Source organism: Varanus komodoensis, unplaced genomic scaffold (assembly GCF_004798865.1).
Source record: "Varanus komodoensis strain SLA01 unplaced genomic scaffold, ASM479886v1 scaffold32, whole genome shotgun sequence".
Taxonomy (NCBI): domain Eukaryota; kingdom Metazoa; phylum Chordata; class Lepidosauria; order Squamata; family Varanidae; genus Varanus; species Varanus komodoensis.
In genome coordinates, this window is record NW_025335798.1 from 701,393 (window position 1) to 822,826 (window position 121,434).

Genomic DNA, 121,434 nt, shown 5'->3' on the forward strand with positions numbered 1-121,434 from the left:
TGGGCTATGAGCTTGCTATTCATGACCTCCTTCTCTGGCCCTGGCAATCAGAGTAGCAGCTGAAGTGACCTGACCCTCTGCTGGTTGACGGGTCCTGTGCTGCACACCAACTCTGTGCCTTGGTGCTGGTGGTGGTGAACCCTTTGGCAACCTGAGTGGAAAGGTCGGGGTGGAAGCTGCTGCGGTTAGCATGGCGGTGTGATAGGTGGGGTTCCTCTGCGAATGCATGGGCACCGGGGCGCTGAGCCAGACGGACTATGGCAGGGATGGGGAATGTTTTTCTACCAAAGAATATAAACCAACAGAGAGAAGGAAACAACTGGGAAGCCATGCACAAGGATTAAGCAAAAATATATCCATTAGCTAAACCATATGTCCTTGGCGATATTATAAATACCATAAATAAACACAAAGTACCATCATGTCTAGGAAGTCAGTGCTGCATGAAACCATCTTTTGAATCTCTGGTTACTTTAACTGGGACCCACTCCCTAGAGGGAGTGACAGGAAAACTATTTCCTCAGGGGGTAGATGAAGATTATTATTATTATTATTATTATTATTATTATTATTATTATTATTATTATAACATTTCTATGCCGCCCCTTGCCGAAACCTCGGGGCGGCTTACAACATTGAGCTCTTCCTGGGAAATGTTTTTGCCAGGACAGGAAAAGGCAGAGGAGGGGAGGGTGCCGGGAGTGCAGCAACATCCGCTCTGCTCACCTGCACTTGTTTGGGCTGCAGCCTTATGGGATAATTCACTTGAACATCATAGGACTTCTACCTTCTATCTTCTTCCCAAAGCAATGCTTCATTGGCACTAGATGGAACAAGGAAGGGAGACGTTTTGTCATACGTTTGTGTGCAAAGAAAAAAAAGAGAAGAAAGTCTGCAGCAGCAGAAGCTTGTGGGAGAATATCAGCAGGGCAGAATATCCACTCCAGGCTTTAGTCCAGGGGTCCTCAAACTTTTTAACCAGGGGGCCAGTTGAAAGCTGCCGGAGCTGGAAAGGTGGTGACAGCAGTGGTGGGTCAAAATGGGCATGACAAGCCAGATAAATGGGCATGGTGAGTCGGATCTGGCCCCCGGGCCGTAGTTTGAGGACCCATGCTTTAGTCTGTGCTTTTAAGGAGCTGTCCATGGTACTGAAGCCAGGAAACAATGTAGGTTCAGCACCATGGACAGCTCTGTAGAGTTCAAAAGCCGCTTGCAGGAAGCACGCCACCACTCCTGCATGTAGGGTTGGATCCAGATTTGGCTGCATGCAATTGGGCTGGCCGGAGCAGATCTGCCTATCCACACTGCAGCAGTGTTTCCAGCCCCCGGGACATACTACACAGAGAGGCAGAGGAGCCTGGTGGGTGTGGGGAGCTATGGTGTGAGGTAAACAGGATATCCTGAAATTGGGTGGCGGCACCTGCCAGGCATGGAGCTCTTCCTATCCATATTCAGATAAGCCAAGAAGAAGAGAGATCACTGTCAGACCCCTAGTTTCTTCAAAGAGTTTTGTTTGATTATGTTGCCTTCTGCATTATCAAGTGGAAAGGACCTGAGGTTTGGAAATGAGGGTTTTTAGGCATGTCCCCTGCCCTGATTATAGCAAGGATTCAGAATAAGAAACATGGGAAAGGAAGAGGATCAAGAGTCAAGGATAAGTAGAATTAGCTGGGATTAGCATCTTGCTCCATTTCAAGAAGCTGTATATGCACTGATGAACCCAGACTTGGAAATGGTGCTCTAGTAGATGCTGGAGATTAAAATTTTGCTCACTCCATTCCAGTGGCAAACTGCAGCGGTGACCTAAAAAGGCCAATCTTGGCTTTAAATCTGGTCTTCTTAGGTCCCCGTTCTGGTTTTTCTCTGCTTCTGCCACAACAGTCCCTGCAGTAGAATTATAGCTGAGAAGATCAGCACTGTGGTTACTTAGTGGGATCCAGATCCTCTACTGAATGGCTCTTAATGACTGTCTTTAGCTCAACCATCCCCTCTCCCAGTACTTCCTGCCCGAGCTGGAAAAAGTATTGAGTTTAGGCTGGGTTGATCCTTAGCTCTTCCCTGACATCCCCCAGATTGTACTCTACTTTGACTTTACTTAACTTTCCACCAGCCTAACTAAAGGGAACTCCTAAAATTCCCAGCTGTATATCCTAAAGATTAAGAAAGAGAAAGCAAAACCTTATAGCTACCAAGTCCATAACAGAGATCCAAAGAATAGACAGTGCTCCGAACACCGATGAAATCTGGTCCATCCAAGCTTCAAGATATAGCATTTAGGAAGGTCCAAAGGGAAAATTAATCCAGATGGTGGTTGGAAAAAATGTTTAAAAATAAAGCAGTGAAGTCTGAGCTACACCAAGATGTGAACAGCATCAAAATGTAAAATAAAATGACCTTGTAAAAGGAAAAAAAAAAACTTAGCAGACTGAAGAAAAGCTGGATCTGTTCTAAGCTGTTCATGATGCCAAACATCTAGCCCTGAAAAGCTAGTTCAGGAAAAATGGCCAAGAATACTGAAGGAGAGGCATGCTCAAAGGAAGGGAAAGCAAAAAGCAAGCTGGGCTCCAAAAGAACCCCAAATAAGCAAAAGGTTACTGGCAAAATTTGAGCTATGCAAAGTGAAATTAAATAAAGTAGGAACAGAGAGCTCCGGTACCAAGATGGCTTTTCTGCTTTCTGCTTTGTCCTTTCACTGGTTCCCAGTCTTTTCGCTAAACATTCAATTCTGTCTTAGTAAATGTACAACAAGTGGGAGGAACAAAAACCTGTAAACACTTTCCCTTTCTTTTAGTGGGGGTGACGGGGAGATACTGGCAGAATGAAATTTTCACCCACAAGAAAGACAGGCTTGCTTGGTGAATTAAAGTTTGTTCCCTCTGTAATCCGTGGCACTTTTGTAAGCCCTCTGTCCCCAACGTAACTGGTTCCCCAAAGGTACCCTGAGCTAGAGGAGCACTGCTAGGTCTGGGCCAAGCTTCCTGGCTCAGTTTATTTTGTAAGCTTCTTAATCTAATAAATGCAATACAAAAGGAAAAAGAAATGCAGAGAAAAGCAAGTCCCAGAGCAGCAGCTCCTTCTCTGGCTAATATTGGGGCCAGCATTGTTTCCTCTTCACACTGATATGCAGCCTTGGAAGCAAGTGGCGCAAATTTTCCTGACCCCAAGCCACTAGCAAACTTCTTTTATAATCAGTTTTTTTCATCGTCCTTTGAAAAGGTGGCATGATAATAATTTGGAGAAAGACCTTTTACTGCTCTCTGTTATATATGAGTGCATGCATGGAAAAGGTGTCAGCCTGGAGAGAGTCCGAGGTAGCTCTGTACAGATTCCAGAGGCATGGAATCAGCCAGCTGTGCCTATAGGACTCCGAAGGATGAAAAGTGAAATCCCTATTTCATTCTGCAAAGTTTCTTTACAAGGGGTTGGTAGTACCTCACTCTCTTTTCCCCAGTTATTTCATGCTGTACAGCGAGGGGCCCTATTATATGTTATATTCCTCTGATACAAAAGAAGCCAACATTAAATTCATTTGAGACCATGCTGGGCTTGCAGGTTCAGAATGTGTCATCGATCTCCTCCGGCTGCAAGGCCTTTCTCCTAATCCCATGCATTCAAATTCGCTGCTTCGGGAATGCTGATCCTACCTGGGGACTGATGAGTCAAGTTCTTCTCTCCTTCCATAGCATTCATTGCCACAAGCCTGAGTGTGCTGACATCCGATGGCTGCCCGTTCTCACCCAGCCCAGTGGGAGCGCCCTGTCTGTTGGGGACGACGCCAGAGTACGAACAGTACGAAGTGGAGGGGGAAGTGAGGCAAGGAGGCAACTCCCAGCTGGCCAAGAAAAACCAGTGTGTGTCCGGGGTCACCGTGCAACTGGAGATGAGGAGCCTCTGGGAGGAATTCAACAGCCTCGGCACGGAGATGATCGTCACCAAAGCAGGGCGGTAGGTCCGGTGTTCTTTGGCCCATAAGCAGACAAGAAGGCCCAAAAGGTCAGTGCATTGACAGTGACTGAACAGGAAGCACAGCAAGTGCCTCCCAGCCTAACAAGCTCTGCCAAGATTAGGGATTAGCGTCACATTGCAAGGCTCCTGTTGAATGAGGCCTTGAGGTAACAACCAGCATGAACAACTCCCATAGACAGCCTTCCCCAGTGTGATGCTTTTCAAAGGTTTTGGACTACACCTCCCACCAGTCCCAGCCAGCATGGCCAATGACTGGGGAAGATAGGTTTTGTAGTCCAAGACATCTCGTGGGCCCCACGCTGGGGATGGATGTGGCTGTGTACCTTGCCTGCCTGGTGAAACTCTGCCTTGGACACCTCAGCAGCCATTGCATGGTGTGTCCGAGAGAACGCAAGGCTCTTTGAAGGGACCAGGCTGTGTCTTAGACTACAAGTCCCACACTAGAGGCCTCTGTTGCATTGATGCACGCTACAGGGAAAATGTTTTGGGGGAGTTTGTGGTCCCTGGGGCAAGACACTCAATAGGTGCCACAGTAGGCAAGAGACCTGCCTCTGCCCAGCCAAGAATGTCGTTCCATGATCCTTAATCCGCTTGCAGTGCAGGTCTTCTGAGCACTGGAGGCTGGTGAAGGGGGTGTTTGAGGCCAGTCCGGCATTCAGCTTGGCAAACTCTTTCAGCATGCTCAGGACAACTTGCCTGAGCCTACTGATTGCCTGTGCCTGCCATGAGCCGTTCTTCCAGTAGTGGCTGCTCGTCCCCTTCCTTGCCCAGGTAAGTTCCTGTAGCTTCCTGGAGAAAGCCCCAAGTCCTTTTCCCATGTAATACGGAGTCCATAAGAAAGGCAATCAGTGGAGGAGACTATCATGCTAGGGAAAATCATAGGCGGATAAAGACAAATATCATCTCCATGAAGGAAGACACAGCCTTGAACTTAGAAGAGCAGAGCAGGGCTATCAGGGGCAGGACATCCTGTTCTGGAGGGTTTTCATTCATAGGATTGACCTAAGTGCGGAACTGGACAGCACATAACAACAGCAAGAAAGGTGAAGCACCTCACAAGCTTCTTTCTCCCTGTGGCAGGAGGATGTTCCCCACCTTCCAGGTAAAGATATCAGGCATGGACCCCTTGGCTGATTATGTGCTGCTCATGGACTTTGTGCCTTTGGATGACAAGAGATACAGGTATGGGCATCTCTGGGAAAGTAACTTTGGAGCTGTTTCTGCTGCCCTTCAGGTGGCTGGTGAGAGTGAGCAAGGCCCCAGCAAGACTCAGGCTGAGGGTCACTAGGTGCCCTACCATATAGAGGACTGTCCTTGATATTGTAGGTGTCTCTGTCTTGAAGAACTGTCCTGTCAAAATTCAGGTTAAAGATAAAGAACCATCAGAAGGGAGAGGTGGGGTCTTGATGTTGCCCATTCACACCGAGCACCTGGAGAGCCAACTCTGGCGGTCCTCAGCCAACCTGGCAACAGTGTTTCCCACTATGGTGTCATGCATTTTCATTTAAATTATCATTTCTCAGTTTGCATCTACAGTATCTGCATTCATTAGCAAAGGGAAATGTTATGCAAATTTGTGTCCTCTGCTGGGCCCATATGTAAGTGGCCACCTTCCTCAGAAGGAAAGGCATTTGTCAGGGTGGAAGGGAAGCCAGGTCTGCTACTGGGCGTTAGTGGAAGTCTGTGGGTGCTTCACAATGAGGCTCTCGTGCATCATTTGCCCTGCCCCAACCACAGAAGTTTACTGGGAGTGTGTCGCCAGGTGATGTCATCTTCCATTTATAAATCTCTCTCAGGCTTTCCCACTGCTTCTGCTGTCTTTTCTCTTTCCGAAGAAAATTCATTATGGATGAAAAACTGGAATAACTTTGCAATGTCTTTTAATTCATAGCATTAAAAGCCCTCTCTTTGGAAATACCCAAACTGCTCAGAGATCACAAGCTGGAAATGTTGCCACATGGACTTCTCCTGCTCAGGATTCCAGCCACTCTGTTGCATCCTCTTTTTGTTTTGTCTTTTTCTCCCTGTCCCACATTAATATTTTGCAGCCAGTGAGTAGTTTCATGCTTTTGGAGCTGATTAATAGCATTTCTGTACAGCCCATTAGATAAAATTCTCTGGGCAGTTTAAAAAAAACACCTAAAATCATTAAATGCAATAATACTTTAAAACATAAAACCTTAAGCAGAAACTATAATAGAACCCAAGTGAAAAAGCAAGATAAAAGGCAGCAATGCTGTAAATATCTTTCTGCAAAGCCCAGGTCCTTCTGACACAGATAATGCCTCCCCTCTTGTGTATATTTGGCCCTGATTGAACTACAGAAAAAATGACACTGGGAGAAGTACGAGATCACTGTTACTATACATGGTTCTATGTCCCCCTGCATACCAGTTCTTGGAATGGCTGAGAACTCTTGACCTGGAGATTTTCTTTGCTCAGGGTTTGGGTTTGTTGGAAGTAAGTCACTGGAGATTGATAATATTTCTGTGACATAAGGTTTATTTACACATATATGTACATGCTGAGCATAAAATTGGGGTTCACAGCATGAACGCCCCAACAAGTATTTGTTCCCCATCAGACTTCATGGCGAATACGTAGTTCCATAGGATTTTTTCACAGGGCAGGTTAGACCCAAGTAGGATTAAAGGATGAGTCATCTCTATTCTGGTAACTCTCATAAGATACAGAGGTTTCCCAATGAAACCCTGAATTTCTTTGAAATTAGAGGTACTAGGCTGTCAGGGATCCCTAAAAGTTTCTGAGACTAGCCACAAAAGTATAACAATGTAATGAAGGTGAACCGAAGCACCTTGAAAATCTGTACCCACTGCCAAAGAGCTATTTTGACAACCCTGAATTTGAGCTGTGATGCTATATCAGAAATTCATTTTAGTTCTCAGCTGTGGGAGGCAGAATATAAAAACAAAGGGCAAAAAAAACAGCCTCTTTGAACTTGAATTGAAATCATGGCCTTCAGCACTAAGCAACAGCATCCCAGCCCCTGAGATCAGGCATCTCTGTTACAGGGAGCAGCTTCCCAGTCTCTGTGAGCTCAAGCATCTCTTATAGTACAAATTTAACCATTATGAGAGAGGAAAGTAACAAATGAGGGGAAACAGCCCAGGGAATTCCCACTCTACCCATATATTCTAAGGATAAAAACAACACAGCCGTTTTTGTCATTGTTTAGGACTATAGGGGGCACAGGAAACAAAGTGCACACAGAAAATACCGGCAAGCTAGTAATATGTGTTGGATCTCTGAAGTGGTGTACAGCACAGGGTCAGCAACCAGTCATCCCTGGCCCAAATCTGGGTGGCCTCTAGTTGCTAGCCCCAGAAGGAAAACATGTGTGGAAGAGCTGCAAATGTAACATTGGGATTTGGCATCAAGACATTCTGGGTGACACCCGTTTTTGTGTCAATTGTGTTTGCTGGCCATGAATCCCTGCCTCTGATTTTGTCTTGTTGATAGCCCTATAACATAACCTCAAAGTCTATATATAAAAGAATGCCAAGGACAGTTTCCCAAATAACTCATTAATGTATTTAGAAGTTCTCTACTGAACTCTTTCAATGAAATTATTCTCAGCATGGCTTGGAATTGATTTTAATAATACACACTTCTGCAAACCCAGAACCCACACAAATCAGCATCACTTGGCCTGTGGCTGATGGTGGAGAGAGACTGTGCTAGTCCTCCCTTCTAGTAGCTGGGAGTTGAGTTGAATATTCCTTCTGGCAAGGAGAGGAGAAGCAAGCTTGCTGCAGCTGCAGCTTTTGTAGTCTTCCACTTGCTCAGAGAATGCTGCAGAGCCCATAAATAAGGAGGGGGACTGTAAAGCAAAGGAAGCATAATCGATTTTCTCAAAATCCATCCTCTCACAGGCCCACTATCAAGCAAGAATCGGAAAGGTCTCAGCTCAAAGTAGTACTTCTCCCCCACAGATATGCCTTCCATAGCTCAGCTTGGCTGGTAGCTGGCAAAGCAGATCCTGCGACACCTGGCCGGGTTCACTTCCACCCGGACTCCCCAGCCAAGGGAGGCCAATGGATGAGGCAAATCGTCTCCTTTGACAAGCTCAAGCTCACCAACAACTTGATGGATGACAATGGCCACGTAAGTTACTACGGCACGGCAACGTGGCTGGTGTCATTACACAGTATAGCCACTAGGTGGCACTGGACCTTTATCTATCTGATGGGAGTCAGGCGTCTCCTATTACCGTAATTCTGTTTTTGTTTAAGAGACAATAAAGTTCTTGTCTAGAAGGTTTCCAAGGCAATTGCCAATAAGAGCTGATGTTATGGAAAAATAAGGAGCCTGGAAAGCTTAAACTATGCAAATGCAGCCATTTTCAGCCCAAATCCCAAGCGTCTTTCAAACTTCAATGTTCACATGCAATTCTGCCATCTTATTGGCAGACTCAGTTCTTCAGTGGAGTGGCACTTTCTGTTAAGATCCCCCATTTTTATTGGCTAAAGAGGATTGAGTAAAGTTGAAATTCTGTGCATTTTTTAGACTGGATGAAAAAATCTTACAACCAATCCCCACATTCTTAAGCCAAAATGGTTGGCTGGAGGGATGCTGGGAGTTGAAGGACCTTTTTCTTGCCTAAATGAGCATAAGATTGTGGCTTATCAGTGCTTTTCAACCACCAGTCTGTGGACGGGCCCTGGTCTGTGGGGGGACCACATCCCACTCACCACAGGCTGGCTGTGCTCCACCACCTCTTCCTCAGTTGGCATCATGTTTGTGAAGGGGTGCACCTGTGCTGCCAGGGGAGCTGGAGAGGGGAAAGACAGTTTGGTGGGAGCTGGTTGAGAGCCACGCCATACCAATTTTTGGTATATTGTTCTTTTGTTGGCATTTTTTGCTGCTGGGTTTCTGGTTGTTTTGGAGACTTTTCTTTTTCCTTCCTTCCTTCCTTCCTTCCTTCCTTCCTTCCTTCCTTCCTTCCTTCTCCTTTTGGTATTTTGCTTGGAAACTAATACACAGAATACTGTATCATGTGTATGGTGCTTTTTGTTTCTGCCTCAGTGTTCCCTGAGGTGATTTTCCTGTTTTTGCTGGTCCCCAGCTGTGGAAAGGTTGAAAACCACTGGCTTGTATAACTAGAAGGGTAGACAGACAACAAAGGCCTGAGCCTGGAGGCCAGTCTTTAATACCCATAGACAGCATATGGAGAGAGCAGTCTGAAGAGTATTAAAGAGACTACTAAAAGATTCAGCTTTTAGGAAACATAGCATGTGGATCGTGGTGGTATTTATGCAAATCCCTTTTTCACATGGAGTCAAATAATAAACACAGTGAAGTATATTCATGGGGTCCCACTGATCTGTCGGACCAGGATTGTGAACCCCCGTCAGCAATGGGTGGGATGGGGGCTCAGTGCTGCAGGGTGAGCATGGGAGCCAGTGCACTTACCTCCAGCTGAAAGCTCTCTTCTCCTGATTGACTAGATCATCCTGAACTCCATGCACAGATACCAGCCCCGCTTCCATGTGGTGGTGGTCGATCCACGTCCTGACAGTGAGCGTTATGCTCAGGAGAATTTCAAATCGTTTATCTTCGCCGAAACCCAGTTCATGGCAGTGACCGCCTATCAGAACCACCGGGTGAGAGCAACGCACTCTAAGCGTGCTGGGCAATTTCGCTCAGGAGGGCTGACCTAAGCAGGGGTTGGGATGGGTGCAGCACGGGGCACTCCTGGAGACTGGCAGATTGGTCCATGCCGTCACATCCTCTGCTACAACAAGCCAAGCACTGCAGCCTTTCTAATGCATTTCTCAAGGTGCTTAGCTAATTATAGCAGCACAACAAAAACCATACCAATTACCACAGGGTTAGCTTTTATTTTGAATCTCTTGCATTGAAGAAATCCACGTGAGGTGGGCATGAGTGCAAGTCACTGACCAGGTTCACGCAACATGGTAAGCCATGGTGGTTTATATGCCAGCAGCGACTTATCCCTTTGTCTGGATCCAGCCCAAGTGGCTTAGGCATGGTTAAACAAGCAAACAGGCCACTGAGCTCAGGCCATACAACAAGCCACCAGTCACATTCACTTCTTGTTTTCTGTGAGTCCTTGTGCCCTAAGCTGACCTATTTCACAAAGCTCACTGCAAGGGGAACATGGGACGACACTGATGCATTCCACCCTAAGGGCCCTGGAGAAAAAGTAAGATCCATGCATTCTAAACAGCTGTTGAGCAGGGGCCTTGTTCTTCTGCCAAAGTGCTTGGAGCATTGCTGTGTTAGCTTCCCAGTGCTGGTGATTGGGTGCTCCAGAGCTGGTGTCACTTTCTCAGGGAGTAGCAAAAGCAACCTGTCCAGCACAACAAGGACGGGGCCAGTGGGGAAGATGCTGTTTCCCTGACAGATCCCTTGCTCTCTTTGGCAGATCACACAGCTGAAAATTGCTAGCAACCCATTTGCAAAAGGGTTCCGGGAATGTGAGCCAGATGACTGGTAAGTCTCAAATGTGGGTCAAAGCATAAGCCTCTTCTGTGATATGGCTGCAAAGAGGACAGGCACAGTTCTCACCGTGTAATCCTGTGCATGTCGATGCAGAAGTAAACACCACTGATTTGAAGGGTTAAGCATGAATGTAGGGTTGTACCTTTGCATGTACTGAAGGACAGAGAAGTCATATTCCAGGCACTGCTAATGCTGCACCTGAGCAAGTCAAATTCTTTTGCTTTATCCAAATGGTAGAAACATCTTGCATCCTGCTCTGCTCTAAGCCAGGACTCCCAAGAGTCCAGCTCACCTATAACTTGAGAGTTGTCTATGTCCCTGTTCCTTCTGTCCCAGTAACACCAAAAATGGGATACTCATTACATTGCCCATCCACCCTCTGGCAACCTCATCTTTGTAAGTTTTTAATGCTATGAAGTTTTGTTTTGTCCACAGTGTTGGGAAGGAAAGGGGACTGTCAGTAACCCAAGCTAAGCAGAAAGAAAAGACTCAGAATCAAGAATGTTTTTAACAGGTCCAGAAGCAGCAATTTGGGGCTGCTCTCCGTGGCTTCTCATGAGCAGCGGTGGACAGAATATAGCTCTCCAATGTTTTAGACATCAACTCCCCAGAAGCCCCTCCCAATAAAGCTAATAATCAGGAATGTTGGAGGTCCAAAACATCTGCAGAGCTATGTTTTTCCCAGCCCTGTTTTACAGCAGGGTTGGTCAGTTTGTAGCCCCCAGAAGTCATGACTTAAAACTCTGACCATCCCTCACCATTGGCTTTGCTGGCTGTGGCTGAAGCACACTGTAGGCCAAAACATGTGGAGGACCATAAGTTGTTTTGCAGCTCTGCCTGAGAAATCCCTAGTTTTAATTCCCATAAACCTAGAATCTAAACAGTTTCTTTTGTATGTGTGTGTAGGCCAGGGTCACCTGGGCAACTATTAGGCTGCTTATCTCGGACTGGGGGTGCCACTACCTTATCCCAACTGCAGGAGATCCCAGAGAAAGGTAAGACGGGAGGGACAATGATCAGCCTTGCAGCCACACAACTCCTGGGGAAGACAGACTTCCTACCACAATGCCTGATGGAAGAACTGTCAGCCTGGTGTGATCAAGAGACTGTTGGTTGAACTGTTATCTGAACAGGGACTTGAAATAATCAACAGGTTATTATTGTGGGGTTTTGCTGCTGTGCTACATGTTTACAGCACCTTATTCTTTCTCTCCATGTTGCACTAGACATAAGCTGATGTCTGTCACTAGACTCTCGCTTACCTCCAGTGCAGTTAGGTTTGGTCATGAACAGGGCTGTGTGTATTCCAGATATTTGCCCAAGCACAACCATTTAGTCTTGCATGCAGAATTCAGCTGAGAAGTGTTCATGTTTCATTACGTATGGGAGAAAAAAATCAGTCTCGAAGCATAAGGATAGTGCTAATCAGGTGAACTATTAGAAGCCAGAGGAGATATGACTAAGAAAGGGCTCCTACAACTTCCAGGAGCAGTATCTACATGCCCTATTTTTATCTTGTTAGCCCACTTTACGATTTGCAAAGTAGCATAATTTGGCTTTTCTTGAGATACAGTTTGACTTTTCATTTTTTCAAAGTGCAGTGGATCAACAACCCCTGGTTCATCAATGTGCTACTTATGAAGGGTGCATATGAGTTGTAGCCCAATGCATGCTTATTTTATTTTTTATTTATCTCAGTATTTATATAGTGCACCATTCCCACAGCCTTTGGGCAATTTACAAGAAATTAAACCAACAGTGAGTGATTTTGACTAATGCAATATATTAAACCGAACCAACGTGTGAACAAATATGGCAGCTGCCACTGTGATCCATGCTGGTCTGCGGGGCACCGTAGCAAAGCACACCACTAGCAATGAGGTACTTTGCCCTGAGTCTGTCCCGCCCCAAAGCTGCATCTCCCACTGAGGGAACCATTTGTACGATCAGGTCAAAGCACATGACAGGTGCATGTACAGGCGACCCCAGAAAGGTGGCGCTGCGGCCACCCGGAAGCCTATCTTCAGCAGCCCGCGTGGTAAAGCGCGGGTCATGGCCTTTAAAGATCCTGGTGCCCAGTGAGAGCAGAAGGAAGTTCTTCCCGGAGAGAAAGTTTGGGATGAATTCCTCAGGGGTGGTGGGGCTTGCTCCTTCCCCCATCCCCCGGCTCAGTATAATTACATTGCGTTTCTATTCCACTTTTCCCCCTCTTGTGGGCGGCCCAAGCAGCTGACAGAGCACCATGTTAACCTCACAACAACCCTGAGGTGCATTAGGTGACTGACTGCCCCGTCCCACCTTAGCCCCCAGGCGATGCTGGCTCCCCACTGGCCAAGAGGGCAATTGTCTAGGGAAGACTAGGCAGGATCAAAAAGCAGAGTGAGAGAGAGGCTGACGTTTTCCAGAGGAAGCCATGGCGCAGGGGGTGGCTCGGGCGGGCAGGCAAGGCCTCGGTTCCTCACAGCGACTTCCATCTTCACAGGGTTTCCCAGCAGCCACCACCTGCCTCCTTCCCTCCTCAAAGACGCTGCCCAGCTCCAGCACCTGCCGCTGGTGGCGCCCGCCAGCCTCCCGGAGATGTGCCTCGCTCGACGGCCCTTGAGCGACACACCGGGTGCCCTGCCCTACAAGCACCTCTCCTACCACAGCATCTACGTGGGCGCCCGCTCCCGGGCAGCACCGTACGCCCTCCCCAGCAGCCGGGGCACCAGCTTCCATGCGCTCAACATCTATGCGGCTGGTGGCTACGAACAGTGAAGGACGGCGCTCTGAGCCCGGCCTCTCCACCCTTCCCCTTTCTCAAGGAGCCGCACCTGCTCAGCTGTGGTGCCCCACTTCCCTCACACCCCCCTTTAAAATGGCCCACGTTTTCCACAGGTTGCCCTCAGTGGAAGGGATCTTCAAGCCAACCTGACACTGCCCCTGTCCCTCCCAAGACAAGCACTGGCATTCTCACACCATTGTTCCCCTGCCTATGGACATTAAATAACGTACAGGGCCTGGCACTGAATCAGTCTCATTTCTGAGGCATGGGAAGCTTGCTGGGAACTGCTCGTTCTCTCTTTGGAACACCCCACAGCAGTGCTGGGTGATGTTTAGCAATCTGAAAACCTATCCTGGGCACCGCCACACAATGGCTGCCCCAGGAGGTGGGGCAGAGTTCATCCAAAAGCTGAGTACAAGGTGGAGTGGAGCCTGTGGCTCAAGACACTAAACAACCCCCCTCCCCGTGACCCTTCAGTTAGTCACGCCAGCAAAAACCAAAGTCAAGTAACCTCTGTTAGTGGTAAGAAAACTTCTTTCCAAAAAGTGGGAGAGCAGGGCACCTTGGCGGACACCAGGAAACAGACCTGGGGCTGCATTCATGACACAGACACCGTGTTGTCTGCCTCTTCTCTACACATTCCTTAAAAGGAATTCAACCATGTTCCTGAGGCTCGTCCCAAATGTATGTATGTGATTCCCAAACCACCCACCCTAAACCCAATTCTGCAAAGCAGGCATCCCAAGCAAACTTTGCAACCGAAATAAACTTGAGAGGCAAATATAACAATGCAGCAAGAGTTATGTTTTTATTGCAGAACTGAATGGCTATGTTAAGAGCTTGACTTGGTGGTTTTTAGCACAGTATTCTGAACAACCTGCTTAAAACACAGGACTTGGCAAGGTGAGCGGAGGTGCTATGTCCACCTTGCCCTTGATAGGAAGCTTGTGCAATTCAGAGCAGAGGTGCCCCTTTTGTGCTGGCCAAGCTTTACCTGTCCAGGACGGTTGCTGCTGTCGGGTGTTCCTCCCCACAACTGGGGACCAGGGAAAGGGCGGGCACAGCCACAGTGACCCCCTTCCAAGGTGTCAGCCACTTTGCTAGAGGCTGCCATCCCTTAAATGAGGCCTGGGCAGAGGCCTGGAGCTAACCTGCGGCTCCACAGCATGCCTTGGCCCATGCAGTGTCTCCAGCCAGGCAGCTTACCAGGGAAACAAACAAGGCTCTTCAAGGCAGGCTGCCATGTGGAAATGAACATCCATCAAAATCTGGAGCAGGGTTCCAAAAAGCAGGCAGCAGCCTCCCTCAGCATAAGACGTGCCTCGATGGGTCTCTGTCTCGTTGTCTGAGAATAAACAAAGCTGCGCTGGCAAGCAAGCAGGACAAGCAAGGCAGACAGACGGTGCCACATGCCAGCCCTGCGGACTCCTGGCTACACTGCTGCCCACATTCCAGCACTCCTCAAGATCGCTTTTCATTTCTTCCCAGCAGCAGCTCTGAGGTGACAGAAAAAGGCGCAAGGCTGGCTGGCTCAGCTCCGAGTCATGCACATTCAGGGCGGAAATACCATGGCACGGTGCAGGTCACAAATCCTGCAGACCTTTTCCTTGATTCCAGAATGTCGCTGTAAATACTGATATTCCAGCAACACGCCTTTGTACAACCTCTCTTGTACGGTAAGAGGAAAGTGGCAGGTGGTTCCGATGGGATGGGATGGGATGGGGATGCAGAAGCTTTGTCCCACCTTCTGGAGGGACAGGAGGCACTAGTGGCGGAAAGAGGAAGCAGGAGTCAGCAGCCTGAGTGCAAAATGTTGCACGAGTCAGTCCATTCCTGGCAGGGGCACACGGCATATCTGCTCTCAGGAGAGGAGGAGGAGTCCTCTTATTCCCAGATGCTGGCTGTGAAAGTAAATGGGTTGAACCGGTATCCTGCGCCTCCGTAGAACTTGTTCTGAAATTCCACCCTGCAAGATACAAGAGGGGTTGGTCCAGGCCTTGCAGGACCAGCTCTCACCTGGCCACGCTCTACTTTCCCTGCCTCGGTTGTCCCACAGCTCCTGAAACAGGCATGTCCCAACCCAGCTGGCAGCCAGAGGGCCACGCTCTCCCATGAAAGCCCCCTCCCCTGGGAGAGCGGTCCTGCCAAGGCTCCAGTCCACAGGGTGGAAGCCATCAGCCATGCAAGACAAGTGGGGCAGGTGCTCTCACACACAAGAGGGGTGTGCTTCGCCCACATAAAGGGTGCCTCACCAGTGCAGACGCAGGGCGTGCAGAAAAGCTGAGAGGCCCTCCATCACAAGCAGGATTGCCACTGTCAAGACTGCAAAGAAGGCGAAGACGGGCACCAGGAACACCCCGCCCTGGTAGCCTGTCATGTGGAAGCCATTCCTCATCACCATGGTCCACAGCACCTCTGAGAGCTCTGCAGGAGGGACAGAGGGATGAAAGGCCAGGAAGAAATCCAGAAAGAAAAAACTGGGAGTGGTCATTTTTAATTCTGAGGACTGCTTGTGTTTTTTGCTGAAAAACTGGGAAAATTAACAGCTCTAGGTGATGTCATAAGTTATTTTAGAATTGAATACAAGATATTTATATATTGGCACTCAACTTTCACAGCCTCACAAATGATTTCTATGAATTATGTAACAAGACTTTCATAGAAAGACTAGAGATGTAAAATGTCAGGGAAAAAACATAAGAGGATTTTTAAAATCCTCTTTGAAAGATTCCCAGCCTAGTTATTTTTCATTCCTTATTAAAAGATCGTTGATCCAACATATCTTTCTACTGATAGACAGGGATGCTTCAGTTTTCCAACATGTCAATAAAGTCATGATGTCATAATATGGAAGAAAATGTACATTCCTGAAGCTCTGGGATTTGTTTTAGAGAGTGCTGTGTTTCTGGATGATGCTGTAGCAATCAATTAGCACAGTTCTAATCTAGGACCCAAATACAGGTTGAAAATAAATCACTCTAAGTTATCCCGCCAATGTCACCAGATTTGATGGAATGGCACATGCAACTTGGATCTATAAAACTCACTGCCACAGTTTTTAATAAAGTTCTCAATTAGACATCACTGTTAGGGAATGCTGCCTTGGCTATAAAACTATCTACCGCTGTCACAGAAACAGGTTTTAAAACTTCTCTAACTTTCTCTCTAACAAGAACAGATGCAATACACCAATGTTTTTTGCAATACGCTAATCTTTTTTGCTTCCTGTTCTTCCAGCTTCCTCTGGCTTTTAGGATGATTAGGAAGCTTCGGGAACTTCTTGCTGAAGTACTCTATGGTCAGCCATAAAATTGGAACCTCATATATATTACGTATAACTTGGTTTGCACATTATTGTGCTTGGTATATTAAATTTTAAAATATGGTTTAGTCAGACCATAATTACAAATTTACTGAGCTTACTTTTTAAAGCTTTCTAAATATAATGAGCAAGCCAAGTTATATATAATTCCACCTTAGGAACATCTGGTATGCTCCAGATGTTTTGGACTACGCTGCCCAGCTTTCCTGACCATTGGCCATGCTGCCTGAGGTTGATGAGAAAGTATTCGGAGGATAGTGGGTTGAGCAAGGGTGTCCTGGAGCAAAAATAAATGTTGCTTATTCTTCAATTTCCCCTCAAATTAGATTTGTTTCCTTTGGGGGGAAAATTGCATGCACACACAAAAATACTGATTTTTCCCATGACTATAAAATTTCTGGAATACATCTCCAGGTGGTAATGAGTGTATGGGGTTATTAGGAACCAGCAGAGTGGCTGGGCAGCTTTTCAGCTTCCCAACCGCACACCAGAGACCTCTGGGGGGCAGAAACAACAGTCAGAGACTTACCACTGACGCTAAGGGTGCAACCCTGTGCATATTTAGACAGAAAACTGTCTCACTGCTTCCAGCATTCCCCAGTCCGTTACTCTAGCTCAGGTAGGCCATTTTTCTATCTAAACATGCACTGGATTGCATACGAAGGCACATAATCACCCTTTCCCAAAGGCTTCAGAGACAAAACATCTGCTCTGCTTCCCACTTGGCTCACAGAGGCATGTGGCCAAAGCTCTCTCCATGCCTCTTATTCTCCACCTTCTCCCCTCCCAGCTCCAGAAACTCAAACTCACGTGCATGGGCCAGGCTGAGAGCCCAGAGACGCAGATAAGAGGCTGTGTTTGAGATGCAGCCCAGGCAGAACTCAATGGTGTGGATTGCTTGATGCATGAAGACATCAGAGAAGTCAAACTGAAGGAGAGATGGGCAAGAAACAGAGATTAGTTTCACACTCTTGGGGGGAAACAGTCAGGAGACCCAAAGGACCCAAAGTCCCTTGGAGCTGCTACTAGAATTTAAGCTTAAGGAAAAAACAAGCAGGGAACTTAGGGCTGTAAGAAAAGGAGAGAAATCTTCCAGCCCAAATGCATTTGCATAGAAGAAAAAAAACCACGCCAAAGACCAAGCCAAAATCACTACTCAGATCCTGAGGCTGTCCTTGTCATGATAATCTTGTTTTGTTTTTAACGGCAGTCTCTGTCATCTTGTGCCTTCTCTATACATGCAAAAGAGCCTGGAAACAGCTCCCCACATGGGAGTCTTTCCATTTTTATTGTGGGGGAATCTCCCAAGTCAAGAGAAGTGCTCCTGAATGTAAAGCACTTCGGACCTACTGGCATCTCCAGTGCAATGCGATCCACTTCAGTGGTTCTTGCAGCGGTTCAGTATTTAGCATCTTAAAAACAGCAAGGGGGCAGTTCTTGCAGCATCCTCCATATGGCTTGACCCATTTATTCAGTGCTCCACCAATAGTCTTATCCTCCAGTGACTTTCTCAGTGCACTGCGGCTAAGCAACTTCCAGGCAATTTTTATTTCTTCCACAGTCGCTCTTCAAAAGGCATGGAACAATTAAAAAGGAGAGAAGGGCTCCTGATCCTATGAAGAATAAATTTCCTTCATCACCTGATAATTCCAGCCTTCTCTCATATATCTGGGAGACAGGGAGCAGGTTTTCATGTCAGAGGGTGCAGCCTTCAGGCACTGTTAAAACCCTGAGCCTTTCTTTTTAGAAATCAAAGGCAGGGCTCCGGGCCAGAGTCATTCTGTACATTTTGGCCAGCCTTCCATGCTCATGCCAGTTCTTAACAAATGGTTCAAAACAAAGCAAAAATGAAGCAATTGAATGGGCATAATATATTTTAATTGTCCTGTCAATTAAGGGAAGGCTTGGAAGTATGCCAGCATTTGGAGCAAGACCACTGTTCCTGAGCCAAGACGTTACCTCTGCCTCTTGCTTGGGTTTTGCACAATCCACATCATCCACAGTAATGTTCACAGATCTGCTTGGCTCTTGTGAGTTCAGCAAAGATTGGCGGTCTTCTGTACTAGAAGGGTTGTGCTGCAAGCATCCCAGGACATATCAGGGAGAAAGAAACCACACACACACACACACACACACACACACACACACACACACACACACGGTGAGTCCACAGCACGCCACACGAAAGAACAAATCATGAAATGTAGTTTGCTTGTCCGTGGGCTGCCATGTGCCCAAAGGATGGCTGGATGTATCATGGCTCAGTGGCCAGTCCCCACCTCTCTTCCCCCACATGGGCTTCTTGCAGGTATTTCAGGAGACCGAGGGACACCAAGGTGTCCGCTCTTCCCTTCAGCCTCCACAAGCAGTTTCAGGATCACCACAGCTGGTGTTTTGTTTGTAAACAGTTCATTTGTTTGAGTTAGCAAAAGCTGGCTGTTGAACCCTCCTTTGTGACCCCAAAAGGGCATTCACAAAGTGCTCTTTCAAGGATCCCAATGGTATCTCTGTGGTTACCCCATTTTACACAACTGTTTTTACATCAATTATATAGACAAATTATTGTACTCATATTTTATCTTGGAGAGGTTACTTGAAAAGCCCCGTTTGTACAGACTTAAAAAGGGGAACGCTGCAGCAGGTACGGGCTGTGAGGAAGGGGCTGCCTACTGGCCTGCTTTCACAAGTTTCTCCAGTGCTGTTGCAAGGGGGGGGGGGGAACCTGAAAAACCGGGGCAACTACTCACATCGGCTAAAATCAGGAGATTATACTACGGAGAGGGTAGGAAAAGCCCATTTCTGCAAAGCCCAATCTTGCTTCACAATGAGCTTCTCCAGGAAGGTGGTTGAGGCCCATTGCTGAGGATGTTCAAGGATAGGCTGGACATGCATGAGGTAGGCATGTCATGAGCTGGGGGTCAGACTAGATAGCCTGGGAGGTCCCTTCTGAATCACTCTCTTTCTATGTTTCTGATCCCATCCTGTCAAATCTGAAAGGTCCGTGCAAATGCTTACCTGCAGCCTGCCCCAGACACCACAGAGGATGGGTGCCTGGATTCGGCCAGTGGACACGGCCCCAGTCAATACTCAGGGTCCTCTTTTTTAAACCCCATTTGTGCAAACAGGGCATGTGGGTAACGAACGCAATCATTGCACACAAAATCGGTACAGTTTTGCTTTAAAAAAAGGAGGGACCACAAGAAGCCAGTCCAAGATATCACTAGGGGTCCTTCAAGGGGATCATGAAAGGCAGCTTGGAAGTCCACTTGTGTGATCTCAAAAAGATAAAAGGGAGAGAAAGTCATGGCATGGCAAAGCCAGGACAGTGGCTGGCAGCTGCAGTGGGGGATGATGCCTTGGCCAGAGGTCTCCGAGTGCCACTGGGGCACTTTGGGGTAGGTGGCGACGCAATCACCAGGTGGCCCTTTGGCAGGAGTGGAAAGCTTTCCTGCTGATTTAACCAAGTGACTCCGTAGGGTGTTGGGCTTCACCTGGGCTTGCTGAGCCATCAGGATGTGAATGATATAGCAAACCCAGGGATGGCTCCAACACCCTACAACAAGCCACGCAGCCACAAACAAGCCACCCTGCGGGAAGCAACACACTAAGTCACCATGGCTTTGAAGACACAGTGGCTTAGCGTGTTGCGCAAACCCAGTCCCTGGCCCTGCTCCATCTTCTTCAATCTTCTGGGGCTTCCTGGATGTTGTGCAATTTCCCCCTCTATTCTGAAATGCCTTTGCTAAGGCTGTCACTGGTGACTGGAGCTTTAAGCTACAATCTGCTGGTATGCTTTGCATTTTTGCCCCCCACCCCCCCCCTCTCCCCAACCTTCTCTGAATTTGAATTCAGCCCTTGGGCTGAAAGAAGTTCCTCCGCCCTGACAACATGCCTCCCCTTTGGATCCCTCATGGCCACCAGAGGCCACTCGCGGACTCAGTCGCAAGAGCTCCCCACCAGCACATCCACAGAACTGCACTGACCCCATCGTGCCAAGGAAATGGGGTAGAAACCAAGGTTGGATGGCAGCCTCAAGCTCAGGCAGAGGATCGGGGTCTTACCCTGGACTGAGAGGCCCGACGTGGACGCTGGCACCAGAGGTACAAAGGTGTTCCCAGCAGCAGGACAGGTACGGAGGCCAGGGCCACCACCACCAACACCTTCTGCACTATGTCCTGCAGTGAGAAAGGGGGGGCGGGGGGGGAGAGATGCAATCCTTTCAGTCCCAAGTCACAACAACCAAAACCAAGGCGAGATGGAATGGCTTGCTGCTGCTGGGGAAGAAAGGAAATAATGACAACCGGGCCAAGGAGTAAATACAGTGTCCTCTGCTCCCTACATTTTCTGCTCTGCCTCAGGCTCAGCCCATAGGCGTGGTTAGAGGGGTACCTGGACATCCTTTGCAGTTTACTCCAGTCCAGCCCTCTGGGGTTCCGCAGGACACCTTGCCATGTCCCCTGCTCCCAAGAAGCCGAGCAGATAGAACGCAAGGCCACAAGCAGTTACCTGGTATTTGAAGAGCGAGGGGTTGCTGGCATTCTGTGCGAACAGGAACATGTCGATGAAATGGATGAGGATGCTGGGCGCCCGCTGGGAACTCGCAGCATTGTACGTCACCCATTTGTAAAAGATCAAGACCACGAGGTAGCCAAAGAGAGCCAGCAGGAAAGTGACCTCCGGAAGGAAAACCAGCAGAAGCTTGTATCTCTGCTTGAAATGGCTGCAAGCCAGACAGGAGAGGAGAGCCATCAGCAATGAGAAGGTCTAGCATACCACCAGAAAAAAAAGGAGTCCTGATACTGGGTCTAACCAAAGGCCCCTAGTGCAGCATCTGATTCTGCACAATGTTCAACCAAGTGCCCCCTGGAAAGCAATCGCCCCTCGGACTGTTGCTCCCGAGCATTTGGTATTGAGATCCTCTGATCCTGAAGGTCACAGACAACCAACTAGCAGCTATTAATAGCTTTATCCTCAGTGAATTGATCCAATTCCCTTTCAAAGTCCCCTGTGCAGACTCTGAGGCAGATGGGATTTTCACAGTAGCATATAACCTGACCGAAGTGGAGCCTTTGGGTGCCCTACCTCACCTCCACTTCGTAGAAGTAGCAGGCAGCAGACCAGCCAGACACTCACATGTAGTTGAAGATGCCAAGGAACACCCCAAAGCTCATGTGCACGATGCCCAGGATCACAGACATCTTCATCTTGAAGGAGTTTAAGAAGGTGAGATGGTTGACCGCCAAACTCCAAATCTGACTCACAAAAGTGGAGAAGAAACACACATATCAAACAAATACATCGTGTAAAACGCTTTGGGCATGGAAGGAAGAACAGAACAGAAGGGGGTGGGGCAAAATGTAAACTCATTTACTTCAATCCTGACCCTTCTGAACTATGAGCACACATTTAAGCCAGCCGTCCCCAAGCTGGTAATCTTCAGGTGTGTTGGGCAAGAACTCCCATAAACCCCTGGAGGCCTCCAGGTTGGAATAAGCTGTTTTAAATGGTGATATGAGGCAGATGATTTTCAAAATTAGATTTCTTCTCCAGAGTTTTTTCATTTCTAAAAAACTAATGTTTCATAAAATTTGTTTGCACTAGCAAATTGGACACCAATACAACATTAGGAAGTTCACAATTTTTCAGGTGATTATCCTATGTGTATGTTTTTTTGGTGGGACAAAAATAGAACCACAAGTACACCTAAAAGCAAGTTATGCACTTGGCTGTGCAGGGCGAGTCAAAACTAATGCTCTGTTGTTGTTACATGATGCCAAGTCATCCCTAACCTGTGATGACCCCATAAACAAACGCTCTCCAGACTTCTTATCCTTGACACCCCTTCCTTTTCTTCCTTTGCTTTTGACTTTCCCTAGCATTACTCTCTTCTCCCGTGAGTCTTGCCTTCTCATAATGTGCCCAAAGTAAAACAGCCTCAGTCTTGTCATTTTTACTTCCAGGGAAAGTTCTGGTTTGATCTGATCTAAGTTTGCCTTTCTATCAGTCCAGGGCATTCTTACATCTCTCCTCCAACACCATGATTCAAATGTATCCATTTACTTCCTGCCAGTCCTGCTTTCATACCCATATAAAGTGATTGGGAATACAATAGTGTGGATGGCCTTGGCCTTGGTCTCCAGCAAAATGCCCTTACACTGGGTGATCCTTTCTAGTTCCATCACTGCTGCCTTCCAAGTCTCAGTCTGCTTTGAATTTTTTGGCTGCAGTCTCTGTCTGAATTGATCACTGAGGCAATCTGTGCAAAATCTTTCACAATTTCAATTTCTTCATCGCTGACATTTGTGTAATGCTTCTGCAATCATGATTTTTGTTTTCTTAATGTTCAGCTGCAGTCCTGCTTTTGCAATTTCTTCCTTCACTTTTGCAAAGAGTCATTTCAATTCATTGCAGCTTTCTGCCAATAATAATGGTAACATCTGCAAATAAATTACAGGTGCATCTTCCACCAAAAACCAAAGCTAATGTTCTTTATTTCATCTCAATTCTGCAAGCAAAAGCAAAGCCAAAACTAAAATGGGCAGTTATCTTTGATTCTTTCTTAGCAGATACACATAGCAGCATCTTGTTTCTTGAGCCAGGAAATACTTGCATAGTAATACCTGTTGTTTTTCAGACAAAGACATCATTTGGTGGGCAGCAGAACATTATTTCCTGTAGAAGGAGCACTGTCTGAAACTTGCTCAGTATTGCCCTAAGGATCCCAAGCATCCTGCCAAAAACTGCAACTTAGAAATGGAGCAGAAAAGTTTTCTGCTCAGACCATACCAGTCTTCCCCCACCTCGCAATTCTAGAAGTCTTGGATAGCAACCTACAACATCTCTAGCCAGTGTGGCCACTAGACCTGCTGAAGGGGAATGATGGAAGGTGAAATAAAATTGTTAAATTTGGGCTTTGATTTGTCTTGCACAGCCAACTATCCACTGGAGAGCGCTGGAATAGAGAAATGAATGAATGCACCACTATGTCTTAAAACCTCTTGCTTCCAGAGCACACATGTGCAACTCGTGGCTCTCCGGATGATTATGGGTCTATGACTCCCAAGATTCCTCGCCACTGGCTATGTTGGCTAGAGCTGATGGGAATGGATAGGCCAAAACATCTGGAAGGCTGCAAGCTGCCCACCTCATTCTAAAAAAACAGTTGGAGGCATAATAGTAAAAAAGGCAGGTCCTAAGTTGCCGCTGGCCACTGACGTATTGATGAGGCAATCCTTTAGCCAAAAGGGACTGGGTTTTCAAGCAGTTGGGAACAGTTGCCATCTCGGTACCCTAGGCAAGGTGGTATTTTGGCACCCTGGTACATTTAAACCACCTACAGTTTGCTTTGTTTAATACTTTCTCTAAGCAAATATTTCAGTTCAGGCTATTGGGACATAAAAGTAAAGTGGAGTACCTGCTTTTTGCTTTCATTTTTGTTTACTCAATTTAAGCTTAAAATAAAATAATAAACAAGGGCGCCAATTTAGCATTTTCCAGTTTACCATTCTCCAGGAAAGTCACATCACTGTTTTTAAGCTAGCTGAAAGGTAATGGTTTTCCACCAACCCCCCACCCCCACCCCAAGAATTGCGATTTTGCTGAGCATGAATACAGATGGCTAAAGGGGTGCCCCATGTGCACTCACAGCTCATCCTTATATGACACTCACATATTTAACCACAACAACCGAGGCTCCAGGACTATCAAAACTCCCAGCATCAGTTTGCTCCTTCAGTACTTACCGGATCTATCCCAAAAGGGTAAGGGCCGTTAAAGACTCCTGTGATATTGGGGTTCATGGTGAGAACAGGGTTTGTAGTGATATCCTTCAAGCTGTAAAGAGGAGGAGGGCTTTGGTATATGAGAGCGGCAGAAAAAGGCAGCAGATGGAAGGAGAGGCCATTCCTGGCTTGGGCCATGGGATGGTTCATACCTCCACTCTGAGGAGTTGGCCATGGCAGCAACGCTCCAGGCAGATGGGAAGATGGTTGTTGCCTTGCTGAAGCATTCGTTGTAGATGAAGCCAGTGTAGATCGAGAAAGCCCCCATCAGGAGGATGAGGTAGCGGCCCGCAAAGAACATCTGCCAAATCTGGGGGAAAGGTAGAAAGCAGGAAGGAAGACAAAGGCTGAATATGCCTGTGTGCATATGTAAGTTCTCTGAGAGTCAGCAAGGAATAAGAACAGCAGTTAAAGCATCCAACTTGAACCTGGAAGGCTCAGATTCAGCTCTCCACTCAGTCATGAAGTAAACGTGGACCTTTTTTTAAACTGCAGCCTAAGCTACTTCCCAGATTGATCATCAGGATGAAACAGGGAAAAAACACGTTTGCTTCCCTGATCTCCTTGGAGGAATGGAGGGATATATATATAGGAGGCAAAGCGTCCTTCGGATGCTGTTGGACACCCACTCCCATCACCCCTCTCCATTGGCCATGTTGTGGGGAGGCTGCAGAAGCATCAGATCCTCCTTTCCTACTTCCCTGGAAGGGACCCCTCCTCCTCTTGGGGCTCACCTCATTTTCCACCTTCTTCATGCCGGGACGGTTCTCACCCAGCACCATCCAAAGGGCGAAGAGGAACATCAGCAGCCCATGGCCAACATCCCCAAACATGACAGCAAAGAGGAATGGGAAGGTGATGATGGTGTAAGGAGCTGCAAAACAGAGCCCACCTTAGACAGGGAGCCCAAGGAAGCTTCCTCTCTGCCCCAAACCCTCAGCCAGCTGCCTTTCATCTCACCAAGCTACACAGCGTCCCCACCTGTTCCCTAGCTTGGAACTGTAAAGCACCGGGAGAGGATCTGATCAGGCAGGGCACACATTCAGTGGAGAATCGCGCCACACCTCCTGTCCACCTGGCTCACTGTGGACATACGAACACCTGAAACGGCCTTCCCAGTTCCCCCTCCCCCACCCCCCTCCCTCCCCCCCACCCCAGAACCAGCCTCCCCCAAAAATGCATAGCCCTCCCTCCTTGAGGAAAATGCCATTCAGTTCCAGTGGCCAATGCCCAGGAAAGAGAGAAAGCACTGCCAAACCAGACCAAGGGCCTAACTAGTCCCAGCATTCTGTTCTCAAGCAGCTGGACTCAGACCTTGAGCCGAAGTCCAGAAGCTGGCAGCCAAGCGGTCCCCCAAATTATCAAGCAGGAGCGGCAGCTGGTGAGGGCAGCTGGGTAGCAGAAGCAACCCCCATTTTGCTCTGCTGGTCATTATGATCTGTAGTGAGTCAAAAGTGCAACACTGCACACGCGCAAGCATTTCCTTCTTTGTTCTCGGCGGCTCGGCGGGGCCGTCATTATTCTAATGTATCAGGAATGCAGAAGCATTCCTAACGCTTTGGATAGTCAGTGAAATGGTGGTAAAGGGGAGAGAAATGTGGGTACTTCACAACTGATCTAATACACATGGCCATCTGAAGGCGCGCCCCATGAAGTCCAGGAATTAACTTGACCTTACTGCACTGCTGCCTGAGCCGGCCAGTCAGATGCTCATAGGAAGCTCACGTGTGGGACGGGAGCATAACAGCACCCTCCTACTCGTGTTCTCCAGAAACTGGTCCTGAGAGATGCACCATCCCTGAGACTGCTGGGGGCAATATAGAGCCAACACGGCCCGGAGCCACTGATGGCCTCATCCTCCAAGCATTCCCTTCATTGCTAAAAGGATGCTCCTCTGAGGGGGAAAGACAAGCTGGACGCTGTAATTCTCCTCACCTGGGTTCACCTCTTGGTAGCTGGCTACCCCATAGGCATCGACAATGTTCTGGAAGCCAGCCGTGAACTTGTTGGTGCGGATGAGGGTGGGTGGGGGCTCGGTGCAGGAGATCCGCTGGGCAAAGCACTCCACCCCAGAACCACTGCGGTGCTGCAAGGACAAGAGAGGATGGGCAGGGGAGCTTCAAGTCCATTTCTAAGCACAGCTGCCCTTAAAAAGACAGACAGACAGACAGACAGACAGAGTCGCATGCAGCTGGACCTGGCACAAGCCAACTTTCTCTCCTGCACTCTCTAGCAGTGCATGGCAAGCTACCTGCGCATTTCACCTCCCAGGATGCAGCACAGGTTGCTGTTAACAAGCTCAGCCATGGACAAATGCTACCCACCGCAGGCACATAGGTGAGTAGCAAGATTGCCATGAGATCATATAAGCCCGGCTTTTAGAAGTTTCTAGTCCTCATGATTAAAGAGGGAAATGGCTAGGATGGACCTACTGAAGTCTCAGATCCCCCCACCCCCCCCAAAATAAATAAATAAATAAAATCCATTTGTCCAGAGTGGCATTCCAGTGCCTTACACTGTCTACCCATCTTCTATTATTTTTGCTGCATCCAGGGCTGTATATATGCTAACTAAGAAGCCTGAAATTCTGTACCAGAAAATCTGGACCCTGCCAGCTATGAACAGGATCTTTCCCACTGCAACATTCTGTTACAGGGCCCACTTGACAATGCACGGACCTTTAGCAGGCAACAGTATGGGGCCAACTATATGGGATCCCCATCATCTCCAAAATGGGAACTGGACTGAAGGGTATATCAGACAACAAGCAGAAAGCTGCTGCATCGCTGGCAGTGCAGAATGAGGAGGGGCAGGGAAGTGGGAAAGCCTTTATGGCACTTACTGATCCCTCCCGCAGGGCCTGCTGCACAGCAGGAAGATCGCGGACGGGGCACCAAACTTCCCCAATGAGGCACTTGTCTGTGATGTTGAAGCTGCACTGGTTGAGGATGAAGTAGATGGCCTTCATCTTCTGTATCTGCACTCGCCAAGCAGGCAAGACCATCAGCACCTTTTGTAGCACCTGGTCCAGGTACTGCTCCGTTTGGCCTAGTACCTGTTGGCAGAAGGAGTTTGCTGCAGAATGCAAAACATTTCTTGCTTTAAAGAAAACAGTTTGGCAATGGAATGAGTTGTTCAGAACAGCAGTTCTCAAATAATTCCATAAATGTGGCTGTGCCTGGGGCTACAGAAGATGCACAGCAGTTGCACTTGTGAAATTTTATTTTTCAGCATAATTACAATAAAAAAGTATCATGGGAAGAAGGAAAAACCTGTTGACCACACAATCAGTGAGAGATTTTTTTCTCATTGGCACTTCCTCTTTCTCTGCTGCAGAAGTCAAAAACAGAGTGTAACTGGGTAGGTAAATGTACCCATTGAAAATATCCTGACTGCATTCTCTGCAAGTCAAAATAACACACAGAGTCCACCGAGCAAGGCTGAGAGAGACACATATAGGAAATTCTCTGAGGAAACTGGGGGACACCAGCCTCTCCAGCCCAGACCCTGGGTCATGCAAGATCTGGAGTAGGTGGGAGAGAAATTTGCAAATCAAGATATTCAACACACCAAAAATTCAGTGTTAGGGGTTGTAAAATAATAATTGTAATAATAATAGCAACAGCTACTACTGAAAAAAACATACTTTACAAGCATAATGATATACAATCCTTACAAGAGGAAAAAGGCAGGGTAAAAATGTAATAACCAGTTTTAAGAAATCTTAATCTCTACTCATGGGAATGGTTCTTCTTATTTTTCTCCCTCCCTCCCCTGGAACTCTCTCTCTCCTCCAGCTCCCCTCCCCTCCTTGGGAAGGCAGGTTCAGGAGCACTAGAAGCACAGGGAGGCTCATCACTTACATGGGTTACCACCAACCTTCCCCCACCTGGGGCCCTCCAGGTGTGTCAGGCTGCCAGTCCCATAATTCCAATGGCTGGTCGGCTGGGAATAAATTGAGTTGCAGGCCAACACATCTGGAAGGCCTGAGATTGAGGAGGGGCTGAGCTATTCTTTCTTCCAAGCTTCTACAGGTCACCACCCCAAACAGCTCTTCCTCCCTTACCGTGACCAGATCTTCGATTTGGGTGCTCAGCTTATGTAGTGCCTCCCCACGCTCGGCCTCCGAATCAGCATATGGATACAGGTGACAGTGAAAGCTGGGGAGAGACACAACACGGCATGAGCAGGAGAGAGCACACAAGAAGTGACAGCAGGGTGGGAGAAGGCGGAGCTTCTTGGCCAGTTGTGTAAAGAAGGGCAGAGATGAGCTGAGACTTATGGAAGGCAGTCGATGTCGCACTGCTACCCCGGTTTCATGGCCTGCCATACACCAGTGGTGTAGAGAACTTGCCGCAGAAATTGCTCCAAAGTGGGGCCCTGGAGTAAGCAAGGCAGGCAAAGGTGAAAGACCCATGAGCAGGTAAGGGAGGGGAGCTGTTGTGGAACAGGTGCCGCACCTGAGAAGAAGCACCTGACCCAAACTGAAAAGGAGCAGAAAGAGATCGCAGCGGAGGGGGGGGCACATGCACCATCCTTGGTGGTCTTCTGCGGAAGATGCATCTTCTAAGGAAGGAGCAGCCCCTGCAGTACTCACCAGTTGGCGATCTTGCAGATTTTCTGCCCAATCTGTTCACCCCAGTAGGAGATGAGAAAGATGACCCAGGTGACAGTCTCGCCCTGCACGTGAGAGGAGAGGTTGCCAGAAGTCTCGGCGCTAAGAGGCACAGGAGAAGCAGCTCGGGAGCCTTCCTCCCGAGGCAGGCCACAGAAAATGCCCGCAGCCTCCCGAAGTCACAAGCCACCCTGCGACTTCTACACGCCCTCTTGAACCTCACCCACAGCCGAGCCCACCGCATGGCCTGCCCCTCCTGACTCCGCAACCCCTCAACAGCCAGCCAGCTCACCTCCCCACCCTGGCCTGGTTTCTTTGGCGTGACTCACCGTGGCTGGGTTTTCCATCGGCTCCGGCACCTCTGTGAAGTGGGCCACCAGGTAGCCACGGCACGCCCGCCACAGCAGCCGCTCAAAGGAGCTCACCCGCCACGGGTGAATCACCCCTGCCACAAAGCTTGGGGAGGGGGGAAGGGGGGAACAACATGCACGTTGAGACTGCACAAGCAATGCCCAGCATGTGGACGCCTACAGCAACACAACCAGCGCTTTGTACATATACAGCCCATGATAAGTGTACACACAGCCTTCAAGTACGTGAGCCCAGTAATCCTCATGGCGACCCTAAATGGTAATCAAGCATATGGCAGAATGGGGCTGGGGGAATGGGGCTTGTTTAACACCAGGCAGAGTCCGTGGCTGGAGAAAACTGCAGATTCCTCTCCTCACACACTGAGCCACTAGGTGGGACCAGCTTCCACCCAGGAGCAAAGGGTTTGGTTTTCCCTGCAAGCTTTAGATCTCTCACAGAAGCGTTAACCAAGCAGACACCAGTGAGAGTTTCTTCCCAACTTACTTTACTTTGAGATCAAGTCGCTGTGCCGTGAATGGATCCAACAGAGGATCTCTCTCAGAGAAGGCGCGGGGGCGGGCGGGCGATCCTAAAGGCACCTGCTGGCAGGGAAAGAGTCTGTGAGAGAAGGGCTATTTACCAATCCAAAAACTCAAGACTTCTCTTCTCTTCCCTTCCCTTCCCTGGACACCAAACGCAACATAACATGCTTACAGATGGCAGCCTGCAGTAGTGAAAATGCAGTGTGAAATAATTTCCTGCAGCCAAAACAGATGCAAGAGGGCCTGTGTGAGGAATGGCAACGTATCTAAATCATGTTGCACTTTGAATCATCACTGCCCAGGAGCAGCTTGTCATGCTGTCTGAACCAGGGTAGCATGGCTCGTTGGAGGAGGAAGCAACCCTCCAATAACCCAAGGCTGTGGGGTTATTAGAGGGCTGTTCCCCCTGCATCAAGCCATGCCACTTGGGTTTGGATGACACAACAAGCCAAACCTGGGTGGTGATTATTTAAGTAATATCCTGCATGTGCCAGGATTGCAAAGTGATTTAAATTAGCTCTGGTGGCTTCTTTTGCTTGTGCTAACTGGTCCAGCATGTGACTAAAACTAATAAAGACAAAGTTCAGGGCCTCAAGCTGATTGCCTACAATACTGAACCCACTTTGAAACGGAGGACAGCTGTGCTCACGTTGCTGTGACTGCAGGTATCTTCCAGGCCTGCTCCTACACCTTGCCTTGGAAAGGAGCATTTGCCACTGGCCTAAAGTTCCTCAGATCTTCCAGGCCCAGAGAGGATTTCTTCCAGAGCAGTCTGACCATTGTTTCTTTCAGGTAACATGGGACCACCCTCTCTCTCAAGCAGATATTGATCCCCTCCCTGGCCCAGCCAGCTGTTCCTTTCCTGCTGGTTTTTATAAGGCAAGAGGGGTGAAGTTCCAGTACAGATGGGGCTGCATGAACCTGTCCAAGCACCCTGCCAACAGGCCATACCAACTGAAGCTCCTCTAAGAAAATCTGACCATGCTATACTCTGGGTACCTCACCTGATTCCGCTGGGACAACATGGGAGTCTAAGTGTTGGAGGAGGCATAACATTTTGCCCTAGAAACGCTCAGCAAATATATTAGAGCAAGCCTCAGGTGGTTCTAGGATGTCCATGGGTCTAGCACATAATAGGCCCCACAGGGCTGTGAAGATCAGGCCAGAGTCCAGCTCTCTTACACACACTGAGTTTCTTTCCTTTGCTTGGCACTGGCCAGGAAGCAAACTGAACCAAGATCAAGTCTGGAAATGTTGGGGAACATTCACAGCATTTGAGTACAGCATGGTGTTAGGTCCATGTGGGCGACAAAGGGCATTGTCTTTTAAGAAAAATGGACATATTGGATGCCTCCTTCTTGCAGCACTACATTCCCCAACACGGTCCAAAGTAGCCTTCCCCAATGTGGTACCCTTCAGATTTGTTATATTACAACCCCCAAAATCCCCTAGCCAGCATGCTAGCTGGGCATAATGGGAGTTGCAGCCCAATACATCTGGAGGACACCAGGTTGGGGGAAGCTGTTCTAAAGGGTATCTATAGATTAAGTGCCCTAAAATATGGTTCTCCTCCATGGTGCTGCTACCCTCCCCCCTTTGCTGCCCTCTCCAGTGACTTCTTCCATCAGGTTACCACTTCCTCTCTTCACCCAGTCTCCCCGGGTGCAGAGGGCATGCCACCCTCAAAGCTTTCAGTATCCCTTTCTGAAAGAGATGCTTCTGCATTACCCAAACAGCCACCATCTTCCAAGAAAAATGCTAGCTCCTGAGAGTCAGAGAGTGGGGTGGGAGGGGATCACTTACCAGTTGCCCAGTGAAGCGCTGCCCCTCCTGCAGCACATGAATATGTTCCCGCATCTCCTGTAGCCGACCAAACAGCTTCTCCCGGTTGTAGCTCACCTCCCGCAGCTCCTGAGCCAGTGTCTCTGACTGCTCCTGGATGCGCAGGGCATCGCGGAATGATGGTGCCGGCAAATTCTCCTCAGGGGATGTCAGCGACAACCCGGCTTTCTGCACTTCCTGTGCCAAAAAGGCTGGTGAGGGAGAAAGGACGCATGAGAGGCACCTGAGATGGTTGTCTCCTTTGAGGGTCACAGAAGATCAGGATCATACCACTGAGATCCAACAAGATCACCAGACTCATGCACATGGTAGGCACGTCATGAGTGGAGCCAGCTGGAGCTGTGGGTCAGACTAGATGGGCAAGCCCTTTGACTCATTTTGTTTCTATGTATAGCAGCCCCACAGGGGTTCTGCAAACCTCCCATTCCTGCTGACTGCTGGGAACTGCACAAATAAGGGATCCAGCATGATAAACTGCATGGATAGGTGTGGACTATGTGATGAACGAATATGTATAATTTTCGTGCAATCAAAATGACACTCTGCACTGGGATTCTACGAGGATCAATTTTAAACTGTTTGAAAGCTAAATTGGTCTGCTTTAATTCTCTGTAGTTTACAGAGAGTTAAAAGGGTCAAATTTAGTTTGCAATCAAGCAACTGAGTACTACAAACCAGTTTGCCACTGAATTTTGGCAGCAATGTATTTAATCATGTTCTTCACCTAGTGCAGCCTGCAGGAGGCAAAAATGGTCCCTGGAACTCCTGTAGTTGCCCCTCCCTACCCGCCCCATAGATAGTGGACTGCACTTGGCTTGGAGACTCTAAAGTTAGTCGGCCTGTCAAGAACACCACCACAGCAATTCCCAGACTTTTGCAATGATGCTTGTGAAAGTTAGGACTTTTCTAAAGGCATGTGCTTCTAAACATTCTGTATTACATGATTAGTAAGTTATGAGAGCTTCCCCTTACAAGAAAGCAATACATTTCTAGATCTCCCAAGTTCAATAGCAAAGATCAAACAGAATCATTACTCCCTCTGTAGGTTGCAACTGAGTCTAGGAATCCCTACAGGATGCCAGAGCATCTACTCTTAACAAAACTGTAAACTAGCACAGAATACTGTACCCCGTCATATGGGGCCAAGCATTTTTCTAAATGACTCTTTCCTCCACTAGCAGATTTTCATTGCTGAAAATAGAATGCCAAAAATAATTAGTAACAGAATGAACAGATCATACTCTAGCAGGCCAAATTGCCCATTTCAAAAGCTGTAATTAAAGTAATGGTCCATAAAAAAAACCTTTATTCATAAGTTTCATCACCTTCAACTTTCCCCCCACTTAACATTTAGGACAATATAAAGGAAGTATGTACTATTAACTTCTCATGTCTTAATACATTTACAGGTATTCTGATAAAAATAATTCAGTTGTGGCAGAGGTTGTGGTGTTAGTTTGTTGTAGCAAAATAAAACAAAACAGAACAAACAAAAAAGACCTTGGCAGTCCTTAAATACCAACACATATTAAAAATATACAATGTTGTGCACTAGAATCAAGTTCATCAGATTTCAGAGAGGTTGCTACACTGGTCTATTTTCAAAAACAACAAAGCATCTTGCAACAATTTGAAGATTAACAAATTATGGTGTGAGGTTTTATGGAGATTCATGAAGGTTTTACTTCTGCGTTTCATAAACGTTTATGCCATAATAAATGTGTTTGTCTTTAAGGCAGAGGTGAACATAAGATAGCTCTCCAGCTGTTTTGGATTTCAGCTCCCAGAAGCCCTTGGCCAATCATCAAGATTGCTGGGAGCCTAAGTCCCAGACATTTGAAGATTCACCTTCTACCTACCCCTGCAATGAGGTGCTATAAGAATCTTGTGTTTCAATAACATAGTTTCCAGGCAAAGCTTTAATTTTTTTAATTACATTGAAGTTCACGTAGCAGTGGGAGTAGCATACAGGCAAACAAACTGAGCTCCAAAGCAGAAAGTTCCCAATGTGAATCGTGTCTCTGTTATGAACTCACTAGCGACCTTAGCCAAGCTACTTTCTTTCAGTTTCAGTTCCTCCATCTGCAATATAGAGGAATAATACTCTGATTTATCAGAAAAGGTTGTTGTAACTACAAGATGCAATTGCAATGCTTTGGACACTTGAAAGTGCCAAATAAGATGAGGAGGAGGACGATGACAACAGACATACTTGAGCAAGTGCTTCCTCTAACTCAGCTTCCCTGACCTGATGTCCTCCATATGTTTTGGACTTCAGCTTGATCCATCCCAGCCCACATGCCTAGGGGTTCGGATTAATAGAAACTATAGTCAAAAATATCTGAAGGGAAACAGATAGGCAAAGAGTCCCCCAGTCAAAAGTTTCGTGTCATCTCCTTTTAGCTACTAGAAACCTTTTGAGATATCACGGAAAGGTTAAAATGGTGCTGTTGTTTCTGAAAAGTTGTGATTATCAAATACATGTTAAACATATTCCAAGAGGGCTGCATGAGATCAGATCAACTCAAGGCACTAGAATTTCCCTCCACCCACCCCAGAAAATAGGCACAGTAATGGCATCTTTAAAAACTCTGGTCTTCTGGTAAACGAAGAGGAAACAAGAAACTATAACAGTTCAGGAAGTACTAATTATAACAGTCTGCAACTTCCATGGCTGATGTACCAAAATTGCCTAATCCCTACCACATCTTTGGAGAAGCTTCAAAGGCAGGCAATAATAAGTGACCCATGTGTGGAAGTGCAACTATCATTAGCCATAAACCAGAAAGTATATGAAGACTCTAAAATGTGGCTTTGTTCATGTAAAAAGTGTCTCATGATTTACTCATCCAATTTGGTTATAACGGAGGGTCTCCCTCAAAATCTCGAGCAGCCAAAGCCTTGATGGTGCACCGACAGCTCTTGGATTTGCAAAGCAGGTGAGAGAGCAGGGCTGGCTTGTGGCATTCAGGAGGGTTCATTCCCAACCCCACGGGAATCCCACCATGACTGATGACCGCCCCCCCCCACCACATCCCCCCATGCATGAATGCTACTCACTGAAGGTTTTCTCCATATCTTCACATCGCCGCACTTCCCCCACAAAACGTCGCTGGAAGGCACTGACATGGGGGTTCAGCTGAAAGTAAAGAAGCACACAGCTAGCAAGAAGCCCAGGGAAGGGCTAGACAAGGCAGCCCCACCTTCACCTTGGAACCTGGCGGCCAAAGTCCCCACTGCTTGCTCACCCCATTCCCTTTTCCCTTAAGGATAGCTCAACATCAAGAGCCATTTCACAGCTGCTTCTGCACTCCACCCAGTGCCATCCTCTACTCAGATCTCCCTTATCCATTTAGCCAAATTGCACCAGAAATGGGCTATCAGTCTGCCACATCTGACTTTCTTCAAAACCTGGGAGGCGGAATGATCTGTATAGAATCATAATTATTCTTTGCATTCAGGTACATGAAAATATCTATGGGGGAAAAGCAGACAATAACCATCAAATTGAAGATGGGCACTCATCAAACTTTAAACTCCTACAGAAATGCTATTACTTGCCTTTTCTATGTCAAAATCAGCACAGGCAATCCTCAAAGCCACCTTTCCTACATGGCCAAGTGTCCTATCAGCCCATTGAGCCATTATCTTTGCTTAAGCCATGGAACCTACTGCCCCCACCACCTGGAATTCCAGCTGTACAGGGAAATGCAATTCAGGTGACTCACCCTTAACAATGGGCCACCCTTTTCTGGCCCTGCATGCAGACATCTCTGTGCAATGCACTACACAAATTTTAAGTTGTTAGCCCTCATTGTTGTAGTGAAAAGATATTCTTAACCTCAATTGCAGGAGATACTATTATAAGGAAGAGGGCAGCTACATTCATGAGCTATAGCCACCCACCCACCAAATCTCTCACAGATGTAAAATCATATGTTTGGAGTAGCTGTGGGCAAACTCTCGCTCTGCGCGAAGAGCACAGCCACAGCGTTGCTCCCCGAGACCTCCTGCACATACATCACGGAACTCCACAAGCGCACGCTCGCCTAATTCGCTGACACAAGCGTAGGCTGCAGCCGACTGCATGAAGAGTTGGGCCAGGCAGATCTCTTCACTGCGGAACAAGGTCCCCATGTCCCTAGGGGAGGCAAAGAGAGGGAGAATCTGTGAGCAAGAAAGGACTAAGTATGCACCAACTCACTGACAGGCTAGCAGTAATTCAAACTGGCATAATGTGGGTGCTTGAAGTTCTCTTCTGGCAGCTGTCCTGATGAGACATCAGGAAGGAGGAGATGAAAGGTGGACGATTTCTCTGGAATATGCAGAGAAAAGAACAAGGAAACAAGAACAGGCGTGGGGGGGGGCAGCTATTAGAGGGGCAGTAATTGGCAGAAAGAAAAGGTTCAGGAAGGAGGAAGGCTCTGTCTGTCTCTGCCAGCCATGGGAGGGCCATGGCTACGAAGGTTTCCTGGACAGAGAAGAATGGAACTTCCCCAAAACAGGGATGGCTAAGCATCACTGTACTGTTGCATCTGCTTGAGTTTTCCTAACTGCAGAGGGCCTTTAGGTCCAGCTAACAAAGAGGATTCACACTTACCTCTGGGTGCTTCACAAAGTGCAAAGAAGCAAAAACAGGGCTTCTCCTGCAGGCGTTGGCCAAGAAGCTGTCCCAAGATAGTCCTTCCTGCTCTAACAGCTCGCTGTAACTGGCACTCAGCCTCTGCTGATTCACTTGGGGCTTTTTGTCTCAGCTCAGGGATTGCAACACAGTTTCCAAGCTGAGGCAGGACCACCCGCTTCAGAGCGAGTGCCTGACTCAGAGCTCCATGTTGCTCACCGTGGGGTTGAAAAAATGTCCTGAGGCGGCAGATCATAGGACTCAAGCCAGACGAACAGTAGAGATGGTTGGAGCCATTAACTCGACATTTTAGGAGGTGGCAAATAGTGGAGAGAGACACAGGCAAGGCCCAATGACCTGTCAAAGGCAGAAAACAAATTCTTAGATCTACTGCCTCTTTCAAATCACTCCTCTCCATAATGCAAAAGGTGCCTTACTTGAAACTCTGTGGTCGATCTGGGAGCAGAGATATGAATAGGCGAAAAGGAACCCCTCCCACAACTCTGCTAGATTCAGAAAACCTCAACAGGCTAGAAACTAGGCACACATTGCAGGCATATAGACATGCAGATGGACCGAGTGGACATTGCTACAAGGTGACTCTTATGGGGAAATTCGATATTCCAGATTACCATGGCTCATCAGGCCATTTTCTGTTGCAGAAGTTACACACAAGGAGGGCACTTGTTAGACATGGGCAGGCCTAACACACAGCGCTTTGCCAGGAACACCCCGACTACAAACTGTTTCCTGGGGAGATGGTGCTGAAGCGAATTCACCATATTAGAGCTTGCCATATTCCCTTCAAACCAGGCCTTCTGTTCCTTTACAGAGACTGGACACAGTGGAAGCACCCTAAGCATGCCTTCTCCTGTTACAATTCTGCAGTGACAAGACAGAATATTCCTTGCTTCAGAGCTCCCAAAATGACAGAACTTCTGTCCCCACGGAGATCCAATAATCTGAGTGGAGCAGCTGAATGCTCCCGCTCTGTCGATCAGGCCTTGTGAGCGGTCTCGCACTGAATAGCAGAAATGCAACACTGCAGTACAGATTAAAGAATAATAATAATAATCTGATTTTAGACCACAAAAGTCAAACAGCCTGGCTAAAACCCTAACATTAGGTCTCAGAGTGGTGACTTTTTCCTTGACATCAATACACTTTTGTTTATTGACAGGCATCAACTGAGCAACACTCTAGTTATCCCTGTTGAAATGCACAAACCCCAAAATTTTCAGTGAGCAAAACAGAACAAAGTTCTCTAATAATACAAATCCTGGGCATGCTGTGTAGACACAAAGTACTGAGGTCACTGTACAATGTGCCCTCTACAACTCACACTGTTTCCAGTCACTGGGAAGTGAGTGACAAAGAGCCACCCAACGCCCATAATGTTACCAATAACTTCTTGCCTCAGCCCAAAACACTTCTTCTTTTCTCTTCTTTTTTTAGGAAGCAATGAATGGACAAATAAATATGTGTTTATTAGATTTATAGCCTGTCCTTTTTTTTTACAGAATTTTTCTTTTTATACTCATAGAACAGAAAACAGCCTGCATCATTCTCCTCCTCCTGCTCTCCATCTTATCCTTACAAAAACAACCTTGTGAAGTAGGTTGGGTTGAGAGTCTGTTACTGCCTAAAAGTCCCTCAGTTCCTGGCTGAGAAACGACTAGAAGCTAGATTGCTTGTGTCCCAGTCCCATGCTTTTAACCACTACACCACACTGGCTTATGTATTATGAATGCAAGACATGCATTTTTAAAAATTAAAAAGCATCCAGGCTGTCAAGCAATGCAGGGAGAGAAGGATGTCTGATGACAGAACCAAGATTTGGTTTCCTGTTGGTAGGTATCTCAGCCATATTAATGGGGGAATTCCAATCAAGCAAGGCTAATGCTGTGGCAGAGGGGCCTACCATGAATTATCTTTATATATTACATTGGATTTCAGTTTTAAGAAATTATGTCTTAGGTAGGTGTTTTTCCATGATACTGATCTGTGACTTACAAAGTAGGAAACTATAAAGTGCCCGGAGAACCTTTGGGCTATTGGGCGGTATAAAAATGAAATAATAATAAACAAGAAATCCAAGTGATCCCACCCTCAGATAGCAGTACTTTTTAAATACTAAAAAACTTTTGCCTCATTGTCATGAGGATGAGAAAGCAAACAACTTGCTCTGGCACCGCAGCATTGTAACAGTTAAGTGCATGTCGCACACAGACAGGCCAACATACACGGGTGTCCTAGCAGGCAGGAATCTCCAGCCATAACCCCAATTGGTTTCTTGCCAGTTTTGTGCCATGCAATGTGATTAGACAGGAAAAAGGGCTAGGACTCCCAATGTAGCTACTTCTGAAAAGGGTGGGAAGGTGAGAAATAGAGCAGGAAATTTGAATGAGCTGGGCGGGTGGGGGGGGGGGAGGCGCTGTGCTCCTTGCTCTCGAGCACCACTGGGCCGTGCTTCTAATTTCTCCTAAACTGATCTAGCTACACAATGTAATTCCGGGTACTCAAGAGAGTCTGGACGCTCTACATTCAAGCGAACTGAGGGAAGGCAGACCTGAAATCTCCTCAAAACCCTTTCATTTAAAAGTAAGTGGGAGGGGGGAATCTTGCGCTGCTCACGTGAACGGCAGCCCCCCTCTCCACACCTTTAACGCGGGCTCTTAAGACTAGTCACTCTTCCGAAGGCAAGATGGCATTCGCGGGAAAGCACGTGGGGGTGGCCGGGAAAACAAACAGCGCGGCCGGCCCCGCGCAAAATGGGGCCAGGGCTGCGCTGCCCCCGAACTCGTTCCACGAAAAGCGAGGCGGCCAAAAGTTCGTCTTCAGAAGCAGCCATACGCTCGCTCTCCAGCCGCCGCCACCTCCGCTTCCGTAGCGTCAATTGCAGCCCTTTGCGTGCACCCCTTCCGAGCGGCAACCCGCCCCGCAGTCACTGCAGCGCCATTGTCTCCGGATCCGAGCTCAGGGCACACAGGGCTGATCCGTGCAGGGATTCCCCGAAAGCGCGTGGCCGCCCGCTCTCCCGTAACGGGGGAAGGAGGCGCAGCTGCCAACGCAGAGGAGAGGAGAGGAGAGGAGTGGAGAGGACCCCGACCGTCCCTTCCAAAGCGCGTTGCAGCGGAGGCAACATGGAGCACGGCTTCGAAGAGAAAGCCAAAGACTTAAAGAGCCAAGCCCCAAGGCAAAGAACAGAACCCCGCCGGAAAGGAAAGAAGAAAGGGCTGGCGATCTCGAGAGGAACTAGCGCCAGAGCTGGAGGGCAACGAGGCTGGCACTCGGATGAAGAGGAATGACGCGTGAATTAGGGAGCGGCCCGCGGGGGGTGGGTGGGTTAAACAGGGACCGACCTTGCGATGCCGGCGCAGGATCTGCAGTATCCGCGCCGGGGCCGTAGCGTGGCTTTCGGGCGCACAGGAGGCGCTTCCTCTTTGCCAGGAAGAGCCCAGCCGAAAGGAGGGATGATCCGCCCGCCCCGGGAGAATCCCTGCACGCCGCGCCGAGGCACTTCCTGCTTGAGCCGGCGACGGGGAGAGGCCGGCTGGTGCCTCGCACCCTGCTCCGAGACTGGCGGGAAGGCTTCCCCTTGCATTCAGCGCTGGCCTAGCTGAAGCCCTATTTATTCAGAGAGTCTACTCTGTTGTTGTTTTTGTTGTAGTTGTTCAGTTGCAAAGTCGTGCTCGATTCTTCGCGACCCCATGGACAACATTCCTCCAGGCCTTCCTGTCCTCCACCATCCCCCCGAGTCCATCCAACCCCACACCGACCTCCCCAGTGACCCCATCCAGCCACCTCAACCTCTGCCGTCCCCTCCTTTTGCCTTCAATCGTTCCCAGCATCAGGCTCTTTTCCAATGAGTCCATCCTTCTCATTAGGTGGCCAAAGTATTTGAGCTTCGGGGTCTACTCTAAGTGGAATTAATATTGGATGCAACCCATGTGCTGCCCTTCCACACAGCAGAAGCTGGTCTTTCCTCCCCATTCCCATGTCCCACACACAGCTCAAGCCTCTGCATATTAGGTTGGAAAGAAGCCCCGTTTTACTCAGGCTGATTCCCAAGTAAGCTTGCACGTTGGATCCCAGTGGATCATGAGCTTTTCTTAGTTGAACAAGGGGTACTCCATCCTTATCATACTGCATAAGGATAAAGTATAAGAAAGTATGGGGTTTACTGATTATATTTATATCCCACCTTTTTTTCTTTAAAGGAACTCAAGGTGCTTTCTATAATTCTTCTCAGTCTTATCCTCACAACAACCTGTGAAGCAGGTTGGTCTGAGACTCAGTGACTCGCTCAGATTCCCCCACAGTTGCTCCATGGCCGAGTGGGGACTAGAAACGAGGTCTGCTGAGCCCCAGTCTTGCACCCTATACCACCATTGTTGGAGAGGGGTCTGAAAAGGATGTGTAGTGAGAGCCAGTGTGGCGTAGTGGTTAAGAGCGTGGGACTGGGACTCGGGCAATCTGGGTTCTAGTCCCCGCTCAGCCATGGAGCCAACTGGGTGACTTTGGGTCAGTCACAGACTCTTAGCCCAACCTACCTCACAGGGTTGTTGTTGTGGGGATAAGATGGAGGAGGAGAATGATGTAAGCTGCCTTGAGCCCTTTGTAGGAAAAAGGCAGGATATAAATCGCAATATAAATAAATAAATGCTGCCGGTCCACCCATGAGATTAATGGCACCATCGTGGGCGGATGTCAACTCGTGGTCACAGATTTGCTTAAGTTACTCCTGAGGGCTGGGCAGTCCACAGCACTGCTGCCACTAGAGACAGAGAGGAGCAGGAATGCACGGCTGGCAGGAGCAGAGTGCCACAGACTTGTTTGTGGCATCAAGGGATGCCTGCCTCTTTCCTCCCTGCCTAGCAGCTACTGTAAAACACTGAAAAGGCTACACGAGTGCCTGCCCTAATGAATTCGGGAGTGGCACTTGCACAACTAGAACCTGATGTATGGGTCACACTTGCCTCAGCAGTTCTGGCTCAGCTACTTAATGCCAGGTCAGCTCATCCTTAATTGCAGATGGAGAACATGGTATTCCTGAGAACTCGTTGGCACTGGGGTACTACAAGTGCTCGCATTCCTGACCACTGCCCAGGTAGGGCTGGACTGATGGGGGCTGAGGTCCAAAACATCTGGAGGGTACCAGATTGGGGAAGGTGGCTCCAGAGAGCACCAGTCAAGTCTGCAAGGAACAGTGGTAGATGTTTGATCAGGGTTTCAAGTTCCCAGGAGATTGGATTTTGGACCAGGCGGAGTTTACATGCAGGTAACTGCAAATTTTGCATGGTTTGAATTGTGACTAGAACACAGATGTGAAGCCCATCAAACTCAAGTAAGAGTGCACAAATGAACCTTTGTTGTGGCAATCAGGGCAGCAAAATAAACTTATTTTGCCTCATCCATCATGTCTTTGAATAGTATCCATCAAAGCTATTGCAGGTATTTGTGGGGGGGGATCAATAATTATCTATTGAATGGTATGTTATATCTTAACTCTGAGGGTTGCTGTCACAATTTTGCAAAGTTCTCCAAGAAGTACATCACCTATTTTCATAACCATTTAAATGCTGCTACTATAACAGCTTCTAGTAAGCTGTCGAATGCTCCATCTTGTCCAATTTTCTGGGATCAGTTCCAACTGTCGCTGGAAAATGTATTGACCAGAAACATTTGGAGGGGGATAGTACCTACAGGTGTTCCTATGCTGATGCCAGAAGCCTCTGAAACAAGATGGGGGAATTGGCTTGCTTGGTGTTAATGTAGCTACATAGCACATTTACAATGGGCATGGTGGAATGCAGAGAACTAGTGGCATAAATGTGCCCCTGGATACAAACTGATAAGTAGCCCATCAAAGTGCTTTGACAGAAGTATCATTCTCTAGATTGAAAAGACAGACACATGCACAAAAATCATAGTGAGTGACAATACCTCTAAATAACTTAACACTGGGGGCACACTTTCACTTCCCTGACCAAAAATGATTGGGGTGACCTTGATAAAAAATGTAATCAGGGAGGCATCCAAAGGAGAAAGTTTAGTAATAGGTTCAGTTATTCTTACATATGTGGGATGAATGCATATTCCAGCCATAAAGAAGAGGTAAAATTGATAGAAACCCTAACGATTATTCCATAAAACACCTGGTCATGGGCCTGAGCAGAAAGGAGGTGACCCAAGAGTTAATCTTAAGTGGCACCCTGGAAATAGTGAGCACAGTCCTGCCAAACCTATGACTGGACAATTGCCAAGCAGGCCCAGCACGGTACCATTAGTCCTCAAACTACTCAAGCTTAGAGGGGAGTGGTAAAAGGGTGAAAGAGAAACTCCAGAGGGTCAAATCTTTCCAGAAGGCTTGTGGGTTGTTCAAGAACACACAACCATAGCTCAGCTAGGATATATAATCATGTATCAGGGAAGCCACAACGAAGTCCAAGAGCCTGCTAGCCAAGTTAAACAAGCAGAGTCAAGAAGACTTCCTTCAAAACATGGAAGATTTGTCCAAATGAGAACTACCCCCCCCCTCCACACACAGGCTATGGCAAGAGAAATGGAAGCAGAGAAGATGAGGGCACACCAAAAAATAAAAATAGGGACATATGACACAAAGTGATCACCCAATCAAAGTCTTTCATGCTTAGAATTGCTCTCACCCAGAAAAGGGAGCAGCCTAGATAGCTTGGGCAACACGTACACACTCACCGCAGCCCTTCTGCAACAGTGTGGATGTAAGTTGTTCTGCCATAATTGGATGCCTTGTGTTGCCTATAAAGCAGTGTGCCCAAAGAAACCACATGCTCCAGTGAATGGGAATAGCCTTTTTCCTCCTTAATAACATTTTATGCATGTTAAGCCACAGTAGTTCATTTAGACTGCACTCAAAAATTATACATATGACAAGAGTGATCTGAACAACAACGCGCAAAAACAGTTTGGGAGAACTATTCAGAAAATAACCAGTTCAATGTCATTTGCACCTCACAGAAGACGCTTGACACACTTTTACTTGCTTTTTCCACATCTCAGATACTATTTTAGTAGGCTGATTACACTGATTCATTCTCAGTGAGGGAATATATGTGTAATGGTTGTGGCTAATCAGAGGGCTTCCCATATTTCAAAAGTTATATGACCTTCATCTTATCTGCTGCTGCCTACCCCATTCTGTCAGGAATGTATGTCAAGTACACTTTTCAATCCTCTGCCTTCCAGCCTTGTCCCTTGCCACCTTCAGTTGTGCGATTTCTCTCCAGTGAAGCCTCCTGTTATGTATGAGACAGAAGTGCATACTGAGGAGAACCAGCATATAGAGGATGAATCCAAGTTTTGCAGTTAACCACAGTTCACCAGTTAACAGTTCATAAAGATTTAGGTAGAGAACAGAATTGACTGAAACCCCTGTGAAAACTATATGAAGATAAAAAGCCATAATCCCTCCTGCTTGTTACCCATTTATCAGCAAAACCCAGTATTCTGAAAGAAATCCCTACTGTAAACTTACCTTTATTTTTTCAGTACGAACTTAACTGATAAAGATTTAAAGTCAAAGCACATTAAGATACGCATATTTTCTACTTGTTCTCTTTAAACCCATACTGCTTTATTCTAACCTTTCTCATGCTCTCTCTGTAGATCTTAGAAACCATCTGCATTTAGGAAAAGGCTACCGATAAAAAAGAATTACAGATGCTGTAGACCTACAGGGTCAATTGATCTGAGTAGGGGCTGGAACCTCTGAACTTCCAAGTAGATGCTTCACTAGAAAGAAAAGATACTTGACACAAGCAGAACCTTTTTACTACAACTAGGTCAAATCATGCCAATCTCAAAATGATGCTGAGTGGCAGAAAAAAAGATGAGCAGCAGAAAAAAATAGCTTTGTCTCATTCTTAATGGGGGTGGGGGTGGAGGAGGAAGACCATTCCTGAGAAGCCCATTCATACACACTAGAATCAGAAGCTGGGATTCTTTTCCTTCATACAAGAGCTAGATTTTCTTAACCATAGGACAGAATATAGTTTGTGAGATGCAGATCTCACTTTCATAGTCCTTGAGTGGATAAACAGCTGAAGAAGACCTGCGCCCATTTCTCAAACAAGACTCTTATATAAACTAACTTTTTATAAATATACACAGAGCGCACATGCACAAAAAGACAACTGCAGAGTACAAAGAATTCTTATCATAGTTCTATAGAATTTTTATATAAAGCAGCACTGTCAATTCTATTCAAAGACAATTTAAACACTCTTTAAAAACCATGTAGCATTGGCTTCTCACAACTGCTTTCACTTAGCTTGCAGCTGGCATGTATGTGTCTGTGGGAGAAAGAGGTTGCCTGATCCAATTCTCTTTTACATCTAAAATATGCAGTATGAGGAAATTTATATCATCTGCAGTGTTTTTCTGACCTGATGGCACTTTCTGAACAATACTACTAGTAGTCCCAAGAAGACTTGAAACCTTTTCCTGAATCCTTGAATTGGCTCCCTAGAAGACAGCAAAGGGAATCCTTTCCAGTAAAATAATCAAAAAGCTGTTGACCAGCAATCCCTCTACTTGTTCCTCAATTCACTATCACCTCTTTTCAGACCAACATTCTTATGTAATCCCTTAGGCTTCCTCAATGATATAACAATCAGAAATCCCAAATTCAAAGAAAAGACGGGTAGTGGGACTTGCCGTCTCCCACAACCTGTGAGCAAGATTGTGCATTCTAGAATATCCTCAGAAGGTTTGCCTACAACTTCTCTCTCATCCTCAAGACAAAGGGAAACAAACAATGGGCACATGTCCTTTATTAAAGGCTTGATTTCGGTTGAGCTGGCTGGTTAGGATGTGTGTGGTGGGTTCAGATAAATGCTCCATCACCGGTACAAGTAGTCTGCTTGAATGTTAGCAGCAATCTCAGCTTCCCATTTGTCACCGTTGTTGAGTAGCTTCTCTTTGTTGTACAGAAGCTCTTCATGTGTCTCAGTAGAGAATTCAAAGTTGGGGCCCTGCAGAATGAAGAACAGAGTCAAATCCATTCACACATACATAGGCAGCGTCCAACAGCAAAGCTAGGCAATTGCTTACTCTCTGAGTAGCTCCACTTTCCAGATACAATCCAGAGTGGGCAGATGAAACAGTATTATTTTACTTAGCCTGAAAACATGCCCCCTAACCTAGGTCACTTACCTCCACAATGGCATCCACAGGACAGGCTTCCTGGCAGAATCCACAGTAGATGCACTTGGTCATGTCAATGTCATAGCGAGTAGTCCTGCGGCTTCCATCAGCCCGGGGCTCTGCCTCAATAGTGATTGCCTGCAAGAGAGAAAGAGGCATACATCCCTTAGTGCATGGCATTCCACAAACCTCAAGTCTATCAGCCTGGATCCTCCACTCAGAAGTGGAGGAATGGCAGCAATTTTACCTGTGCTGTACCAAAAGCAAGAAACAGGGAGGGCCAAGGAAGCTGCGTGTTTAACAGGACTGCAGACTGGATGAAGCTGCATGTTTGCCAAAGAGCAGAATGGCCTCAGGCCTAGCATAACAAAGTAGTGTGAATGTTGGACGGGGGCTTAGAAGATCCAGATTCATGTCCCCATGAGGGCATGAAGCTGCCTTAGGTTCCTTGCAAAAGGGGAAACACAGGTTGTAATAGATAGGTGGGATGCCATAAAGAACAGAACTCGGGCAGCGGAAGAGCTGCTCAACAAACACCTGCCCCAAAGGAAGTGCACCATTTCAAGCACAAGCTCAGCAGGGAGCACAATTAAATCACCTACCACACAATGATAGATTTAATTAGTGCAGGAGCTCAGCACTAAGCAGAGAAAACATATTTCACCTTGTCACTAGCTGCATGCAACTGGAAACGTGCTGATGAACTGGGACAGATACAACCAAGCCACCCCCGCACCTGCACCCAATAAAGCAAGTCTCACTGTGGTGTGGGAGCTACCCTCCAGTAGGTTTGCATAAGACAGGTTCCAAGCCCTACTGACCTCAGTGGAATTTATCTGACCCCAAATATGGCACACAAGAATGTGTTTGCTGGGAAGCTTGCAAGATTCCATACCCTTACAACTTCCCTTTGCATGATGTAACCAGTAGCCAGAGTTGTTTGTTTTTTGTTTGCGTTCAAACACCTGGCACTGTTTGAAAAAAAATCCACACCATGATGACATAAAGAAAGGAACAGGAGACATTGGGGGCCTCACCTGAGCAGGGCATACGGCCTCACAGAGCTTGCAAGCAATGCACCTCTCCTCTCCAGATGGATATCTGCGCAGGGCGTGTTCCCCACGGAAACGGGGGCTTAAGGGGCCCTTCTCAAAGGGATAGTTGATAGTGGCAGGTTCCCTGAACAAATAGCTCAGGGTCATACCTAAGCCTGAGGGGGAGGTCAAGCAAAATATATTATTCATTTAAATACACAATTTCACTTCATTGTCCAAGCAGGCCAACAATAGATTTAAATCAAAATTTCTCTAGCTAATAATTAAACAAAACAGCTAGAACAATTAGATTACAACTGTTTACTACAGTGTTACAATCTGTCATGTGCCTGCTAACCCAGGAACAGACAGCTGCCAGCAAGCAATCAGTTTAGTGGTAAACTATACATACATATTTCCTTCCTACTCATCACTAACATGAGCAGTGGCAGGGAGAGAAATATCAGTGCAGAACTTCAACAGTTGCCCTCACAACTCTCCACCTCCTAAATATGAAAAAACAAAATTCTGAGAACACACACAGCATAGCCAGTTGCCAGCTCAAGTCTTTTTGGGCAGAAACCAAAGAAGGAGCCACGCCATGGCCACTACAAAGCTGCACTGTATTTCCTTTGCTGCAGAAATACTTTCCAGTGCTAAAACATGCCTGGTTTTGAAAGACACGTACAGACAACTAGAACAATGCCATGTGGACAGAGGAGGAACAAGAGTAGCAGCAGCGCTAGCGGAACAGGGAAGTGCTGCAGCACAGGGGAACAGAGCTTGCAAGAAAGTACTAGTGGCCTTATTTCCAAGGTTACCATGCCACTTTGAATTCAGTCCTGCAGTGGCACTGATGAAGTACTAGCTGCAGTCTGCCATGGCAAGGACACAATCCTATTGCCATCCACTGCCATGCTTAGAGATAGGACTGCTGGTGGGAGGGGAATGTACACGCACAGAAATTGCCAGCTTTCTCTGGGTAATCCGTTCCATGACAGTACATTAAACTCCTCCCCTTTATGCCCACTGTGTCAATCTATCCAATAGTGATGTGTGAGCAACCCAGTTTGGGGTATTCCCGGCTAGGCTCCCCAGACTCTGGCCCACTTTCTCTTTTCCCTAAGCCTGATTTGCGCTGAACGTTTGCAGTGCGTGTCCAGCGGGAAGAGAGCCCCAGTGAGTTCGCAAGGCCAGCTCGCACACAAGCTCCCTGGCACTAATTTGCTGTGCAAGTGGAGTTCGGCTTCTGCACACGTCACTTGTGGGCTTAGCATACTTTGCACAGGAAGAGTTCAGCACAGAGAAGGGGTCTGCTAGTGTTCCTGATTTCAGCTCAGTGTGCTTCGTAAGTCAAGGTCGACCACAGGACAGAAGTCCTCCAGGTGCAAATGAACCAGATTCCAGCCAGATCTTCTCATCCCTGCTACCCAATGCCAGACAGCTAGAGTCTTTCTTCACCCATGTCTTTCCAACCATTACTCTGATCCCACTTATTTAAAACTTTTGTATACTGTCCCTTATGCATGGCATCTCAGGATGACTTACAATCATTAAAACAACCACAATAAAACAGCAATAAATAACCATTAACCAAAAAATACAAATTAAATAAGTTAAATAAAAGTGACTGTTAAACATTACAATTTAAATTAGTTTTTAAAATAATAGTTAAATAAAAAGGTTTTAACCTGGCGCCAAAAAGAATATAAACTTGGCACCAGGCGAACCTCTCCAGGGAGCAAATTCCACAATCTGGGCGCCACTGCAGAGAAGGCCCTCCTCTGAGTAGATATCCTTTTTAATGCTTTCATAGAGGGTTCTCGGAGCAGGGCCTCTCCCGCAGATCTTAAGGGGCATGAGAACATATAAGGAAGGAGATGTTCCTTCAGGTATCCTGGACTCAAGCCGTTCAGGGCTTTATTGGTCAAAACCTCACCTCGGATAAGTTCTGTCCACAGCAGGGTCTGTGCAGCCTTGTCAGTGACTGATTTCATGTCTGTTGCCTCCTCCTTCACATTCACATATTCTGCAGCCACATACAAAAAAGAAAGGTCTGAGCTGTTGCTGTCCAAAAGTCTCAAGGTCTTCATCATACACCAGGTTTCAGTGCAAAATACTTTCTTGCACAAACAGTGCAGACAAGGGCATATTAGTCATATTAGCACATATTAATTTTCCTAGAAAGATCAATGCCTTTTAATGCAAACAGTGTGTATGTCCAAGAGGACTGGTAGGGAGTTCCACTGGCTGTATGATTCCCAGAGGAATCCAAGACTTTTCACAAGAATGATTCCCTAATGGGTTAATACAGGCACAGTGATACTTCTGTCATTAAGAGAGCATTGAGAGTTGGGGGGGGGGGGGTCCAGACTGATTTGTGTCCCTCCCAGAAGAACTTGAAGAAGCAGCTCTTTTTATATTTGGAGTAAAAGAGGGCCCGTTGATTCAAACCGTTTGCTGTGAGAGCAGCTGCTATGTTCCTTGAGAGATCCTTGCTGAGTTCAGCAAAACAGATGAACTCTGTTATGTACTCACTGTATGATGCTCTTGCAGCTGTGATGCTCAGATGCCGGGTAAGACTCAAGCATACTGGAATCCCTGAGAAATAACAGAACAATTGGGCAACATGCCAGGGAGAAGCAGATACTCCAGTCCCAGTCACTCAGGACAGCACAATCAGTAGGGGGACTGTCCAACCAGTGACTCTCCTGGAATAGCTTCTTTGAGCCTTGGGCTAAGCTGTTTCTAGAGCAACCCTGTATTTAAGTACTGACCAGGCAGCAGTAGGTAATATGACAATTTTTGCATCCAACCAAGCAATTTGCCAGGTAACTGCTCCTAGCACTGAAACACACTGGAAAACCAATGCAACTTTTCCAACCTCCTTTTGCCAGCTCCACAAGGACCAGTATTTTATTGCTGCTGCTGCTATTCTCATTCTTATTACTGATAAAATTGTTGTAAAATCTCATTCTTAAACAATTAATACCAAAAATGGCTATTCACCATAAAACTTCTCAGGATAATCTTTGAAAGATGATCAGTCAACAGAATCAGGCAACAGAAACTGTAGCATAGCCTTGAGTGGGATACTAACAATATGGAGGAAATGTATGTGCATGCCTCTTGTTTTTAACAAGGACAAACAGCAGCCAGATAAAGCCAAATTTCTGTACAAATCAGACTTCCATTGAAGAAGATGCCAAAGATAGTTTCCTCTATGCAAAGCATGAGCTTTACCAGCAATCTATGCCTCCTCCATTTCAATACTCATGTGCTTGTCTAGTATTTGAGCTGAGACTTTCACTAGGCCAAAAGTAGGCAACTTGTGCCCCTCCCAAGAGGAATTCTGGCCTACAAATCCCACCAGCCCTAGCCAGCAAAGCCAAGAGAGAGGGATTGTGGGTGTGATGGTGTTGGGAAAGTATTACAAATAGCTAAGTTCTAGTTTTGATTTCTTCCAGGCTAGCATAAGAACAAGAGCCTCCAAGATGCATGTACTTGCACAGATATTCCATTCTACCTCCTCCAGGCAATTCTGCCATAGCAAAATGGGAGGCTGTTAGAACAATGGAAGACTCCCCTAAAATACTGCCACAATATAAGATAAGCTCTTCAAGTTAAAGACAAGCAAATAGTCTACTTTCATCATCTAATGGTAGAGTCCTATGTGTTTTTTGTCCTAGGATGTATTGGATAATGTAATTTCATACAGACTGCTATCTGAATAAACGAATATTTATTTCTTCTTTGATCCTTATTGTTCATTACATAGAGGAAGAATCTCAAGGAAAATACCATTTTCAATGAAGAAAGCTACATCACTAATGCTCAGCACATGCACAAAGTTGACAATCAATACAGTTTATTGTTTTTCACTGATGCAGTGGTGAACGAGTTAGAACCCACAGTGGATGGCCTATGGGCCCCTGTGTGTAGACTCTGAGTCACTTTCCAAACTGGCTGTAATAGCCTAGTAAGGCCTGTTTCACACCTGCTGAACCACTGATATAGAGTTCACTTACCTTTAAGGCATTGCTCCCATGCTAGATACCAACTACCTGCTCAGAATGAAATACTCTAGTGGCATCCCATATAAAGTCTGATCCTATGCAAATACACTCCAAAAAAAGTCTCTTTGATTTGACCTTGTAGCCTTCCTTGCTATTTCTTTCTTCACGTTATCATTAAGCACCTCTGTGGCTCCTCAGGGACTTTGGCATATTGTATAAAATACTTTGTCATTCTTATTTTATTAAACCTCACTTCTTAAGCCACATTCACTAGACACTGCTGTAGGCTTTGCAAAGACCTGAATCTGAATTTATCACCATACAAACTCAAAACTCTGACAGGACATTAATTTCTACATCAGCTTTCCTCAACCCAGTGCCCTCCAGTTGCTTTGGACTTCAAACAGCATGGACAGTGGTCAGGAACACTAGGAGTGGCAGACCAAAATATGTGAAACAAACCAGATTGGGGAATGCTGATAGCGTTGGGCAACATGTGGTCCTCCAGATGCTTTGGCCTACCTTCATCATCCCTATAATCATGCTGCGTATGGCTGACGGGAGTAGTTGCCCTCAGATTGCCTACCCCTGGTATAGCACCCTTTGTGTGAATGCTTTAAATGCCCTAGTCTCAAAACACTTCAGCAAAAGTTCAATATTATTCCCATTTTACAAACAGGAAAAGGAACTGGCAAGTAGTCAGTTGCCAAAACCATTTAAACAAGCTCTTAAAATGGAATTTGAACCAAGAACAGATCAAAAGCCAATACTGAACCAAAGCGTCCTTCTGTACCCTACCTGTTTGGGAAGCTTGGCGCATCATCCAGAAGACCGGCATTTTCAGATTGAATTAGGGACTCCTCTGCAAAAGGGCCAAAAAGAAAGGGAGGAGGAGGGTATAAATGCAGATAGCTACACTGATTAGACACATTACAAAAGCAAATGTCCCAGAGTAACCTGCTATTTAATATGAACAACTAAAACCTCACAAAATAGCAAGGAAGCTTTTCAGTTCACTAGAACTCCAGCAAGATGGATATTAAATAGTTTTCAAAGGAGCTGAAGAGAAAAAAAACGTTTTTCAGGAGACAATGAAAAGGTTCACACCTGTAGTTTGCAATGCACCTAAGGTTCACTAGAGGAGGCATTATGCAAACATACTATGCAATCTTAATCATGTTTTCCTGGGATTTAGTCCCACTGAACATTGTGGATCTGATTTGCAAGTATAATGTAAATATAAATGCATGTATAAATTTATTTATCTGTATTTCATAACAAAGCCTAAACCGCAACAGTGAGAAGAAAGGAAAAAAAGGCTTGAGAGGGTACACTCATGCTAGAGGACCAGCGAGGCTCTTATGAAAGGCGCTGCGTATTCTCCATCAGGCTGCCCTAAAACACCAACGTAAGAGGAACATCGCAGCGAGCAGGCGAGTCACATACAGGAAAGGGACGGGGCTCCGACCTATAAAGTCCCGCCCCTCCAGCGGAACGAACTCGAGCCTGTTCTATGGCGCAGGACAGCTGCAGGACGCATGCGCGTCTCCGCCTACCTCCTCTCGTCTGCCCACCAGGTTATCACGCCGTCACCGCCTCAGCAGGTCAGGCGCATGCGCATTGCTCTGTCCTCCGCAGCACCCGTGAAGGTCCCCGCGATCAAGTTCTTTTACAGCCTTCCCCCATCCCCCACACTTAGGGAGAATTTCCAGGAGTCTGGAACGACAAGCGCGTGCACAGCGTAGAGTCACAGTGGGTCAAAACGGACTCACCCGTGGAAACGGCGAGAGAGACCAGCAGGTCTGCTCCAAACCACCGGCTAGCGGGAGGAACAACTGGAACCAAGCGCCGCTTAGCCGAATCTTCATTGGTCAAAGTAGCGCTGTGAAAGGCGGGGTTTTTTCTCTGGTTGGTTGGAACTATGAGAAAGGGCGGGAACTTTCTAGGGTAAAGGGCGGGACGTAGGCGGTTGACGCCGATCATAACAGTCGATGATTGGCTTCGAGGGAGCTTAAAGTCCTCGTGGATTGGCGGAGAGTTGTAGAATTTTGATTTTGTGGATTTAGAAGTGCTGCCAAGAGACTATACGAAAGACCTGTCTAAACCTCTCACGGCACAAATGCAAGTAACTCTAGTTGTCAAGTAGTTCATATTCAGTGAAGTGTGAGAAGTTGCCAGACACACCCATGCACTCTGCATTCACTGAATGTGTGACAGAATAATACTGGATTGTGGTGTGAAGGGGTAGAGGTGTAAATGCAGCAGGAGGAATTGTTTTCCCCAAATTCTCCAAAACTCCTTGTGGAAAAATGTGTCCCCCTCCCCCCGCATTTTCTGTTACTCCTCCCACATTTTTGTGCTTTCCTAGACTTTAAGATTTCTAAGAAAGAACCTCATCTGTATATACAGATGTGTGTGTACCCTAAGCACACATGCTATTTCAGTACAGTTTTTGGCAGGAAGAAATATATACCGTTTTTAAATAAATGAAAGTCCTGGATAATCAGGGTCCATGTGTATGTGTGCTGGGCTATTTTGCAGTAATGTCAAATGCATAGTTGCAACCATTTGCCAGTGGGTGCTGTCCTGCTCCTTCCACACTGGAAAATGATGGTGGTGAGAGGGCATGGGAAGGAGGGGTTTGACTATGCCTGAAATAAAAAAACTGCTATTATGTATTCTTCTCTCCCTCTCCCCCCCCCCTCTCTCTCTCATATATAAATGCAGATTATAGTCCTTTTGTTACTGGATGAATACTGCTGTTAGAACTACAACTTGGTTATCAATGTGGCAGGTACCCAGGAGAGTTCAAAAGTGCATTTCAGAGTGCACTCCAACTTGCAGTATCGTGCCTAGCAGAGGGAAGAATAGAATTTTCTCGAGAAAAATGTAGTGCAGTTTGAGCTTTAGGTGAATATGATAATACTGTAAATATTTCCTTCTGTGAACAGATTTGACCCTGTGCCACAGCCGAGTAAACACATCAGATGAAGTGAACTGTGCCCAAGGAAAACTTATGCTCAATTAATTTGTTACTTTTGTGAGCCGACACAAGATTTTTTGTTGTCTTCCCTGTCTGAATGCTGTATGACAAATGGAATGACTCAAGAATGCTGATGTTGCAGTGTCACTAGGAAAGGAATGGTTTAATCCTCCACAGGAGCTGCCTTATTCCTTTTAATTATCTATGCAAAACCAGTAAACTATAATTAGCTGCACCTGGAGTTTCTCAATACCTTTATTTTATGTAGCTAGATGTCTTTTACAGTATAATCCCATCCATGTTCATTCAGAAGTATGTTCCACTGCTTTTAGTTGAGGCTTGTTCCCAAGTAAGTGCACATAGGATTGTAGTCTTGTTTCTAAATGAATGAATGCTTTTGTATATGTTGCTGGACTGCAGCTTCCATTATTCCTCATTATTAGCTAGGCCTATTAGGGCTGACAGAGGTTGCAATTCAAGAACCTCTGGAGGGGTGCAGTGGCAACACAAAGAGTCCATCCAAAAACATGTTTTTACGATCACTGTTACAGTTACATATGCATCACTAAGAACTCTTCCTATTTTGGCTTATGTGCTTGAAAACAAAGCTGTCAAAAGGCCCACAATCATTTGACTTCTACCATTGTACTGTTGAATGTTTTGTAAATTATGAATACTTCAAGGGACGGCAACCAACCTACTCCCAAGCTTCTAGAATGCCAAAATGCTCTATATTTTGTTGGTTGTTGTAGCAAATTGTTTACACATCTCTCATTAGGAAAAATCCCACCAATTCCTTTCTGCCTCCCGATTGCTTTCTACAAGCAGTGGGTCCCACCTATTCAGTTGTAGAAGCAGGACCCACCACTTTTGCAAAGATGATTTAGCACTTTAGGCTTTTTGAGAAGCCTGAAATGAGTGGAAACACTCATTAATGAAAGGAGGCAGCTTGGCAGAGTTCTGTTATGTAAGCTGTGCCATACTGCCTGCTTCTAGAAACTAGTATTTTGTTTTGTGCTGCCTTGGAAGTGCTACATTATCATTTAGTAAGTGGAGAAGGCGTGATTATCTCCTGTACATCTGATTCCCAAGTTCTAGCTCTTTTGCTTTTGCCCACAAGTACTTCATCTCCTGCTGCTGCCCCCCCCTTGAATCTTTCTGCCTGTCCCCCCCACCCCCCAGAAATCACATGTCTTTCTCTCCTATGTCCTATTTTTTAAACAAATACTGGTGACCTTGGAAGATATAAGACTTTAGAGAATATGTGAATTATCATACAGAAGTGTGCGTGTTTGCCCTGTGGTTGTGAGCACTGTTTCTGGAATTCTGCTTCTGAGATGTAGTGTAGTGCTCAGAATGTTGGACTGCGCCCAGGAGATGTTGGTTTTAGTCTCTGCTTGGCCACAAAGCTTACAGGGTGACCTTGGGCCAGTCACTGACTCTCAGCCTGCAGATGAGGAAAAGACTGAGAGGAGGAGGATCATATAAGCTGCCTAGAGTCACTTAAGGGGAAAAGGTAGGATATAAATATAACTTGTTTTAGCTCATTTTACTATGAAATGTGTTGTGTAAATAACACAAGTCAATAACCTGTAGCATTTGAAGCCAAGCTCTTTATTGCATAAGCAAGCCAAATATCAGCAAGTCCATAATCACAGGCATAGTTGCTAGAAAGTAAGCCTTACTTGGAACTTACTTCTGAGTAAACATGCTTAAGATTGCCTACAGTAGCGATTGATTGGATGAGGAATATGAATTAAGAATGTTTAATTTGCAGAAATGGATACTGGAAAAATTCTTACTCCTTAGAATTGGCATATCTGCAGGACAGAATATAGTTGCATCAAAATACCTGATTAACAGAGGTATTGTGTGTAAAACAGCTTGCTTGGGTTTAACTTTGAAACTCTTTGGAGTTATATTGGTTTAAGGATGCAGCCTCTACATATTCACCCATAAATAGTTATATCACCTCTTAAAGGCTGTTCAGCTTCTATGCTTCTACTTTTATTGCACATATACAGTTATATTAATGAGTGATTATGCCAGCACGCAAGTGGAGCAGCTTTGATCAATCTTTAGAAAAGATCTGGTGCTCATAAATATTAAATGAGAACTGACTCCATAAAATTGTGCTGAAGGGGGAAATACTCTGATGTGAACTTACTACAAAAGCCTTGCATATACTCATGCTTAACAAAGTTAAGTAAGTCATGTGGCAAACCTGATGCCCTCCAGACATTTTGGCTTACATTTCCCATCAGATCTAGCCATCATAAACGATGGTGAGGGGTTATGGGAACGGTCAGCCAAAACATCTGGTATGCCTCAACTTGCTAACTGGGAAAAAACATTCCATGTCGGAAAGGAAGCTGCAGAGCAAAGTGCAAGGGGAGATGGTGGCAGAGCAGCACAGAAGTCTTCTCCTTGAGTGCTGAGCCTAGACTGATGCTAGGCCAAGACTGTGGCAAGGGGCAGGAGAGCCTACAGGCCAGTGTCCTGTATTAGCCCTAGGTAGATTGGACCCATTAAAATGACTGGAGCACAGGACAGCTGTGACTAATTTATGTTTCATTCATTTTAGTGGGTTATTCTATATAGGAGTGGCATGTAATATCACCCTTGATAAGAAACCAAGATAGTGGGGCAAGGCTTTTTCAAAGCTAGAGTTCTGACAAAAGCTTTTTCAGAAGGTGCAGGAAAACCCTGGAGATGAAGCAACAGCACCCCCTCTCTCCAGCGGCCAAGTTCTTTCTTGTAGCTCTGCAGAGCATGTGACCTGTGTAATCTGGAGAGCTCACAACAAGGTGCACAGGCCCTTGCGCTTGATTTCAAGAGCAGAAGTCATCAGCGCCAGGTTGCGGTCATTGTAAGGCGGGTAGCGTATGGTGTTGATTGACTCAAAGCCGATGCAGCGAGAGAGGCAGCCACGCAGATTAGTGAATGTGTCGAAGCTGAGCTTGCCATGGTACTTGCCAAAGCCACTGTATCCTGCAACAGAAGAAGAAAGCATGCAGATCAGATCCTGCTCCCTGACAGAGCCTTCCAGCTTGCTACACAGCCTGGACAGCCCTTCTCTTCAGTCTTCTAGCATTGTAGGTATGCCCATAAAAAGCAGGTAAAAAGAAATTTAGACTGCATTCCTGTGCACATTTGCCTAGGAAAAGCTCACTGAGCAAACTGGGACATGCATCTGAGTAAACATGCATAGGGTTGTGCTGGACTTGTAACATACGGTTAATTAAGTGTGCCATATATGGATATCGGAGGGGGATTATGTTCCATCCCTTTAAAAAAAACCTTTTTGGCAGTTTTTCTGTGGGGATGGATCATCATCCAGGGTAAAAGTGGCAAAAGCATTTGCCTGTAAGCATTATCTATGCAATGAATGTATATACTTCTGTTGGAACCTAGAAGTGCTGGGACCTGGCCTGAACAGAAATTTTGTCACACCTCGGGATTCCAAGGAATCGTGGCAAAAGAGGGTCGTGGGCCAATACAAACTGAGATGTCCCAGGAGCAAGGGGTGGCTGGCCAATTCTGACAATTGCTGTAAGTAAACTTTTCCCAGGACCAGCATGGAAGGGAGTGTGTTGCACCACTCCATCCATGCAGCATTCTGAGCTTTGGGAAATTAATTTCTGACCCAGCAGTCCCTATCACTCAGTTTGCACAGTTAAATAAGCTGTGATTTATTAAACATGGACTGCTTTGGAATGAGAGAGCATGCAGGCTCCCAACTGATTTCCCATTTCACTGAAAACACACATTCTGGGGTTGCGCTCCATGACATCCTACCCTAGAGCTCTGGCTTGCATAGGGAGAAATACCCCACAGCTTTTACCTGTGGTCTGTTCTTAAGCTTCAAGGAGTTTGCTTGCTTACTGCTCTGCACTCCCAGAAAATCATTGTAGAGAAACATTCAACCATGTGAACTTGGCCAGTGTGTCCTTAACTGTCTCTGTTTAGCATTCCTATTTGTATGCAGAAGGTTCTGGGTTCAACCCCTGGCACCTCCAAGTGGGCGAGGACAAAGTCTTTCCTGAAACCATGGAAAGCTGTTGCCAGTCAGCATCAGCAATACTGGTCTAGATGGACCAGTGGCCCGACTCAGTAAGAGGCAAATGTATGATCCACTTAATAGGATTTCTAGTCATAAGTTAGCACCAGCCTGCAGCATGATATGGCACAATGGGATACAATCAATTCCTTTCTCACATTTTCTGCACCTGGTATGTAAAGAGGCCAAGAATAGTACAGAATCCTACAAGGACTTTGACCTTCCTTGTCCCAGAGGCAATTCTCAGAGTGAGCTGGTTCAGACATAGCCTTGCATGTTCCCAGACTGAGAGGAAGGGGACAGTGATAGCTTAGGAGACAGAAGCCTAGTCATACCAATGCCGCCAAATGGTAGGTTAATCAGTGATAGTTGCATCAAAGTATCATTGCCACAAAAGCCGCCACTGCTGGTGCACGCCAACACCTGGTTCACAACCTGTGGGGAGGAAAAGAGCACAAGAGCATCAGCAGACCCTATCCATGGTCTTCCAAGCACTTGTTTAATGGGTTCCCTTTCGTAATAAGGAACACTTATTACAATTCTTTTGTAATAAGATTTTGTAGAATCTTATATAGGAAATTAGGAACAATTATTTAGGTATTTCCAGGAGCTTCCAACAATGCCTCCAAACAATTTCTATTTTGCAGAACTGTAGGGCTTTTAAAAGACAATGTAGCTGGAGAAAGAATAGTGGGGACCCTTGATTTAATACCTAATCACTTTGGGTTGTTCCTCCAAGCTCACCTCACTTACCCAAAGCTAAGTGGGTAACTTATCCAAAGAAAAATGTTACTCTGTGATGCAGCATTGCAGTTAGAGAAAGCTTTTCATTAAAATTAACAAAAGGCCAAGGTTAAAACACATTCACTGTGGGGATCGTTTAAATTAAATAAGGGATATCAAAACAGATTTCTGGTGTCTTATACTAGCATAGCAACAACTAAGATTTCTTGTGACATGTCAGGAATGATCGGGCAACTAGGAGTTCTATGTAATTTAAGACCTGCATCTACAAATTGGTTCAATAATAGATACTTCTATAACATTTTGTATCTCAAAATCAAAGAGTTTCAATTTGACAAACAAAACATAAATATCCGGCATGAATGCTTGTACAACTTTCATTCATTTCAATGATGTTTGCACAGGAAAAGTTTCCAGTAGATTGTTTTCATGCACAATTTAGGAGCATTTAATTTATTTATGTCTGGTAAGGTTAATAAGATTTCCCCTACCCCAGGGTTTTTAAAATGTTAATTTCTTTTGTTCAAAATTTCAATTATCTTCAGCACATTTAAAACTAATAGATTCAGGCTGCAGTCCTGTGCACTTACCTGAGAGCAAAACTCAACTGAATTCAATGGCTGGGTTTGCACAACATGCTAAACACTTTGAGAACTTTAATCATGCACTATGGTTAAACCTCATGTGTGCCTGACAGACAATGAGGCACAGCAGGAGTTATGTAGAAGAATGCTTTAACTTGGAGTCCTGCACTAAGCAGGGGGTTGGACCCAATGGCCCTCTGGCCCCTTCCAGCTACAATTCTATGTATCACTTTCTCCCTGCTCTTCCACCTGCATTCTTCTGTAGGATCAGGAAAAACACCTTTAATGGAAGCTTTTGCAAGCTTTCTTTCTTTTTTTAAAGAGCCAAGCCATGGCTGGCACTAAATGACTCAGGAAATGGCTGCAGAAACAAGGGGGAAGCTTTTCCAGCTGTTCCTGGGTGCTGCTTTAGCACTTTGGCATGCCTTTATGCTGCTCTTGCCAAGGCACTCCCTGGTTTTTTGATGTGACCATGGCTTATTGTGACCGGCTTCACACAGCACAATAAGCAGCCATGGGGTTTTTATCACGGTTTGCTTGCACTCTGTCTGAACCCAGTCGTGGTGAACAAACTTTGTGTCTTCTCACAGTTGTCACCCACAACCAAACACAATGCTCTGCTCTAGAGTTGCTCCTGTTACAAGCATTTAGCCAGAGAGTGTGGCGGATAGCTGCCCCCAGAGTAGCGCAGTGGTCAGTGGTATCCCAGCTCCTCCTGTTGAGTCAGGAGTCACCAGTCAGCACGGTAGGGCTGCCCTGTTCCCTGCAGCCCTTCCCTGGGAGCTAGAAGCCCTCCTGATCATGCCCCCACTTCCTGCCCTGGGGGCTTACTCCAGGCAAGAGATAGGAGCTGTGGATCAGCTCCATGGCAGAATGGGGCAGCTCCACCCAGCTGATGCTCTCCCCATTCCTGTTGGAGAGCCTTGTGTGTGTAAGTGTGAACACCAACAGTGGGCAAGAGTGCACAGCTTCCAAAGATAATGTAAGACATAAAAGACACAAAATGTTCAATCTATAGCAGGCTCCAAACATCACTGCTTAGGCTGGATCTGCCACCATCCAAGCACTAGCAGAGTCAGCTTTCCTGCACCAAAAGCTCCCTTGGCAACCATGCTAGTTGGGGTGAGGAGTTCCTGCTTTCCCGCACAGCGTTCCTAAGAGAGCAGGACTGTCTTGAAAGACCCAAACAGATCCTAAGCAACTAGCTTGCAAGGGTATCCTAAGAGACTATTTTTTAAAGTGAGAAAGCAAAAGGCATGCTTCAGTTTATTAGTAGGCATTTAGAACTCCTTGCTCTTTAAACCTTTCTCATTTAACACTAAATAGGCTGTAAGTCCATGTTCTTACTTCATTTATATTACAAAGTACACTGCCCTTCCATCAGAAATATAGACAGATAGGCAGACAACATGTTTATTATAATTGGTAGCTAGTTGTTATAAAGCTTTTGCAGCCTTATTATTAAGGTTTGTTTATGCCACTATGGATATCCAAAGCTCTTAATAACTTCCTCTGCATAGATGAAAAATTATATGGTGATTCAGTTCACCTACTGTAAGCTCACTTCAAAAGTCATCATGTACCTGCAGAGAAGAGGACATTCCACTTATCTTTACATACTAGGGGTAAGATGCTGCTACTATGGATGCAGTTTTCATGGAGGATAAGGCTATCAGACTACTAGTTGCACAGCAGCTGGACAGTAAGCCTCTGTATCAGTTGCTGGGGAAAATGAGTAGGAGGCTGCTATTAGATTTATGGCCCACAAACAGCTGGTAGGCAATGAAGGTTAGGCTGGATTAACTAGGCCTTTGATTCAGCATAGCTTTTCCTGCATTCTTCATTGCAGAGCTCTAGGTTAAAAAAAACAAGCCTGTGAGTTCCAGAGTTTATTGGGGCAACTCTGGCAAAGATGTGTGTCACATATGGGCCTAGTTTTCAGAATTACCATCCAAATACCAATTTTTAAATTACCAATTTTTAAAATAGCATACCCATTTCAATTCTTCAGCCCCAGTTGTTATTTAATTTTTCCTTCACTCTAGGGATTAGATGGGAAGAGACGTGTCCATAGTACGAATTCTGAACTGCACATATGTTAGTTATTTTTCAAACAACTGTACACTACTTAATATGCATAGCTGGATTGTTTGTAAATAAAGAAAAGCTTTGGTGGGCATATGCTAACTCGCATATGGTCACCCTTTACCATGGCCAGATGCAAGGAGAGAGAGAGAAGGTTCTTGCACCTTGAATAGTTCTATAGAAGAGAGATTTTTAGGAAAGGTAGTTTACCATGCAAGCAATACCTGCCAAAGTTCCTTTTTTTTGTACAACTATGCAAGTTGCAGGAGTCTTGTCTTCTTTTGCACCTGCCCATCATATGACATCTACCTTCATGGCACAAATACAGCCTCCTCTTTCTCATTGGAATGGCAGTCCTATTTGTATTTATTTCAATTGTATGCTGTCCCATAGCCCATCAGCAGGCCCTCTGGGCAGCTCACAAACAGAAACAATGTAACATAACTATAACAAAATAATACCATCTAAAACCACATAAAATCCAACTAATATAAAGTGAGAAAACACTTTCTCCTATCTACTTGCTTCCCTGGGAGGGAAACTTGCCTCTGAATAGATAGGCTTAGGATTGGGCTCGAAGTCTCCTTTAACCCAGTGGGATTTGCATTTCAACAAGCAAGTACTTATACAGGTTTGCCACACTAAAGCAGAGGTGCAGCATGCCGACTTGCCACAGCCCCACTGCCAGCCGTAATGCCACTGGTCTTGGGAGCAGCTCTGTTGGCTTCGCCTTTGCTTGCACATGTTTTGAAAGTAGTGTGGGAGCTTGCTATTTGTCAGCCTGGCTGGGTAGTGATTTTTAACCCTCCTGAGCTTCTTCAAGTAAGGCAAGCTACAAGTCTAGCAAGCATACCTTGTAGTTACGGGAGAAAGCATAGATAGCCAGTGGGCGTTCCCTGCAATTGATGAAACGGATGGCCTCATCTAAGTCCTGCACGGTGATAATGGGCAAGATGGGCCCAAAAATTTCCTCTTGCATGACTGGCTCCCATTCCTTCACATCAGCCAGCACTGTGGGAGCTGTGGGCAAAAGATCTCATCAAGTCATGCCGTCCTTCCATACCACCGCCATACTTTCCTCCCATCCAGCTAAGCTCTTGCCTTTCTTCATGGCAGCCCATCCATAAATGCAGGGCTTTCTTCTTGCTGCCTTAACCCTCATCTGCACAGGCAGAGCACTGCACAGCAAGCTTCCTCAATGGCACAGGGCCTCCCCACCAGCAGTCCACTTACCGATGTAACGGTCACGCTCATCTGTCTCTCCACCCATGACCACTCGGCCACACTCCAGCAATGCCCGGACGCGCTGGAAGTGCTTATCGTTGATCATGCGGGCGAAGTCGGGTGAATCCTGGGGGTTGGTGCCATAGAACTCACGGATCGCCTGGCGTAGGCAGGGCATCAGCCTCTCCTGGGTTTCAATGGTGCAGATCACATAGTCCGGTGCAGTGCAGTTCTGGCCAGCATTGAAGAATTTCCCCCATACTATTCGGTTGGCTGCATTCTGGAAATCGCAGCACTTATCCACATAGCAGGGACTTTTGCCCCCCAGCTCCAGAGTCAGTGGTGTCAAGTGTTCGGCTGCTGCAGCCATGATGATCTTTCCCACATGGGTGCTCCCTGCAGTGGCATGGCAACATTAGGGGCAGTAGTCACAAAGAAATGCACAGGCGACACCCAAAACTCCAGTCCCACCTCTTGTATCAAGGCAGCATACATTTTATGCTTAGAAAGGAATTATGGAACCGTCTAAGAGCAACACTTTATTCCTTTCAGGTTATCAAATACTATTAATTAGTATTGAAATAGTTATTAAAATAGGATTCACAAGAGTGAGCAATGCAATTTTGCTCAGGTTTTATGCATTAAAAAATCTGTCCATGTATACAAAGGATTTCAAGGACAGTCTTTCATAAAATCAAAGAAATGTCCATCCATTATATTCTATTTGAAGAATAACCCTTCTGGGCTGAAGCCTGTGATTTTTAACTGTTCCATTTATTTGCTGCTACAAGTATTTGTAGTGCAGAGCACTGAGAAGCCACACACATTGTTATAATTGTGCTATAACTTGTAAAAAAATATCCAGGATATTGCATTACTGATGAAAATAACTCGGGAGGCAATCCTATGGCCTCTCAACATTATCTGGGAGACCATAGGATTTTTTGGAGTCAGGGCACTGGAGAACCACAATGCTCAGACTCCAAAGGCTGAGCCCTCGCCCCATTCCCTTGCAGCTGACACAGAAAGAATCACACTAGCTCCCCTCCCAAAGGTCTAAACTGGGCTTTGGAGGGGGGAAAGTGGGCATGTCAGCGGGAGAAGGCTGGGCTGTGCAGTTGTGGCAGTTCTAATCAGTGCCTCAGCCTCTTTCCCTTTCCTCCCTGGCACTAAATCTACATGGCTGAAAATGGCCATTTAGATACAATGCAGGAGGTGAAGTGCCACAGCAGCAAAGACTGCTGCTGTCAGTCGCACCTTCGGCTGAATGCTCAGAAGCTTCTGAGTTCAGAGGATTGTAAGTGTCTGCCATGGGGGTACCAGGATCGCATCCTTACTTTTGAAGAAGCTACCCAGGAAAACAACCAGATCTGCTGAAAGACAGTCCCTGTTCTTAAAGCTCTTGAATAATACTTGTCAAGATAAAGGTACTGCCTGTGCTTCCATTTCTTTTTTTGGCCTGTTTCTTTCTTTTTGTTGTTTGCAAATTATAATGATTGTAAACTGTTGTAAATGGTGATGTTATCTTTGTTATGAGTTTTAATAATACACATTTTCATAGATTTTCTTCCTTCCTTCATTGATGCATTATAATTTTGAAGGTAAAAATATTTTACAAAAAGACAATAAAGGGGGCGAACAAGGAAAAGGACAAGTATTTTTGGATAAAGAAACAGAAACTGCTAGACCTGGGATATGCATTTCTGCCACAAACTGATACCACACTCCCAAGACAACTGGAATATTGTCCTGATCCCTTTTTGTTCCTGTATCTTCACCAAAGATCGGTAATATATTTTCAAACTTTGCATTGCCACCATAAAAGGTAGAAAAATTATCTTTAGAGTAGCAGCTGGGCTGACAGATGACCCATTACAAAGTTTAGGGGCAAAGGGCAAGATACAAAATATCCAATGTGCTATACTCCCTGTTATGTAACATGTTAGCTATGGAAACCTGCAGAATATACAGAGACCCATTTGCTATTTGACCTGTCCGGGCATAGAAATGTTATCAGTATGGGAGCTAAAGTTGAAGAACCACAACAATGCGCCAGGGACTGGTTTGGCAGCTGCTTTCTAAAATCAGAGGTGGTAGGGCTCAGGCATCTGAATCACATGGTATAAGTCAGAAGAAGCCTGAACCCGGCCTTCTCCAACCTGGGGTCATCTAAAAGGGTGCTGCCAGAACTCCCATAATTCCCATCAACAGTGGCTGGGAATCATGGAAGTTGCGGTACAACACATCTGGGGGGTTCCAGGTTGAGGAAGGCTTTCCTCCTCCCCAAGTAATTATCCAGGCGGGGGGAGCTCACTGTAGTTATTCAGGTGGGAAAGGTATTCTCCGTGTTCTCTGTGTATCTTCACCTGTTCCTGGACTGAGGATAGCAATACGTGACACACCGGGGTGAGGCCCTGGCTGAAATGAAGCTGTGATGCCATCTGTCTGCTGGTAGACACAATGTGCAAACAGAGGTGGCAGAGTGGCCAAGAGCCAACATGATCCTAAAGAAAGGCAACTTTGCTGCTCCAAGATTCAGTTGCCAAACCAGCCTGAATCCCAGAGGATGATCTTGAGCAAATAACTCTCCAATCTGTACAGTATGAAAACTGCATTACTTTACAGGGTTTTGTGGATATGTAACGTTCAGGGCGCTTTATTTTGTAAGTACTACATGTTATACTATGGCTGGTAGTATTATAAGCAATTATAAGTTTAAAAGGGAAATCACCTGTAAAGAAGATATAATCCAACCTGTTCTCCAGCAACTTGCTCGTCATTTCATGGTCACCTGTTACTACAGCAATGGTGTCCTGTGAAATAGGGAGACAGTTCGTACCTGGTCAGATTGCATTCATGTACACGGGCTGTTCTCTCTTTGCAGCTCTGCTTGAGGAAAAGCTTCCTGGGGCTCAGTTACAACACCCTTGGATTTATAGAGAAAAAGGAATCATGTCTGGCCTTCACCTACGGGAAAGGTAAACCCCATCGTCCGACAGTGAACCTGTTCTCTCTGCATGTATCCCACTACCTTTTCTGCACTGTTACATCACGGATGTGCTGTCTTAGTCAGATAAATGAACTGGCAGGAATCACAACTTTTATGCTTAGAAATCACTGTGACCTAGAAGTTTGTAGAATCCATTTAGGGGGGAAAATAGAGTCCCACAATCAAACAATCAGATCTAGGTGCAAAAGACATACACTTGGAATTAAAGAAATTTGAACACAGGATTGAATTCAGTTTCAGAAGCTCTTCTGGGCAACGTTCCAGTGATGGGGAAGGCCAACATTGAAAGGGACAGGACCAAAATGCCAGCATATTTTAATGTAAAGCTCTTAATTATGCCTTAGAAGAGGCACACCACCTTTCCCTCCTTTTGGTGGCAGGAGCACAAGAGGCAGGACGCCAACAGACAACTAGTGAGGGAGAGCCACCAAATGACATGCAGAAGGAGGCATGGCGGTCTGGAGAACCCTAGAGAGTCTGAACAGGACCCCAGGTAGGCTGATTTTGGCTGCCAGGCCTGAGCTGCAACCCCTCTACTCTACTAGTTACCCAGAGAGCTACCAGTAGATCCAGCTCTACCTTCTGATGAGCCCTATTGCATGTGACCGGAGTCACAGGCACGCACACCTCAAATTGCAGTGTGGTTTCTTCCTGCCAGCCCCCTCCTGAGAGATGGGATTGATGCTTACCGCTACATATGCTACCCTCATTCCTTCCGCACGAGGCAAGTGAGACCACCTTAATGTTCAGGAATGAAAAGAAGGCAGGTAAGTGAGCATCTGCTAGGTTTGGCTAAAGAATACAAGGCAGGCTTGGGGCTGAGGAACTCACTGGGTCAAGATAGCAAGACAGTGCTTCAGCAAGGAGCCTTTCAGTGCTGCTGCTGCTCTCTGCAGGTTTGATAATCACACAGTTTCCTGGTGGAAGAAAAGACCATATGATCAAGATAGCAAGAGATACAAACCCACCATCTAGCCAGCAGAAGACACTGTAAAGAGACTGGAAACCACGGGGTAATACATGGCAGCCCTGAGGGGCTGCCTGACTTACCAGCTGCAATGGCCCCCACCAGGGGCACTAATATAGTATTGATGGGGAGATTATAGACGCCAATAATGAGCACCACACCATAGGGGTCCTTGCGGATGAAGGCAGAATCAAACTGGGTGGCCTACAAAGGGGTGAAGGCAGGAACATTCATGAATCAAGTGGAGCAGAGAGAGAAATGATACAGCAGGCCGCAGAATGGAAGCACTTGCTTGGCCGCAGAGGTCTCAGCCCACTGCTTTCCTGATTAGTCTTTGGTCTGCACTTTCCTCCCCATCAAACACAAAGCTGCCCTTTCCCCCATGCGAGGCCACACTCCTTCCCTCTCCGCTTGACCTCCTTACTAGGTTCTTGGAGACGCTTTCATCCTTCATCCAGTGCTGCAGGTTGTTCAGGGCATTGTTTATTTCATTCTTAGTTAGGGCAATCTCTGAGATCTCTGCTTCAAAAGGGGGCTGTGGAGACAAAGCAACAAAAACGAAGGTGTGACGGTTGTCCAAGCGCCTCGTCATGCGGCAACTGTTCTGGCTTGTCTGACCCGGAGGAGAGTTGAGGGTGACCACTCTCACCTTACACAGGTCTTCATGCAGGGCTTTCAGGATATCCTCCTTCCTCTCCTCTAGGAAGCGACCCAGAGCCTCCAGCTGCTCTTTCCGATACTCCATAGGGCGTGTTTTCCCAGATAACCATGAGGCACGCAGACAATCCACCAGGCGAGCATAGGGGTTTGAGCTGGGGAGAAAGCAGATGCTCAAGGAATCAAGGAGCTGGGGCAGGGCACCCCCGACACATGGGTCATCCTCCTTGGAGGTAACAAGGGGCGGGTTCTTCTCAGTGCTACCCCTTCCTCAGTTGCGCAAAGATCTCTCCACTGACACCGCGTTGGTAGCAACATTATCATCTTTTTGGCATCATGAAAAGCACTACTTCCATGCTTTCAGCGATGCAACATGCCAGGTTTTTAAACAGAGCTAACTAGCTTTTCACACTATTACTGAAACTGTTTTAGGTGTTTAAACTGTTCTAAATTTTATTTACTGAATGCTTATGCTGCACTTTATGCTATACGCTGTTATCGTATCCATATTCGGTAAACTATGTCTTTTCATTGCCTTTTTATTGTTTTGAAATGTTTTATGCTATTTTAAATTAATTTTCATTCTTGTAAATGTTTTGATCTATTTTATTTTAGGGTTAGGGTTAGGGTTAGGGTTTATTTTTATTTTATTTTGTTTTATAATTGGTTGGAAACCGCCCTACCAGCTTTGGCTATGGGTGCTACAGAAATTATTTATTATTATTCCTCTTATTATGAACTAGTCATTAGGTGGCATAGAAATTAAATGAAATAAAGTCTACAGCAATAAGGCACAATGCCCATAGCTATTTCATCCTTGATGGATATCTGCTTCACCTTTCTTCAGTTGTGCAGCCAAGGGAACCACCAGCACAGCAGGCAAAGTTGACAGGACGCTGCCGTGCTTCTAAGAAGGGCCAGCACAATGCCTTCCCCCCGCACTTCACCCTCGCCAGAGAGTAGTATGTCATCATGGTGAGAGAAACAGGTATCACACCATATTTTCCTCACAAATTCAGCAGGTAACATCCAGATATTCTCAAGCGTTTTCCTTCCTGTCTAGAACCAAACTCAAAAACAGCAACAGAGGAATACAAGTACTACTGCAACACAATGTTGCAGCATATTGACTCCCTAAGAGGAGTACTTCTGTTCCTAAAGCTTCAAAGAGTGCCAGCCAGAGAGCAATGCCCTCCACCAAGATATCATAAACCGTAAGGGACTCAAGGAAACTACCCCATTGGCCTCTCCAGCTGATTTCCACTATTTTCTGCTTGTTTACTAACTGACACACAGGAGTGGCTGCAGGTGAACTGGTAAAATAGTTTGCTTCATGGGTTTGAGTTTTGTGCTTCAATCATTTTATTCTGCGCTCTTGGAAATGCAAGGCTGTGGTTTCATTTATGCATTCAATCCATCTCATATTTCAACTTCCTCTTCCTCCTTCTTTGTGAGGCAGTGGCTGTGCTGAACCGGTGCTTGGCCGAGGTAAGGGAATGGATGAGGGCCAATAAACTGAAACTCAACCCAGACAAGACGGAGGTCCTGTTGGTTGGCGGATCGGGCTTCGGAGAGGGTGGATTTGACCTGGTCCTGAATGGTGCAACACTCCCTCTTAGGGATAAGGTCCGCAGCTTAGGAGTACTCCTCGACCCGGAGCTTTCTTTGGAAGCTCAGGTGACAGCGGTGGTGAGGAACGCCTTCCTTCAGCTTCGGCTGATTAATCAGCTGCGCCCCTACCTGGAGTACGACTGCCTGGCGACAGTGACACACGCGCTGGTGACTTCCCACCTAGACTTCTGTAACGCGCTTTACGTGGGGCTTCCCCTGAAGACAGTCTGAACACTTCAATTGGTGCAAAATAGAGCTGTCAGGTTGCTGACGGGGACGGGGCGTTATGCTCACATGACTCCAGTCCTCCGTCAGCTTCACTGGCTTCCCACTGAAGCCCGGGCCCAATTCAAGGTGTTGATTATGACCTATAAAGCCCTAAACGGCTTGGGTCCTGGCTACCTGAACAAGCGCTTATGTCCGTATATGCCCGACCGCCCTTTGAGATCTGTGGGAGAGTCCCTTCTCCGGGAACCCTCCATGAAAGAAATTAGGAGGGCAAGTACTCGGAGGAGGGCTTTCTCTGCAGTGGCACCCAACCTATGGAATTCACTCCCCAAAGAGGTCCGCCTGGCACCATCGTTACTGGTTTTTCGGCGCCAGGTAAAGACCTTTTTATTTAAACATCATTTTAATTGTTAAAACATATGATCTGGCCAGGGCAACTTCTTCCTTCTCTTTCTCCTCCTATATTTTTATTTACTTATTTTATACTGATAATTTTAATTTTATATTTGTAAATCAATGTATTTTTTGTATTTTTGTATTTAATGGTAATTTAGTATGTACTATTGTATTTCAATGTATTTTATCGTGTTGTAAGCCGCCCCGAGGTTTCGGCAAGGGGTGGCATAGAAATGTTATAATAATTATTATTATTATCATTATCTTCTCCGATGAATCCTGATGCTCCGAAAGTACAACAACTGCAGTGTCATCATTTTTGCTCCCAGGGAAAGTTCTGGCTTGACCTGTTTGTCTTTCTGCCAGTCCAGAGCATTTGCAAAGTTTCTCCTCTAGCAGCACCATGTTTCAAAGGCATACATTTTCTTCTTGTCAGCTATTTTCACTCTCCAGTTTTCACACCCATACATAATGATCGGAAATACAATAGTGTAGATGATCTTGTCCTTGTTCTCCAGTGAAACATCCTTACATTTGATAATCTTTTCTAGTTCTTTCCATTGCTGTACTTCCAAGTCTCAATCTACTCATTTCTTGGCTACTATCTACATTTGAATTGATAATTGAGCCAAGGTATGCAACATCTTTACCAGTTCATGTTCCATAAATCAATGATCTTCCAGTGATAAAGATTAGACTATTGCATCAATTTTTAACAAATCTCTTTAAAACAGCAGAGAGCAATTATAGCTACTCTTACTTCAGAAGAGAGAGTAACTTTTCCATATAGCCCAACCACACTTTAATAGAAGCCAAAGAAGTCCTTCTCATTTGCCCTCCTTTGAAGGGAGATAAGTAAACCTTTTCCCAACGTTTCAGGAATGCATTGCTGTCAGGGGTCTGCCAGGCCTCACCACTACAAGGCTTTTAGAAGGCTCTGAAAATATATTTGCTTATTTATTTACCTTGTTTGATTTAGTTTGATTTTTATATACCACTCCATAGGATCTGGGTGGTTTACAAGAGATTAAAACCAACAGTAGTTAAAATTTCAACTAAAAATGCACCTATTTAATAAAACTAACCTGGGAATGCCTGACATAAGAGACACATCTTTAACTTCTTGAAGGTAACAGTCTAGAATATCTGACATCTCTCTCCTGTCACATCATTCCATAGATGTTTCCCTTTTCATTGGACTGGGTTGCAGCTGCAGTTATGTGCCATAGGCTTGGCTTATGCTGATGTCTCTTCTTGGCATTTGTTTTTTCAAATATTTACTTTTTAATTACCACATCCGTTTTCATTATGTGGATGTTATTGTTGTTGGCTTCTGCCTTGAAAAGCAGCCAAGAAATACCTTAAATAAATGCAGAGTGAATTATCTGCCATTAAATCCAGCAACCGATGCCCATAGAGAACAGATCCATGGAAACGATAGAAGAAGGTCTTGCCTTTTACTGGCTGAGTTACACTGGTATGTCTGGACAGAATCAATACATAGCAATATGGGTGTTTCATTAATCTGTTCAAAGCTAAAATATGTTTGGGTTGTACTGCCACAGGAAGCAAAGATACCTGCCTTTAGAACAAGTTCTCTGGCACTATATTTATATAAGCACCCCACGTTCATTAAGTCAAAGACCTAGCAACCCCTCTCAATCACAAATCTGACTTAGCATCTCATTTTGCCTCATAAGCACATGCATGAAGGGTGGAAGCTGTTCCCTGTTCCAGAGTTGTGACTGTGACAGATTGCTCAAGAATGTTCAGGACGGTGTAAACAATCCCTGGTGGGTGCCCTAGAATATAGGGCTGGTCTAGACAGAAATCATGCATCCACACTTACACAAGGAACCACTGAACCAAAGGAGAAATCGCAACCAGCAGATCTTTCTGAACATGGCGTAAGGAAATTATGGAAGTAGACACTCAGCGAGTAAAGGAGGAATCCCTCACTCCACGTCTTGGCCAGGCCAAGCACCTGCTGATAAGCCATTTAAGCCATTTTGACTAGGCATATCCTAGCTCTTGCATTGCACTCCGGTGCAGTCAATCCAAAAGCCCTCACTAGAATTAGGATTGCGAGGGGGAAATGGAATCAAAGATGTTCAACACATGAGGGGGGAACCAGGCTGAAAAGCCTGCCTTAAGTGCTGGAGTTCTCAGGTTAGAGAGGGACGCTTGAAGTTCCAGATTCCTGATTGCACTTTTAGCTCTGCCACTGCCCCTTGTTAAAAAAAAGCACAGACAAATTGCAAATAATTCCTCATCCTGTCCTAATTAAAGCACTTCCTACTGATCTTAATTTTGCCTGGATGTATCTTGTTTCCCCATCCTTCATTAGTGACCAAGTGCAGCAGCTTAGGCTCCAGTTAGAAAAAGCAGGTCAAGTGAGCTAATCTTTCCCTGGACAGGAGAAACCTCTGCAAACCAGCCCTGAGATCACAATGGGTTTATTCAATGTTAGTCCATTGAAATGAATGGAACTTTTGACTCTGGATACAGTCCACCTTCTCCCCCAGAAGCCCTTCCCTAGTAATCCAAAGTTGTGGTTACTCAGTAAGGACACTACACCTGTTCAGAGGTGTTCACCAATATGGATTCTAGGATTGAGTCCATCCTCAATCAACAACACTGAGGTATCAAAGTAACACAGAATTTAGTTAATAAACCAGCAGACTGAGGTATAATTAAACTGACTGTTCATGTCAGGCAGATGAAATGCAATCGCTGAGCAGGCCGCCAGTCTTATTGTTAGGAACCAGTAGCTGTTTAAAACAATTAGGTTCCTCATGATAGCTGTGGAAAACCACAACCTGCTTTGGAAAAGCCAGTATGGAGTAGTGGTTAGAGGGCTGGACTGGGACTCAGCTCATCTAAGATCTAATCCCACTTGGCCATGAAGATAACTGGGTAACTTTGGGCTACTTATGGAGTCTCAGCCCAACCTAACCCATCTCACAGGGTTGTTGTGGATAAAATAGAGAGGAAGAGAAGGATTATGCAAATTTCCTTGGGTTCCTTGCAGGTAAAAGGGCAAGATGTAAACACAGCATATTATAAATTATAAGAGATCTTTGCAAATGATGGTGTCATGACTGCTAAAGGGAGTGATTTTGGAGCAATCCATACAGTGTGCTTGAATAAATAAGTGATGGGCCTTCTTTACAAAGCTGACCTTTGTTACAACAGAGTGCAATATTGCTACAATATATAATACAAAGGCAACAGCCTCTCATACTTCTTGAACAGAATTAGAAAGAAGAGAATTAGTACCATGGAAATAAGTTTTACATATGGCCAAAGGACCTGCACTCTGGCAGAGATATTTTTTCTCTTAGTTATACCAATAAGTGCATGGCCAGCTATACCTACACAAGAAACTCAACATCTTGTGAAAAAGAATATTAAGCTTGGATGCTGTATTCTGGTGTTCCCCAACCTGACAACCTTCAGAAGTTTTACACTCCAAATCCCAGAATTCCTCATTTACCCAGTAGCCATGCTGGCCAGAGTAAAAGGTCAGAAACTCTGGATGGCATTACATTGGGTAAGGCAGCGGTATACTGACTTCAGTGTTGTGGATTAATATCTCTCCAACCCAATTCCCAACTGAAATATTTTAGAATATATTAGATGGTTCAGGATGAAGAAGAGGGAAGAATGACAGACAAGAAGGATGAAGCTAAGTGGAGATTAACTCTATAAGGCCCTTTTGAAAATCTCTACAACCTCTTCTTTTTCTTTAAAATATACACTGCACACATCTGGGACTTTGTCAAACAATGCTCACAAATTTTCCAATGTTCCCCAAACCTCAAGAATTTTAAAGATGTATTTGAAAAGCGATAGTTTCCAGGCAGGGAAACTCTAAGAACATAGAAGATTCTATGCTTTATGACACAAACTTTATATAGCCTTGTGTATACAATTGCTTTGTTTGTAATTATTTAAAATACTATTAGGTAGAAGTGCTATTATTCTATCATGGACAGGCTTTCTCAGTAGCTCATTTCTTCAGCAAAATTTAGTTCATACCACATTTAGGATTACACCTTTAAAACTGAAAGGATTTCTACAAGTTTTATATTTGTGTTGCTTGTCCTATGAAATCAGTCACTATCATTAATGATTCATTAACATAGCGAAGATCCTTTCAGGTAGTGCTTAACTGAGCAACAGCGTTGCTACTTTTTTCCTGGCAAAGGCTCTGTACCTTTTGCACAACATATAATTATTAAGTGCAAATAAATTTTAGAAGGACAGCGATGCAAAGATAGGAGGAGGCTGCACCTGTTGAATTTTTACCTGCTATGTCATTCTGCTAGGCACAGAGCATCTTTTGGGGCAGGGGGAGGTTGCTACACTATCCCAGCTCCAATTCCAGGAGTCTTTGCCATGTGCTCCTCCCCTCTCCCTTATTCCCATGAAGGCTGAAACCCTACATACATTTACAAGAACCCCATTTTAGCTGTCCCGCTTTCAAGGTAACGTGCATGGGATTTAGCTGTTATGTGACCCTTATTAACATACTTTCTTCAGTCTCTGATTTTGCAGTTTTAACATTTTGCATCCCCTGAACAAAATAGAAAATACCAGTTCCTTACCTAGAAAATGCCTCGTCTTGGCTGGGAAGTTCCTGGATTTTGTGCTGTTGTCTCCTGTTCTGTTGCTCTGCAGAGCAATTCTGGCTGCCATCACTTTGGTTGGGACCTTCCTGCCCTATGATTTGCTGGCCTCCAGACACACCTTTCTGCATGTCGTTCCTTTGGAGGGGAATTTCTTGGAATTTCTGTTGTATTTGCTGCACGGAGAATGTGTTCTGTGTGTCTTCACTTTGGTTGGGTTCCTGAGCTGTGTGTTGTTGCTGTAGGTCCCAAAGTCCTGAGAATACACTCTGCACTCTTTCACCAGCTGGAAAGAGAGAAGCAAATAATCACGAACACTTTCTGGCTACTATATATTCTTCGTGGTTGTTTGGCTACCAATTAGAATTATCACCACCTCCTCTTCCTCCTCCTGAAAAGGAGGAATATATTCTGTTCCTGCAGTTGTGTTGACTCAAGTGGACCTTGCTTTCATTTGAGTTATCCAGTGCCCACAAAACCAAAACAATGGCACATTCTGTATTAAAGAGGGCAGGGTCTGCCATGCTGGCCCAACACATTTCAGAGCATCCTCCACTATTCACCTATAATCATATGATGCACTTCCAATGCCCCTGAGTATTTTCTGGGCCCACCTAGATGTCCCATAAAATGTCAGTTAACCTGCATTAGTGGAGCAGACAATGAGTGAGTCAGAATTGCAGTGGCAACGTGTAATGTTTGGTGTGATTTTCTGGCTTGATACTACCATTCAGGTTCACTTGCCAGCCCTGCTCTTTGGCCACCCAAGCATAGGCATCAGCCCAAAGCCAGTCGAGTGTGCTTTGTGTGGCCAAAGAGCTTGTTGTGCAGTGCAGACCATTTATTTTCTGTCCCTCCACTTTCTCTGTTTGTGGACAATTGCGGTCATCATTTGCTGCTCTAAAACAATCTAAAACAACATCTCCCCAGTTCAAGCATAATATTCAAAGCACAACTTCACATGGGCTTCTGATTTTGTGCCCTGTGGCTGACCTTGCCTCTTTTGATATCCAGAACTAATTAGTCTTTATTAAAAAAAATAAATAAAAAAAATCCAGCAACAGATAAAGGGACTTGTAATCAGGAAGCTTGGTAGCCACCTGAAAACACTAAACCAAATTAAGCTCTCTGTTCAATAGTGGTAGAGATTGCAATTATTCTATGTAATTATTTTTAGCTGGCACTCAATTTATCATGAATTTTATAGAAGCTTTAATCTTTAATTTTATAATTGCCTGCGCAATCTCATACATCTGCATGAGCAATCCTATATGACGATCAGTATCTTTATAGTGGCAATTTATTTACTCAGGGCCACCCAGTGAATTCAAATTGAGTAATGTTTTGAACCCAAACCCTCAGAACATTCTAGAAACATATCATGTGACCGATTGTGGTTAAACTAGCATCCCTATATTCAGGGATGCTGATTTTCTTGAAAATTTTGAACATGAATATTTCCAGGAAAATTTCTCAGTGTCCTAAATAGAGATCTGATTTAATATGACTGAAATATTAAACATACTGGTTCCAGTTTACCCCTTTACCTATAAATTGACTGTGTGAGGTTAATTACACTTTGAGACTGCCCTGTTTGACTGGCATTATATCCAACCATTATTATGTTATGAATTAATTTTATGAAACAATGCATTTTTTAAACAATGATGTTTCCCATGGAAAGGTAAAGCAATAAAAATCTATGCATCACTGCACTGTTGAAACATAGAAACAGAGAGAGTCAGAAGGGGTCTCCTGGGCCACCTAGTCTGACCCCCGGCTCCAGCCAGCTCCACTCATGACATGCCTACCATGTGCATGTCCAGCCTATCCTTGAACACCCTCACCAATGGGGCTTCAACCACCTCCTATGGAAGCCCATTCCATACCCAAGGGGTCCTAACAGTCAAGAAGTACTTCCTGGCATCTAAATGGAACCTTGTTTCCCTGATCTTCGCTATGTTGGAGCGCATCCTGCCCTCCTCTGCAGGGGAGAACAGGTCTCCCCACAACCTGCGTGTGATACCCCCTCACATATCTATATGTTACCAACAGATCCCCTCAGAGTCTCCTCTTCTCCAGGCTGAAAAGACCCAGTTCCCTCAGTCTTGCCTCATATGGCTTTCCCTACATCCAGCCACCATCCTTGTGGCCATATACTGCACCAATTCCAGCCTGGCTATATCCTTCCTGTAATGTGGAGCCCAAAACTGAACTCAATACTCCAGTTGCGGGCGCACCAGAGTCATCTAGAATGGTAGTAATACTTCTCCTAATCTAGAAGCCATGCTTCTAGCTATGAAATCCAGGTCATTTACAACCCATTTGTTTTAATGCAAAGTAGAAATTCATCAAATAAGTAAAAGCCCAGAATCCTATGAGGAATTCAGAGATAATGAGCAAAACAGTATGAAGAAGAGAGAAATTTCTCTTTTTAAAAGGCTAAAAAGAGATGATAAATATCTAAAAAAACAACCTTTTTGAGTTTCACACGGCAGCTGAAATGAACTGGATTTCCTGACTTTTTTTAATGCCCATATTCATCTTTTTGGGTGTTTTCTCAAAAGATGTGTATGAGTTTCCTTCAAAAACAATCTCTTCCACATGGCATCTCCATAAAGAATTTGGAAGTCTGATATACTGATTTTTCCATAAGTGCTCAGCAACCAAAAGACAAGTGAAAAAGAGTCTATTTCATTGTCTTCTCTCCCACCCCACCTTGTTGATTTAGGAGCACTGTGACCTGCATTTTAACTTTATGAATGAAATGGCATTCCCAGCCTGTCTGTATCCTCTTGCTTCGCAGTCTTGTTTCTACAAGAATGGGTCTGTTCTCATGCTCCCATGTTGACTGCCTTGTTTTTCTTTTTGTTTTTCTTTTTCGGAATAGGTGCAAAAATTGGCAAATAAAGAAAATGTTTACTGCTTACTGCCTAATGTCAAAGGCAGTTCCCGAAAAACTACCTTGCATGAGTCAGCATGCCAGGTTCATTAGACCTGGCACATAATTTGATGCTCTGCCTTTTACTTCCTCAAGACTGGAGCATGCAGATTCATGACTAGGCTTCTAACTGATGCCTTAATAGGGCCTGGTCATGCAGAAGCCCCTGCTTCCTACAAGCAATGCTGTACACGTAAAAGCGAATGCATTAAAAGTCCTTTCAAGAGGCAGCATCCTGCCTGTAGAGAATGAGTAATGTGAGACACCCAAGAAGCTGCTTGTGAATTGAACACAATTGATGTCCTGACACATATCTTAGTGTTTAGACTGAGATATGTGAGGTGTCGCACAGCCTGGCAACACTTTGAAATCATTGTTACTAAATCTACTGCAGAACTGGCCAAACTAGTCTGATGCAACAAAGCCTATGCAGATAAAGTAACAGGCTAGGGGAGCTGGGTCCCTCACCCACTTCTGGGACTTTGAAGGTTCAGCAATTGGTATGGTTGGCCTATGCTGAAGTAGGCATTCTGGGACTTCCCAGATGTTTTGAATTCCAGCTCCCATAATCCTTAATGCTGCCTGGGGCTGATGACAGCAGAGGGCACCAGTTTGCCTATGTGCATTCACGTATTAAGGTAAGCCAATGTCCTTCTCTCACAAGATTGGAGAAATCTCAGCTCCTTCCATTCCTTCTCTTTTAAATACTCACTAAAACCCATAACTACTTCCTTCTCAACATCTCCAAAATCTGCTTTTCCTTCTCTGGTCTACTGTTGAAGCTCTTGCCCACCCTTCTGAGACCAATGCTTCTTTGTGTAGCTGAGATAACCTGAGAATTATCAGGTTGTATGCTCTATAACAGGGGTAGAACACATGTGGCCCTCCAGATGTTGTTGGACTGCAACTTCCCCGAGTCCTAGCTAGCACAGTCAATGGAGATGAAATCTAACAACTTCTGGAGGGCCATGTATTCTTCATCCCCACACCATGGGCATGTGTGGGTCTCATTCCTACAGCATCTCCCTGATTGGACAATTCTGAATAGAGTCAATCTAATTTTGGTTAATATAGCTAAAGCTATATCATCTGGGTCAGCATCAAGGGGTAGGCATGGATGGGCACCTGCACCTTAGCAGGACCCTCATCTTAGCAGGATAAGATACCCCTGGATGTGCTCCACCTGTCTCTTGCTCTGGCCAGGCAACATGAGTGGTAAGAAGTAGCAGCAGCTACTTGTGGCACAGGCAAGTGGTAGTAGGGAGGAGGAGGAGGAGGAGGAACAATAACAGCTGGCTGCCAAAGCAGAGAGAAGGGAGTCTCACTAAGGAAGGGTGCTCATTGAGAGCATCGTGCCCAAGGAACCTCCAGAACTTGGAATCAACACCATATTTGAGGAATAACTTGGCTAAAGCTGTATGATCTTATAATTTCTCTCCTTAACAACTTCAAGTATCTACTGTCCTATTTCTTAACATTTCTAAACATGTACATTTAGAAAAATGTGGATTCTGTATGAAAATATGTTAAGATTTATATGTATGTTTGTGCGGATTTTTAAAAATTGCTTGTTCATGTAGAAATGGGATGGGATGGACTCATGAACACATGTGAAAATGGAATCTGTCTCTCTCTGTATGCTCTTTTTGTGAGCTTCCACAGGTATTTATTATCTGCTGTTGGAAACAGAATCCTAGATCAGGTGCACTTTGATCTGACTCAAAGAAATTCTCATATTTAAAAGCAGGAGTCAATGTGCAATTAACATGCCTGGATGAATTAAGCATAATCCTCTGACCTAACTATATTTCCTATCACCTTACTTAGTATGTTGTGCCATCTCATCCACTCCTAACCACTTTGTTTTCATCTCATACTAATGTCTTCTCTCCTGCTGTTTCCTGTGGCCAGAGTGTAGCATCTCTTTCACCCTGAGGGACACATTTCCTTTTGGAAAAGTTCTCAGAGTTGCATTCTGGTAGCAGGCAGAACAAAATCAGATGGTGTGGGGCAAAAATACCAGCATATTTTAGCTTAAAACTCGCAGTTCCCAAGCCTTAAGGGAGGCATTTCAGCCATTTGGAACAGGGGAGAGGAAGACACAGCTTGAACACTGAGAAACCAGCACTCAGTCACTCAATGGGGAAAGGAAGGGATGGGGGTCTGGGGAAGGAAAACACCTGAAAGTCCAGACTTGACTCCTAGGTTTGGGTTGTGCATCCTTGCCTTACACCTCTTCCCTTTCCTACTTCAACCAGTAGCAGTTTTTAAAAATGTTTCCACAGAGATCTTCCTCAGGTGTGCTACGCACAAGACACTGTTCAGTAAAGAAACAGAGGACCAACCCTGCAGTCTTCTGCTTGCGGCCCAGGGAAGGGCAGTTGTTCCAAAGGGGAAAGGGGAATGTGCCAGATAAGAAAGGAAGAAGACTGACGGAAAGCAACATCAGAGCTCACAGACTTGAGGCTTCTCCTACCATCTGGCCTTTCATCACCTCCCGCTATCACATGGACAGCTATCTTAAGGAAAAGACTGTGTATGACCAGCACCAGAAAGAGCAGGACGCATGCCTAATCATCTTCCACTGTGAGGCAGGTTCCTGCAGATTTGTATGCAATTTTCTAAGTGCAAATGGAGGCAATTAAAGGGCTGTTGTAATTAAGCTACTGAATTTCCTTCAGGTGAACAGCATGTGCTTGTTTTCACATTGGTCCTAATTAGAATAACATGAAAGCAAATGCAGCTAGACGAGTTTTTATGTCTTTGTTTCTAGATATGAGCTACCTTGGGAGGGATTTTTTCTGAAAAGTGAAATAGAAACATTTTAAGTAAATAAATTAAAAATAAATCATTGGAGTTTACTTCCAAGTCAAATACACTTTGCATCCCAGCCTAAGTCAAACTGCCTTGAACTCAGAACTGTTAGAAAGTCTGCAAGTAAAGGGTTGTATCCAGTGTTAGTTCTAGGTGGAATAGATCTGCTGAAATGAATGCCGTTTAACTTAGATGGATGTTGCATACAAATCATCATAAGGAACATGGGCTTGTTGCACAGACAAAAGCAAGCAAGCAAGCTGTGCTCTCTCTTTTTGAGGCACCAACATCTCTCTCCATCTGAAACTCTGTTCAGTACACAAATGTGAAAGAGAGCACTTTTATGATTTGACAGAAGTCTTTCAACAGGTATTTCCCACTAGGTATTTCCCTGCTCCTTTACTCTGCTGTTGTCTTCCCCCATACGAAGGAACATGGCTCCAGGTTCCCTGGGATCCAGGAGAGTATGGGTGCTGACTTTAAACTCCATGGGAGCACTTTGGAGCAATGAGCTTGTTTAGCAAAGCAGAAGAATGTTCAAGGAATAGAATAGAATAGAATAGAATAGAATAGAATAGAATAGAATAGAATAGAATAAGAGTTGGAAGGATTCTATGAGGCCACTAAGTCCAACCCCCTGCTCTGCTTCCGCATGTGGTCACCCATCTGGCTGCAGGTCTGTGACTTTCCATCTTACCAAAGGGAACTTGACATGCTAACTATGTATAGCTATTCAGACAGTCTTTGCATTTCATTTACTGGGGAAAGTTTGACCATTCTGGTAAAAACTAAATGTTTTAAACTGAAATAATTCTGAGTTAAAACAGCAACAACCATCCTGCCACTCTTACCTGCCTTGTCTTAAATTGATAATTAACTGCTGATCCAGTATGTAAAAACTGGCAGCTTTTTCTCTATCTTTTATTAGTATTTTAACAACAATACAGTTTGAGAAGAAAAATAAAGAAAATGTAGCAAAGAAACACCAAGGGATCTCAAATACTACACAGCATGTCAACTAAAAAGAAAAAGTCATTGTAAGTGAGTAATCATGATCCTCTCTATTCAGTCACTTTTTTTAGTTAAAATTCATTGAAAATTCAACTAAATTGCAGTTCTTCAGCTGATTCTCTATTCACTTTGACTCAACAATGAAACCTTGGTACAAACATCAATCTCCAATATTTTCCCAAAAATTCAATTCCCTGTATACTTATCATTAATTTCTTTGGATGGTTATCGTTCTACGTAATTAATTAGTCTTCTGATTATTGCTTAGTCCCAAACTTATTTTTCCAGTCTTCTATAACTGAATTTCCTTTTGCTTACCATTTTAAGGCAGTTTTAACTGGCAGCTTAATAGGAATCTAGGTATCTAGAATTTCAAAATGTAATTGGATCCAGCAAGTCTGAAATGGTTGCAAGATAGTGTCAAGTAAACAGGTACTGCTGATATGTAAATACAAAAATTATTTAATCAGACATGAAGGCACACATGTATGAATATTTTCATTTTTTTCTCCCTAAAACATATGCAAGGGGGGATCAACCCTGTCCTCCATATGGCTCAAATGCAATTTAGGGAAAATTCAGAGATTTATCTATGCACATGCCCTTCTCTGAAAGAAAGTGTGAGACATGCATGTATTTTGTAATTGGGTACTGACACCAAGTTCAGAAAATCCGCCCTCACAGTCTTTATCATCTACATCAGCTCTTAAAATGCCCATGAATTAGATCACAAGGATCACCTTCCACCCCTGCCGGTGCTGGAAATAGCATTTTAAAAATTTGTCTCATTGTATTTGCAAACCCCAGTTGCCAGTATTTGTTGGCTGGCTTTTTTATTTAAAAATATTATTTTACAGTTATCCTAACTGCAGAGATTCTCAAGGCAGCTAAAAATATAAAGTCAAAATAACTGTGATTTTATATATTTGTGTTGCACTACCACTGACCAACACAAAAAACTGGGAATTGTTTAGGAATCGGTTTGTTTGCATAAACAGAATTACCAGCTAATTTGGATTGTTTAAGAGTGTACTAACTTTCAGGAACATTTCCTGTTCTAGGAACCCAAGTAAGTACCATCTGACTTAGCAGCTTGTTTTATTAAAGGGCCAGTTTGACAAGTAGGCAGGGGAGCTTTCTTTTCCTCTTCCAAAACTTGTCTCCCTCCACATCCTTTTACCACTGAAATGCTCCTCTAGTCTACACCCTTCTTTCCCTTGGAGGAAAGAGGCTAAATGGCATCTGCCACAAGCCAGATTTGGCTCCATAAGCACCACTTGCTTATCCTTAGTGAAGTTTCCACTTGCTCTGTGTATTGTTTCTCTAAGCATAAACAGACCAAATTACTGGGGAAAACTGTTGCAAAACTGTAATAAATTTCCTTAGTATAATAAATAAATACTGTAAAGTTTTTAGGATCATTTAGATTTTCCCATTTCCTCTAATAAATAAGAAGCATGAAATGGACAAGCTCAGTGATCCATCATCTCCCCACTCTGGAAATTGCTGATCTTGCTTGCAATGGGAGTCTTGCTTGATGTTGTTAAGGATGGACTTTTTATCTGGCACCTGACTACTCCTCCTCCTCCTTTTTCTTCATTTCTATACTGCCTGTAGCCAAAACTCTCTGGGCAGTTTACAACAAAGTATAAGAACAATAATATACAAAAGATAAAACATTAATAATTAAAAATTGAATTAAAAGAGCATTAAAAGACAATTTAAAAAGACCTGGCCAAGAGTAAAAGAAGAGCACCAGGCTAATCATATCAGGCCCCTGAATGACCAGGGAGGTCTTCAAAGGCATCCACAAAGAGGGCTGTCTTATCCTGGTGCTGAAAAAATGGCAAAAGATGCTTAGACAGAGGACAACAGCCTTGGCTCATGGAGGGTGTCAGGCATCTTTCGTCTCAGGAACAACAAAAGTTTATCAGGCAAAAAATTCCTCCATAGTTCCTAGTAAAGGGCCACGTGAATGTCATCTGAGGGGAAGCTAAGGCACTGTGGCAAAAGACAGCGCAAATGAGTAGGCAGGTTCCTTTGCACCTTGCCATATACCGAACCCTTTGGCCTATGTCAAGAAACCTTTGGTATCCTATGCTGCCATTATCAATTAAGTCTAACCATTCCTGTTCCCTTTAAGGGGAAAAATGATTTGAACAACTGGACAAAAATAGACAAATTAAACAGGCAAATTGCCTTTGACTCTGCACATTTTTGGTGCCCTGTTTTCTCTGTACTTTGTCTGTGACATTGATAACTGAGTCCTGGCCAAAAATTCCTTTTGGGCACTGCATCATTCATGGAAATTTACAGGGGGTCCACAAGACAGGTTTATTTCCTTGTGACCCTTCCATGTTTTCCCACCACTTCTTCCACCATCTTCCTTAAGACAGAACATCCATCCGGAAGGAAAAAAAGGAATAGCTGCACATTGCCTCTTGATCAGCAGTGCCACGATCCTCCAACTGGAAGACCCCTTGCCTGGTTTCTTTGGTTAAAAATTTAATACCCTATTCATGTCAATGTTTCATTGTGTTTATGACTGTAATACCCTTCTGAGCACACCCTAAAAAAGCCAATTATAAATAATCTTAAACAGAAAAGAAATAAATGGTCCTGCTTACCCCTAGGGTTCTGTTCAGGTCACCTAACAACATTTCCTCATGATACTCATTTTCACAATAATCTGCAATAGAGCCACTTGCTCTCATTTTACAGAAATGAGCCTGAAGCTGAGATAAAGCAACACTCAAGGCCTTGCAGTGACTGTAAATGGTTGGCACTGGGATTCTAACCTGCCTGTCAGATCTGATACAAGAGCATGAATATGCCATCAGTTACATCTCTCTAGTTCACCCCGCACAACGCTTCAGCCACCAACTATATCCGGTCTGAGCCTATATCAATCTCTTGGTAGACATGCAGGCAGCACTCTCTTCGCTGTTCTCCTTGAGTCCTCAGTCAAGACAAAGCCTTGAACCCGTGGCTGTTCCAGAGAAAGCACTGGCTATTCTCCAGCCTACCTCTTTCCATTGCTGCCGTTGTTTCCTCAGCTGGTGTTTCTGCTTCCTTAGGTCTGGCTGGCCCTGGGTGCAGCTGGAAGGTGGAAGCCTCCACAACCTATTTGTTCCTTTGCTAACTGCCTCCACTCCCTCCATTTTCGCTGCTTTGTTTTCCCTGCGCTTCCTCCCTGGGGATGGTGATTGGATGCTACACAAAACCACCTGGGTGCTGATTGGGGCTGGAGGAGGCAGGGAGGAGCCTCTGCCAAACCACAAGGATAAGAAGGAATATTCACTGCAAAGGATATGACTGGGAGGGTGGAGATGATCAACCCAAGGCACGTGGAGGGTGAGCTGTGCTGATGGAACTGGATGGGCAGAGCAGGAAGAGTGGGAATGCAGGGAGGGCTCATTTTCTCTACAGGACAAGTCTGAAGAGGGTGAGTGGAATGTGAGAGAAGGGCTTTCTCTGCCCGCACCCAATTTATTTCTTATTTCATTTTTATGCCACCCAAAATTGCTGATGCTCCCTGAGCAGTTAACAAAGTTAAAAACACACAACAAAAAGACATGAACAATAGCACCACAGTAACCCAACTGGCAGCAGTACATGATAAAGTACAATATTTATTCATTTATTTATAATTCCATTTATATGTCTGCTACTACTGAGGTCTCAAGGCGGCTTACAATAAGAAGTATAAAATGTAAGGTTAAAAAGTTAGCTGTTAAAATACTGAGAGAATAAAAAGGGTTTTGTTTGACACCAAAAAGAATAAAGAGTAGGTGCGGCACCTCTTTGGGGAGCTCCTTCCATAGCCGCGGTGCCCCAACCTAGAAGGCTCTTCTCCTTGAAGCCACTCTCCTTACTTCCTTTGGAGGAAGCGCCTGGAGAAAGACTCCCTGAGGGCCCAGGTAGGTATATATGGGATATGAGGTGTTCCTTCAGAGAGCCTGGCCCCAAGCCAGGGTTTGAATATTAATACCAGCAGTTGGTCCAGACTTCAACTGGCACCCAATGTAGCTGGAAGAGGACTAGCATAATATGTTCTCATAAATCAGTCACCATTAACACTCTTGCTGCCCTGCTTTGGATCAGTTGAAGTCTCTGGACCATTTCCAAAGGCAGTCACACGCACAGCCCATTGCGGTAACCCAAATAAGAGGTTACCAGAGCATGGATTACTGTAGCTAGGCCCTGGCTGTCCAGATAGGGTCATAGCTGATATATCAGCTTAAGCTGATAAGAGGTGCTCTGTGCCATGGAGTCCATTTCTGCCTCAAGTGACAGTTCTGGATCCAGGAGCACCCCCAAATTATGGACGTTGTCCTTTTGGGGGAGTGCAACCCCATCCAGAACCCCATCACCCAGCTGGACAGACAACCCACCCACTAACATTACATCTTGTCTGGATTGAGCCTCAGTTTGTTGCCCCCATCCAGTCCTTTACCCTTCTCAGAAACTGATCCAGAGCAGCCACTGCCTCACCTGGGCTTGATGAAAAAGGGAGGTAGAACTGAGTGTCATCTCCATGTTGGTGGCACTTCAGCCCACACCCCCAGATAACCTCCCCCAGCGGTTTCATGCAGATGTTAAGTAGCACAGGGGATACAATGGACCCTGCGGCACACCATGGCATCTCGGCCATGCCACACAGCAATCGTCCCCCAATACCACCTTTGGGAATCAGCTGGTCAAGCAGGAGTGGAACCACTGCAATGCAGAGCCCCTGACTCCTAGCCCAGCCAGCCTACCCTGAACGGTACCATGGTCAATGGTATCAAGAAGTCCAGGAGAATCAACAGGGTAATCTTTTAGTTCAGAATTAGAGTTTTAGAGTCTTCATCTTGAACAATCCTCTTAAACGAGCATCCTGTGCTAAAAGAACAGGCAGGATGGAAAACCTTTGGCACATTTACTGGACACAGTCACATGTGTAGCCACAAGAATCAACTAATGACTATCTAACCGATGTATGGCAAATGAATACCATGTGATGGGCATGTTGCAAATTGCAGGCATGGGGTGCTTCCTGATAGGTGACTCCTCATGCTAATAAAACATTGATCTTCCTCTACAAGCTGCAAGCAGATATGCAGTTCTCCATACTAACAGGGATACTGAATTTTATTTATTTTGATATATTCATCTCTCTATATACCTTCACCACCAGTGAGTGTGATATAGTTGTTGCAGGCAAGGAAAAGGAAGTCCATTTCACTTGAGCAGCAGTAGGGTGTGGGGGGATCCCATGCAATCCTAAAAAACACTAATTGCTAAGTACTTACTTTAGGCATGATTGCCCATTACCACCAATGAAGTGTAAAAAAAAATGTATTTGATGTTTCCTTTGGATCTGAAGTACGGTTTGTAAGTGAAATAAATCTGTATTGCTAAAAGGATGGTTGACTGGAAAGAGTTTTTGTTTCTTTTTTACCACTTTTTAAAGTTAGTATCAAAGAGGGCTTCCAATGAGATTTCCTCCCTGCAATCTCCCTAGGTCAAACACAGAGTTGTAGAGCTGTCCAAATGACATTGCCTCCATTTGTTAACCCTCCCTCCAATGTTTCCATTTTTTGGTCTTATTACGTGTGTGTGTGTGTGTGTGTGTGTGTGTGTGTGTGTGTGTGTGAAGGAAGAAAAAATGGAAGAACTGGTTACCACCATTTTAGCAATGTATTTAAGGCAGTGCCAGAAAGCATTAAAAAACTTTTTAAAATGATAATACAGATTGTTAGCACTATAACACCCCTTCATTTAATTTTAAGCAGTATTTCACTAATATCTAATTTGTTAAAAATTCTGTCTGAACAATCCTCTGGCCCCTATACATTGCTGAGGAGCCATAAGACCATTCATTATTATTTTTTTGAATAAGTTTTATTCTAAATAAACCTAGTACAAAGAAAAACTAAAAACAACATCAATCATTGGAAACATCAGACCTACTGGGTCAGCCCCCCACATTTTTTCTTTTTATGTTAACTTATGAACATATTTAAATCTATGCGAAGCCCTGTTTGTCTAGTCAATAATAAAAAGAGTCCCAAGTTTGATAGAAGTCAGGATCTTCTTTGTCCTTCAGTGACAAAGTCAATCTGTCCATTTCTGCACAGTCCAAGATCTTTTTTAGGATCAGTTCGTCAGTGGGCCATAAGACCATTCTTATTCCCAGCCCTGAGGCTGAACACAACACTCTGACCTCAGAGCTGGGAACTGCAACACTGATCCCACTTGCCTGTCCCCTCACAGCGGAACCAGAACGTGCCACACCAGTTGTTCTCAGAGGCTGGGAAAATTATTTTCCCAGGGGTCAAAGGGAGGTTTCCGCGGCAGAGAGAGGAGGAGGCAAGGCCAGAGCAGCCAGGACCTGAGCTATCCTGAAGCCTTCTTCCCTGCCCCTCTGAAACTCTGCCACAAGATGGCCAAGAATGGGCACCTAGCAAAAAGAGAGAGCAGGAGGCATGCAGAGGGAACGATCACGTCTGCCCGCTCACCACTCTGCTCTGGATGCCTGCAAGCCTCCAAGGCCAGGGGTCTGTGGGCATCCCTGTAAGATTGCACCCTGATGCTATTTAGAAGAACAATAAATAAAAAGGTAATAAAATGCTGCCCACCACAAAAGGTTATAGTGAATGAGTGCTGAGATGTGAACGGTTCCTCAGGCCAATGTCTCTACCTACTTCAAGCCCCTTCTCCTTTAAGAAGATGAATACTGCTAAGGGCATCCTGGGGTGCTTCGGAGGCTGTCACGGCTTCGCCCCAACTCATTCTCAGATGTCTGCATACTGGCAGCATCTTCCTTCACGATCCTTAGATGCCATCATGCGTTCCCACCAGTTCTTTCATTTCTTTCCCTACTGCAGAAAGTTTGTTAACGCAGGGGAAAGATGGAATTGATGCTCAGTGGCTTCTGGCTACTAGCACTCGGAAATACCCTGTACCTGTAGAGGTTTCTCAGATCACGGCCAACAGTGCACAGGCCGGGCCCACAGGAAAACACAACACAACAGTGAGTGAATGACAGCATTGTGTGGAAGTCCCATAAACAATGAACGAACAAAGCACACTACGCGCCTGGTGTGGGAACATCCGTTCTTGCCAGGCAATCCTGAGGTCATCTTGAAACAGAAGCAAAGAAGCTACGGTATCTCACCAAAATCCAGTTTTATCTCAAAACAGAATTCACTCAGGCCTTAATAGTGAAGGAGCTAGGGTATATTGGAGAATTGTTCGGCCCTTTTATTTATTCTTGTTAGCCACTTTTAAAAGCTAACTCCACAGAAAATCTCTTGGAGCAGTCTCAACCAGATGAAACCATTTCAAGACACTGGAGTGTAGAAAGCAAAGTTTAAACTGGAGAGGCCAGCACAATAATTGAAAACTAATTTTGTTTACAAACTCAGAGCAATATATTCCAATGATCTTTTTTTTCCGATTTATATCCTGCCTTTTTCCTACAAAGAGCTCAAGGCAGCTTACATCATTCTCCTCCTCCATCTTATCCCCACAACAACAACCCTGTGAGGTAGGTTGGGCTGAGAGTCTGTGACTGGCCCAAAGTCACCCAGTTGGCTCCATGGCTGAGCGGGGACTAGAACTCAGGTCATCTGAGTCCCAGTCCCATGCTCTTAACCACTACGCCACACTGGCTCATCATCCAGAAAGGAACTTGATGGCATGCTTTTTACTTAGGACAGGGACCCCACCATCCCAGTGTAGTTCAATAGCTATTCAGAAAGAAACTGTTTGTTTTCAGGTTTGCAGGTTCAGGATGCAGGATTAAATCCATCTCAGTATATTTCTATAGCCATTCAGCTGGGCAATGCTTTTTCATTTATTTAGCTCTTTGTGGTCCTTTATCAATATCCTCTTTTGCATTTTTCTAATCTTTCCTTGGTGTAAATAGCTGACTGTAATAAGCATATATAGACTGCTTATGTATGAAGTGTGATAGTATTGTTATTATTCATATTTCGATACTACACAATAGCCAAAGTTTTATTTGGCTAACAAAAACAGACCAAAACATTAATAGTAAGTAAATTATTGCAGTCAAAAATTCAAACAGTTCATTTCACTAATACTGGCCTTATAACATTTCAAATGACTTACAGAATGGGACAAAATCAATACTCACAACATTATATCAATTATTGTTTATCAGCAATGTGTAGGCCCAGGCCAAATGCGTCAAATAAGCCTTTCCAGTGCACTGAGACATTAGTAAGCAGTAAAAACTGCAGCCAACTACCCCAGCAAGGAGCTATGTGGATTACTGCTGCACATTTTTGTAAGGAACCTGCATAGCAAGGTGGGGACATGGGTTGGGTTGGGTTGGGATGGGATGGGTTGGGATGGGAGAGACATGACCCCTCTCCACTCCTCTGCAGACCAAATGGCATCGTTTAGTCCCCAGCTGAAGCACTGTGTGGAGCGCCTCCAGCCAGAGCTTTGGGTAAGGGGCCATTTCACGGCATATGGGGTTTTCCCTGCCAGGGACTATGAGGGCTGGTCCAAGCTACTGGTAAGAGGAGAAGTGTTATCTCCATGCATTGCAGAGAGAGGATTTGGAGGGGGCCTTTCGAGAAAGGGGAAAGGATTTTGGCTCAGGCTTTGTGGGGCACATGGCTTGACCTGGTGGATCAAATTGATCCCTGGGGCAGAGGTTCCCCATTTCTGCTGTATATCATAAAGACTGACCCATGTTTCCTATGACAAACATGATCCAACCAATTTCTTGCCATCTAAATACCTTTTCTAAGTGCCAAACTGTGACTCAGCTGGATGAGTGCAACCATTCCTAAACGGTCCCATGCCAATCAGGCAGCCCTTCTGCACGCTTCTCATGGTCCAGCCCAGCTTACTGAGCCAATGTTGCACTGTTAAGTAAAAGTGCCTTAGAACAGCTGATTATCCAGATAGCTATTCTATAGCAGTAGGATATGTATTCAGAGGCTGGCTCTAGTGGCTGAGATACAAAAGTTAAAGGATGCTTTCCTAATCCCAAGGGCTTATACTTAATGAAAGAAACTTCAAAGGCTAAGTTTTAATTATGGTTTATTAAGAAGCTGTAATAAGTTACCTTGTCACTGGTTTACTTGATGTACACTTGCTTTTCAGTAGAGCTGGTGAAAAGCGTGTGCAACACTTCATTAATTAGTTAATTAAAAATTGTCTCCCAATTTGTTTCACAGAAGCTCACCAGTTTATGGTCAATAGCTTCTGTATTTTTGTATTGTCAATAGAATCATTGCCAAAAGACAAAAAGTCCAATTAAAAATGCCATTTAATTAGATTTTACATCCAGTTAGAAGTGGGGCAGGCAGCCTGATCTGTTCTTCTCAGCAAGATGGGCAGTGCTTGTGGTGACCCGGCACCCTTGGGCATCCCAGCTCTGGGTGCAAGACCCTCTGCAGCAGAGTCAACTGGCACCAGTTGCCAGAACCCACAGTAAAGCAAACCCAGTCTCCTCAGTTCCCAAGTGCTCTCAGTCTCTTGGGGAAAACTGGCCAAGGGTCCCACTGGGGTCTCTTGTACTGGGCTTCTTAGCAGACTGCTTGTGTCCTTAGGGGTGTACAGCTAGATTACAGGTTTTGTTCAACAAGCTGTGCAAAGCTGGGCACTGAAATAGCATTAGTGTGACCTAAGAACATGGTGTACCCCTTGTGAATCCCCCCTGTCACCCCCAAAGAACACAGACCATGTTTTGGTAAAGCAGGGTGAAGGTTTATTAGGGTTTCAGAAAAGTATAAGAACAGGACAAAGGTTGGTCAGATTTAGAGGGCACAGCAATAAGCACTTTACAATGGCAATTCAAGGGCAAAAGGTCTAGTTGGTAGAGCCCTGTGCTTGGCATTCCCAGCTACCTATCTCAGGTCTTGTTTCTTCTTCAGGGAAACCTACAGGCTAGCACCTGGAAATCCTTGCTGCAATCTCTTCTGGTGCCTGAATCAAGCTCTTCCACTTCTGGGAAGAACTGGTGCAATTTCCTTTGGTGCCTGCAAGCAGCTTTTCTGCTTCCTGGAGAGTTGATGTTAGCACTGCTCCCAAGAAGACCCCAAAGTTACTTTCTCAGTGGAGTATATCACCTATGGTCCCTCCCCACTTGCCAGAAGTATTGTGTGTTTTTTGTCTGCTGACTGTCCAGGAATCACTCATCCCCAGTTCTGATGGGTTTAGATTCCTCATTGTCTGGACGTGAGGGCAGCTTACTAGTCAATAGGTTTGTTAAGTGGAGGCGCGCGGCATTGAAATGGCTTCCACCAGGGCATCTGCACTGCAGTAGCAGCATCCCAGTGGTAGTCTGGTCTTCCACTTTAGTGGAGACCTTCAACTGAATGAAAAAGGGAGGTTTCCCTCTCTTGGACCTGGCTAACATGGAGTCAGCATGGTCTGGCTGAGGCTGACCATAACACTGCTTTCTCTCTCTCACGCGCAAATACCATGCCTGGAAAGTGCGATCAAGGCACCAAGGCACACACCAGCAAGGAACTGCTGTAGCAAGAAAGGGCTCTGTAGGCCATATACACCTCCACTTTTCCTCCCTGCTGAGTGCAGAAGGATTCTTAGGCTTCTGCATTCTCCGGCCCCTCTTGGCCATTTTTCTTTTGCCACAGCCTGATACAGAGGGTGAACATTCCTCTTAGAGGGTTTTTCTTTTCTCACAGGCTGAAAAAAGTATTTGATTTATTTGTAGCAGTAACATTCACACTGCATCCTTTGGGAGCTATAGCTGAGATCATAAAAAATCTTTTGTTGTTTCTGTTCTAGGAAACCGTATGTGCAATATTGTATGAGTGCTGGAACTATAATCTCGGGGAGTGATGGCTAGAACTTTAGAAGCTTTGGATCTTTGTTTTGTTGAGACAGACAGACGGGATGTTTTTTTTTTAAATGTGCCTGTTGCCACCATATAAGGAACTCCTGCTGTGGGTAGATGAAGAGTCAGTAGAGGGAAGAAGGGAAAATAAGGAACCACAAGGGTGTTGGGGAACGGCCCTGTCAGAAGCCTGATTCTCAACTTGCAATTGAGGTTTTGAACCTGTTGCAATAACAGCCAGGACACAAACAGAATCTTTTTCCACTTTTTCAAGGTTAGAATTGTTAATAATTGTGAGAATTGGTGAAAGGGTTCCTGCTATACAGTTTCAGGTTATTAAAACATCCCTTCTGCATGAGAAGCAGTGGCAGGCAACCCGAGGCCCTTCAAATGCTTTAACCTATAATTTCCATAATCCCTCAGCAGTGGCTGATGCCTCCCTTGACTAGGTTGCCCCACTTCGACCTGGCTTGAGGATGAGTAGAAAAGTGCTTCCCTATTTGATTTCTGGGTGCTGCCAAATAGCAAACAGTAACTTTATTCTCTGTCCTGTCCTTCCTGAACATCAGTTAGACGAGGAAGTGCAGAGTCCCTCTCTGGGGGAGCACAGTCCTCTCAGTGAGATGCCTGACCTCTGACACTTCTCCATTGTTCCCCATCCGCCTGCAAACCAACTTCAATACTTGTGCAACAGTGCTTAGTAGCCCCCACTCACATATTTGCGTCGCTTTCTGTAAGCAACTCTGATCCAAGAAGGAAAGGATTTTGCTAGCTGAAAGCTGCCCCCACCCCAGCATATGGGAGAAAAAGAAACCAGAGTATCTGTATTGGTAATACATCTTGCTGGAACTCCTCCCACCCACCCCCATGCAGACACTCTACGGAGGGAAGGCAACACAAACATACCCAAGGCTTGACATAAATAAATGCCATAACAAAATTACCAAAAAGAGTGTTGTGGGAGAAGTTGAAAAATTGCTACTCAATTGAATTGGATACCCTTCTGTATCCCCAGGTCTACGTTGATATAGGCAGAACATAGCAGGGAGTACAGAAAGAAAAGTCACAAAGTCCTGAATGGTGGGGAGGGTCCATTGTAGTTCTGCAGGCCACTTATGGCAGAAAAGCAATGCCTGGGTGGCACTAGGCGGCCTCCATCTGAAAGCACCCTAGGCCCTGATTGTCACATCATTCATATGCATGGTGTATTTAAACCATGGTTAGTTGTCCTACCTAGGATCCCTCTGGCAAGTTTGTCCTCTCAGCCCCTTGCTTGTTTTACGCCCTCCTCGTTTTCCTGTATCCCATATGCTTTAGCGGTAGTTTTCAAATAAATCAACATAGCATTGCTACCCAGTTAAGGAAACTCTTCCATGGCTTCATTCTACACCATTCTGATAATATTCGAACAGAAAGTTCACCTCCATTTCTGTAGTGTAAGAACTAACAACCCCTAGAGGTTCTGAATGCCTTTTGGCTTCCATGGGACTACACCTTAACCCTGAGCTGGCCAGGTGTGCCCTACCTATGTAGTAGCTTCTCAAGGTCTTGGATACTGGAAAGAATTTCATACAAGTCTCTTAGCTTCTCTGTAGCACATACACATTTCACCTGTGTATAGGTTATGTATGCTTTTGATCCCATATAGCTGCATTTGGCTATTCTTTTCCTTGGCTATTGTGTGAAGAAGGAACCAATGCCACTGCTGCTAAATAAAAGTTATGTCATGTGTTGCAAGGAGTTCTGCAGATTAAGGAGGATGCATCATGTTATGATGTATGTATGATGAGTCAAGAGATAAAATGCTAAAGGCATCAACATCCTGTCTCCAGTTACAGCTCTTCAAGGAATGTCCCTCCTTCGGTCCAGGGTATATTTCTGCAGCCAGGTGATTCACAAGATTCTGCTGCATACTATTCTTGTCATTGGGTGCCATTTAGAACATTCTCCCCTTCTAGGTCTCTGGGGATTTATTCATCCCTTTTATAAATTGGTACTTTAGATGCCATCTTTCCTCCCAGGATCTCAAGGTGGTTTACACAGTTCTTGCTGCTTCTTATTTTATCCTCTTTATCCTCATAGCAACCCCATGAGGTAGGTTAGGCTGAGTAATGGTGACTGGCCTAAAGCATCCCGGGAGTTTCAGGGCTCAGTGAGCTCTTGAAGCCACATCTCTGTGGTTCTGGCTTGACGCACCAACCAGCCCATCATGACGTTTGTCTCCAAAAATGTGTTACATGAAAACATGAGTGGCTAAGCCTTCACGCTATAGTTGTTTAAATGAAGCCCTCCTTTGGAAGGGGGACACACCAGCTCACTCCAACCTCCAACCTCACTCCCCAGGTAGCTTCTTCCACCTGCGGTGTTCCTGATGTATGCTAGCTTTAGGGTTAGCTATAACTAATTTGTACCATTGCTTGCTTGGAACTTAAGTTATAGCAAACTTTTGTAATCCAAATCCACAAAGTGTGAAGACAAATCGGTAGGTTTATACTGCACACAGTTAGCATTAAGTCAGATTTGCTCCCAGGGCCAGCGTAAGACATTTTGTTGCCTGAGGCAGAGCAGCAAGTGCCCCCCTCTGCAGCCTCCACGAGTCAGGGTGCGATGCACTGAGGTGAACCAAATTATTTTGGCTCCTGAGGCAGGACATTCCGCCAGCGCTAATTTCCTTTTCTGGTGATACAAATGCAGGAATCCATGTAACAATTAATAATCTGATGCCCCATTCATGTCACCCAAAATGTGTTGCCTGAGATTGTCACCTCACTAGTGTAGGCCCAGCCCTGGGTTAGTTCTAGAGAGGCGATAGTTACCCCAACTTCATCGTCTACCACACTGCTCACAGCTATTTACTGCAGCTCTTTACCTGAGGTTGCAAATAAGTTAATTCCCCCTTTGGGACCATTTAACACCTGTCAGAAGGTGAGCTACCAAACGGCTTCACCACAAGTGATCCTTGCTTGTGAAAGTGGGGTAACACCCCAAACACCTTCTTTCTGGCAAGATGCTCAGGATTTGGGTGGGGGGATTCATGTCTCCCAATAGTGCCATCACTTTTGCTCTGGTCCCCATAGTTCTACCCTCTCAAGAACATGAAGGCTTCCCACTTGCATGAGTAAGTGGGAGCTCCATTAAAAATTGTTTTTGCTAGAAAATGTGCAGGTCGATAGTCCTTATGTACTTTTATGGCTTCCAGCCCAAACAGATGTTGTTAACCCCTTCTAAATCCCACATTGAAGATGGAGCTCCCACTTTGACACCTGCTGAAGTAGTTATTTGCATACATGGCATCCCCGCTAGTTTTGCAAAACTGAAGGTACCCTTGGGACACATGAGGTGCCACCAAAGCCTGAGGATTCTGCTATGAAGAGGGCATTCAGGCTCCACCCCACTTTCTAAGCCCCATTTTTAAGGTGGGATTTTGAAGGGGTTTCAAAAGTTCCTTTTGTTGGAGAAATATGGCTCTCTCTCTCTCTCTGTAGATTTGGTGAGAGGGAGAGGGGGGAGAAAATACAAATATTTGCACATATTATGAGGGATTTTTTTAATACAAATAGTGAGGAGGCCTGCAGTGCAGTGCCTTTCAGGAGAAGTGCATGCATTCTGGTATGACACCTGTGCAAAAACAGCCCCTGATAGGCACAGATAAGTCATACCCAAATATTCCATGGTACAGGGACAGCTAGTCCCTGACCCAGTCCCCATACCTGGGTCAGGGTGGTGGTACACCAGAAAAGGGTGTGTTCCTGCTGTACATTTGGACTGTGGAGCTTGGAAGCAACAGACACTTCAGTTAGAAGCAGCTGCAGATATCTTAACCAAAGAAGAAAATGTTCTGAAGGACAAAGCTGTGATGATTTGTGTCACTTTCATCCCCTGTTTTGGAACAGCCAGACCACCTCCTACCCACCTAAACGACGTGTAGGATAAGACTGTGCTTTAAGGCCTGTGATGGCGGTATCAATGCAATTAAAAGAAAATAAACCTAGAACAAATATTGGACGAGGGAGACTCTTGGGGAATTATACTAGTCTGAGCTCTTTGGATAAAAAGTGGGGTTATAAACATATATGTGTCAACTACCATCAGTCAATACAACTCCAAGTGCAAATGTACAACATCTACCTGGCTTTCAACTCCTAACCTAGTCAAGACCCAAACACAAATAGAACAAGTTGGCCTTTCTCCTAACAGCTGTCCAAAACATTACAGAAGCCCACCACACACACTGAGACTCAGGCATCAATGAAAGAACAGAAGCCATTTTCACATATGGTGGCTTTCTTCCAAACAGTTGGAAACTGGCTGGATAGGGCAAGTGGGGGGGAGGGGGGTATAATGATCAAGAGAGGTCAAGAGATGCAAACTAGGGGATTTGATGATGTATGTACATTCTACCTCTGATTTTATCCTTCCTGAGGACACAAGGTTGTGTCCAGAGGGTTGTACCCAGTGCTAGTCATACTTCAGTCCAATGGCCACATAATCCTCCATATATGCTGCTTCAGAAAGATTGCATGGAACCCTCATGGTGTATAAATAATCGCTCAGCTGCTACTGATGTGTGACTCATTATGGAGTTGGGCGGAAAAGCCAAGTCATCAGAAGCAGAAAAGCTATTGCTGTTTGGCCTGGTATGTGTGCGGCAACTCACTAGAGGTGGATTTAGCTTCATCTGAAGATTAAAATGAGTAGTAATTTTCCAGCTTTTAATTGTTCAAAGTGTTCCCCAAAGTTTATCTCTTACAGCCTCAACAAGGTCATTATCATCATTAAGAGCGCGGGACTGGGACTCAGGCGATCTGGATTCTAGCCCCACTCAGTCAGGGAGCCACCTGGATGACTTTGGGCCAGTTACAGACTCTCAGCCCAGTCTACTTCACAGGGTAGTTGTTGTGGGAAAAAAAGATTGAGAGTAGGAAGAGATGAATGATGTAAACAGCTTTGAATTCTTTAAAAAGAAAAAAAGACAAAATATAAATCTAATAAAAATAAATAAATGTGTGCCATATGTGTGGAAATATGAGATATTAATTGGTCTCAATATTTTCCCTGTTTTTCTTTAGTAGGCCAAACCAACTATGAGAAATGGATAACCGAAGTAAAAATTTGCAAGTGTGGGAAAGAGAAATGTATTATTTTTCTAAGATGTTGTTTTTCTGGTCAAATTGTGTTTTTCATCCTACAAAAGAAAGATAGAGGCCTGCAGCTTTTCTAGGTGAAAAAAGGAAAGGAATGTTCAGGAAAACATTCATGTGATTGAGTATTAAATCTTTTTGACCCCTGTGGGAAGGGGAGAAAGTTGTGTAGGGTTTCACATAAAAACAAAACATTCATCCCACATTGGCACAGAGAAAAAATTGGAGTGGGGGTAGCACATCTGCAATGTATTTGTATTTTTGTATTATTGTATTTGTATTTTTGTATTATTTGTTTTATTTGTAGTTTTGTATTTGTATTTTTGTATTTGTACTGTTATGGGGGCTCTTGCATGCCTGGAAGTAATAACTGCTGCCATTCTAACCCATCCCAGTGGGAAGAGAAATGCTATCTCTTCCTTGTGATTGCTTTATAAGTCACTTGACCAGCACTGAAAAGAAATTCTGGAGCCACTGGATGGCTTTAAAAATAAATGACAGCCAAACAAAATGGGAGATAATAAAAGAAGCGTCGATGGAGGAAGAGCATCTGAGTAGTTGGTGACAAAACACATAGAACATTTATTTCCTTGTTTATTGGCAGGGATGCTAACCATGGCCAGCTGGCAAGGAAGGTTCTTTTTCCTAGGTGGAGATGTCATTTGTCCACCCATTTTGCCCACAGGCTCCTTCCCCAGTGTTTAGGGCTCAACTGTGCTGAGGCCTGGTTCAAAGTAAATCTGAAATGGTTTGAATCTGTATAAAGTTACAAGACATCCTTTCAGCAGAGATGGCTGTAGCTGGAGACAAACCAGAGCAGGTGAAAATACACACTAATTGACTTTTATATCAGGCAAACTCAGTTGGAAGGGTTGACTTTCCACACCCAGAGTGTAAATGACATAAATAGTTTTGCTTCTGCCTTTTAAGATAATATCACCCATGCTAAAATGAGGGTTGTCTCTGAACCATTTTATAGCCTTTTCTGTAATGTGTGGTGTGATCATAGCTAGCATAAAGGGCAAGGAGGAGCAGAAAGCAAATCTGGATGTTTTGTACTTCTCCTCCTAGCGTTCCTAACTCTTGTCCAAACTGGCAAGAGCTTCTGGGAGCTGAAGTTCCACATATCTGAAGATGAACTCTTGACTGTTACCTTACGAAAGGTCTTTCCCACCTGCTGGCCTCAAGGACATAGGAAATTGCCTTACACCACTCAAGCAATATGTCACAGTATACTTGACAAATGCCATGGACTGTTGCCCACTCTTCTCCCCTCAGTTCTCCTACGGGCATCCCAGGGGACACGGGGGGGGAGGGGGAACCAAATAGTCCTCCCTCAGCTATATTTGCATCTTGTTCTGGACTCATTGTGACTTTTTTTTCACTTTCAGCTTTACTGAGTCTGCAGCTGATTCCCTATACCCATAATGATGTCACCCAGGTTTAGACAATGCAACAACCCATCATGGGTAGGACAACCCTTAGGAGAACTCTTGGGTTGTCATGAGAATTGATCTGGATTTGCACAACAAAACAATCCATGGTGGGTACCGTCCACCATGGTTGTCGTGTCAGTTCACTTGTCCATTTATTCCAGTGTAGTTTTCTTTTACTGGTAGAGTCTCTCCAGGCTGCCAGGTAGAGGAAACTGGGCCTGCATGCAAAGTATGTTCTCTGGCTTTTGACAAGGATTCCTCCCCATAAATACCTTCTCCTTTTCAGTGGGTCTTGGACCTCTGCCTCAGGAAGGTGTGTGAGTTTTCTGTGCAGGCTTCCACCCAAAGGAGATAATTGGGTGCCTTTATTAGCTGATTAGGAGCTACACTCAGGCACAGTCCTCTGTGTGAAAAGTAAACATTTTCTGTGTCATGTTCTTCTTCCAAAATTGGATCCATCTTCATTCTGTAACTGGATTATTATTACTTCTATGACAATGAATGCAAGTTATTCTGAAGTACTCCTTTCTTCCTAGTGATTGCATCTTTATTGTAGATCAATTCTCTTTGTGGAGTTCTCCCTGAAGTCTCTGGGCCTGCTTCCACTTAAATGAAAAGTGAACAGCATTCAGTTCTGATGGAAATTGTTGTCTCTCTTGAATATTCCAGGTTCTGTTATTGGAATCCTCCTGAAATTCCATCAGAAGGCCTGCTGTAGTTATTTTTGCATTCCTCTTTGTGTGCATGCATGTATAAAGGGCTGTTCTACACACTTTCCTAATCTACAGGGAGAACTTTTCCAGAAACAGTTCCATTTATTCATTTTTAATTTTATGTAAGGGTTAAAAATGAGTCTGAGCAAATACACATCTAGCCAAGTGCTGGGGATTAACACTAACCCTGGGGAATGTCAAGTTGCAACAGTTTCAAGTCAAAATTAATGGGGCATGGAAATGTAAGCAGAGAATGCTTGATGGGGTTCTAGTGAAAACAAAAAACCCAGGGAGGTGTCTCCTGAGAGGAGTTTTGCTGGACCCAATTAGCCAAGATTGTGAAGATTCCGGGGGATGGTTGGCTTTTGCAGAATGTAGCTTCCAGAGTTTGGATAATATCAAGGCAAGGCTATAACTGGAAGGCATAAAAAGAGGGGTAGATCCATGGAGCATGTGTTTGCAAGACTGAGATTGCTGGAGCACTTGGCAATTGAAGAATTTAAGGGCTGTTTGTTTTGGAAGGGCTGGCAATTGTGAGTCTGAATGGCTGTAAAAACAGAGAAGAAAAGGATTCAAGTGAAACTATACATTTTCCTGGAGGTGGGAACTGGCCAGGCCAAAGCCCTAGGAAAGACTGTAGCTTGATCATACTGCTAGGAATAAAATAAAATCCAATAATTCCAATTCTAATAAAATATAAGAATTGCAGAAGCAGCATACATGTAGCTTCTGAGCATGTGCAGAGTGCAAGTGCCTTTGAGAGTTGGAGCGGCTCTGCCTTTGGCCACTGGACAAGAGAATTTCCCAAACAAGGTGAGTTCCCTGCAGCCAAGACTTGGACAAACACTCAAAGGAATCTTGTTGAGCCAGAAGGACCAAGAGTTTGCACATTGCTTTAAAACGAAAGACCCCCTTTAAAACATAATGTGCCTCTCCTGTCAGCTACAAAGCAACACAAAGTTACAAAATCCAAACTTGCCTCTCTTGGCTCTCAGAAAGGGCACCATTTTCCCTTTTGACTTGGTCTCTGAAAAGATCCATGTTTTAGATTCTAAAGCTATAAAATTGTTATTGCAATGCCCAGACTGAATGTTTAAGTATAAACTAGCTGAGACATTCCAGCTTGGAAGATTTCACCCCATGTGAAGTTCGGGTTTAAAATGTTCTTTATGTAAATACCTGTAGCTGTGGTCAACTGTGTGGTTCAGATTAGTTTAAAACTGTAAGCAGCTGAACTGCCAAATCTGTAACTCTTCTTATTTCTGAGGCTGCACCCTCCCCTTTTGAACAAGAAATCAGATTCCATCAGTGATATGGCCAGATAATGCTGGTATCCCCTAATCAGGGCCATCAGCTGCTCACTGAGTCAAGCTGTGAGATTCTAGCCCCTGAGATGGGAAAGTCTGTTTCCTGGCGTGTTTGTGTAGCTTCATGAGATAATCGTCTGAATCCAGACAAGGCTGAGTCTGGCTGAAGAAGGCACTTAAACAGGGACAAGGAGGGACTCAGAGTAAAGCCCTGTGTGATTAGATCCTTGCTCTGGTCCATGTGAGAGTGTGTGTGAAACCCTTCCTGTCCCACATCCTACCCACCGTGTTGAACCTGAGCCAGAGCTGGGAAGTACGGAAATGTGTGCAACTCAGGTCCTGCCCAAAACTGGGCTATCCTGATGAACATCTCCTGTGTGGAAGCCCCGTGAGAGAGAGGAGACCTTGGGTAAGCACAATCTAAGCAGATTTCCCTGCCAGAATTGGAAAGACCGGTTTTTATATATTTTCTATGATAAGGACTCTTTGGGGACTTTTTTCCCCTCTTCAAACCTTTACATGGACCTACTATGGGCCCCTTTCCTTCCTGGGAACTGTGCCCCTCTTTATCAGGGAAAACAGGGTTGCTTGCAGCCTCTCACTTTCATGGGCATGCCACGGAGAGTCAACCCCCGTGGCTGGATCACTCCGTACCTGAGGGAAGGCCTGCAGACTGCATGCTAAAATGGATTTGGAGGTAGGAACCACTGGAGAATTTTGAGACTGGGGCCCATCAGCGCTGTGTGGAGGAAGCAAAGCCCTGTTGGAGGAGACCCACTGACAAATCAGGCATTTTGCCTGGCCCAGAAGACAATGATGGGAAGGGAGGTGGGGGGGGGGGGGTGCTTTTTCTAGAAGAAAAGCATCCCATGAGGACCTGTCCAGGACTTGGCCTATAGAGGATGCCCCTGTAGACGGATGAACTGGACTTGTGGGCTGACCCAAGTCTTGAAATCCCAGTTCCAGAAGGGCCCAGAACCAGAGACTGACAATGAACTGTACCTTACACTTTGCATTGCATATGGGGACTATGTTACATTTAAGAGGGAGAGGGTGAGCCTAGTGGGGAAGGCTGGAGCAATGGGACTTGGACCGAACATACTCCTGCTGTCTCTCAGGGAAAGGCGTAGAAATCTATCAGGAGGAGTTAGGGGAGGAACTCCTGGGTCAAGGACTCAACACTCTTGATAGAGCAGATCTGGAAAAGCTCTAACTCGGCCGTTGTGGGATTTGCCACCCTCAGATGCTGGAGGAATTACTTTCCCTTTCAAAGTGGTACCCCTGACTATCACTCTGATGGCTTCCCCCAAGATCCCCCCAGAGCAGGGGGGAAAACCTGATCTGGTCTCAGTTAAGAATCAGGTCCAGGAGCAAGAGCCACTGGGATGTTAAATGGGCAATGGGAGACCATTGCTGCACCCACAGCCAGTCTATAGAGCCTGGTGTTGAGCAGTTCATGGGCAGGCCAGAATGCACCTGGACCTTCCATTTTGGGCAAGGAGAGCAAGCAAGGATGCTGGCCGGGGGGGGGGGGGGGCAAGGCTGCAGGACACTCCTGGATGGCAATATAGGAATGGGACCTTCGTCCTTGGGTCCCAAACATTCTGGGTCCCCACCAACCCCTGAGCAGCAAATGATAGTTACTCCTGCTAAAATAAAGTCCACAGCCCTGCCCTTGATGTTGTAAGGTGCACCTTGGACAAAGATAACACCAAATTATGCATGGTGGTAGCCTCCAGCACCTACTTTAAGGACGAGCCTCATCCTTTGATGATTCTGCCATGTACATGACTCCAGTACCAGATTGAGCTAATCTTCAACAGAACCGGAGAAGTGCTCTTGTACGCAAGTCAGGAGCTGTCTCAGGTGCATGCAATGGTGCTCCAAAACAGGCTGGCTCTGGACCACCTGTGGCAAAGGGACGGGTGATGTGTGTGGCTTCCTCCACCAGACATGAGTCTGCCGCTACCAGATAGAAGACAACGACAGACCAATAGAAAAGATGGGGCACCAGACCCTTGCTGTTCCCATCAGGTCCCACAGAAACAGAAGGAGGGGGCTGGTGGGGCTGGTTGTGGGCCTGGATGCCTGACCTCAGCTGGGAGCCCTGTTGCAGTGGCACTCCTGGCTGTCACCTGCTGCCAAGTGGCGTGCCTGCCGCCACTAAGTGGGGCCTGCAAGGTGCACACCGCAAGTGCAAGAATGTCAGTACAGGGAGGCAGAAGCTCAACAATGGAATCAAGTACATACCCCTTAAGGTGAGTCTGGAAGAAGCTAAATGAGCTTCTTAGACTCGAGGGGAGGGGGAATGGTAGGACATATCTGGCTGGCTGATGTTAAGCAGGAGCGGGCTAGTCATGTCCCAAGCATCCTCAATGTTAAAGGACATCACTGACGGCCAGAGACTGAGCTATCTCCCTCCAAAAGCCTGTAGCCCAGCCTCCCAGGTATGTAAGTGCAGAAACAACCTGAATTCAAAGGTGCCAATCAGCGCTTGCAGTGGAAATTTCAATCCAGTGACTTGTCTGTAATTGCTACCTGGTGATCTGAGGTATAAAGGGGACTGCCCCCCACCGCCTTCTGGGTCGAGTGCCATTTTGCTGTAATCAAACTTTATTCTCAAGAATAAAATACAGTTTTTCTTTCTCTCACTTTTGTCATGCTTAATTGGGCTGAAGTACCAGGTCCAGACACTTTGTGTCCAACATTCTGAAAGGCAGTTACAAGGACATTGGGTTCCCTCATGACTTCTCACTGGTCCCCAGTGACACATCGAAAATTTCTCTGCTTTCCTCAAGCAAGTTTCCTTTCTGTTTAGTGAATTCAAATCTGAATTTGACCAGCTTAATTTTTGCTATCTGTGTAGTTGAATGAGAAATAAAATATGTGAAATTTAGCTTTCATCTCACTTTCTACGAATCTCTGCCCCATTAGCTCTCATGCAGCTCGCAGGAATGGCATCGTTTCAGCTGCAGCACTGGGGTGATGACACGTGCATCAGGAGAAGGTGGGGTGTGGATGAGTATTCCGTGGCATCACAGCCGTTCCACCAGTAGCAAAAGAGGTATTGACAGAAGAGCTGTAAAATCAGGTCTTAGCCATACCTATGGTCGTCATTGCTGTTATCATGTAACTGAGAAAATGTGACATCATGCTAATTTCCATAGGCATGAAGCTACTGAAGACGTTCTCCATCTGCCTTTAACTTTTCCAATTACCATGCCCTAATAGAACTTTCGCACTTGATACTTAACCATATAGCACACACAGAAAAAGGTGCTGAAACACATTTGTTCATGACATGTTGAATGGCTGTTGGTTGCCTGTTAATAAATATGAATGCATTGCCTATTAATAATATTAATAATGTTGCCTATTAATAAATATGAATACATTGCCACCATATACCTATGCAGGTGGATAATAGCATAACTTCTCAATTACAGGGCACAATTATTGGATTGCTTATTCCTTATGAATCATGATTGCAGTAGTTCTAATAAGGTCTTTAAAATACCTACCATTCCAACGTTAAGATACACAAAAGGGCAGATGATCTGCAATCATCTACTGTCAAATGACTACAGTTACCAGTTGTGCGGCGGGGGGGGGGGGGGTCAAACTTAGAGAAAACTTTCCTAAGTTGAAAGAAAAATCAAGTCAAGGCCTGCCAAGTATTAAATGCTGTCTAGTTTATAGCTTCACTCTATAAACAGGAGGGTTCCTACTTCAGCTAAAACTATCCAGAAAGCCAATCTCTCCCAAGTACCCTTCTGTCTGTCTGGTGGCCCAGATGAATCCCAGGCAGCAGAGCATCCCCCAAGGGGCTTGGCTTTCCCTCCACATAACAGATGAAAGGAGTAACTGCTAGGCTCCGAGATTCCCACTGTCTCCTGTCTAGGCACTACCTTGCTCTGTTTAGGCAGAACTGTTCAAATTTGAGCCAGCACGGCCATATGAGCTTGGACCTGATCTGGGGACTGGGGGCAAAGCATGGGCCTCCGGATTAGACAGCCACAGGGTTCATTGGTAGCTACCAGAAAGCAAGCCCAGCTCAGCTACCAGGTTCTCCTCCAGGAAAAGGCATGAGCTACCTTATTGGGTTCTTGTGTGAATTTCAGGGAGTGACTGTATGTAAGGTGCTCTGAATTTTGAAATGCATCTTTGGGGTGTTTTGCCTGTTTGAGTGGAATACCAGGAATCCCACAGCTGAGCAAGCCCAGAATGGACAATGCATCTATCAGCAGGTGTCCAAAACATGAGTCTGAACTGAGTGAGCAACCGGTGTGCTACATACCATGAGGGAAAGGGTAGCCATGTCGACTAGTCCAATAAGGGGGCATGTGAGAAAGCTTTCAGGCCACTTTCTATCCCTCGGAGAATATGGGGAAACATTTAAATCCCACATGAAGGGCAGATTTACCAAATGCTAAGACAGGCAGACTTGGCCTCTCTGATTGTTGGCAGGGTGCGTGGCTGAGGATCATGTACTAGGTGTTGCCACAGTGGGCAGGGAAAGCTGGCCAGAACAGATTTGCTGCAAATGCGTCCAACCCATTGGTGCTCCAGAGTCTCACATTTTCCCAGAAGCACCAAAGGTTGGTGGCATTAGTCACCATTTCAGAATATTTAAGGAAGAAGGAAAGCAGAGGGACAAAGGGCTTACTTTCAAATTTTATCATTCCCGACTTAAATTCAGGCATTCCCATTTATGGAAGAGTCTACTAAACTTCTTTCCCTCCTTGAAGAAGACTTGTCCTGCCACCACATTCATTAGCCCCAATTCCTGTAAAGTACCCTTGGACCAGCTCAGAGTTTTATTTTTAATAGCTTGAAGCCCATTCTTGAAGAGTTGCTCAAAGCAACAATATAAAGGCACATGGTCCTGCTTTTTTTAATGGATGCATGTCTCTTTTCTAACTTTTGTTCAGCTGGAGAATTCTGCCTTGGTTGGCTTGATGATGAGTGCTGACAAAACCTCTGAATTGCAAAATAACCTTGGCACAGCTGTCTGCCAAATGTTGTCATTCTTGATTCCATCTATGAAGTAATTGCTCATTATATTATTCAGTACACTTTCATGAACCGCTTCAGACTGAACTGTCGAGAAGAAATAAAAACAAGTACATACTGAGGTAGACAAGAATCAAAACTGGACGAAGTCATTGTCTATAGAGCTAGTTGGTGTCCAAGCTGCAACCACCACAAGACATGTGGCAAAGCTGTCAGAGCATCCTCATTGAAGCAATGCCAGAAGAAGGGCATCTGTGGATAGCCGGGCTCCAACCAGAGATTCTGCATTTTCCCTGTAAGAGCTCTGCAGCAACAAAGGGTAAGGCAATATCAGGGTTTAAGCATTGGGCATGTTGTTGCTGTTGTTAGTTGTGAAGTCCTGTCCGACCCATTGCAACCCTGTGGACAACATTCCTCCAGGCCTTCCTGTCCTCCACCATCCCCCAGAGTCCACTTAAGCTCACACCAACTGCTTCAGTGACTCCTTCTAGCCACCTCATTCTCTGCCGTCCCCTTCTTCTTTTGCCATCTATTGTTCCCAGCATTAGGCTCTTCTCCAGGGAGTCCTTCCTTCTCATTAGGTGGCCAAAGTAGTTGAGTTTCATCTTCAGGATCTGGCCTTCTAAAGAGCAGTCAGGGTGGATCTCCTCTAGGACTGACCGGTTTGATCACCTTGCGGTCCAAGGGACTTGCAGGCGTCTCCTCCAGCACCACAATACAAAGGCCTCAATCCTTCGGCACTCAGCCTTCCTTATGGTCCAGCTTTCACAGCCATACATTGCAACTGGGAAAACCATAGCCTTGACTATACGCACTTTTGTTGGCAGGGTGATGTCTCTGCTTTTTAGTATGCTGTCTAGATTTGCCATAGCTTTCCTCCCCAGGACCAAGCGTCTTTTAATTTCTTGGCTGCAGTACCTGCCTGTGGTGATCTTGGAGCCCAGGAAAATAAAATCTGTCACTATCTCCATTTCTTCCCCATCTATTTGCCAGGAAGTGAGAGGACCGGATGCCATGATCTCAGTTTTCTTAATGTTGAGTTTCAAGCCAACATTTGCGCTCTCCTCCTTCATCCGCATCAAGAGGCTCTTTAGTTCCTCTTCACTTTCTTCCATTAGAGTGGTATCATCTGCATATCAGAGGCTGTTGATATTTCTCCCAGCAATCCTAATTCCAACTGGTGATTCATCTAGCCCCGTCTTTCTCATGATGTGCTCTGCAAATAAGTTAAATTGGCAGGGCGACAGTACACAGCCTTGCCGAACTCTTTTCTCAATTTTGAACCAATCAGTGGTTCCGTGTCCAGTTCTCACTGTTGCTTCTTGACCTGCATATAGGTTTCTCAAGAGACAAATAAGATGGTCTGGTACTCCCATCTCTTTAAGAATGTGCCACAATTTGATGTGATCCACACAATCAAAGGCTTTAGCATAGTCAATGAAGCAGAAGTAGATGTTTTTCTGGAACTCCCTAGCTTTCTCCATGATCCAGCGTATGTTGGCAATTTGATCTCTAGTTCCTCTCCCTCTTCAAAATCCTGCCTGTACTTCTGGTAGTTCTCGGTCCACATACTGCTGGAGCCTAGCTTGTAGGATTTTGAGCATCACTTTGCTAGCATGTGAAATGAGTGCAATGGTGCAGTAGTTTGAACATTCTTTGGCATTGCCCTTCTTTGGGATGGGAATGTAAACTGACCTTTTCCAATCCTGCGGCCACTGTTGAGTTTTCCAAGTTTGCTGGCATATTGAGTGTAGCACTTTTACTGCATCGTCTTTTAAGATTTTGAACAGCTCAGCTGGAATACTGTCACCTCCACTAGCTTTGTTGTTGCTCAGACTTCCTAAGGCCCATTTGACTTCACGTTCCAGGATGTCTGGCTCGAGGTCGGTGACCACCCATCGTGGTTATCAGGGACGTTAAGCTCTTTCTTGTATAGTTCTTCTGTGTAATCTTGCCACCTCTTCTTAATCTCTTCTGCCTCTGTTAGGTCCCTGCCATTTTGGTCCTTTATCATGCCCATCTTTGCATGAAACGTTCCCTTCATATCTCCCATTTTCTTGAAGAGATCTCTGGTCCTCCCTATTCTATTGTTTTCTTCTATTTCTTTGCACTGTTCATTTAAGAAGGCATTCTTATCTCTTCTAGGTATTCTCTGGAATTCTGCATTCAATTGGGTGTATCTTTCTCTTTCTCCCTTGCCTTTCGCTTTCCTTCTTTCCTCAGCTATTTGTAAAGCTTCCTCAGACAGCCATTTTGCTTTCTTGCATTTCTTTTTCTTTGGGATGTTTTAGTTGCTACCTCTTCTACAATGTTGCGAACCTCCGTCCATAGTTCTTCAGGCACTCTGTCTATCAGATCTTAAATCTATTTGTCACCTCTGCTGTATACAGCATCAGGCATAGGGTGGCCAAAAGTCCCAATTTCCAAAGGATGAGCCCTATTTGAAGGACTGCCCTTAAATCTAAATTTCCACTCTAAAGAGAAATAACTGTAAGAAGGGAGAGTTTAGTAGGACCTTGAAGTTGCCCATCCATGATGAGCACCTGGACAACCAGGCACTCCACTCACCTGGGCATTGCCTTCCCTGCTTTGGGGTTGACTATATTTCTGATTAAATTATATAAAAATAAGATTTTGCATCAGTGTACAAAATTGTCATATGCAAACATGCAAATCTGTGTCTTCTTGGAAGGATGTGTGTGATTGCCACTTTTTATGGCAATGGGTACATGGCCGCCCTCATTGGGTGAGTGGCATTATAACCTCATTGAACAGGCTGCAACTGTACTGGGGTAATGGAGTAGAAATAAGACTAATCTGCAGATTATGAGTGTGAATCTTTTGGAGTGATGCACGAACAGCCTCTCAAAATTCTCCACCTTATTTTCAGGCAGAGAAACTAGTGCTCCAATTTCGCCACATTACTCTAAGAGGAGAATAATTTTTCAGCAGTTTCTCACCTTGACAGGGATTGTAACACAGCTTTCTTGGTAAAGGCTGGCGGGGGAGGGGGATTCACACTGCCAATGCAAGTGCAACAGCACCAGCTTGTGTTGGGATTTTGCATCCACCATACTACAGCGGGGAGGGGGTTGTGGAGGCAAAGCTTGCCTGTTTCCAGGAAAACTATGGAGCTGGTGCTATGCCAAAGTGTCTTCCCGCTTCCTAAAGTTTCCTTCCCTCATGAAAGAGGCTTCAATTATATAACCTCATTCCCAGGCTATCTTGATGGTGTTCTTGAGCTTTCCTAATAACTGAGATGGCAGAAGGTGCCATGTGAGTGTTTTTTCCTTCTATTTTTTCTTTCCTCTTTACTCTGCAGCCTCCCAGTCTTCTTAATCTGAAAAGGCCGTGTGGGAGGAATTAACTCATGATGTCTTTAATTAAAGCACAGTGAGGGGAGGCTGCAGAGCTGACTGCATAATGGAAAACAGGAGGACACTTATACATATTCCACCACCACCTCCTGAGTGAGGGAAGCTGAAGGAATCCCAAACCCAACTAGCAAAAATCTCTCCAAAATGTCCTTCATGGATGAACTTCTTCTTGAAAGCCGTTTCTTTTCTGTTGAATGGAACGAGAAGGATCAACAATGTGGGAGGCATTTTTGGCACAGCCTTGGGATATTACAGAAACTTCTTCCTTTGAATCTGTTGGATGCAAGGGATCCATACCTTGGCACACTCAGTCCAATAAAGCATGACAAAGGTGAGAGATTAAAAAAGCTAAGTTTTTATTCTTGAGAATAAGTTTGATCACAGCAAAAAGGCAATTGACCCGGGGAGCATGGCAGAGCCTTCCTTTATACACACCCTGGATGACCAGGTAGCAGAAACAGGGGCTTATTGGGGTGAAATTCCCACTGTGGCTCCCAATCAATTGGCTCATTTGAATCCATGTGCTCCTGCACACACCTGGGAGGCTGGTTCACCTTAAGGTTGTGCTGAAGGCTTTGGGTGGGAGATTGTGCAATCTCTGACCACTGGTGATTCTCTGTTGTTGTATGGATGCTTGGGACATGACTAGCCAGCCCCTGCCTAAAGCCGGCCAGCCAGGTATGTATGTACCTCATTTCCAGATCTTGTGAGATTTTCTGGAGCCAGTTAGTGCAGTGAGCAGCAGCATCCTGAAGAGGGCGGTTCTGCGCCAGGCCCACAGGAACAGAGCGTGTGGGCTGCTTGCACGGACAAGCATTCCTAGTGAACTTGCGGATCTTGCATCATTCTGTCGGACTGGCATAGCACAGGAGTGAAAAAATCCAGTCCGCTGAGGGTGCACAGACAAAAAACATTTGCGGTTTTTTCAGACATACAAGAAATATGTGTAACATGTAGGCAGTCCCCGAAGGGACTACAAGATGGAATCTATACTAGATGTTTTTAGAACCTATCAGTTACAGACAGTGTTCAGCAAGGATGCAGGATCAGGTGGGGAATCAAGTATACAGTATGCTAGAGGCACATTAGATTAAAACAATAGGGACTGAATGGGATGAAGACAGCACAATACAAAAAGAATTTCAGGGCTCCTGGAGTATCTAAGCGTGTACCTACAAAGGACAGGGAGCAGGACTTGTACATGGATTCCTGATCAGATCACATCAGGAATCCCATCTCAAGTCTAAACTGTTCTTATAGTTTTAGCCTTTTGACAGCCATATAATGGCAAAGTTTTTGCTCATTTTGTCCTGACACATATCACCTCCTCCTCCACCACCACCACCACCTCCTCCTCATCTTCATCATGATCCTATTTTGATTTATCAGTTTAGAGATGACCTGAAAACTGCTGTGTCAAAGATCATAGGGACTGTTTGTAAACAAAACAAAACATTGCGTGTAAGTATGCTGACTTGGACTAATCATATATGCAAAATAAATGTTTATTTTTGGCAGATTTTTTAAAAAGATGATTCCTAGCATGACCATTTGGCATGACATTCTGCATTTTAATGGCCACTCCATATCCTTCCATTCAGTACATTCCTCTGTGGGGGCTCATTCAGCCAAACATAGTTACAGTCCCCTTTTCAGAACTTCCCTAACAACACAGGGAGGTTGAGAATAAAAGGAACACATCGAATGTAAAGATGCTTCACTGGAGACCAAGACCAAGATCATCCACACTATTGTATCCCCAGTCATGGTGTATGGATGTGAAGCTGGACAGTGAAGAGAGCTGACAGGAAAAGGAATTAATGTGTTTGAAACATGGTGCTGGATGAGAGCTTGGCAAATACCTTGGACTGAAAGGAAGGTGAATAAGTTGGTCCCAGTTCAAATCAAGCCAGAATTTTCCCTGGAGGCAAAAATGACAAACTGAAGCTGTCATATTTCAGGCACATCATGAGAAGGCAAGACTCACAGGAGAAGACAATAATGCTAAGAAAAGCTGAAAGCAGAAGAAAAGGCACGCCAAAGATGAGATGGATTAACCCCATAAAGGAAGCTACAGCCTTCAGTGTGCAAGAGCTGAGCAGGGTTGTCAAGAACAAGACATTTTGGAGGACCCTATTTATTCATACAGTCATCATTTCACTTAAAAACCCTATTTTTCTTTTATTTTATATTTATACCAGCTTTATTTCAGCTTTTCCTTCCTCTCCTACTGGAGGGTAGACATTATCATGGCTAAACTATCTTTAGAGATGGTCACTCTCAACAATGGGGGGATTTTATTGCCCCCAAGTCATTCTGTAAGGTCTCTCATCCATGATGTTTTTCCTTCTACAATTCTTTTCCCATTTATTTTTACCTTGCACAGTATGTAGCAGCATTCCATGCTTATCATTTCTCATTATACGATTAAAATATTCTAATTTTCTGCATAATTTCTTAAACTTCATAGGTCCCCTTTAGTACTTTGTTAAGCACCCTCAGTCCATACAATTTGTAATAACCTGTGATAAATCCACATTTCAACTGTTTTTATTTTTTTATCATAGTTATGTTAAAGTCCAGAATGCCTTCCCATGCAGCAAAACTAAAAACACATAATACTGTACAATGTACACTCTCAGGACTGATTTTTTCATCTTGAAAAGCTCCTCTGGTTCACCTCTAGTTCAACTTTTATTGTATTATGATGATACTACTTCTTGTTCAACCTACTTCTTAGTTTTATCTACCTGCTTCACATTTTCATTTTGAATGTTTAACTCTATTTCTTGGATGACTTCTTCTTACTATTTACCATGTACTTGGTTTTCTTAACATTCATTTTTAGTCATTGTTCCTTACTTGTTTCACAAATTTTATCAAGTAAACTTTGTAGGCCATCTAAATTGCCAGACAGTAATACTATATCAGATAATATTAATAACATCTCCAATAACAAAAAGAACATCATTTAAATCAATAAGAATGTCTAATCTTGGAGTACAAATTAAAAAGTAATGCTGAAAATATTCATCCTTTTCATATTCCCCAACTTTTACTGCAGCTTTTTGTTGCCTGTACAAGTTTCTGATATATTCTATATATAAATATCTCTAGAACAAAGACGCTTGTTTACCAACTACTCCATTAACCTGTCAAGTTTTACTTTGTCTAAAGCTTTCTCATAGTTTACACATCTATTCAGCATTTCTTTCCAATTATAAATATATGAAATCATCCTTGCCTAGTTCCAGATCTTCTTCTGAATCTAAATTGTGTGTCTCCTGCTCTCTCTTTGTATTTCTTGTAAAGACTCCCATGTATTATTGAAAACAAACAAACCTTAAGCTAATGGCTCAGCAAAAATGTAATCACTACAAACTGTAGTGTTTTTCTTTTGGGTAATGTGATAAAATTGACCTTAATCAAATAGCTGGATGCTGATTTTTAACCAGATTCAAATATTCTATTGTCATAAAAATATGTTGTTCCTGTTTGTAGGCGTTTCCTCTCCCTGCATATTTGTGATTTTGTATGTTGTTGTCTTTTCTATTTGATTGTGTGCTTTTGTATTGGAAAATATCTGAAAAAGAAATAAAGAGATTAGGGCTGGGGATATGATTTCCTTGTGTATAGATGATTAAAACAAAGGGAATATCTGTTGTTTACCAATACTTTTTCTATGTCATTATCCATTTTTCACAAGCAATAGGATAATTGACCTCCACATCTATTAGTTGTTGTGCTGGAATTTTTATGTTTTAATTCCATAAACATGTGTACTGAATACATTATATCCAAAGAAAACCCACACGTTTCTTCAGGAGATTATAATACCTTAATTGCTAAAGCATGATAATAAGGCTAAACCATACATTTAATGCGTGATCACATTTAAATAATGAACAATGACAAAGGATTCTATGAAGTGCCACATCAAGTCATACACAGGAAATGTCACCGGCCGAAGATAGAAAAAGCAGCTTATCCACCAATGGTGAGCTGGCACCCCCAACATTCATGCAAGTATTAGCTAAATATTCTTCATGATATTTAAGGCAAATATGCACACTAAGCAGCATCTCTTCTTCTGATTGCATATTTCCAGGGCTGAGTAAATTGCTCATAGCACTGGGTGAGTATTTAGGAAAAAGTCAGCAAAAACAGAGCCATGGTCCTAATTTGTCTGTCTGTCTGTTTTCTCTATAATCTCATCATTTCCAGGCTCCAAACTAAGAGCTTGAACTGTGTCGTCAAGCTAAAGCCAAGGCAGTCCTTTGTGCTGCCAGGCAGAAGGTGCCCAGTGCTACCAAATGGCACTCTACCCACAGCGGCCGCTGCGTGGTCTGGGCCTCCAATGGGTGCCATATTTGCATGCCACTCGCCAGCACCCAGCTTGCCATGCAGGCTGTGCTGTCCTGTGCAAACCCAGGTGCCAGGGGCTCCTTGATGGCTGAACTTTGCTCAGATAAGCAAAGGACTGTTTTAGGGTTGTTTGAGGGTTGTCTAACCTTCAAACAACTTCTTCCCCTGGGTTCATGCAACATGAGAAGTTATAGCGCAGACACCATGAAAAATAGCTGCGCAGTCATTTAGCTGCCACAGGTAAATCAACCCACGGGGGACTGTTATGTCATGCAAACAAGTCCATTGTACCCATATCTTCTTTCCCTCACTAGCATACTTTCTGTGGTAAGAGAAAAGCAGGAATAGGCAATAGGAAAATATGGGAGGGTTATGAATAAAAGACCGAGTTCTCTGGACCTCCTGCATAGCTCCTCAAGTGAGGCATGATAACTGCACAAGAAAGGCCTTGCTTGAGAACACCCGTCCTCATCAGTGCCCTTTAAAATGAACAAACAACCAAGACTACCAAGTTCTGTAAGTCTTCCAGACAAATTCTTGGGCAATCAGAAGTAAAGCTCAGCACAAGACACAGAGAATGCTTCTCCTGCTACACGTTTTCCAGTTTGACCCTTAATGTGTTTGTAAAGCCCTAACTTTTAGATTTGGCCATTCATGGGGGACGGTACGGCATGGTCCATATACACCTTGGAATTTAGGACATGCTTGGCTGGCCAACATTACGCAGAAGCCAGCAAGTCACATCCCAAGCATTCACACAACAATAGAGAGCCTACAGCACACTCACACAACAAGTGAGAATTGTCACCAGCCAGAGATTGAGCACTCTCCCACCCAAATGCCTCCACCTCAGCCCTCAGGTAGACCAGCCTCCCAGGTGTATGTGGAGATCACATGGATTCAAATGTGCCAACCAGGAATCCTGGTGGGAATTTCAACCCAATGAGCAGCTGCCCCTGCTGCCCTGGTCATACAAAGGGGGCTCCGCTATGCTGCTGGGGCTGATTGCCATGTTGCTGTGATCTAACGTATTTTCAAGAATAAAGATTATTTTTTCCAGTCTCTTACCCTTGTCGTGTCTAATTGGTCAGAGCGCACCAAGGTTCAGACCCCTTGCATTAAGACTTCCTGCAGAATCAAGGCTAAGAATTGTGTGGTTTATTGACTCCCTCTAGTGGCTAGTTGATCCAGTTGCATATGGCTACAACAGGGCCTGCTCAAGGATTGTGTGGGTGCCGCTGAGGCTAGTGCTGCTGTGAAGAAAGTGCACGGACAGGAGCACATGGGTTAACCTAGTCCCAACATTTTATGTGTTTTCCCCTCTTCCCTGGATTACTTTCTGGTTAGGAAGATGGGATGGTTTATTCCCTGGGCTTACCAGAAGGAGGAGGTCTCATCCGAAGGATGACTAGGAGTGTTTTATTGCTATGGCCAATTTGTGCCTGATTCTCTGTAGCTGGCATGGAACTCGGGCCAGAGGTGTGTCAGGAGGTGGTGGGCAGTCCCAGGATCCAGCAGGTTTATTGCCCTGCTGCCAGAGTGAGGGTTAAAATTGAGGCACCTAGGAGGGGTTTTTGTCTACCTCTGGACTGGACAATTGGCTGGAGATGTTCTGCTGACCAACACTTGCTGAACCCCTACTCTCAGAAAACTCATTACCTACATAATATAGAGTAGGGCTAGTGATTAATGTTTTGTTTTTCAGGGTGATGTAATGAAGAATCTGCATATTCTTGAGAGTTTGGGGTTGTGTTTAAGTTTTTCTGCTTGCCTCCTTTCCCTTCTTCCCATTTCTTGTTCTTCCCATTTCCTTTTGGGGCTTCTCTGCAAGAGGTATTTGTTGTGATCCCTCATTCATGGAAGTTTTCAGGGCATGTGTACAATATTGGCCTCCTCCTGAGTACCAAAATTCCTAAGACGACTAACATTTCAATCCCCAATTCTGACTGCTGCAGTGGCACCTAATTCCAAATATAGGTACTTCATGATGCTGCTCAAAGGAGACTGAAATCCCAATTTGTATGCTACTTTGTTTTCAAATGGTCTGCTCCCATGCTGCCCCAGGAACATATGAAAACAGACTGTACGGGATAGAAATGATGCTGAATTAAACCAATTAAAACCTAGATTAGGACTGCTGAAATAAAGAGAAGGCAGAAGCAATATACAAAAGAACTGTAGAGAAGAGATATAAAGACATCAGACTCCCTCAAAGAAAAAGCTTATGAGGAAGAACATGCAATATTAGAAAGTTAAGTGAAAGCTGCTCTGAACGTTCTTGAAAGAAACAAAGCACCCCAAGTAGATACGGTACCAATAAAACTATTCCAAGCTGCAGAGACTGTTTCAGTCCAGATCCTAACAAGAATATGCCAACAAATATGGAGAACAAAACAGTGGTGCACAGGCTGGAAATATTTGAGATATATATTCCAAGGAATGAGATTCAAAAGACTGCAGCAACTACAGGACCATGGCATTAATCTCCCATGCAAGCAAAGTGATGCCCAAGTTGTTGCAACAAAGAATTTTACCCTGTATGGTGTGAGAAATGCCTGTAATTCCAGCTGGATTGCAAAAAGGAGACTTTCTGAAAAGGAAGAGGCATTTCAGACCATATAGCAAATATAGTTTGGATACTGGAAAATGACAAAGAATCTTGGAAGAAGATTGGTCTGTGCATTTCAGACTACAGGAAAGTCTTTGACTGCATACATCAGGAGAAGCTACAGACAGTTCTGAAAGAAACGGGTGCACCATTTCTAACAAGAAGAAAATTGATATGTTGGAAACATGATGCTGGAATTTATTAATTTATTTATATCATTATTAATAAAGAGCTTTATTAATATCCTGCACCAACAGAAAGATAAGCAAGTGATTCTGGATCAAATTAAGTCTTGCCCTGGAAGAAAAAAAGATGAAGCTCAAATGTTGGACTTTGATCATGTCTTGAAAAGGTAAGACTCATTGGTGAAAGCAATCATGCTAGAAGTCAGAAGAAGAAGGAGAAGACAACCAACCATGAGATAGATTGATTCATAAAGGAAACTACAACCTTGCATTTACAAGAGCTGAGCACGGTTGTGAAGGACACGACATTTTGGAGGGCTTTCATGGAGACAATTTAACTGCAAGTAACAGCAGCAGAGGAGCAGCAAAGAATCCCTGGTTAAAAATGACCAGTGCCCCAATTTTTCAGGTGAGGAATATGGCAATAAGAGCCGATTAATTGGCTGTTAATCCACTGTATCTAGTTTTTGTTTTGTCACAGAACTGAGCTCTGAGCTCTGTAAGAGCTGTTTTCTTTCGTGTTTTTGCACTACATAACCTCTAGGTGGCGCTATGATACAATGGGAGAACACAAGCCCACAAGGAAATTCATTCTTTTGCTTTCACAATAACATGCCATATTTTCCCTGCTCTTCAAAAAAACATAAAATGTTAAACACAAAAGTGACACTGGAAGTCACATTATCTAAAGAATCTGTAACCACTCATGGCAGGGAATGATGAGTGCATGACTAAGGCCTCATGGAGAAACACCAGTGGAGGCTGGGTGACTACCGAAGAAGGACACACCCAGTCCAGGGGTGAGATGGAACATGTCAAATGGAAAAGTATCCAGATGTTAGGGCCATTTTTCAGTTACTCAGTCATCAATCTATAACAAGCTGCCTATTATGCATCCGATCTCTTGGATCATGGGCATCCAGTACCCCCAGATGTGTGGTTCTTTTCCCAGTCAGAGGAAAATATATACACAACCTACAGCAACAGCCACGCATTTCCATCCAACATGAGTATGCAGTAAGGGGAAAGCTACATTTGCTATTCTGCAGTCATGAAACTTTCAAAGGCACAGAAGCCTACAAGAACAAAGAAGTTGGCAACCCTGTAGTAATATGATACTGCCAGAATTCTCTTCACAGGTGATCTTGTGAAAGAAAGGCCATTTCTACCATATCTCTCTTCTGGTTTTTGTCAAGGGGATCTCTCTCTCTTCTCCCCCCACAACACATTAGTCACTTCTGACGTCTTCACAATAGACACTCATTTGGAGAGGTGACAGTGGGTTTTCCACACAGCACGCGTCCTAAGCTCAGAGTCTGTATCCTATCCAAGAGCCATGCCGATGGAGCAAGCCAATGGAGCAAGCCTCAACCACACCCCATCGTTACATCTGATGAGGGAAACTAAGCAGTGGTGCTGCATGAAGTGGATGGGGGCTGAGAATACGTTTGGTGGGCAGGGCGGGGGACAGCTGCCTGCAATGAGACTCTTGATCAAAGCGCCAGTCACTGTGCTCAGCTTTCCATGGCACTGTCTCAGAGTACGTGTAACTCACTTCAGTGTTGTAAGTCAGGGCTGCTGTCGCTGAGGGTCCCTCTGCTCACGCGGTTGAGTGGGGCTCTAGATGTCCTGTCCTGATGGCACCACTCCCTATGGCTGTAATCAGGATGCTTCCCTGTGGGGTGGCAGGCTTGAATCCTAGCCCTTCTATCTTGTCCTTTTCCATCAAAAATTACTCTTGACAGCAGGGCCTCCAAAATGTAATCTTTACTCTGTAATGGCCATATCTACGTCTTTTAGGGGCCAGAATCACCCCCACATCCTTTGTTTCCCATTGCATTTCCTTTCCTTGCTGATGTACCAACTCACAAATTACTTTCTCTAATCTTCCAGTGATAGTGTTTGTTTTCCCTTATCACCTTGGTTCCATTCCTCTCCCAGTTCATTGCAAAATAGACACCAAGTCACACAAGTTGAGTGGCCATCAATGGTAGTTTTTCAGGCTGCAGAGAGGTCACTAGTGGGGCACTCAGTCCTGGGACCTGTACTCTTCAACATCTTTATTAACAACCGTGATTAGAAAATCCAGGGAAAGATAATTAAATTTGCCAATGATACTTAACTAGGTGGAATAGCTAACACCCCAGAAGACAAAAAGAAGATCCAAAGAGACCTAGCCAAGCTTGAACACTGAGCAGAAAACAACAGAATGACATTCAACAGGGAGAAATACCAAGTTCTCCACCTAGGCGAACAAAATAAATAAATAAATAAATAAATCAACTGCATTGACACAAGATGGGGAATACTTGGTTCAACAGCACTAAAAAAGAAAAAGACCTTGGAGTTATTGTAGACAACAAGCTAAATATGAGACTGAAGTGTGATGCAGCTGCAAAAAAGGCAAACACTATTTTGGGGTGCATAAATAGAGGTATCACTTCCAGAAATAGAGAAGTACTCATTCCCCTCTACTCTGCATTAGTCAGATCTTACTTGAGTGTCCAGTTTTGGGCACTCAGGTTTTAAAAGTATGCTGATAATCTGGGGAGGGTTCAGAGGAGAGCAACAAAGATGATACAGAGCCTGGAAAATAAGTCTTATGATAAGAGGCTGAAAGAACTGGGCCTTTTCAGCCTTGAGAAAAGACAACTATGAGGTGACATATCCGCACTCTACAGGTACCTCAAAGGCTGTCATAAAGAAGGAGGAAAAGACCTCACTCATCCCAGTTTTTAGGACACAGAACAATGGACTTAAGCTGCAGTACATTGGGTGCAGGCCCCACATGAGGGAGAATGTCCTGACTGTGAGAGCAGTACCAGAGTGGAACCAGCTGCCAAGAGAGCTTGTGTGCTTGCTCGCCCTAGATGCATTGAAGAAGCAATGGGACAAGTATCTGATCAGGATGGTGTAACTGGAGTCCTGGACCACTGATTGGACTTGCTGGCCTTCCTGGCCCCCTGCCGACCCAGCTGTTCTGTGAATCTGTGAAACTATTAGTACTTCCATAGGAAGCAAATCATTCATGGGAAGCCTTCTTGGGATTTCTTGTGAAAGCCTGCTTACTCCTGCATAAATGATAAAAATTGGCAAGTCCTGTGAAACCTTAAGAACAAACAGAGACCTTGTGAATGAGTGGTTCCCGTGTCCAGAAGATAGGCTCATTACCTGTTCTAAATGAGATTTCATTTTCCCTGAAGGAACAGGTTTGTGGTCTGGAGGTAAGCCTACACTTAGAGTCATAGTTACTGCTTGGGACCTAACTGACCTTGGTGGCTCAGAATGCCTTTTCCCATCTTTGTTTAGTACTTCCAGCTCTTCCCAGGCAGGGATGGCTTGGCCAGGGTGGTGCAGGCATTGGTCACCTCAGACCTGGATTACGGCAATGTACTCTAAGTGGAGTTACCCTTCTGGCCAGCACAGAAGCTGTTTTATATTTCAAAACTGGTCTGATATACACTGATATAAAAATTTGTGTATCCTGGCAAAAGCTTTTGTGGAACGTAGCCCACTTCACCATATGCATGGTGAAGGGCACTGCAGTGCAAGGACGCTTATGCCAGAATATATTGCTTAGTCTTTAAGGTCCCCCAAGATGGCTGTGTTTGCTGGAGAAGACGGCCATGGCTATCCTGCGGGTGCTGTTAAAAGAGTGGCACACTGGATACTTCCTGTTTGCACAGATGTGCATTGTGGGCGGAAGTAGGTGTGGACAGGATTCAGTGATGCCACCCTTGTATTTCTGTTGTTGCCACATGTTGGTTGCCTTCCATGCATGCATAATAGAAAGACCATCATCAGGAAGCATAATCACATTGGCACAACGTTACCAAGGACGCTGTGAGACAGTATCAGCACGATTTTCTTGGTATTACTGTTTTGATGGACATATTTAATGCACACTTTCTAACCTTCTTTACATAGTAGGCAGAACTGAAAATGAAAGTTGTGGGGGTGATACTCAAAAGCAGAAGTTAAGAGGGAACTTGGCAATATGTTGTGCGGAAAAAATGAAACTAGAAAAATGTGACTTTCCCCACTCCACCCTGGCCAGTCATGCAGGTGGTTGTTGGGATTGTAAAAAGCTGAGATCCAAAGGCGTAAAGCATTCCTTATTCACCACATCAACTTCTGCCAACCTGGTGCCCTCTTAGTTCAGGTGGGCTGGGCACTTCTATGCCCGCAGCAAATATTATGTGAGACTTCTCCTTCCTCTCAGCCAGGGATGAGGTGGAAGGGTACAATTGCTTTCAAATGAAGCTGGAGTCCAGGGAGGAAGTAAAAGAGAGAGGAAATGTCACGAGTGGAACTGGCTGGAGCTGGGGGTCAGACTAGATGGCCCAGGAGACCCCTTCTGACTTGCTCTGTTTCTATGTTTCTATGAAATGGGCCAAGTGCCTGGCGTTCATAGCTTCATCAGGCCAAGGATGAAGAGGGGTGCCACAGTGGCATGTGGCTACGGGCCTGGCATGCATATGAATCTGGAAGTGGGTGTGTGTTCACCAGATACCAGTTTAAAACTAAGTCACTAGCACTGACCAGTGCAGCTTAGCTTGCAACGTTATGCTTTGGGGGATGCCCAGCTTTAGTATTCAGCAGAAGGAAGGTGCAGATCAGCAGTAACACTGCCAGAGTGGAACCACCGGCACTGGTGGAGGGCCCTGTGCTCCAAGGGCCCCCCAACCATCTTCTATGTAAGCAGAAAGGGGTGGCGGCAGCAGTGGGGACACCTCCTCCTCCTGCTACACTGCGAAAGGCAAGTGCTACTTCGGCACAGAGTAGCCAGTTGAGGCTGCAGCCTGGCTACTGTTTTTAATTGAGGGTTTTTAAAAATGTTATTCTGCTGCCTGTGAGGTGGCACACCCAGTGAAAGGCACCAGAATGGGCAGAAACTATCCTTTGCCACTCCAGTGCCCACAATGGCTGTGTCAACCCCCCAAGGCAGCATCTGTATTGCTGTTATTCATAGTCAGCAACCAAAAGCAGTTTAATTTAAATGGAGCACTGGTTGGTTGCTAGCAAACTGAGGCTTTCCTTGGAAGTGCAGCGGGAGCAGCAGGAAAGGGGGGTCTGGAAAGCACCCTGCCCAGGGCCCCTTCATACCTGGCAGCACCTCTGCCGGCATGCAGTAAATTTGCTACCATTATCTGGATCTACAGGAGCTGGAAATTACTGGGCTGGCCACCATGACTCTATTTGTACAAGTGAGCATTCACTATCCAACCTATCCATCTTCACAGATATGCAGTATTCATTTTGCAAACCATCTGGGCTAACTTATTTCTGTCTTCATATAAGAGCCCTGTTGGCTAAGATCAGTGGTTCATGCCACAGAATCCTGTTTCCCATTGTGGCCAACCAGATGCCCCAGTGGAAAGCCTACAGGTAGGACATGCAGCTGCAGTCTTCTCCTATGGTTGTTCCTCACCTGCTGGTACTGAACCTGGGGGTGCTGTATTAGCCATCATGTCATGATGACTGGTGACTACTGTTGAAAGTATCCACTAAGGATTCCTCTAGCTTGTTGAATTCTTCCTTCCTTTCTCTCTTAGGAATTTCACTGAATCGAATAAATCTTGTTTGAAGTTTGGAATTAATCAATCAGCTGCATTGTCATAGAATGAATTAGAACAATAGTTCTGAATCATGGACCAGATTTCACTTTCAGGTGATGCATGTTATGTATTGCTGCAAGCATAATGTTAAAAGAGTCATTCCTTCTTGTGTGTCAGTCAAAGGGTAGGGGGAATGTTTGTATGAAAAGTGATATGCTTTGTTTCCTTAAATCTGTTGACCAATTAGGGGGTAAGATTTTACCCAAAAGATCCAAAAGTTGATCCAAACAATCAGTGCACTGACATTTGAATGCTAAGTGTGTTAGTTTCTGTGGGGTGCCAGCCCTACCATTTGGCATATTGAATTTGGGTGTTATGAAAGGATCACAACCCTTGTTTGAAGTTTTACTGCCAGGAATGAGGAAAGAGGC

General features: G+C 45.0%; 4 protein-coding genes across 9 annotated transcripts; 1 reads left to right on the top strand and 3 right to left on the bottom strand.

Annotated features, from left to right (window-relative positions):
• Positions 1-1,039: 1,039 nt before the first annotated feature.
• On the top strand, positions 1,040-10,447 carry TBX10 (T-box transcription factor 10). The gene is made up of 6 exons (XM_044438461.1): positions 1,040-1,070; positions 3,684-3,945; positions 5,047-5,148; positions 7,920-8,091; positions 9,435-9,590; positions 10,376-10,447. Exons 1-6 carry the CDS (start codon positions 1,040-1,042, stop codon positions 10,445-10,447), a joined length of 795 nt encoding a protein of 264 aa, XP_044294396.1.
• A 3,552-nt stretch (positions 10,448-13,999) lies between these two features.
• TCIRG1 (T cell immune regulator 1, ATPase H+ transporting V0 subunit a3) lies at positions 14,000-39,761 on the bottom strand. 3 transcript variants are annotated; one of them, XM_044438311.1, is made up of 21 exons: positions 39,653-39,761; positions 36,510-36,647; positions 35,690-35,810; positions 34,730-34,808; positions 31,631-31,860; positions 29,790-29,887; positions 29,264-29,390; positions 28,917-28,999; positions 28,386-28,479; positions 27,162-27,374; positions 26,255-26,405; positions 25,054-25,193; positions 24,472-24,629; positions 24,281-24,371; positions 21,672-21,790; positions 21,045-21,258; positions 20,600-20,713; positions 18,498-18,614; positions 17,349-17,466; positions 15,469-15,640; positions 14,000-15,182 (listed from the first exon to the last, which is right to left on the bottom strand). In XM_044438311.1, the coding sequence occupies exons 3-21, from the start codon at positions 35,804-35,806 to the stop codon at positions 15,101-15,103; spliced, it is 2,517 nt and encodes an 838-aa protein (XP_044294246.1). In that variant the 5' UTR covers positions 35,807-35,810; positions 36,510-36,647; positions 39,653-39,761; the 3' UTR covers positions 14,000-15,100. The 3 variants fall into 3 exon arrangements, with proteins under 3 accessions (XP_044294246.1, XP_044294247.1, XP_044294245.1); XM_044438312.1 differs by having other exon boundaries at positions 29,790-29,884; positions 36,270-36,647; XM_044438310.1 differs by having other exon boundaries at positions 36,270-36,647.
• A 4,720-nt stretch (positions 39,762-44,481) lies between these two features.
• Positions 44,482-52,413, bottom strand: NDUFS8 (NADH:ubiquinone oxidoreductase core subunit S8). 4 transcript variants are annotated; one of them, XM_044438361.1, is made up of 7 exons: positions 52,299-52,413; positions 51,325-51,388; positions 49,049-49,111; positions 48,450-48,539; positions 46,514-46,686; positions 45,486-45,614; positions 44,482-45,304 (listed from the first exon to the last, which is right to left on the bottom strand). In XM_044438361.1, the coding sequence occupies exons 2-7, from the start codon at positions 51,362-51,364 to the stop codon at positions 45,173-45,175; spliced, it is 627 nt and encodes a 208-aa protein (XP_044294296.1). In that variant the 5' UTR covers positions 51,365-51,388; positions 52,299-52,413; the 3' UTR covers positions 44,482-45,172. The 4 variants fall into 4 exon arrangements, with proteins under 4 accessions (XP_044294296.1, XP_044294299.1, XP_044294297.1 ...); XM_044438364.1 differs by lacking the exon at positions 52,299-52,413 and adding an exon at positions 52,083-52,256; XM_044438362.1 differs by lacking the exon at positions 52,299-52,413 and adding an exon at positions 51,859-51,959.
• Positions 52,414-56,195: 3,782 nt separating this feature from the next.
• ALDH3B1 (aldehyde dehydrogenase 3 family member B1) lies at positions 56,196-67,049 on the bottom strand. The gene is made up of 8 exons (XM_044438236.1): positions 66,608-67,049; positions 66,267-66,387; positions 66,048-66,133; positions 64,938-65,019; positions 62,216-62,602; positions 61,836-62,002; positions 57,905-58,004; positions 56,196-56,500 (listed from the first exon to the last, which is right to left on the bottom strand). The coding sequence occupies exons 1-8, from the start codon at positions 66,926-66,928 to the stop codon at positions 56,307-56,309; spliced, it is 1,458 nt and encodes a 485-aa protein (XP_044294171.1). The 5' UTR covers positions 66,929-67,049; the 3' UTR covers positions 56,196-56,306.
• Between the last annotated feature and the right edge of the window lie 54,385 nt (positions 67,050-121,434).

Excerpts from the sequence above, each read along its gene's own strand:
- TBX10 (XM_044438461.1), top strand. The coding sequence starts at position 1,040 with ATGGGCATGACAAGCCAGATAAATGGGCATG. Across the intron at positions 3,946-5,046 it reads ATCGTCACCAAAGCAGGGCG|GAGGATGTTCCCCACCTTCC; the intron begins GTAGGTCCGGTG and ends TCCCTGTGGCAG. Across the intron at positions 5,149-7,919 it reads TTGGATGACAAGAGATACAG|ATATGCCTTCCATAGCTCAG; the intron begins GTATGGGCATCT and ends TCTCCCCCACAG.
- TCIRG1 (XM_044438311.1), bottom strand. The coding sequence starts at position 35,806 with ATGGGGACCTTGTTCCGCAGTGAAGAGATCTGCCTGGCCCAACTCTTC. Across the intron at positions 24,630-25,053 it reads TGAAGAAGGTGGAAAATGAG|ATTTGGCAGATGTTCTTTGC; the intron begins GTGAGCCCCAAG and ends CCTTTCCCCCAG. Across the intron at positions 20,714-21,044 it reads CCTCGCTCTTCAAATACCAG|GACATAGTGCAGAAGGTGTT; the intron begins GTAACTGCTTGT and ends TTCTCACTGCAG.
- NDUFS8 (XM_044438361.1), bottom strand. The coding sequence starts at position 51,364 with ATGCCGGTCTTCTGGATGATGCGCCAAGCTTCCCAAACAG. Across the intron at positions 49,112-51,324 it reads GCGCCAAGCTTCCCAAACAG|GGATTCCAGTATGCTTGAGT; the intron begins GTAGGGTACAGA and ends GTTATTTCTCAG. Across the intron at positions 48,540-49,048 it reads AGCTGCAAGAGCATCATACA|AATATGTGAATGTGAAGGAG; the intron begins GTGAGTACATAA and ends ATGTGGCTGCAG.
- ALDH3B1 (XM_044438236.1), bottom strand. The coding sequence starts at position 66,928 with ATGGAGTATCGGAAAGAGCAGCTGGAGGCTCTGGGTCGCTTCCTAGAG. Across the intron at positions 65,020-66,047 it reads TGTCTTGCTATCTTGACCCA|GACACCATTGCTGTAGTAAC; the intron begins GTGAGTTCCTCA and ends CCTATTTCACAG. Across the intron at positions 58,005-61,835 it reads CTTTCTCCCGTAACTACAAG|GTTGTGAACCAGGTGTTGGC; the intron begins GTATGCTTGCTA and ends TCCTCCCCACAG.